This window comes from Engystomops pustulosus, chromosome 4 (genome assembly GCF_040894005.1).
Source record: "Engystomops pustulosus chromosome 4, aEngPut4.maternal, whole genome shotgun sequence".
Taxonomy (NCBI): Eukaryota; Metazoa; Chordata; class Amphibia; order Anura; family Leptodactylidae; genus Engystomops; species Engystomops pustulosus.
Window position 1 is genome coordinate 216,461,233 of NC_092414.1, and position 102,617 is coordinate 216,563,849.

The window sequence follows — 102,617 nt, forward strand, 5'->3', positions numbered from 1 at the left end:
GAGATCCCAAATAGCAGAGAACCTCACAGTGTCCCCCATAGCAGAGAACCTCCCAGTGTCCCCCATAACTGAGAACCTCACAGTGTCCCCCATTACAGATATAAGCACTCAATATAACAGTATCAGCTTCAGTACCCTAACCCATCACCAGCCATAATGGCCCTATAGCACCGTTTCCCCATACATGAGCCCGCACATATATATATATACACACCCAGTATACACATACACACCTGGGTGTACATATAGTAGTTTTTAATCACACGTTGTAGCACTCGCTTTCCCCACACACCTTATTTTCCTGCCTACCCCCTCTCCCTCGCCCCCTGTATAGACGCCGCTATAGATATTTATATATAGACAGCGGGATCAGATCCTCATTAGCGCCTCATGCATAAGAATGAGGTGACGAGCAGCTAATCAGGGCTAATTACAGCAGAATCCGACCCAGAGACATTATCTGATCAAGGCTGCATATACAAGCGCAGCGCCTCTCAGAGAAACATCTGCGAGGACAACAAGTGGCTCGTACCCGCATGCCGGATGACTGGCAGGGGCAAAGGCCCGCAGGCTGCCTCACACCTTACTGTTGGTAAATGTTATATTGCCCTGTGGGGCTTCTTAGGGGGCAACATTTAACCCACCCAGTACTAGGGTGAACACTGGTATAACCACGGCATTGAAGTATTTGATGGAACCAATATGGGGCCTTCTATAACATGGGGAGAACATACATACGCGGTGTAGATGTACAGACACCTATGTTTCAGCACATACATCAGCATTGCAGAGACAAGATGGTTTCACCACAAGAGCTGGCACCAGTGCTTTTCATCCAATTTGAGATCACCTACCAAAGGGTCTGGTTTGACCCCATTACCATCCCTTATACACCACACCATTACAGCATCGAACATTGGCAACATGAGGAGGACAACAGGCTGCCACTGCCAAGGTAACTGCTGCTCCTCTCTCCTACAAGTCACCAATGAAGACAAGTGACTACCTGGAAGCCATCCATTATATTAGCGTTCTTCATTCAGGCAGTGAGGTAATGGCAGCTCTTTCGGGATTGACACCCATTGCTGTACATAGTCAATGGATCTTGGTGTTAGAAGACTTCACATTGGTACCCGAGCACATATTTCACTTCAGCACAAAGAAGTCTACGTCTGGGGATGTAGCACTGCTGCAATAACTTTGGAAAAACTTCCAAGAGGTGTAATTTAACCCCATTACCCTCCCCTGTACATCACACTATTTTAACTCAGAAATTATGGAAACATGAGAGAGGGAGAAGAACCCTGCTAGGATCGTCCACCATCCGGACATGGAGATGAACAGTGTCCTCTGTGCCCATTAAGGCCATGGGGTAATTAAATAATCTATAATACCACTTCTATGTCATGTGAAAACTGCTTCTATGCACAATCACTACAAAAGTTTGGTCATGTGAACATACGAAAGACACATTGGGGCACAATTTTACGCCAACTATCTATAGGGGTGTGGTTTGACCCCATTACCATCCCTCATACATTAATGCATAAGAGACATGAAGAAAGGAGAAAGAGCAGTCAATATCAATCAACTATGACTAAGGACTCTACAATTTAGTCCGAAACGCGTAGATCGTGTATCAGTGGTCACACCAGATATGGCTGCACGTTTTTAATATGAAGAATAAAATGCTATGATTTTAGAAGATTCTGAGTGCTGGAATATTTCCCTATCCTTCAACATGTTCCGGTCGGCCGACAGGACTGACTAATTCCCTGCACCTAGCCTATAAGAAGACATCATATCATCTTTACCCCAGATAACTTCTGGTGCTCCCTTTGACCGTGGAGAGCAATGATCCCCTGCCTTCAGACATCTGTATAACACAGGTTTTTTTCCAGGGGCAGACTAGATCCTTGGATAATGAGGCATATGAAAGGGTCTATGGTTACCCTACTGTAGCATTTAGTTGACGTCTGCTGTTATGATTGGGGCATATGTGAAATCGAAGTACTTTGGACATTGCTATGCAGGAAGAGCCCAAAAATGTTTGCTCAAAGTGATATATAATTTCTAAAGGTTTGGGCAACAGTGAATAGATAATTAGATAATAGATAATAGTCATATCATCCACATAGAAGTGGAAGTATAACTTGGCTCAACAATCACGGAGTAGGGTTTGACCCCATTACCATCCCTTACATTTGACCGAGTACATGAATGATGTGACGGAGGTTAAAAAAACCTTAGACTTTCAGGGTTGACCCTGTAAGAAGACATCATATCACCTCTGCCTCCCGGTATCCACCAAGTTGAGAGAGGAGAGCAATGTTCCCCTGGTAACAGCCCATTGCTCCCATGTAGCTCGAATGCCCCAATCTGTCTGACTTGTCTGAGTAGCTGAGGCTTCCAGACGTCTCCTTCAAAAATTGCAGCACAGATACAACGTTGTGATCTCCCCTCCCAATGCACAGCTGGGCCCTGCCATAAATCTCACGTGAACAAAGAAGAATGAAGCCAGTACTTCTTCTGAGCTAAAACCCTATTCTTTATTAAAGCGTCATTAAGAACATCAAAACCCGACGCGCTTCATGCGAGGAGTTCTTTACCATAGCTACCGGGTGAAGACTTTCACAGCCTCTGCTAAGTATAGACGGGCAGCCACACCGGCTCCGACATGTCCACCATAGGTGGTTCTGGAGGCCTAACCCTCTAAGAGGATCACCCATCAGGCAATGCAAGATTTCATCATAGACCTCAGAACTACTGTGGTACCAGGTGTCGAAATGACATGGTCTACCCATCTATCATCTGGACCCAACCCACAGAAGGGGATTATTTATTAATTTCATAGTCTGATTAAGTGGCCTTATAACCTCAAGGGATGATGTGTATACAGGCGGTCCCCTACTTAAGAACACCCGACTTACAGACGACCCCTAGTTACAAACAGACCTCTGGATGTTGGTAATTTACTGTACTTTCGCCTTGGGCTACAATGATGGTCTGTAACAGTTATCACAGGTGTCTGTAATGAAGATTTATTGTTAATCCTGGTTCTTCTGACAACCCAAAATTTTTAAAATACAATTGTCATAGAGACCAAAAGAATTTTGGCTGGTTCTACAATGATAAACTATACAAATTCAACTTAAGAACAAACCTACGGAACCTATCTTGTACGTAACTCAGGGACTGCCTGTAATGGGATCTCTGCAGTTGCAAAACACCTTGGGCCTCCATAGTCCGAAATCCAGAAAGCAGCTATAATAAAACAGCATTTAAGCTGTGGCTGACATTAAATATGTGGTCTGGGACTGACAATGAATATGGGGTAGTGTGCCTGAAATTGTATATGGGCCCTTATGTCTTATACTGGATACAGACCCTGTGACTGACACTGAATATGGGGTGTTGTCCCTGAAACTGTTTATGGAATCTATAGCTGACACTCTATATGAGGGTCCTGTAGCTGACACTGTATATGAGGGTCCTATAGCTGACACTGTACTGTACATGGGGGCCCGGTAGCTGACACTGTATATGAGGGTCCTGTAGCTGACTCTGTACATGGGGGCCTGGTAGCTGACACTATACATGAGGGTCCTGTAGCTGACTCTGTATATGAGGGTCCTGTAGCTAACACTGTATATGAGAGTCCGGTAGCTGACACTGTATATAAGGGTCCTGTAGCTGATACTGTACATTGGGGCCCGGTAGCTGACACTGTATATGAGGGTCCTGTAGCTGACACTGTACATGGGGGCTTGGTAGTTGACACTGTATATGACGGTCCTGGAGCTGACACTGTACATAGGGGTCCAGTAGCTGACACTGTATATGGGGGTCCAGTAGCTGACACTGTATATGGGGGCCCAGTAGCTGACACTGTATATGAGGGTCCTGGAGCTGACACTGTATATGGGGGCCCGGTAGCCATAGCTCCCAACTGTCCCGATTTTGACGGGACTTTCCCGTTTTTCGTACCTCTGCCCCGCGTCACGGGCAGCTATGAGATTGTCACGGATTTTCCCCCCAGGTCCCGCTGTGTCCCGGCGCTGTGTCCGCATAGTAAATACTTTGAAAGTCTGAACTCACAGTACAGAATGGCTTCTACAGACATCGGGAGGGAATCCTTTTCAGAGAAGTGTCGGCTTAGCTGAGAGCAGGGACCACGTCATCAGGTCAGATCAGCATCTCTCCATATATGGTCACTGCATCTCCTAGGGTTCCCCAGAGCAGACATCGGGAGGGAATCCTTTTCAGAGAAGTGTCGGGCTTAGCTGAGAGCAGGGACCACGTCATCAGGTCAGATCAGCATCTGTCCATATATGGTCACTGCATCTCCTAGGGTTCCCCAGAGCAGACATCGGGAGGGAATCCTTTTCAGAGAAGTGTCGGGCTTAGTGGAGAGAGCAGGGACCACGTCATCAGCTCAGATCTCTATCTGTCCATATATGGTCTCCAGGGCTTCCCCAGACACAAGCTCTTTATTTAATTAAATTACATAAAGTTTTGGCCAGGCTGAGTTTCGAACCTGGGACCCTCTGCACCATAGACAGGAGCTTAACTAACTGAGCTATAAGCCCAGTGATACAGAGCTGTGGATTTCTGGTAACTAAGAAGTGTTATCTGCTACTGTTACACTGTGACACAGACTTACTGCACTGATATATAGAGAGGGATCTTCTCAGAGATTAGTATTGTCATTATTCAGACTATTATTATTATTATTATTATTATAAATTTTATTATTTTTATTATTATGGAGATGATTATTAATAATGGTAAAAATAATAATAATCATCTCAATAATAATAATCATCTCCATAATAATAATCTCCATAATAATAATAATCTCCATAATAATAATAATAGTCTCAATAATTACAATAATCTGAGAAGATCGCTCCCTATATACCAAGGCAGTATATGGTCATAGTTCTTAGTTACCAAAATTCTCTACCTTGTTAATCACAGAGGTTATAGCTCAGTTGGTTGGGGCACTGTGTTATTATTGTACATGGACACTGCAGGTTCTGGGTTCAAATCCCAATGAGGATAATTTTATTTTTTTTTATTGAGATGATTTTTATTATTTTAATATGGCTAAAATTTGGGGCGTGGCCAGGGAGTGATTGGGGGTGTGGCTTAGGGGGATCGCCGCGGCACGCTACGCGGGCCGCCATTTTGTCCCTCTTTCCTTTTCACAAATGTTGGGAGGTATGCGGTAGATGACACTGTATATGGGGGCCCGGTAGCTGACACTGTATATGAGGGCTCTGTAGCTGACACTGTATATGAGGGTCCTAAAGCTGACACTGTATATGATGGTCCTGGAGCTGACACTGTACATGGGGGCCCAATAGCTAACACTGTATGTGGGGGCCCAGTAGCTGACCCTGTATATGGGGGCCCAGTAGATGACACTGTATATGAGGGCCCTGTAGCTGACACTGTATATGAGGGTCCTGTAGATGACACTGTACATGGGGGCCCAGTAGCTGACACTGTATATGGGGGTCCTGTAGATGACACTGTATATGGGGGCCCTGTAGCTGACACTGCATATGAGGTCCCTGTAGATGACACTGTATATGGGGGCCCAGTAGCTGACACTGCATATGAGGGTCCTGTAGATGACACTGTACATGGGGGCCCAGTAGCTGACACTGTATATGGGGGTCCTGTAGATGACACTGTATATGGGGGTCCTGTAGATGACACTGTACATGGGGGCCCAGTAGCTGACACTGTATATGGGGGTCCTGTAGATGACACTGTATATGGGGGCCCAGTAGCTGACACTGCATATGAGGGTCCTGTAGATGACACTCTATATGGGGGTCCTGTAGAAGACACTGTATATGGGGGCCCGGTAGCTGACACTGTATATGGGGGTCCTGTAGATGACACTGTATATGGGGGCCCTGTAGCTGACACTGCATATGAGGGTCCTGTAGATGACACTGTATATGGGGGCCCAGTAGCTGACACTGCATATGAGGGTCCTGTAGATGACACTGTACATGGGGGCCCAGTAGCTGACACTGTATATGGGGGTCTTGTAGATGACACTGTATATGGGGGCCCAGTAGCTGACACTGCATATGAGGGTCCTGTAGATGACACTCTATATGGGGGTCCTGTAGAAGACACTGTATATGGGGGCCCGGTAGCTGACACTGTATATGGTAAAGATGTCCGGATATATTACACTACATGGGGGCCCCAATTGATGGTGGCAGCATGGCACTGTGTATAGTACTGTATATAGGTGACATGTAGACCACATGATATTCGCTGTTGTGGGTGGCACAGTGGGCACAGTATTTCGCACTCTCCTCTCCCTGGCGTCCTGCCCGGTGCCTGCCCCTTTAACACCCGATGCTGGGGCAGGATTCGGTGTCATTGTCTATTCTGTCCTCGCTCTCGGCTCCCTCCTGTATGGCAGCTTCTTGCCGGTGCTCCAGCAGGAGCCAATCAGGACCCAGCAGGACGTTATGCAGATCTCCGCTGCCACGGCGTTCCTTATTTCTTATTTTAGGATGGAATCTGCATTTATTTTAATTTCATCCAGTGTTGTCATTATCGGCCCAGCATCCTCTCCTCGTCCCCGCATCGCATCCGAATGAGGACACTCACCAGCGAGCGGGGTGCAGGAGGCTCATCCGAAATTTCTGAAATCCCTAGAAAATATGAGATCTCTACATTTGTTACTGGGAAAGATGAGCCCATTGGGTCGCACCGGTCTTGATACACCCCTATTTATCATATAGAAACAAAGATACGAGATGAGGTGATAGATACATGAGATAATTCAGAGATGAATAGATAGATATGAGAGAGAAGGATGGATATGAGAGAGGCGGATGGATATGAGAGAGGCGGATGGATATGAGAGAGGCGGATGGATGGATATGAGAGAGATGGACGGATGGATATGAGAGAGGCGGATGGATGGATAGATATGAGAGAGATGGATGGATGGATAGATATGAGAGAGGCGGATGGATAGATGGATAGATATGAGAGAGGCGGATGGATGGATATGAGAGAGGCGGATGGATGGATATGAGAGAGATGGACGGATGGATATGAGAGAGGCGGATGGATATGAGAGAGGCGGATGGATGGATATGAGAGAGATGGACGGATGGATATGAGAGAGGCGGATGGATGGATAGATATGAGAGAGATGGATGGATGGATAGATATGAGAGAGGCGGATGGATAGATGGATAGATATGAGAGAGGCGGATGGATGGATATGAGAGAGGTGGATGGATGGATGGATAGATATGAGAGAGATGGATGGATGGATATGAGAGAGGCGGATGGATGTATGGATAGATATGAGAGAGATGGATGGATGGATAGATATGAGAGAGGCGGATGGATGGATGGATATGAGAGAGGCGGATGGATATATATGAGAGAGGCGGATGGATGGATGGATGGATAGATATGAGAGAGGCGGATGGATATGAGAGAGGTGGATGGATGGATATGAGAGAGGTGGATGGATGGATGGATAGATATGAGAGAGATGGATGGATGGATATGAGAGAGGCGGATGGATGTATGGATAGATATGAGAGAGATGGATGGATGGATAGATATGAGAGAGATGGATGGATGGATGGATATGAGAGAGGCGGATGGATATATATGAGAGAGGCGGATGGATGGATGGATAGATATGAGAGAGGCGGATGGATATGAGAGAGGTGGATGGATGGATATGAGAGAGGTGGATGGATGGATGGATAGATATGAGAGAGATGGATGGATGGATATGAGAGAGGCGGATGGATGTATGGATAGATATGAGAGAGATGGATGGATGGATAGATATGAGAGAGATGGATGGATGGATGGATATGAGAGAGGCGGATGGATATATATGAGAGAGGCGGATGGATGGATGGATAGATATGAGAGAGGCAGATGGATGGATGGATAGATATGAGAGAGGCGGATGTATGGATGGATAGATATGAGAGAGGCGGATGTATGGATGGATATGAGAGAGGCGGATGGATGGATAGATATGAGAGAGATGGATGGATGGATGGATAGATAGGAGAGAGGCTGATGGATAGATATGAGAGAGGCGGATGGATGGATAGATATGAGAGAGGTGGATGGATGGATAGATATGAGAGAGGCGGATGGATGGATGGATAGATATGAGAGAGGCGGATGTATGGATGGATATGAGAGAGGCGGATGGATGGATAGATATGAGAGAGATGGATGGATGGATAGATATGAGAGAGGTGGATGGATGGATGGATATGAGAGAGGCAGATGGATGGATGGATAGATATGAGAGAGGTGGATGGATGGATGGATAGATATGAGAGAGGTGGATGGATGGATAGATATGAGAGAGGCGGATGAATGGATAGATATGAGTGAGGCGGATGGATGGATAGATATGAGAGAGGCGGATGGATGGATAGATATGAGAGAGGCGGATGGATGGATAGATATGAGAGAGGCGGATGGATGGATAGATATGAGAGAGGCGGATGGATGGATAGATATGAGAGAGGCGGATGGATGGATAGATATGAGAGAGGCGGATGGATGGATAGATATGAGAGAGGCGGATGGATGGATAGATATGAGAGGCGGAAGGATGGATAGATATGAGAGAGGCGGATGGATGGATAGATAGATATGAGAGAGGCGGATGGATATGAGAGAGGCGGATGGATGGATATGAGAGAGGCGGATGGATGGATGAATAGATATGAGAGAGGCGGATGGATGGATAGATATGAGAGAGGCGGATGGATGGATAGATATGAGAGAGATGGATGGATGGATAGATATGAGAGAGGCGGATGGATGGATAGATATGAGAGAGGCGGATGGATGGATAGATATGAGAGAGATGGATGGATGGATAGATATGAGAGAGGCGGATGGATGGATAGATATGAGAGAGGTGGATGGATGGATAGATATTAGAGAGGCAGATGGATAGATATGAGAGAGATGGATGGATGGATAGATATGAGAGAGGCGGATGGATGGATAGATATGAGAGAGGTGGATGGATGGATAGATATTAGAGAGGCAGATGGATAGATATGAGAGAGATGGATGGATGGATAGATATGAGAGAGGCGGATGGATATGAGAGAGGCGGATGGATGGATAGATATGAGAGAGGCGGATGGATGGATAGATATGAGAGAGGCGGATGGATGGATAGATATGAGAGAGGCGGATGGATAGATATGAGAGAGATGGATGGATGGATAGATATGAGAGAGGCGGATGGATATGAGAGAGGCGGATGGATGGATAGATATGAGAGAGGCGGATGGATGGATAGATATGAGAGAGGTGGATGGATGGATGGATAGATATGAGAGAGGCGGATGGATGGATAGATATGAGAGAGGCGGATGGATGGATAGATATGAGAGAGGCGGATGGATGGATGGATATGAGAGAGGCGGATGGATAGAAATGAGAGAGGCGGATGGATGGATGGATAGATATGAGAGAGGCGGATGGATGGATGGATAGATATGAGAGAGGCGGATGGATGGATAGATATGAGAGAGGCGGATGGATGGATAGATATGAGAGAGGCGGATGGATGGATAGATATGAGAGAGGTGGATGGATGGATAGATATGAGAGAGGCGGATGGATGGATAGATATGAGAGAGGTGGATGGATGGATGGATGGATAGATAGATATGAGAGAGGCGGATGAATGGATAGATATGAGTGAGGCGGATGGATGGATAGATATGAGAGAGGCGGATGGATGGATACATATGAGAGAGGCGGATGGATGGATAGATATGAGAGAGGCGGATGGATGGATAGATATGAGAGAGGTGGATGGATGGATAGATATGAGAGAGGCGGATGGATGGATAGATATGAGAGAGGTGGATGGATGGATGGATAGATAGATATAAGAGAGGCGGATGAATGGATAGATATGAGAGAGGCGGATGGATGGATAGATATGAGAGAGGCGGATGAATGGATAGATATGAGTGAGGCGGATGGATGGATAGATATGAGAGAGGCGGATGGATGGATAGATATGAGAGAGGTGGATGGATGGATGGATAGATATGAGAGAGGCGGATGGATGGATAGATATGAGAGAGGCGGATGGATGGATAGATATGAGAGAGGCGGATGGATGGATAGAAATGAGAGAGGCGGATGGATGGATAGATATGAGAGAGGCGGATGGATGGATAGATATGAGAGAGGCGGATGGATGGATAGATATGAGAGAGGCGGATGGATGGATAGATATGAGAGAGGCGGATGGATGGATAGATATGAGAGAGGTGGATGGATGGATGGATAGATATGAGAGAGGCGGATGGATGGATAGATATGAGAGAGGCGGATGGATGGATAGATATGAGAGAGGCGGATGGATGGATAGATATGAGAGAGGCGGATGAATGGATAGATATGAGAGAGGCGGATGGATGGATAGATATGAGAGAGGCGGATGGATGGATAGAAATGAGAGAGGCGGATGGATGGATGGATAGATATGAGAGAGGCGGATGAATGGATAGATATGAGAGAGGCGGATGGATGGATAGAAATGAGAGAGGCGGATGGATGGATAGATATGAGAGAGGCGGATGGATGGATAGATATGAGAGAGGCGGATGGATGGATAGATATGAGAGAGGCGGATGGATGGATAGATATGAGAGAGGCGGATGGATGGATAGATATGAGAGAGGTGGATGGATGGATGGATAGATATGAGAGAGGCGGATGGATGGATAGATATGAGAGAGGCGGATGGATGGATAGATATGAGAGAGGCGGATGGATGGATAGATATGAGAGAGGCGGATGAATGGATAGATATGAGAGAGGCGGATGGATGGATAGATATGAGAGAGGCGGATGGATGGATAGAAATGAGAGAGGCGGATGGATGGATGGATAGATATGAGAGAGGCGGATGAATGGATAGATATAAGAGAGAGGGATATGGATAGATATGAGAGAGGCGGATGGATGGATGGATATGAGAGAGGCGGATGGATGGATAGATATGAGAGAGGCGGATGGATGGATACATTTGAGAGAGGCGGATGGATGGATATGAGAGAGGCGGATGGATGGATAGATATTAGAGAGGCGGATGGATGGATACATATGAGAGAGGCGGATGGATGGATATGAGAGAGGCGGATGGATGGATAGATATGAGAGAGGCGGATGGATGGATAGATAGATATGAGAGAGGCAGATGGATGGATGGATAGATAGATATGAGAGAGGCGGATGGATGGATATGAGAGAGGCGGATGGATGGATAGATAGATATGAGAGAGGCGGATGGATGGATATGAGAGAGGCGGATGGATAGATATGAGAGAGGCGGATGGATGGATAGATATGAGAGAGGCGGATGGATGGATGGATAGATAGATATGAGAGAGGCCGATGGATGGATGGAGAGATAGTTTCATGTAAATATGTAGTATGTTTTATGTTTTAGAGCTGAGCGGATTCTATTAACAAACATGTAATCGTCTCCCGCTGGCTCCGGTTTCGGCCGCGCGCTGCCCGTAGCGGCTTTTCTAGAACAGCGGGAGGCACGAGTGCATTATAAGCACCAACAAATGGACTTAATTCATACGCCTAAAAATAACCCCATCATCATCCAGCGCTCACTACACATCCACCGCATCTACCGCCAGAAGAGAAGGAAAACACCCAGAGAATGTAGGAAACCGCCATCACATGAACGCAAATTCAAAAGATCATAAAAATCAAAAGATAACATTTTAAGAAATGTAATAAATGTGAGGTAATATTCCCTTCATATTCCGGTTCCTACTCCCTCATCCTCTTGTTGCGCCCCAAATCCAACACTGCGTCGCGTTCCCCTCTCTCCGTAATTTGCGCACATTCATTTATTCCGCCTTTCATCTCACGTTGCTATGATATCTGTTCCCCTCGGTCCTTTTTTTTCTCATTATTTCCTACAAGTTGTTCTCTTGACTCTGTGTAGATTTTTATTATCGGGCTGCACTCCCCCGCCATGTCCCCCAGCTGTCGTTCCCAACACCGGGGGTCAGCGCGGGGGCCCCCAGCGTGTGTGTTTAGTAGCTGCACTTGACCCCTTAGTGCTCCCCCCCCCCCTTCTACCCTCCCAGAAAATAACAGTTTCCCAAACACAGGGGACACACACGGCTCGGGCCTACGTGGCTGCTCTGAGCCTATTGTTGAGTTTCCATGGTAACTGGTTGCTATGGTCCCCCCTCAGATAACACAGCAGCCATTAATCACTGTGGCATTGTGTTATTAGTGCGCGCACACAACATTGTGTCATTCGCCGCCGGCGAACGGCCACCAGAAACTCGGACAGCCGGTGTGCCCCCCCCCTCGGAAAAAATATCCCAAATTTCCGAAACATGATTTAAAAAAGGATCAAATATAAATATAGACGTAAAAAAAAAAACGATAGTCAAGTGTCGTATACACATTACTAAAGGATTTGCAGGTGCGGAGGGAGGCGCGAGGCGTCACAGGTGCACCGCACAGGCGAAGTGCTAAATATCCTAACCGTGCCTTTAATTATATGGAAATAATACAAAACAAACCGCACAAATATTGTCAGATCATTAACGAAGGCGAGGAAATAAGCGCTTATTCAGGACACGGGCCCCGGGGAGGATTAGTCGCCATCTCCTGCTTTATCAGCACCGAGGGCGATCACTTCCACGAGGGGGAGCGCGGAGGGTTTTAGAAAATTGAATTTTCCTTCTGATTCCAAATCTGTGTAGAGTACTCAGGAGTATTCCACACTAATAATAGTAATAATGGTAATAAAAAAGATCCGAGTACTATAAACATCAAACTCCTCCAAGGTGGATTTTTATTTTTTGGAAATTTTATAGTAACTACGTTCAGTACAAGGAGGATCTCTACAGGTTCCATTTCTGATACATACAATGGGGCACATTTACTTACCCGCTCCTGTCGTGATCCCCGATCCGGACGGTCCGACGAAGATGAAGTCTGGCGCGATTCACCCACATCGTGCGCCTGATATCGTGGATGTGTCGCTTCCCTGCTCAGGTCCGGTGGAGTTCACCTTCTTCTTCCCGGTGTTTGTGAGTGCATGTCTTGCGACACAATGGGGCAGATTTACTTACCCGGTCCATTCGCGATCCAGCGGCGCGTTCTCTGCACTGGATTCGGGTCCGGCCTGGATTTATTAAGGTAGTTCCTCCGCTGTCCACCAGGTGGAGCTGCTGCGCTGAAAAGCATCGGAACGCACTGGAGTTCACCGAGCCGGGCTGAGTAAAGGTAAGTGCAAGCTCCGCAACAGATTTTTTTTTTTTTAAATGCAGTGGTTTTTCCGAATCCGTCGGGTATTCTTTCGGCCACGCCCCCCGATTTCCGTCGCGTGCATGCCAGCGCCGATACGCTACAATCCGATCGCGTGCGCCAAAATCCCGGGGCAATACAGGGAAAATCGGCGCAAATTGGAAATATTTGGGTAACACGTCGGGAAAACGCGAATCGGGCCCTTAGTATATGAACCCCAATTTGACATGTTAAATTCCACGCGTTGTCCGGATCCGTCGGATCGTCTGATGCCCCCCCCCCCCCCTGATTTGTGTTGCATGACATCCGGTGCCGGTGCACCAAAAACCCCTGTTAAATGCGGCCCAACTCCGAAATGGGCAGGAAACCTGACGAAAATCTGGTCCGCTGACCCTTAGTAAATGAGCCCCAATATACCTAGAAGAAATCCTTCATTCTGCCCCCTAATAATGCAGAGCACCCACAAAACTGAGCACCAAGAACTTTTCTGTAAAATTTCAGACTGTTGCCTAGTATGTAATAGAGAACGAGAATCAGAAGAAGCCGACCACAGTATAAAAGGAACCTGTCATCAGATTTTACTCCATTAGGGCTCATTCACATGGCTGTACTGGGGGCCTTGATCTGGTCGCATGATTTGTGACCAGATCACGGCTCCTATAGACCTTTATGGCTCCAGGTCACCGCAACGTGACTGAGCTAACCGCACCACTTGTCTGCCAATGGAGGGTGGAGGGGTGAAGAGCACTCACCCCTCCCACCTCCTGCTCCCGATCCTGTGCTCAACCAGGATCCAGTCCGGGCGAGCACACGGGCATCAGAATGCAGCCTCAGGCTACATTCACACTAAAGGGTATACGTTCCGGGCGATGGCCCATCCCCTCTCCATAGAGATCCACCGCACCAAATTACCGGGAAAGATAGGACTAGTCTTATCTTTCCCCTAGGTACGGAGTAGTACGGTGCACCGTACCGTTCCGTGCACTCATTGCCGGCCTATGGGGTATGTATATACGGCCGCGCGTCCCCCAACGGTTGTGTGAATGCAGCCTTATTCTAGCAGCCTCCTCTAGCCGGGTGTGTAATGTCCTTTCTAGAATTCCTTCATTTATGTGCAATCTCATCCATGTACCTATAAAAATAATCTCCTCCAAACTCATGTGAAAAGAGAAGAGTCAGATTTAACCTAAGATGAGTCAAGTTTAGAGGCTGCAGGGGGAGGGCCAATTTAGACAGCCCTATCTTCAGTTCTATCAGAGGGTGACACATCTGAAAGAAGAGATTCTTATGTGTAATATAACATCATGGGGGTAATTCATTAAGACTGGCGTTTAACCCCTTAACAACCAGGCCCTTTTTTGTTTTTGCATTTCCTTTTTTCACTCCCCACCTTCAAAAATCTTTAACTTTTTTATTTTTCAAAGTAAAGAGCTCTGTGATGGCTGGTTTTATGCATAACAAATTGCAAATCATATTGACAGTACTTAATATTCCATGCCAGGTACTGGGATGCGGGGAAAAAATCCGAATGCAGTGAAATCGGTGAAAAATGCATTTGTGCCATTTTGTTTTTTTTGGGCTTGGTTTTTACGTCTTTCACTGTGCGCCCGATATTACATGTGTACTTTATTCTTTGGATCGGTACGATCACGGGGATTTAAAATTTATATAGGTTTTGTAATTGTGTTTTTATAATGTTTTCATGCATTTACAAAAATTAAAACCTCCTGTACAAAAAAAAATAAATATTTTGCCATCTTCTGGCGCTAAAAACTTTATCATACTTCAGTGTACGGAGCTGTGGGTGGTGTCATATTTTGTGACTTTTGATGACATTTTCAATGCTATCCTTTATGAGGACTTTGGATCCCTTTTTATTGAACTTTTAAAATTTTGCAAACTGCCAAAAAAAGTGGCATTTTTGACTTTGGGTGCTTTTTTCCGTTATTTCCGGGAATAACCGTTATTGTATTGGAATAGATCGGACATCTTGAGATGCAGCGATTTATATCAGTTTTAGGGAAAGGGGGTGATTTGAATTTTTAAGGTTTTTTTTTTTTTTACAATTTTTAGACTCCCTAGGGTAGTTTAACCGTAGGTTGCCTGATTGATCCTACCATATTGTCAGGATCTGAGGCAGTGGACCCTCTGTACCACCGGGAGCGATGACATAAGCCGACACCTGGGAGTGGTGTCTAAGTGGCACCTGGTTTCCACCAGAGCCCGCTGCAAGGCGAGATGGACTTGCTGTGGTGGGGTACCACCAGGTCGCTCCACTGGCGCGACTTTTCCCTCGGTGGTGGCCAAGGCATGGTACTAAGTCATGAGGCAGAATCGTGGTCCGGGACAGGCAGCGCTAGTGGTTTAATTGGGTAAATTCTGGTAACTGGTTCCCTCCGATCTCATATACAGACAGTCCCCGGATTACGTACAAGATAGGTTCCATAGGTTGGTTCTTAAGTTGAATTTGTATGTAAGTCAAAACTGTATATTTTATAATTGTAGGTCCAGACGCGTCTTATGTACCAGTCCCACCATGAAAAGGGGGCGTGGCCTGTATGTTTTATTGTCATGTTACAAAAAGGGGGGTGAAAATCTCAAAAGAAAACGGGGTAGCGACTCCTTCTAAAATGAGTTTGGTTTAGACAAAAGGGTCAGATGAGTTACGATTATTGCTGACCCTTGGACCGTGTTTTCCTGGCCAAATCGGGTCAGTGGGTGTGGTTTACCTCATTATATTGTCATGCTCCGCCTCCACAGATCAGCTTTGTTTGGAGTGTTCATTTAACCAAACGTAGACCTCGAATAGCCATGGACTTGTCTTGTGTAACACTCGGTGGTCATCCCGGACATCACAACTAACCCTCTATTTTTGTCTCGAGGTTGTGATCTCTTTTACTGTAGTGCATAAAAAGTATCCCAGGATGCCGTCTGTCACAGATCTCTCCAATAGGAAAGAGGTTCTCTATTAACCTTTCAGTGTTTTAAGCCAGAAGACCAGCAAGGGTCGGGGATCGTTGGCAACCCTTGCCTACACTTGACCGCCATAGTTTTGGCTCCCACCCCACAGTATGTTATTGGGGTATTCTGGGAATATGAACGTCTGATACAAAAACCCACGATGCTATAAATAAATGAATGTAACAAAACTCAATGTCATTAGTCACAAAATGGAGTTTAAATAGTTTGATTTTATGATTCACAAAATTTTATGGCCTCTCTAAAGTAGGTGGAGTTATGACCAAGATGGCCGCCACTGGAAACTACCAGTCCCAAGATTCTCAGTTCTCAGTAACTCCTCCCACCTCTTATGCTCTTCTCCCAGTGGTGATGTAACAGGTTTTCTTGCTCCTGTTTCTTCTCTGCGTGGAGGAAATTAACGGACTGATTAAAGGGACGGTAGCATTTTATTTCTTCATTATACCTGTATGTCACCAGCATTTTTCTGCTAAGGGGAGCAAAATTTTAATAACAACTAATTACATATTAGCTTATATTTTATGGGCCCATTTGTATATGAATTCCTGGAATATCCCTTTAACTGTCTTTGGATTTGATGAGGGGGCCAGGGTTGTAGTGAGGAATAGGGATGTTCACCGGGGTCCATACAGGCCAACCTGGATATCCTGAAGACCTCTCAGCATTATTAACTTTGGAACCCATATGACCTCTGGGTAGATTGTACCTATCCATTACTACTGATGCCAAGTGGAGGTTGACATATGCACAAAGCACAACATCGCCCATGGGCTACAAAAATGTTCCACTTTTTTTTTTTTTTTACAAACACATATATACACACATACACCCTCCAACAAATACACACTCACTTTTCCATACACACCCTTGTACAAACACACATACATTTATTCACACTCCAGTCACACTTTCATATACACAGTCATTTAAAAACATCTATACAAACTCACAACCCATATACATACATACACATTCACACCCAAAACACACTTTCATACACACATACTTGCCCCAAAACCAAATGTACATTCTCATACACACATATAAATACTCTCACCCCACATATACACACATATAGCCACACTCACACCCCATACACACTGTTATATATATATATTTACACACACACTCACACCACATACACACACTTAACCTCACCTACTCAAACACATACACACACATCTATGCACAGTCATAACCAATATTTCATACACACACCCCAACCAAATACACACTCTCATACATACACATATACATACGAAACACCCCCCCCGCCCCGTGTAAACTCACAGATATACAGTATACACATACACACATAGCCTCGCATATACACACTCCTACCCAATATTTCATACACACACCCCAACCAAATACAAAAAACTCTCATACATTCACAGATACATACTCCCCCCATACACACTCACAGATATAAAGTATACACATACACACATAGTCACTCACATATACACACTTTAACATCCAGATTCTCATACACGCAACTACTGACAATTGCCCCAGTGAAATTTTTGATATAACGGGAACAAGGATTATCAATGAAGCTTCATTACAGACACCTTACAGCTGATCATTGCAGTCTGGGACTAAAGTAATAGCATCCAGAGAGGTCACCAGAGGTCACAGTGTTAAAAAAGTTCCGTTTGTAACTAGGGGTCAACTGTAAGTCGGGTGTCCTTAAGTAGGGGACCGCCTGTATATTGTACCTAAAATGTGCAGACTGTTATTTTCACTCAAATTTGTACCATTCTCTATCTTTATAAATAATAAATTGAAACCGCCCCTTCCCTTTGAACCACGCCCACTTTCAGTTTGACACCGATTCACGTCATTTTTCAAATATCCGTCAAATATAAAAGAGAATAAAATAAGAATTCACCATCAATTTCTTTCAAATATTTTATTATATTTCACAATTTTATTATTATCAATGACAGGCGACACAAGTTCTTTTTATAAAACTTTTAATTAAATTTTCACAAAGAAGCCAACAAAAAAAAAAAAAAAAAAATAGTTTCCCTCTTGAAAAAAGGGAGCAATGTGCTAATTACAATTCCAAGGCGCTACCAATATTCTAATTAGTTCATAAATTATCTCTAAGGACAACTCTTTTAAAAAAAAAAAAAATACATTGCCATCCTAAAATAAAATCATAAAAAAAGAACTATTTTTTATTTTATTTTTTTTGTTTAAAAAAAAAAATCTACAAATAAAAATGTGTAAAATTATTTACAGAATATTTTTTTTTTGTTCTTTGTTTGTCGAAGGTGATGGTGGGGGGGGGAGGCGGAAAGGGGTTAATACAGGCATCAAGGCAACAAGAACACGGAAATTCATATGTTTACGATATTTAATCAGGAATCATGGAAATCCGGCGAATGTCACGTAATGAACACATCACAAACCTCCCGACAACTTCATTAGATTAGAATTCAAGGAAAAAAAAAAAAGTGAGGGCAGCCATTTTGAAAATTATGGAAACAAGGTTGACATCTATCGGACACTGGTGGAATCTCCGCCGAGCTAGGTGGATTACCCTGAGCTTCTAATGCGTTTTCACGAAAACGGTAATGGGTCGGCCATTTTGAAATATGAGGCTTATAACAGGGATAAGGCAAAAAGGATCATTATATCCAGACAATGGCCCGGTATAACGACGTCAAAGCCTGAGATTCATCAATCAGGAGATGACATAAGACACCAGGACTGGACTGGGCCTTACTAATTGTGCTATAGAGGTCAATGTGATACATGTGAGGCGGCCATTTTGTTACCATAGCTACATCTATGGACGGATCCATGGCGTATAGTGGTGAAAGGCTCTAGCGAGTACACAGGCATGGAGCATGATCGTGCCGTCCCACTCCACCACCGGGCACACCCCCTTTACATCCCTCCACGCCCACTTGGTGTGGAGGCTGCGTAAAAATAATCAGAGTTACTTGCTGTATTTAGGGAATTGCAATTATTTCAAACAAATTTAGTTTGAGTCCTAATAAATTTCATAATAATTCTTAATCTACCACCAGGATGACAGACTGTATGCAAATGAGCCTGAGGGGCTCCAGGTTCCATTAACACCTATGGAGCCCCTCAGACTCATTTGCATACAGTCCTTCATCCTGGCGGTAGATGCCCTTTAAATCATTTTTTACAGAAATATTTCTTAAATTCTGACATTTTTTGCCAATTATTTCCCCAGTTACGAGGTTTTTACCCTTTTTCAGGTAACAAAATGGCCGCTCTCATCAACGGTGAGTGGATTACTCGGTTTTTCTAGAATTTTTTTTCTTTTTTCGATGTATGACTTGGCACAGATCAGTTTATTACATTTACATAATAATATATAATACTTAAAAAATATTGCATATGGGTAAAATTATAATGAAGGGGGTTTTTTTTAGGTGTCGTAAATGATATTTATTGATGAATAAGTAGAATTCTAGGCTCATTTAAGTTCGGAAAAATCATAGAAAAATATATGACAAGAATAAACCCTATTTTCTATCATGGAGGTTTATTTTCTCTAAGTGAAAATATTTTTTTAAAAAGACAAAAAAAAAAAAGATAGCTTATTGCCTGAGAACTAAAGCAGAGCTCATGAGGGATCTGTCCAAAGGCGAATGTGGTAAAAAAAAAAAAAATTTTAAAATTAAGAAAGTATTGTCTTAATTTTTTTTTAATTTTTTACCTCCTTTAAGGAAGTGTGGAGTATTATCATATTTTATATAAATATTATATAAAATATATTTAACAATTCAGATCTGTTCGTCCATCCTGAAAGACGTGAAAATTTTTCTTTTTCTTGACTTGTGTCATGAGTCAAATGTTAAATGTTTTTGAATTTTAGAATTGTGGCCATCGTTAAAAAAAAAATTAAAAAAAACAACAAAAGGAAACATTTTAAAAAATAAATCTTGAAAAAAAATTGGGGTGACAAGTAAAAAATGAACATATACCGTATCTTATACGAAGTTTTATATAAAATATATTTAGAACCAGGAAAAAATCTTGAAAGAAAAAATGTTAATAGAAATACAAAATAAAAAAAAAAAATTGAAGATAATTTGGGGATCGATTGTGTGTGATCATAAAAAAACAAAAAAATAGAGAGACAAAAATGTAAAATGCAAAAAAAAAAAAAAAGAGAGAGAGAGAAAGAGAGAAAAATGTAAAATGGATATTAAAAAAAAAATTATTTATTGTTGACGAGTCAAACATTCACATATATCTTATAGCAAGTTGAGAAAATTGTAGACGTACCGTGTTAGCCAGGAAAAAAAATCAAAAATCTGATTGTAAATACTTTTGTGTAAAAACTACAAAAGTGCTTAAGGAGAGTTTAATCAGATTTTTTCAGATATCTTATATGAAGTTTTACATAAAAAATATTTCGAATTTCACATCCGAGAAAAAAACCATAAAGATAAAATAAAAATATATTTTTTTGGCTAGATTGTGTGTGATCCTTCCCTTGTGCTTTTGTTGCACCCTCACAAACGTGTTTTAAAAAAAATAAAAAAAATAAAAAAAAAAAATAGCCTGAGCCCTATCGCGCTGTAATCACGAGACGGTGAAGAATAATATATTACAGATTAAGAAACTTTAACGTAACGAAGGCAAAAATGTGAACAAATCTACGCAGTTTACGGACTACACCGCTACGAGCTGCTGAGATGGACTCCGATAAAAAAAAAAAAAGCCTCCAAAAAAAGTCACTACTATTTGCTGGTTTCTTTAGTTTTTTCCCTTTTTTATTATTATTATTTTTATTTTTTATTTTTTTTTTTACATTAGAAATATATAAAATAACCAGAAGGATAAATTCGTCTTAAAAAAAAAAAAAAAAAGATGTACAACACAAAGACGTTACCACGTAGTATAGTAATAGTAATAATAATTGGCGGTAAGTGGCACTAGAGGTTACGCCCTGTATATAAAGGGCTTAGGCTACATGACTCCGCGTCTCGTTCCCATATATCACTTAATGGGATTTAAAGTCGGGCCGTGACGTCTTATCCCTGGAAACGCAAACTGGGCAGTAATAAACCCGACCTGTCGCGTCCTATCAAAACCGTCCGCACGATTCCGAACAAAAGGGGCTTTATTTGGCCCATGTCACTCTAATACATCCCTAACAATGGCGTACGGGTTCTCAGGTTGGCGTGGGAGATGAAGTCTGATTAATTTTCACAGCCTATGATTTCACTCGAGGGACCGGGGTGAGGGAGACCGTCGTCAAGTCTAAAAATTGGACCCCCCCACCCCTCGCCCACCCTTGCTCTCGGACCCGTCTTTTATCAAGAGTATTTACTCGTGAAGCTGACATCTTCAAATATCTCTCTAAACGCTGAGCCGTAAAAAAAAACTACATCTCCCTCTTTTTTTTTTTTTATCGTTCATTTTCGTTCAGCGTCTCCCTGGCGACCGACACTTTAATGCCATAGCGGAGAGAGGGAGAGCGATGCAGACACGAGGAAGGAGAAGAGGGGGGGGGTGAGACAGTGAAGAGCGAATAGTCCCAATCCATCACCATGGATACCGGGCCTAGCTTAATTACGCTCGGTCCCCCCCCCCCATCTCTATATTTCTCTCCTGTGCCCCCAGTCGAGGTGCTATATTTCAACGTGTCCCGACGCGCGGGCACAGTTGGAGCCGTGTATGAGTGTTTTTGTATTATTTTTTTTTCATTCTGTCTCTCCTCTTCTTTTAAAACCTGGAATTTTGACTCACAGGGGAAAAAAACTATAGACAGAAAGGACTCGTGGCGCGTTTTCGGTGACCTAAGACGTACACAATGACAGTGCAAAACAAACGGGAAAAATAATCAAGGGGGTCATTCCTTTGCCTAGACTGAAAAGGCACCAGGGAGAGAATACAAATTAAAAAAACCAAAAAAAATGTAAAAAAATAAATCAGGCGTTGGCTGCCGCGCAAGGGCGTAAATCTTCGTATTTTTTGAAGAAGGTGAATTGACTTTTGAGCAAACAACGAGGAGAAGGGGACGGGGGATGGTAAAGGCGATTCTTTTAAGGCTTTGGGTTGGAAATTACAAAAACACACAAAAAAATTTAAAAATTCAACAACAGAGAACGGCTACCTGCCATTAGCGGGTTTTTTTGCGGCAGTGAGCGCTTTTTGTCCTTGTCTCTGTTATACAAGGTGCCTCTGAGGCATCAAACTACAATTCGATATATATCATCAGAATGGCTAAGCTGGCACGCTTGGTTCCCTGCCCCCCCCGAGCAACCGAACTAGAAAAGGAACCAACCCTTTGGTGAAGCGAGGCTTTCGGCTGGTCGGGTAAATAACCCTTTATACGTCAGCGCTGGTGACAACGGGGTGACATCCGTGTGCACTGCACCCCTATGAAGGTGATGTGGGGAGTACGGCGTCTGGATGGCAGGGGCACACAACAATTGGGGCTCGGCAATAGAGAATTCACATTCACAATGTCCTGCACCCCATCTTTTAAATATCCTACAATAAGCCCCCACCCTCCATATTGAACGTAAAAGAAAAAGAAACTATAGGGGGTAAGAAGCCGAAGGCGGCGGCTTTTTTCATACTTTGTAATAGATATTGGCCGGACTCTGGCTCGCCATGTCCTGTACGATATAGACAGGGTGTCCATAGTCTCCGCTGACCTTTTCGTAGTGAGGACAGAAGGCACCTCCTTCTGAAGGCCGCAGGGGCATGATGATGTCACTGGGCTCATGGCCGTTGTTGTTACCCCCTCCTCTCTTTGGAGATGTTATGGAACCCAGGGACAGGGGAGGATGTCGGGTGTCGCTGTGCTTGGCTTGGCGACGTCTATGGCACGCCCATCCCACCACTCCAAATACGAGCAGCAGGAGGACAGCTCCGCCGGCTGCACCTGCCACCAGAGGCACATGGGAGTTGGGAAGTGGGCCGTTCTCTCCAGTCTTGGTCGCATTGCCGGATGTGTCTCCTTAGAGAAAAAAAAGTGAAGAGTTACTATATATCAAGTGTCTCCTCGCATGATTGGTGATACAGATAGATGGAAATCATGAATCTGCTCCTCCTCCTGCAGGGTGATACAGAGATAAGGAAGAGCTATGAATCTGCCCCTCCTCCTGCAGGGTGATACAGAGATAAGGAAGAGCTATGAGTCTGCCCCACCTCATAAAGGGTGATACAGAAATAAGGAGGAGCTATGAGTCTGCCCTTCCTCCTGGAGGTTAATACAGAAGGAGGAGCTATGAGTCTGCCCCACCCCCCACAGGGTGATACAGAGATAAGGAAGAGCTATGAATCTGCCCCTCCTCCTGCAGGGTGATACAGAGATAAGGAAGAGCTATGAGTCTGCCCCACCTCATAAAGGGTGATACAGAAATAAGGAGGAGCTATGAGTCTGCCCTTCCTCCTGGAGGTTAATACAGAAGGAGGAGCTATGAGTCTGCCCCACCCCCCACAGGGTGATACAGACAGAAGGAGGCGTAATGAGTCTGTCCTTCCTTCTAGAGGGTGATACTGAAGTATACAGAAGGAGGAGCTATGAGTCTGTCCCGCCCCCTGAAGAGTGATAAAGGCAGAACTATGAGTCTGTTCCTTCCCTTGCAGGGTGATATAATAGACGTGGTCCTCCTCGTATAGCAGTATACAGTAGTATCAGGGTGGTCTCTACTCTGTGCCCTCCTCGCCCTGTTTTTTTTTGCCTTAGGCGGTATCACTTGGATTTAAATAAACTGCTTTAATTAAGTCTAATTAAAAAGATTGAATCTGCACTTTAACTGGCGGAACGCATTAAATCAGGCGAGCGCGCCGGGGGTGGTGGAGCGGGGATGGGGCTGCGGGGCTGCGGTCTCCTAGAGGTTCTAGACATAATAAGTGTCTCATCTCTTCGCTTTCAGCACCACTGTCTTCCTTCTGTCCAAATTGCCGGCTTTATTAAAGAATATCCTTCAAACTGACAGCTCAGTGGTTCCCTGTCCTGTGCCGCGGAGCCAGCCGAGCAGCCCTCACGCCCCACCACAGGCAAGGCTTCATTTCTACAGTGCCCATTAACCCTCCACTTCCCTCACCCCCGCTAGAGACCTCTTCTGCTGCCCATATACAGGCTGTAGAGCAGATGGCTGTGGTGGGGATGAGCATGTTATAGGATAGGACTACTCCCAGATAGAAATTGCTGAGCTCGTATAAGATCCTTCCAGACCTGAAACCTACCTGCAAAGTTTGGGGAGTCCGGGTTTGGTGCTGATGGTAGGAATCCTGAATCTTTATCCCTCCCTGAAGGTCTTCGTGGATGGTTCCCTCCATCAGGATCTTGGGGGGAGAGAGAAGAATGAGGAGAGTAATGAGTTAAGAATGCAATGAAGTGGTGGGAACGATTGGGTGTGTATCACTCGAAAAGCGCCAGGGGCAGAGGATATGACTCTAATGTAAATGAAGTTTTAAGTAACGACTTACAAATATATGTAAATGCCGTCACTATGCATATGAATAGGAGTGGACATCCAATTAAGCCGAGGACTCCAGCTGATACCTATTATCCTCTCCAGAGCCTCCTAAACCTCCGCGCAAGTATCCACAGAATAACTAAAAATCCAGAATCCTCCACTTATTCCACCCACTGGCCCCAAATGCAATATCCAGGCTGCTACTCTGTCCAGACTGCTACCCGAAAATAAGACAGTGGGGCACATTTACTAACCAGGTCACTCGAGTTCACTGAAAGTGCATTGTCCGTGTATAATGCAGGGTGCGGCGATGCACCAAGATCGTGCGCCCAATATCATGAATGTGTCACTTCCCCGCTCAGGTCCGACAGAGTTCACCATCTTTTTTGTGGTGCACCTTTAACATAGGGGGCGCAATACAATTTGAAATTTAAATAAGGCGCTCGATCCGAATCTGTCGGACCATCCAACGGCACGCTCCCTAATTTGTGTCGCATGGAAGCAGCACACCTGCGCCACAAAAGGGTCACGTGCGCCACAATCGGAGCGCACAAACTACTTAAAGGAAACCTACCACAACGGATTTACCTATTAAGGTAGATCCGGTGGCAGGTTCCTCTAATGTATAGTAGTATAGCACTAGGGCTAATTCATTCGTAGCCCAGAACTTTTATACATTTTAATTCCCCTAATATGCAAATTTTCTAAAGAGGCTACTGGGGCGTGGAGCAGACGGAGCTACTCCATGCCCCAGTAGCCTCTTGCGTTCCATCTACCAATGCATTTTCAGCGCGCAGCTACGAGAAGCTGTGCGCACACGTCTGCGAAGCCGGGTTCTGCGCATACGGAGAGAGCAGGCCGCCAGCTGCGCGGTCTCGGCTCCGAAGCCATAACTACTGCCCATGCGCAGAACCCGGCTTCGCAGACGAAGATGCATTGGTAGGCGGAACGCAAGAGGCTACTGGGGCGTGGAGTAGCCGTGCCGTGTAGCCTCAGCTCCGGCTACGCCACGCCCCAGTATCCTCTTAGGTCTTGCGCCGTGTAGCCTCAGCTCTGGCTACTCCACACCCCAGTAGCCTCTTTAGAAAATTTGCATATTAGGGGAATTAAAATGTATAAAAGTTCTGGGCCACGAACAAATTAGCCCTAGTGCTATACTACTATACATAAGAGGAACCTGCCACTGGATCTACCTTAATAGGTAGATCTGTGGTGGTAGGTTTCCTTTAAATACCTGTGCAAGCAATGAAGAACGCAAAGTGCATCGCAGAGCCCTTAGTAAATGAGCCCCAGTGTCTTATATTCATTTTTGCTCCTAATGAGGCACTGGGTCTTATTCTCGGGGGACGTCTTATTTTTCCATGAACGCGAATTCACATTTATTGTTGAGCAAAAAATCCACTTCTCTAACATCCTTATAACTCTCCAAACTCTGAATTTCTTGCTTCTCCATTTGTATTGTAATCATTGGCCCCAATCTCTCGTGTTCAGCACTTTCCTGCAATGAGCCCCTCTTGTCCGTGTAGCTGCTGGTATCGCATTTGCAGCACAACACTCAGTGATTTATCCCATGATTTCTTCATCCATGTCTCAACCTCCTGCAGCATCTAAAAGATCTACTAATGATAATGTATGGCGCGGGGGGAGCTGTAGTAATGGCTGCTGCTAGGTCTTATTTTCAAGGGAGGCCTTATATTTCTAAGCCTGAACAAAATTGTACTAGGTCTTATTTTCGAGAAATGTCCTATACGAGGGGAAACAGGGTAGCATCATCTCTGATCACAGACTTATTCTCAAAGCAAAGTGAAAGCAGCTACTGGCCCTATCCTTGTGTTGCCTCCATCATCTCCTGCCATTGTTCTCCTTAGAAGATAACATTTATCTCCAGCTGCTGACCTCATCCACATATCGTCATTCTTGTCATACCTCACTACTCATCAATCCCGTCCTAATCATACCCCACATCATCTGTAATGATTGACCCTATACTCATTATACCCATATCATCTCCCATTATCAACACTGTGCTCATCATACCTCACCTCATCTATAAACCTCAATCCTATGCTCATCATACCTCCATCATCTCTAATCATTGTCCTCATGCTCATCATATCTCCATCATCTCTAATCTTCGACCCTATGCTCATAATACCTCCATCATCTCTTATCATTGACCCTATGTTCATCATATCTCCATCATCTCTAATCATCAATCCTATGCTCATCATACCTCCTTCATCTCTAATCATTGACCTCATGCTCATCATATCTCTATCATCTCTAATCATTGACCCTATGCTCATCATACCTCCATCATCTCTAATCTTCGACCCTATGCTCATAATACCTCCATCATCTCTAATCTTCGACCCTATGTTCATCATACATCCATCATCTCTAATCATTGTCCTCATGCTCATCATATCTCCATCATCTCTAATCATAGACCCCCTGATCATCATATCGCCATCATCTCTAATCATAGACCCCCTGATCATCATATCGCCATCATCTCTAATCATTGACCCTATGTTCATAATACCTCCATCTTGTCCCATTATCAATCCAATGCTTATCATACCTCCATCATCTCTAATCATCGACCCTATGCTCATCATACATCCATCATCTCTAATCTTCGACCCTATGCTCATCATACCTCCATCATCTCTAATCATTGTCCTCATGCTCATCATATCTCCATCATCTCTAATCATAGACCCCCTGATCATCATATCGCCATCATCTCTAATCATAGACCCTATGTTCATAATACCTCCATCTTGTCCCATTATCAATCCAATGCTTATCATACCTCCATCATCTCTAATCATTGACCCTATGTTCATAATACCTCCATCTTGTCCCATTATCAATCCAAAGCTTATAATACCTCCCATCATCTCTAATCATTGACCCTATGTTCATCATACCTCCATCATCTCTAATCATCGACCCCCTGATCATCATATCGCCATCATCTCCAATCATCAACCCTATGCTCATCATATCTCCACCATCTCTAATCATAGACCCTATGGCTCTGCATGTCATCTTCAGGCAATTCTTCTTCCTTGTCTTACCACCATCATCTACAGCCATTTTTACCTTTATTATAGCCAACCACTGACCCCCTACCTCATCATACCCAGTCAATGACCCTATGCTGGTTATACATCTACTGTTTGAAGCCATGGTGACCCTGTTTCCATCAAATGACCATTACCAGCCACCCAACACAGCTTTCATACTACCATAATTTCCAGTCACTGCCTCATCAATTATTCAGTTACCTTCATCTCTACGAAACTACTCTCATAAAACTTCCATCATCTCCAGCCACTGGCCCCATCCTTACATTGGCCCTTTTATTCTAGCCAGTCCTCACACCTATTATCTCCAGCCAGTGGCAATACTCTGCATATCTGCAACAGGTCCAGCCACTGGCTAGCCACCATCTGCATCATCCACCCATCATCTATTGACACTGACTTTATCCTTGTCACCATCAAAGTTGATGGCCCCATTCTCATCCAATGTCCACCATCAAGTCACTTTGAGCTACTGGACTCATCTTTTGCCATATTTTTGTTGTCTACAATCACTTATTATACGTCTATCATCTCCAGCACCCGTCACCTTTCACAGCTTACCTCCATCTTATCTAACAATGGTCAATTTCTTGTTGCATCATCTCCAGCCACAGATTCCATCCTCCTTATTATCTCCAGCCAATGGAAAACTCTACGTATACCTTCAACATATCTTATTGCTCCCAATCATTTTTTCTAAAACTGACTCCAATCTTGCCATACCACCATCATCTACAGTCACTGATCTCATTCTTATTATTCCTGCTATTTACAGTCAATAACCTATTCATTATCTCCAGAGACGGGACCTATCTTTATCATATCATCATTTTCAGTCACCCCCTTATCCATATTATGCTTTCATCTCCCACCCCACTCATTCAATATTTCCACCATCTCAAACCACTGGCCTCATCCTTATCATTGACCCACCATCTCCAACCTTTGGCCCTATCCTTTCATAGCTCCACTATCTCCAACTATTTGCTTATCATAACCCAACCATCTCTAGCCATTTTCCTCATCCTTATCATAGCCCCACCATCTCCGAACATTGGCCCTATCCCTATCATACCTTCACCATCCCTAGTGACTGGCCTCATCCTTATCATAGCTCCACCATCTCCAGCCATTGGCCCTCATTCTTATCATAACCCCACCATCTCCAAACATTGTCCCTTATCCTTATCATAGCTATACCATCTCCAACCATTGACCGTATGCTTTTCATAACTCGAACATCTCCAACCATTGATCCTCATCTTTATCATAAACCCACCATCTCTAGCTACTGGCCTCATCCTTCTCATAACCCCACCATCTCCAACCATTGTCCCTATCCTTATCATAGCTATACCATCTGCAAACATTAGCCCTTATCCTTATCATAACTCCATCATCTCCAACCATTGGCTCTATCCTTATCATAACCCCAACATTTTAGTCATTGTCCTCATCCTTATCACAGCCCCCTCATCTCCAACCATTGGCCCTCATCCTTATCATATCTCCATCATCTTTTGGCTACTGCACTCATCTTTCTCGTAACCCCACCATCTCTAACCATTGCCCCCACCCTTATCTCTCATCTCTCTTACCTGCCTCATCTCTTCCTCCCAAACAACTCCTTCCATTAGACGCATCGTCATCATCCACATTGATTTATTTCAAGTACTAAGGTCTCCTCCATTTCACCTACAGTCACTTGTATCTTTTCTGCCCCCAATAATTCATTGACCTTTTCCAATGGCTAGACATCGCAGCTGCGGTGGTCAGATACTTACTCTGTCCAACCTTTAAAGTGACCTTCATTCCTTTGGTCTGACACACACCGCCGCTGAGATTCTCCAATCCCTCCAGGGTACCATCTGAGGTGGCTAAAAAAAAAATGAGATGTTAAGAGTGTTTATGAAATGTAGAGCAGACGAAAATAGGTCAAGTCTTTGATATTATCATTCATGGTCATTGTACATAGTAATATTATAGAGCGCGGCATGGAACATGTTAGGTCACCCTAGCTCATCCCTGCACATGACTCAACAGAGTAGCAGCCTTTGTTAAAAAAGCATCGTAGGCTAAACGAGCTCACTCGTTAACGAGCTCTGACAGCCATCTTGGGTTCTGTTTTATTAAATCATGTCCCCCACTGTCCCTTGTCACGGAAGAGAGAATCCACAGCCAATTGGAGGAATGGGGGGGCTGGCGAGACGGCGGGTGTAGAATGACATGCCTGTGGGGGACAAGGTTAGAGCAGGCAAAAGGGTGGGAGCGCGGGGGGACATAGATATGATGAGAGAGGGGAAGGGAGAATGCAGGCTGCACAGATGGGTTCAACTATCTCTACAGGGCAACGGCAGGAAAATAGAGAGCATGGTATAGGAGAGACCTACATTCTGTGAAAATATTGAAGTGAGTGGTCGGACGTGGGAGGATAATTAGTGACAGTGTAGAGGGTCATTGGCCAGTGCCTCGTTGCTACACTGAAACTTTTTGTAATCCCAGGTCAGTGGAGAGTTTTCCTGGTTTTCATCCATTTTTCCCAATGCCTTGAGAGCTCTGAGTACCAATAGGACTTGGTACCACTCAGGTGATCTTGGGTCTATGATTAAGAACCTCCAGATTCTACCCTGAAACTAGAGCTCCTGGATTTATCATGAATTAGTTGCTCCTGGCTCTACCACAACTTTGGATTGCCTCTTTTCACCATGACTTGCGCTCCAGATTCCTCTATGGCTCAGTAGATTGTTTCCACTAAGACTCGAAGGCCCACATTTATTAAAGCCTTTGCACCAGTTTTTTGTCTGACTTTCCACTGAAAAGAACATGCAAACTGCTTGCACATGTATTTATAAAGTGTCTGCGCCAGTTTTGTGTCCCGGCTGCTCTGTGTCTGACAAGACACAAAAAGTGTGCACCTAAATGGGCATGTTAGTGCTTAGTGGGGAGTATGCAGCACATGTATTACTGACCTGCACCAAAATTCTGCAGCATAAACAAAGTGCAGGAAAATAATTCCAAGCAGTGCTGGGGGCGCCAGATTAATGAAGACTGTGCACCAATATTGATTAATCTGGTGCACGCTTCACACTGCACCTAGTACAGACTGCACTAGTTTTGATAAATGTGGGCCAATGGCTTCTATTTCTACCATGACTCAGGAGCTGCTGTTTCTCCAATGACTTGGTAGATGCTAGTTCTCCAATGACTTGGGAGCTGCTGGTTCTCCAATGACTTGGGAGCTGCTGGCTCTCCAATGACTTGGGGAATTCTAGTTCTCCAATGACTTGGGAAATGCTAGTTCTCCAATGACTTGGGAGCTGGTGGTTCTCCAATGACTCTGGAGCTGGTGGTTCTCCAATGACTCTGGAGCTGGTGGTTCTCCAATGACTCTGGAGCTGGTGGTTCTCCAATGACTTGGGAGCTGCTGGTTCTCCAATGACTTGGGAGCTGCTGGTTCTCCAATGACTTGGGAGCTGCTGGTTCTCCAATGACTTGGGGAATTCTAGTTCTCCAATGACTTGGGAAATGCTAGTTCTCCAATGACTTGGGAGCTGGTGGTTCTCCAATGACTCTGGAGCTGGTGGTTCTCCAATGACTCTGGAGCTGGTGGTTCTCCAATGACTCTGGAGCTGGTGGTTCTCCAATGACTTGGGAGCTGCTGGTTCTCCAATGACTTGGGAGCTGCTGGTTCTCCAATGACTTGGGAAATGCTAGTTCTCCATTGACTTGGGAAATGCTAGTTCTCCAATGACTTGGGAGCCGCTAGTTCTCCAATGACTTGAGAGCCGCTAGTTCTCTAATGACTTAGGAGCTGCTGGTTCTCGTATAACTAAGGAACCCCTTGCCCTACTATGACTAAGTAACCCCCAGTTCTACTATGACTAGGATCTATTTGTTCTCCTATGACTAATGAGAACCTTGTTCTACCATGACTTGGGAAATGCTAGTTCTCCAGAGACTTGGGAAATGCTAGTTCTCTAATGACTTAGGAGCTGCTGGTTCTCGTATGACTAAGGAACCCCTTGTCCTACTATGACTAAGTAACCCCCAGTTCTACTATGACTAGGATCTCTTTGTTCTCCTATGACTAATGAGAACCTTGTTCTACCATGACTCAGGTGCTCACAATTACAAAGACATCCATGACAAATGAGTGAACTGAAAGCTTATATAAATGTTCCCAGGGGTCTGAATAAAATATAAATAGGATCAGTGTCAATAAAGGTGAGTATGTACTGTAGTTGGTGGGTGGTATTATCAGCGGAGAAAATTTTTGAGAGGTTACAAATCAAATGGACAGAGTTCGGGCCATGCAGGGTTGTTAAAGAAAGCAGGAGCAGCATAGATCTGTAGGTGAGGACATTGTTGGAAGTTATGACTCCTGTCGGGGTCTTGTACCCCTACCCCAGTGCAGCACCACTGAGGACCCTTCTTTACAGTGATAACATTGCTATTAGAAATTTAAGGACAAGCCCACTTAATGATTTGCCCTATGACCTTCCTTTGGCATTGAACTAGTGTGTTGGCTGTTCGGCTTTGGGGTAACATCCCACCCTGATGACTTCTCCCTAGACATGAAGCTGTTATGTCACAGAGGGATAGGAAACAGGCAAACTAAGTTACTAGACCCTCTATGTTTTGTATTCTCCCCTCGAGTGGTGATTAGCAACAGGTAAGTGAGTCTGGTGGTGGTGATAAGCGTCCGGGGTAGATGCTTTCACTGAGTCTCCCCCCACTCCATTCCTGACCTAAATGTCACAGCTCATTACTTCCGCTCACTGGCACAGCAAACGAGGACCCCCGAGGGGAAGTATGGCAGAGGACGGAGGGAGAGGCGAGGGGGCCGCGCCAAGGACGTATTCTAGGAGCAGTACGGGGAACTGTAAGAGGAAGAGGATCATACACAAAACAGGCAAGACAAAAATAATATCAAAGAACTCAAGATGATCCACACCACCCAGGGAGGACAAACCATGGGTCATGAAAGTCAACTCCTGACCCTTCATTTCCTAATATTTTTGTCCCTGTGAGATTCATGATGACATCACAGAGGTGCTCACCGATAATGTAGTAGTCCCGGTGGGATTTGAACTCATGACCCCACAGGTTGGGGCTGTACTCCTGGAATTTGATGGTAAAGCGAAGGTCCTGCCCCGGGCGATCGCAGGTGAGCAGGAGGTTGGGCGTCCGCAGGACAGAACACATTACTACCTCTTCTTCTGTACCCACCAAGTAAAGCTTATAATATTCATAGGGGGATGAGGAGAAGGGACCCCGAGGCTCAGAGCGGGGACACAACAAGTCCAACCGGTCCCCAATCTGTGGATATAAGACGTATCCCTCGGCATCCTGAAACCTGTGAGAGAGAGAGGAGGAGAGGTCACTATATGTGATTAACCACCAGTACATACATGATACATAGAAACTGGTTACTTGTATCTGGTTCTGGGAAAGCTGGGTGATCGTGTCATGGTGGCCAACCTTGCTCTGTTACCTGAACTGTTATACCATTAGTTATATATCCAGCTATGAATGAAAGTCCTGAGACTACCTACCTCCTGCAACAACTGAATACACCCACACATTGAAAGAACCCCCAAAATAAAGACACTGACACCCACAGCCCCCCATAACACGGACACCCACAGCCCCCATAACACTAACAGACCCCATAAAACCAACACTGATGGATTTATATAAGTCACACAGAGGATGTATAGATCACACAAGAGGAGTAAAGATCACACAGGAGGTTAATAGATTACATAGGGCAGTGATGGCTAACCTATGGCACTGGTGCCAGAGGTGGCACTCGGAACCCTTTCTGTGGGCACTCAGGCCATCACCAGAGATGACTCCAGGTATCTTCCTGCAGTCCCAGACAGCCCAGGACTTGCTGTGCACAGAGCTATTTTAAAGTGACAGCGCTACCTGGGACTATTTTCTGCTTTATTGGTGTCCTCAGGTGCTGGTATCAATGAAAGCTGTGACAGAGCAGGCAGTATAAATCACAAATTACATTTCTGTGTTGGCACTTTGTGATAAATAAACGGGTCTTTGTTGTAGTTTGGGCACTCGGCCTCTAAAAGGTTCGCCATCACTGACATAGGGGGTCTTTAGTTTACACAGGGGGTATAAAGATCACACAGGAGGTGTATAGATCACACAGGGGGTGTATAGATTACATAGGGGGTCTATAGTTTACACAGGGGGTATAAAGATCATACAGGAGGTGTATGGATCACACAGGGGGTCTATAGATCGCACAGGGGGTCTATATGGGGGTGTATAGATCGCACAGGGGGTGTATAGATCGCACAGGGGGTGTATATGGGGGTGTATAGATCACACAGGGGGTGTATAGATCGCACAGGGGGTGTATATGGGGGTGTATAGATCGCACAGGGGGTGTATAGATCGCACAGGGGGTGTATATGGGGGTGTATAGATCGCACAGGGGGTGTATAGATCACACAGGGGGTGTATATGGGGGTGTATAGATCGCACAGGGGGTGTATAGATCGCACAGGGGGTCTATATGGGGTGTATAGATCGCACAGGGGGTGTATAGATCGCACAGGGGGTGTATATGGGGGTGTATAGATCACACAGGGGGTGTATAGATCACACAGGGGTAAAGTAAAGTATCAATACATTTTTCACTCTTTGTTTTACCGCAGCCAATTGGTAAGATCAAAAAAATTGTTTTGCTCATTAATGTGCCCTCTGCCCCCATCTTGACAGAAAAAAACAGTACTGTAGATATTTTTGCTAATTTAATAAAGAAGAAAACTGAAATATCACATGGTCATTTGGGTGTGGTCACACAGTGTGTCCTTGTTGCAGTTTTAAATGCATTGAAAAAGCATGCACTTTTGTATGTTGACTATGCGTTTGGCTGGTTTGAACGTTCTTAATTTCTGGAACTTTAGGCAGCTGTGTTAACTGCTTACATTTTCAGAATTGATTAAAAGTGGATTCAAAACAGCTAAATGCATGTTAAACATGCAAAAATGCATGCATTTTCAATGCATTTAAAAACGTACCATAACGGTCAAAGAAGACACCCGTGTGACCGTTTTGCTGATCCTCCTTGAGATGGTTCTACTCATTCATTGGACTCCAGCAGTGTTTAATTAAACAGATTGGACTTGATTAGGAAAGGCGCTCATCTGTCTATATAAGACCTTACAGGTCACAGTGCATGTCAGAGCAAATGAGAATCCTGAGGTCTAAAGAACTGCCCAAGGAGCTCAAACACAGAATTGTGGCAAAGCACTCAAGGTTCCAAAGAGCACAGTGGCCTCCATAATACTTAAATAGAAGAAGTTTGGGACAGTCACAACTCTTCCTCGATCTGGCCGTCGAGCCAAACTAAGCAATGGTGGGAGAAAAGCCTTGGTGAGAGAGGTAAAGAAGAACCCCAAGATCACGGTGGTTGAGCTCCAGAGATGCAGTAGGGAGATGGGAGTCACCTATCACTGCAGCCTCCAGCAGTCGGGACTTTATGGCAGAGTCTGGAAGCTTCTCCTCAGTGCAAGACATATGAAAGCCGCATACAGGGTGCAAAACACATGGAGGATCCGGACTATGAGGAATAAGATTCTCTGCTCTGATGAGATGAAGATTGGACTTCCTGGTGTTAATTCTAAGCGGTGGAGAAAACCAGGCACTGCTCATCACCTGCCAAATACAATCCCAGCAGTGACACATAGGGGGCAGCATCAGGCTATGGGGGGGGACAGTGCCCAATACTGGGGGGTGAGGGCAGCATCAGGCTATGGGGGGGGACAGTGCCCAATACTGGGGGGTGAGGGCAGCATCAGGCTATGGGGGGACGGTGCCCAATACTGGGGGGTGAGGGCAGCATCAGGCTATGGGGGGACGGTGCCCAATACTGGGGGGTGAGGGCAGCATCAGGCTATGGGGGTGACAGGACCACTGGGTGTAATGGAAGGAAAGATGAATGCAGACAAGTACAGAGAGATCCTGGATGAGAACCTCTTCCACATGCCCTGGACCTCAGACTGGGCCGAACCTTCCACCAAGACAATGAACCTAAGACCAAAGCCTAAATACCACAGCAGAGGCTTCAGAACATCTCTGTGACGATTCCTGACTGGCCCATCCAGAGCCCTGACCTAAATCCAATGGCACATCTCTGGAGAGACTGGAAAAAGGCTTCCAACAACGTTCACCATCCAACCTGAGGGACCTGGAGAGGATCAGCAAGGATGAGGCCAAGGATCCCCAAATCCAGGGGTGAGGAACTTGTAGCATCTTCCCAAGACAACTCCTGGCTGCACCAGCTCCAAAGCTTCTACTCATCACTGAGCAAAGGGGCCGAATACTTATCACCGGGGGCTGAATACTCATCACCGGGAGCCGAATACTCATCACTGGGGGCCGAATACTTATAACCAGGGCCTAAATACTTATCTCCAGGGGCTGAATACTTATCACCGGGGGCTGAGTACTTATCACCATGGGCTGAATACTTATCACCAGGGGCCGAATACTCATCACCGGGGGCCGAATACTCATCACCGGGGGCCGAATACTCATCACCGGGGGCCGAATACTCATCACCAGGGGCCGAATACTTATCACTGGGGGCTGAATACTTATCACCATGGGCTGAATACTTATCACCGGGGGCTGAATACTTATCACCATGGGCTGAATACTTATCACCAGGGGATGAATACTTATCACCAGGGGCTGAATGCTTATCACCAGGGGCCGAATACTCATCACCGGGGGGTGAATACTTATCACCAGGGGCCGAATACTCATCACCGGGGGCCGAATACTCATCACCGGGGGCCGAATACTCATCACAGGGGGCCGAATACTCATCACCGGGGGCTGAATACTCATCACAGGGGGCTGAATACTCATCACCGGGGGCTGAATACTTACAACGAGGGTCCGAATACTTATAACCAGGGGCTGAATACTTATCAACGGGGGCTGAATACTCATCACCAGGGGCTGAATACTTACCACCAGGGTCCGAATACTTATCACCGGGGGCTGAATACTCATCACCGGGGGCTGAATACGTATAACTGGGGGCCGAACATCTGGAAAACATCTTGTTGGGAGAAGTCTTGTCTCATGCCACCTGTAAAGCCTCCTGCAGCCATGCAATTGGGGGGGGGGGGGGTACGGGGGCGGCTTCTCAGCCAAGGGAATCGGCAATGCCTCCTCCAGCATGATGGAGCACCTGCCATAAAGCAAAGGGGAGAACTAAATGGCTCCGGGAACAGAACACAGAGATTCTGGGTCCATGGCCTGGAAACTCCCCGGATCTTATCCCATTGAGAACTTGTGGTCAATCATCAGGAGACGGGGGACAAACAAAACCCAACACATTGTGACAGAATGCAGCAGTGATTGTGCAGGAATGGACGGCGATCAGTCAGGATCTGGTGCAGGAGGTGAGTGAGAGCTGCCAGGGAGAATTGCAGAGGTCCTGAAGAAGAAGGAGAGGTCCTGCAGATACTGACTCGCTGCAGTAACTCCTCCCACCTGACAATAAAAGCTTCTGCTCCCCATAATATGATTGCACTTGTATCTCTGTATGTGATAAACATCTGACAGACCAGAGGGACACATCATGTGACAAGAGAAGATTTGTGTCATTCTCAGGACTTATGACCATGACTGTAGAGCACACAGGGGGTGTATATATCACATAGGGGGTGTATATATCACATAGGGGGTGTATATATCACATAGGGGGTGTATATATCACATAGGGGGTGTATATATCACATAGGGGGTGTATATATCACACAGGGGGTGTATATATCACATAGGGGGTGTATAGATCACACAGGGGGTGTATAGATCACACAGGGGGTGTATAGATCACATAGGGTGTATATATTGGGGTGTATAGCTCTAGGAGCTTCCCTGTAGGTATCATGTGTGTTACTATTAAGGCTGGGTCCATACTACGTTATATGTCAGGAGGATTCCGGCATGTCTTGACAACGTATAAGACAGATGTATGTCTGTACACTGTATGCCTATATACTATTTACCTATACACTGTATGCCTATATACTATATACCTATACACTGTGTGCCTATATACTATTTACCTATACACTGTATGCCTATATACTATATACCTATACACTGTGTGCCTATATACTATTTACCTATACACTGTATGCCTATATACTATATGCCTATACACTGTGTGCCTATACACTGTATGCCTATATACTATTTAGCTATACACTGTATGCCTATATACTATATGCCTATATACTATATGCCTATACACTGTATGCCTATATACTATATACCTATACACTGTGTGCCTATATACTATTTACCTATACACTGTGTGCCTATATACTATATACCTATACACTGTATGCCTATATACTATGTACCTATATCCTGTAAGCCTATATACTATATACCTATACACTGTGTGCCTATATACTATATGCCTATACACTGTGTGCCTATATACTATATACCTATACACTGTATGCCTATATACTATATGCCTATACACTGTGTGCCTATATACTATTTACCTATACACTGTATGCCTATATACTATGTACCTATACCCTGTGTGCCTATATACTATATACCTATACACTGTGTGCCTATATACTATTTACCTATACACTGTGTGCCTATATACTATTTACCTATACACTGTGTGCCTATATACTATATACCTATACACTGTGTGCCTATATACTATATACCTATACACTGTGTGCCTATATACGATATGCCTATACACTGTGTGCCTATATACTATTTACCTATACACTGTGTGCCTATATACTATTTACCTATACACTGTGTGCCTATATACTATATACCTATACACTGTGTGCCTATATACTATTTACCTATACACTGTGTGCCTATATACTATATACCTATACACTGTGTGCCTATATACTATTTACCTATACACTGTATGCCTATATACTATATGCCTATACACTGTGTGTCTATATACTATATGCCTATACACTGTATGCCTATATACTATATGCCTATACACTGTGTGCCTATATACTATATACCTATACACTGTGTGCCTATATACTATTTACCTATACACTGTATGCCTATATACCATATGCCTATACACTGTGTGTCTATATACTATATGCCTATACACTGTATGCCTATATACTATATGCCTATACACTGTGTGCCTATATACTATATACCTATACACTGTGTGCCTATATACTATTTACCTATACACTGTATGCCTATATACTATATGCCTATACACTGTGTGCCTATATACTATATACCTATACACTGTGTGCCTATATACTATTTACCTATACACTGTGTGCCTATATACTATATGCCTAAACACTGTATGCCTGTACAGTAGGATACGTCGCCCGGGGACCCCATCTTCCCCCTGAATCTGGGGGGAGGAATCTACAACGGGGTGTGTCCCCAGTGATGTCACGACCCTTATATGTACATAGGGCCTTCCTCCTGCCCAGTGACGTATGCGCCAGGCAGGATACGCTGCATCCGCTCCCCATAGCCGCCCATTGCCTCCGCTGGGCGCATGCGTGGCTCAGGTGGAGGCTGCAGGATGAAGAGCTGTAGGTCGCTGCTTTTTTCCATCCTGGTGAACGGGAGGAATTTTGGTCAGATGAAGACAACTCTGCTTCCGTCTGCCACTATTTGTCAATGTAGGAGTATATGCCTAAGCGTATACAAAAAAACGAGAGCCCTGCCTTACTGACATCAAGCAGAAACTTCCAAAACAGAGAAATCGTATTAAAACTGCAGAAGTTGTCATTCTCCTCTTCATACTTGGTGGGGGAGGGTCAGTGAGGACCAGTCCTAACAATGGCGCTCACATCACCACCTGTGGGGGCTCATCATAGAGGCCTAGGCCACTCTATTCACTCACTCCCCCCTCTATTGTCATGCACAATGGACTTGTCCAGTCAAGAGATAGGACAAAGGAACCTGACAAGTCACAGGATGGGGGAGGATGGTGGTCACATCTGGTTCTGGCCTTCAGCTTACCCCATTATTTACCAGTCACTGAATGTGAACGGAGTTTTATCATCTCTGTAGAGTTACACCAGGAGCCAGTACAGAGCTGACAAAATCTATTTTTTTGGGTGGGGGAACATTTCACCCACACACCTGGCATCTGCTGATGGGCAGAGCTGTGGGAACGCTGGCAAACAGGAATTGGCATCATACAGCTGGCGACAGCCCACGCCACCGAGAGAGGGGGAGAGCCGGACCCCGAGAGGAGGCTGCCAGCTCCAGCATGGCCTCAGTACCCTGGAAGTGGCACAGCTGAGATACTGCGCGCCGAGCCGTGTATCTAATCCTACATGTGTGACACTGTGCGCCGAGCCGTGTATCTAATCCTATCCTGTGTGATACTGTGTGCCGAGCCGTGTATCTAATCCTACATGTGTGATACTGCCTGCTGAGCTGTGTACCTAATCCTACATGTGTGATACTGTCTGCTGAGCTGTGTATCTAATCCTATCCACTGTGATACTATGTGCCGAGCCGTGTACCTAATCCTACATGTGTGATACTGTCTGCCGAGCCGTGTATCTAATCCTATCCTGTGTGATACTATGTGCCGAGCCGTGTATATAATCCTACATGTGTGATACTGCCTGCTGAGCTGTGTACCTAATCCTACATGTGTGATACTGTGTGCCGAAACCGTGTATCTAATCCTATCCTGCGTGATACTGTGTGCCGAGCCATGTATCTAATCCTATCCTGTGTGATACTGTGTGCCGAGCCGTGTATCTAATCCTACATGTGTGATACTGTGTGCCGAGCCGTGTATCTAATCTTACATGTGTGATACTGTGTGCCGAGTCGTGTATCTAATCTTACATGTGTGATACTGTGTGCCGAGCCATGTATCTAATCCTATACTGTGTGATACTGTCTGCTGAGCTGTGTATCTAATCCTATTATGTGTGATACTGTGTGCAGAGCCGTGGATCTAATCCTACATGTGTGATACTGTCTGCCGAGCCGTGTATCTAATCCTATCCTGTGTGATACTATGTGCCGAGCCGTGTATCTAATCCTACATTTGTGATACTGTGTGCCGAGCCGTGTATCTAATCTTACATGTGTGATACTGTGTGCCGTGTCGTGTATCTAATCTTACATGTGTGATACTGTGTGCCGAGCCATGTATCTAATCCTATACTGTGTGATACTGTCTGCTGAGGTGTGTATCTAATCCTATTATGTGTGATACTGTGTGCAGAGCCGTGTATCTAATACTATCCTGTGTGATACTGTCTGCTGAGCTGTGTATCTAATCCAATCCTGTGTGATACTGTGCGCCGAGCCGTGTATCTAATCCTACATGTGTGATACTGACTGCTGAGCTGTGTATCTAATCCTATCCTGTGTGATACTGTCTCCTGAGCTGTGTACCTAATCCTACATGTGTGATACTGTCTGCTGAGCTGTGTATCTAATCCTATCCTGTGTGATACTATCTGCTGAGCTGTGTATCTAATCCTATCCTGTGTGATACTGTGTGGCGAGCTGTGTATCTAATCCTTTCCTGTGTGATACTGTCTGCTGAGCTGTGTATCTAATCCTCTCCTGTGTGATACTGTCTGCTGAGCTGTGTATCTCATCCTATTCTGTGTGATACTGTCTGCTGAGCTGTGTATCTAATCCTATCCTGTGTGATACTGTGTGCCGAGCCGTGTATCTAATCTTACATGTGTGATACTGTGTGCTGAGCTGTGTATCTAATCCTATCCTGTGTGATACTGTCTGCTGAGCTGTGTATCTAATCCTATCCTGTGTGATACTGTGTGCCAAGCCGTGTATCTTATCCTACATGTGTGATACTGTGTGGCGAGCCTTGTACCTAATCCTATTGCAACACCCCTGCCAACGTGTAGGCAAGGGAGTAGTTGCGAATCCGGCCCTTTACCTGTCTGACCCATATAGTGAGTCTGATCAGCTCCCCCAGGGGATAATGCAGGGAGGTCTTAGGTAATAACAGCTGTAGCCTCTGCCTGGAAAGGCAATAGTTAAATGGGTGTAGGATGTTAACCAATGATCTGGCTGTATTGTAAATTGGAGTGTGATTGGAGAGATGCTACCACCTGACCAGGGGGAGGAGGATAAAACCCCTGTGCAGGGGAAGCACAGGCCTCTTTACCACAAGGTCCGGTCTGCAGACAGAGTGAGGAGAGAGACAGTGCACAGTACACCATCAGTGCTGACCCAGAACCCAATCCCAGGACCAGAGTCAGGAGACTCAGAGCTGCAGTTTCCACAGTTTGGACACAGCTCCATCTCCATTCTCCCAGCACCAGGCCGGTGCACTATTCCTGAGGACCCTCTCCATGGCCACTCCAATACCACAATCTGCTGTTGACTGTGCCTAGGCCGCAACCACCAGCTACTCCAGTATTCTGGGCCCCGGCTGCCTCCAGGCCCCAAGAAAAGGCTAGGCCCCGGTGGGGGATGTTGCACTATCATGTGTGATACTGTATGCCGATCCGTGTATCTAATCCTATCATGTGTGATACTGTCTGCTGAGCCGTGTACCTAATCCTATCATGTGTGATACTGTCTGCTGAGCTGTGTATCCAATCCTATCCTGTGTGATACTGTGTGCTGAGCTGTGTATCCAATCCTATCCTGTGTGATACTGTGTGCTGAGCTGTGTATCTAATCCTATCCTTTGTGATACTGACTGCTGAGCTGTGTATCTAATCCTTTCCTGTGTGATACTGTCTGCTGAGCTGTGTATCTAATCCTATCCTGTGTGATACTGCCTGCTGAGCTGTGTATCTAATCCCCTCCTGTGTGATACTGCCTGCTGAGCTGTGTATCTAATCCTATCCTGTGTGATACTGCCTGCTGAGCTGTGTATCTAATCCTATCCTGTGTGATACTGTCTGCTGAGCTGTGTATCTAATCATATCCTGTGTGATACTGTCTGTATCTATCCTGTAACATGACACCAGAGTGGAACTGTCTATATAGGGGAGTGTTTCTGGGGAACACACAGATTGTAGCACACACCGGGTTGCTAGGAGACTGGATGCTCTGTCTGTCTCTCTATATACAGAGAGCGGAGCGGTCCACTATACGCAGAGAGCGGTCCCTATACCACGTTTACCACTCGCACTTTTCTACAAGGACGCTGGTCCGGGTGCTCATAGCACATTATTAAGATGACAGTCTGTAGTTATATACTATGCATTCACCACTAAACAATCTGCCTGTACCACTGTATGGCGCGGGGGGAGCTGCAGCAGTGGCGGACGCTAGGTCTGATTTTCAGGGGAGGCCTTATATTTCTAATAGTGAAAAAACTGCACTAGGTGTTATTTTTGGGAGTCACTTATTTCTAGGCTCACTATACACAGAGAGCAGACCGCAGTCAGTCACTGCATACATATATATAGAGGGCGGGACAGTCCCTATATGCAGAGGGCGGGACAGTCCCTATATGCAGAGGGCGGGACAGTCCCTATATGCAGAGGGCGGGACAGTCCCTATATGCAGAGGGCGGGACAGTCCCTATATGCAGAGGGCGGGACAGTCCCTATATGCAGAAGGCGGGACAGTCCCTATATGCAGAGGGCGGGACAGTCCCTATATGCAGAGGGCGGGACAGTCCCTATATGCAGAGTTCACCTTCTTCTTCCTGGTGCATGTAAGTGCTTGATCATGCGACACAATTTGAAAGGTAAATCCTGCGATCAGTCGACTTCTGTGGCATGAAAGCCAGCACAGCTGCGCCAAAAACCAATCGCGTGCCACACAATCGCCTGCTAAATACCTGTTAAAGCAGCACAAATCCAGAAAAAGTCGGAAAGTCACTATATACAGAGAGCGGAGCGGTCCCTATACATAGCAGAGCAGCCATTATATACAGCAGAGCAGTCACTCTGTACAGGAGATCATTCATTATATACAGCAGAGCAGCCAGCTGCTATACACAGAGAGCGGAGCGTTCAGTATATACAGAGAACAGAGCAGCCATTATATACATCAGAGCAGTCACTATATACAGGAGATAATTCTATATATACAGTACAGCAGCCAGCTACTATATACAGAGAGCGGAGCAGTCACTATACATAGCAGAGCAGCCAGCTACTATACACAGAGAGCGGAGCAGTCACTATACACAGAGAGTGGAGCATCCATTATAAACAGCAGAGCAGCCAGCTACTGTACACAGATAGCGGAGCAGTCCCTATACAGAGAGCGGAGCAGTCAGTTTCATTACTTTCTGTTCTCTATCTAATGTCACACCATGTCGCACACTTACTAAGGGCTTTGCACCAGGTTTCTGTTGGACTTTGCTTGTTCTTTCTAGTGTAAAAGTCTTGCACAGATATAAGAAGTGTCTGCACCATATGTGTCACAAGCAACCCTTTTGTGGCGCAGCTGCGCTGCCTTCATGCGGCACAAATTAGGGGGTGCTCCGGTGCTGTCAGACCGCGTGCCAGATTTATCACTCAAAGTCTGCCGCACGCCCCATGTAAACGGTGCACCAGGAAAAAGTTGGTGCACTCTGTCGGGCCAGTGCAGTGCAGTTTCCTACATTCTTAATGAATGTGCCCCAAGGTGTTTGATAGATTAAATACCCAATATATTCCTGGTTTAATTAGAATCAGTATTTAAACAGTCCTCCTTATCATGCTGTTTATATTTTGATCAAAATGGCATCTAACAATTGATTAGAATTAATGGTGACATTGTGAAGCTCCAACTGGATGTTTTCTAATGGAAGTGGCCACTGAGAGACTTCAGCAGGTTGTACCAGAGATAGACACTAGAAGAGTCACAGAGAGACATCAGCAGGTTGTACCAGAGATATAGACACTGGAAGAGTCACAGAGAGACATCAGCAGGTTGTACCAGAGAGACTGGAAGAGTCACAGAGAGACATCAGCATGTTGTACCAGAGACACAGAGACTGGAAGAGTCACAGAGAGACATCAGCAAGCTGTACCAGAGATACAGAAAGACTGGAAAAGTCACAGAGAGACATCAGCAGGTTGTACCAGAGATACAGAGACTGGAAGAGTCATAGAGAGACATCAGCAGGTTGTACCAGAGATACAGAGAGACTGGAAGAGCCACACAGAGACATCAGCCGGTTGTACCAGGGATACAGAGACTGGAAGAGTCATAGAGAGACATCAGCAGGTTGTACCAGAGATACAGAGAGACTGGAAGAGTCACAAAGAGACATCAGCAGGTTGTACCAGAGATACAGAGACTGTAAGAGTCACAGAGAGACATCAGCAGGTTGTACCAGGGATACAGAGAGACTGGAAGAGTCACAGAGAGACATCGGCAGGCTGTACCAGAGATACAGAGACTGGAAGAGTCATAGAGAGACATCAGCAGGTTGTACCAGAGATACAGAGAGACTGGAAGAGTCACAGAGAGACATCAGCAGGTTGTACCAGAGATGCAGAGAGACTGGAAGAGTCACAGAGAGACATCAGCAGGTTGTACCAGAGATACAGAGACTGGAAGAGTCATAGAGAGACATCAGCAGGTTGTACCAGAGATACAGAGAGACTGGAAGAGCCACACAGAGACATCAGCAGTTTGTACCAGAGATACAGAGACTGGAAGAGTCATAGAGAGACATCAGCAGGTTGTACCAGAGATACAGAGACTGGAAGAGTCACAGAGACATCAGCAGGTTGTACCAGAGATGCAGAGAGACTGGAAGAGTCACAGAGAGACATCAGCAGGTTGTACCAGAGATGCAGAGAGACTGGAAGAGTCACAGAGAGACATCAGCAGGTTGTACCGGAGATACAGAGACTGGAAGAGTCACAGAGAGACATCAGCAGGTTGTACCGGAGATACAGAGACTGGAAGAGTCACAGAGAGACATCAGCAGGTTGTACCGGAGGTACAGAGACTGGAAGAGTCACAGAGAGACATCAGCAGGTTGTACCAGAGATACAGAGACTGGAGGAGTCACAGAGAGACATCAGCAGGTTGTACCAGAGCTACAGAGACTGGAAGAGTCACAGAGAGACATCAGCAGGTTGTACCAGAGATACAGAGACTGGAAGAGTCACAGAGAGACATCAGCAGGTTGTACCAGAGCTACAGAGACTGGAAGAGTCACAGAGAGACATCAGCAGGTTTTACCAGAGCTACAGAGACTGGAAGAGTCACAGAGAGACATCAGCAGGTTGTACCAGAGCTACAGAGACTGGAAGAGTCACAGAGAGACATCAGCAGGTTGTACCAGAGCTACAGAGACTGGAAGAGTCACAGAGAGACATCAGCAGGTTGTACCAGAGCTACAGAGACTGGAAGAGTCACAGAGAGACATCAGCAGGTTGTACCAGAGCTACAGAGACTGGAAGAGTCACAGAGAGACATCAGCAGGTTGTACCAGAGCTACAGAGACTGGAAGAGTCACAGAGAGACATCAGCAGGTTGTACCAGAGCTACAGAGACTGGAAGAGCCACAGAGATATCCGCAGGTTGTACCAGAGATACATAGAGACTGGAAGAGTTACAGAGAGACGTCAGCAGGTTGTACCAGAGATACAGAGACTGGAAGAGCCACAGAGATATCCGCACGTTGTACCAGAGATACATAGAGACTGGAAGAGTTACAGAGAGACGTCAGCAGGTTGTACCAGAGATACAGAGACTGGAAGAGCCACAGAGAGACATCAGCAGGTTGTACTAGAGATACAGAGACTGGAAGAGTCACAGAGAGACATCAGCAGGTTTTACCAGAGCTACAGAGACTGGAAGAGTCACAGAGAGACATCAGCAGGTTGTACCAGAGCTACAGAGACTGGAAGAGCCACTGAGAGACATCAGCATGTTGTACCAGAGATACAGAGAGACTGGAAGAATCACAGAGAGACATCAGCAGGCTGTACCAGAGATACAGAAAGACTGGAAGAGTCACAGAGAGACATCAGCAGGTTGTACCAGAAATACAGAGAGACTGGAAGAGCCACCGAGAGACATCAGCAGGTTGTACCAGAGATACAGAGGCTGGAAGAGCCACAGAGATATCCGCACGTTGTACCAGAGATACATAGAGACTGGAAGAGTTACAGAGAGACGTCAGCAGGTTGTACCAGAGATACAGAGACTGGAATAGCCACAGAGAAACATCAGCAGGTTGTACTAGAGATACAGAGAGACTGGAAGAGCCACTGAGAGACATCAGCAGGTTGTACCAGAGATACAGAGAGACCGGAAGAATCACAGAGAGACATCAGCAGGCTGTACCAGAGATACAGAGAGACTGGAAGAGTCACAGAGAGACATCAGCAGGTTGTACCAGAGATACAGAGAGACCGGAAGAATCACAGAGAGACATCAGCAGGTTGTACCAGAGATACAGAGACTGGAAGAGTCACAGAGAGACATCAGCAGGTTGTACCGGAGATACAGAGACTGGAAGAGTCACAGAGACATCAGCAGGTTGTACCAGAGATACAGAGAGACATCAGCAGGTTGTACCAGAGATACAGAGAGACTGGAAGAGCCACCGAGAGACATCAGCAGGTTGTACCAGAGATACAGAGACTGGAAGAGTCACAGAGAGACATCAGCAGGTTGTACCAGAGATACAGAGAGACTGGAAGAGTCACAGAGAGACATCAGCAGGTTGTACCAGAGATACAGAGACTGGAAGAGTCACAGAGAGACATCAGCAGGTTGTACCAGAGATACAGAGAGACATCAGCAGGTTGTACCAGAGATACAGAGAGACTGGAAGAGTCACAGAGAGACATCAGCAGGTTGTACCGGAGATACAGAGACTGGAGGAGTCACAGAGACATCAGCAGGTTGTACCAGAGATACAGAGAGACATCAGCAGGTTGTACCAGAGATACAGAGAGACTGGAAGAGCCACCGAGAGACATCAGCAGGTTGTACCAGAGATACAGAGACTGGAAGAGTCACAGAGACATCAGCCGGTTGATCCAGAGATACAGAGACTGGAAGAGTCACAGAGAGACATCAGCAGGTTGTATCAGAGATACAGAGACTGGAAGAGTCACACAGAGACATCAGCAGGTTGTACCAGAGATACAGAGACTGGAAGAGTCACACAGAGACATCAGCAGGTTATAACACAGGGGATTATATAGAGGGGTTGGTCAGTATATATAGGCCCACATATATGAACTGTGCATTAGTTTTCTTTGCACTTTCTTTGTGCAGGGTTGCCTGGCGCCCCCTGTGCTACTCTTAAGTGCACACCAACTATTTTTCGGTTCACCTACACTATACAGCGTGGGACATAAACTGGGACTAAGCAGTAACTCGCCCTTTAGGTTCAGGGTTTTTCTTCTTGTCGGACACAGAGCAGCCGCGACACAAAACTGGTGCAGACACTTAGATCCAAGTGCAAGACCGAAAGAAAACGGTCGCAGCTTCAGTAACAGATCGGGGCCCGTGTAATCGCGTTGCGCTCTCTTAGTTGATCCGGTCAGTTTTCTGGATGGGACGTCTTTTCTCGGTTCTTTGTTTCTGCTCTTGTGACAGAATTGAGTCACATCTCAGTAATAAATGTGTTTCAAGTGTTGGACAAGATGCAACGAGACACATTAGTGGCGCATGGACAACAAAAATACATGTGCAAGATCCAAAGACACTTTTTCTTCATGTAAACTTGAAACAGACACAATAATATATCTGGGCCATAGAGTCGGATCAGTATATAGAGCCCGGCAGTGTTTGGGCAGGTCTGTAGTATACAGTCAGTATATAGAGCCTGGCGGTGTTTGGGCAGGTCCATAGTATATAGTCAGTATATAGAGCCTGGTGGTGTTTGGGCAGGTCCATAGTATATAGTCACTATATAAAGCCCGGCAGTGTTTGGGCAGGTCCATAGTGTACGGTCAGTATATAGAGCCTGGCGGTGTTTGGGCAGGTCCATAGTGTACGGTCAGTATATAAAGCCCGGCAGTGTTTGGGCAGGTCCATAGTGTACGGTCAGTATATAGAGCCTGGCGGTGTTTGGGAAGGTCCATAGTAAACGGTCAGTATATAGAGCCCGGCAGTGTTTGGGCAGGTCTGTAGTATACAGTCAGTATATAGAGCCTGGTGGTGTTTGGGCAGGTCTGTAGTATACAGTCAGTATATAGAGGCCGGCAGTGTTTGGGCAGGTCTGTAGTATACAGTCAGTATATAGAGCCCGGCGGTGTTTGGGCAGGTCCATACTATATAGTCAGTGTATAGAGCCCGGCGGTGTTTGGGCAGGTCTGTAGTGTACAGTCAGTATATAAAGCCTGGCGGTGTTTGGGCAGGTCTGTAGTGTACAGTCAGTATATAAAGTCTGGCGGTGTTTGGGCAGGTCCATAGTGTACGGTCAGTATATAAAGCCTGGCGGTGTTTGGGCAGGTCCATAGTGTACGGTCAATATATAGAGCCTGGCGGTGTTTGGGCAGGTCCATAGTGTACGGTCAGTATATAGAGCCTGGCGGTGTTTGGGCAGGTCCATAGTATATAGTCAGTATATACAGCCCGGCGGTGTTTGGGCAGGTCTGTAGTGTACAGTCAGTATATAAAGCCTGGCGGTGTTTGGGCAGGTCCATAGTGTACGCTCAGTATATAGAGCCTGGCGGTGTTTGGGCAGGTCCATAGTATATAGTCAGTATATACAGCCCGGCGGTGTTTGGGCAGGTCTGTAGTGTACAGTCAGTATATAAAGCCTGGCGGTGTTTGGGCAGGTCCATAGTGTACGCTCAGTATATAGAGCCTGGCGGTGTTTGGGCAGGTCCATAGTGTACGGTCAGTATATACAGCCCGGCAGTGTTTGGGCAGGTCCATAGTGTACGCTCAGTATATAGAGCCTGGCGGTGTTTGGGCAGGTCCATAGTGTACGGTCAATATATAGAGCCTGGCGGTGTTTGGGCAGGTCCATAGTGTACGGTCAATATATAGAGCCTGGCGGTGTTTGGGCAGGTCCATAGTATATAGTTAGTATATAGAGCCTGGCGGGGTTTGGGCAGATCCATAGTATATAGTCAGTATATAGAGCCCGGCAGTGTTTGTGCAGGTCTGTAGTATACAGTCAGTATATAGAGCCTGGCGGTGTTTGGGCAGGTCTGTAGTATACAGTCAGTATATAGAGCCTGGCGGTGTTTGGGCAGGTCTGTAGTATATAGTCAGTATATAGAGCCCGGCAGTGTTTGGGCAGGTCTGTAGTATACAGTCAGTATATAGAGCCCGGCAGTGTTTGGGAAGGTCTCTAGTATACAGTCAGTATATAGAGGCCGGCAGTGTTTGGGCAGGTCTGTAGTATACAGTCAGTATATAGAGCCTGGCGGTGTTTGGGCAGGTCCATTGTGTATGGTCAGTATATAGAGCCCGGCAGTGTTTGGGCAGGTCCATAGTATACGGTCAGTATATAGAGCCCGGCAGTGTTTGTGCAGGTCCATAGTGTACGGTCAGTATATAGAGCCCGGCGGTGTTTGGGCAGGTCTGTAGTATACAGTCAGTATATAGAGCCTGGCGGTGTTTGGGCAGGTCCATAGTATACGGTCAGTATATAGAGCCCGGCAGTGTTTGTGCAGGTCCATAGTGTACGGTCAGTATATAGAGCCCGGCGGTGTTTGGGCAGGTCTGTAGTATACAGTCAGTATATAGAGCCTGGCGGTGTTTGGGCAGGTCCATAGTATACGGTCAGTATATAGAGCCCGGCAGTGTTTGGGCAGGTCCATAGTGTACGCTCAGTATATAGAGCCTGGCGGTGTTTGGGCAAGTCCATAGTATACGGTCAGTATATACAGCCCGGCAGTGTTTGGGCAGGTCCATAGTATACGGTCAGTATATACAGCCCGGCGGTGTTTGGGCAGGTCTGTAGTATACAGTCAGTATATAGAGCCTGGCAGTGTTTGGGCAGGTCTGTAGTATATGGTCAGTATATAGAGCCCGGCGGTGTTTGGGCAGGTCCATAGTATACAGTCAGTATATACAGCCCGGCGGTGTTTGCACAGGTCGGGGGATGCTCCGGTATTACACATCGTCATATTTAGTCAGACACGGAAATGCTATCCCCACCGATTGTTCTTCTGCTAATGAACTAATACTTATTTGCTAATAGGAGGATTGTGTGCAGCAGTACATCTCATTAATACACGCTAATTAGTAAGAATTGTGAGCGGCAGATATAATACATGTGTGAGGCTGGAGGGGTAATTAGAGTGATTAGAGGATCGGCGGATATAATGACATCCATATTCATGATATCGTTATACAATGCAGCTCCTCTCACAATGCCCGCAGTACCGCACTACAGATCGCCAGTGCTTTGATTCGCTTTATGGCATGCAGCAAGGCCTTCTGGGAACCAGAGATTATGGGCCACTAGAGAAGAGGTAGGACTTCTGCGAAGCAGTGTTCTCTTGCCAGGACCGGCTCCAGGTTTAAGTAAGCCCCTGGGCGACAGACCCTTAGTGGGCCCATTATCAGAAAACTCACATCCCGACACAACACTGCCCCTCCATCTACAGTAGCCGCCCCCCCCTATAAGCCACATTATCCCCCCCCTCTCCCCGTAAGCCACACTGCCCCCCCCCCATAAGCCACACTGTACCCCTCCTCCACAGAAGCCACAATATCCTCACCAACCCCCGGTAGCCACACTGCGCCTCCATCTATAGTAGCCACACTCCTCTCCCTCCCCATAAGCCACACTATCCACACCACCCCCCAGTAGCCACACTGTCCCACCCACTCTTGGAAAAAAAACCCTCACCTTTCCCAGAAGCAGCACCAGCAGCCACCTTCTTTCTTCGGCATGCACCCGATGTACACACCGGCTCTGAAGTCGGCACACGAGATGTGATGACATGATCATGTGCATCGGCTTCAGAGCCATCGCGTACAGTGGGAAGCGCAGCTACGGGGGTGGCGAGTAAAGGTGAGTTTTGCATTGTGCCCCAAGGATTGTAAAGTCATACGTCGTAATAGTGGAAGAGGAGAAGCCGTACAGGGCTACACCGTCAAAGTTAAGATAATAAAGTTGGCTAGAACCAGGACATGGACTTTATCAACTCTAAGCACGTCAAGTTATCTACTACACCTTGTTGTCACCTCGAATGTTCCTCCTTAACATGGAAGGCCAACACGGCATTAACACCCTGGCCAAATCACAAATTAACAATTGGTAATCACAGAGAAGATGGAGGCTACAAGCTGTTGAGTTGTAACAAAAACACAATATTTAACCAATGCTTCCGGTATCAAAAATTTCTTATTACTCAACAACCTTCATCAGACACGGTAAGCTCAGTAAATTTTTTTTGTGTGGGTCAGAACTGATGGATTGATTCTGAATCATGGCACTGTAGCGTTACTGAGATGTTTTGATCCATTAAAGGGATTTCCCAAGTATACATGAGTTTATCCAGGGCCAAATTGTTTGTGGCCGAAGGATCTACTTGTCAGATGAGAACCATGACGTGTCCAAAGCTAAGGCCTTCAACGTTGCCCAGATGACCTTATCAACAATCTTAAGAACATCGGCAACTCATCTACATCTCTTCTCTGATTTCATCATAGGTTCTGCATCTTCTGGTTCGGTCTTATGGTGGTCTCAGTTATCACCTTGGTCTTACATCGCTCAGTTTAATGAGAGCCCAAATTGATTGTAGATGAAGAATGTAAGTCTTTTAGATGAGAACCGTAATGTGTTCAAAGCTAAGGCCTTCAAGTTTGTCCAGATGATCTTGAAAACTCAACTCAAACTCAACTCATCTACATCTCTGATCTTATCCTTGCCTCATCTCCTTCTGGTTTTGTCTCATGGTAGTCTTCTTTATAGCCTTTGCCTCATTAATCACGAAAGGCACAATGCTAAGGCCTTCAAGGTTGTCCAGATGACTTCAACACAGTTTTTAGACTATTAGTTATCCATATACTGTGCATGAGTGGTGGGAAGGAAAAGCTAAGAAGATGTATAGGTTGTCCAGTCACAGATCTTTTATGGTCTATGTCAGTGGTGGCGAACCTATGGCACTGGTGCCAGAGGCGGCACTCGGAGCCCTCTCTGTGGGCACCCAGGCCATCACCCCAGCATGAAGTTCACCAGACAGAACTCAAAGAATCTTCCTGCAGTATTTTCCTACAATGATAAGCGAATTTGCCCTCCTCCTTTCAACTGCGTTGGTTTCCTTAGGAGGAAAGTTGTCAAAGAACAAGGAGAAATAAATTACTGCTTAAATTTCTGTGCTGGCACTTTGCGATAAATAAGTGGCTTTTGGTTGAAGTTTGGGCACTCGGGCTCTAAAAGGTTCGCCATCACTGGTCTATGTTTTAATGGTGGCAACTTTTTAAAGATAGACCCACGAACACAACAAAGGGCAACCCTATAGTTTGGTGGGCTATTTTCAAGAAATCACCAAGAGATGATGACCAATATTTTGGACGACCAGAATAATTCATAAGATTTTGGATAGGCAAGAATTCCAAAAACTCTTTCGGCCTCGCTGATTTCAAGAGAAGTCTCCAAGAAATCTCAGACGGGTTTGATGGATCATTCACAAGATGCTTTTGGCTAAGTGGGGCAATCTTCGTTGACCTGGCCAAGACTATTGACTTTTAGGTTAGGATCTAGATTTGGACTTGGATATGCCGCTGAATACACGATTATCAGCATAAACAGATGAGCAGACCCCGGGGCGGCGCAGGATCCTTGTCAGTCATATTACCGTAGGTCATTGGGTAGTTGGCTGGACAAGAAGCCACCATCTATGGCTCAGAAGATCCTAAATTCCTGCTTGTCACTAACAAACCTTCCTAGGAGTGTGGAGTGACTACATCAATTGGAGTGGGCGCTGTATTGGTCCCCTTCCTAAACATGATGATATAAAATCACAAAAAGTGGTGTACAAGCTACAGTGCCAGCCAGAAGGTAGAGCGTATACAATAGTGCCAAGACACCAAGGCCTATACATTAATGCCAGTTAGACACATCCATTCCTATACAGCCATGCCAGAACGATAGCAACATCTATCAAACCGTTCCAGCCAGACACTAATGTTTATACCATAGCGTCACCCAGATGCCAAACTCTATATAACAGTGCCAAGACAGCAACATCTATACGGGCGAAGAGGAACCCAATTGTAACCCAATATTGCTGCACATAGAGGAATTTATACGCTGACGAGGAAAGTAGTAACAATGTTTAGAATGTTTTGCTCCTGGAAATTTTAATCATATTGTTAAGATTTTGTAAATCCACCTTTGGCCTTCACCACTGGGAGTCTGAGGACTGTGGTGGCCAATCCAGCAAATTTACATCAGTGTTGTACATAGGGGGCAGTATTATAGTAGTTATATTCCTGTACATAGGGGGCAGTATTATAGTAGTTATATTCCTGTACATAGGGGGCAGTATTATAGTAGTTATATTCTTGTACATAGGGGGCAGTATTATAGTAGTTATATTCATGTACATGGGGGGCAGTATTATAGTAGTTATATTCCTGTACATAGAGGGCAGTATTATAGTAGTTATATTCCTGTACATAGGGGGCAGTATTATAGTAGTTATATTCCTGTACATAGGGGGCAGTATTATAGTAGTTATATTCCTGTACATAGGAGGCAGTATTATCGTAGTTATATTCTTGTACATAGGGGGCAGTATTATAGTAGTTATATTCCTGTACATAGGGGGCAGTATTACAGTAGTTATATTCTTGTACATAGGGGGCAGTATTATAGTAGTTATATTCCTGTACATAGAGGGCAGTATTATAGTAGTTATATTCCTGTACATAGGGGGCAGTATTATAGTAGTTATATTCCTGTACATAGGGGGCAGTATTATAGTAGTTATATTCCTGTACATAGGGGGCAGTATTATAGTAGTTATATTACTGTACAGAGGGGGCAGTATTATAGTAGTTATATTCTTGTACATAGGAGGCAGTATTATAGTAGTTATATTCTTGTACATAGGGGGCAGGATTATAGTAGTTATATTCTTGTACATAGGGGGCAGTATTATAGTAGTTATATTCCTGTACATAGGGGGCAGTATTACAGTAGTTATATTCTTGTACATAGGGGGCAGTATTATAGTAGTTATATTCCTGTACATAGGGGGCAGTATTATAGTAGTTATATTCTTGTACATAGGGGGCAGTATTATAGTAGTTATATTCTTGTACATAGGGGGCAGTATTATAGTAGTTATATTCCTGTACATAGGGGGCAGTATTATAGTAGTTATATTCTTGTACATAGGGGGCAGTATTATAGTAGTTATATTCTTGTACATAGGGGACAGTATTATTGTAGTTATATTCCTGTACATAGGGGCAGTATTATAGTAGTTATATTCTTGTACATAGGGGTCATTATTATAGTAGTTATATTCCTGTACATAGGGGGCAGTATTATAGTAGTTATATTCTTGTACATAGGGGACAGTATTATAGTAGTTATATTCTTGTACACAGGGGGCATTATTATAGTAGTTATATTCCTGTACATAGGGGGCAGTATTATAGTAGTTATATTCTTGTACATAGGGGGTAGTATTATAGTAGTTATATTCTTGTACATAGGGGGCAGTATTATAGTAGTTATATTCTTGTACATAGGGGCGGTATTATAGTAGTTATATTCTTGTACATAGGGGCGGTATTATAGTAGTTATATTCTTGTACATAGGGGGCGGTATTATAGTAGCTATATTCTTGTACATAGGGGGCGGTATTATAGTAGTTATATTCTTGTACATAGGGGGCAGTATTATAGTAGTTATATTCCCTTACATAGGGGGCAGTATTATAGTAGTTATATTCCTGTACATAGGGGGCAGTATTATAGTAGTTATATTCTTGTACATAGGGGGCAGTATTATAGTAGTTATATTCTTGTACATAGGGGGCAGTATTATAGTAGTTATATTCTTGTACATAGGGGCAGTATTATAGTAGTTATATTCCTGTACATAGGGGCAGTATTATAGTAGTTATATTCTTGTACATAGGGGCAGTATTATAGTAGTTATATTCCTGTACATAGGGGCAGTATTATAGTAGTTATATTCTTGTACATAGGGGGCAGTATTATAGTAGTTATATTCCTGTACATAGGGGGCAGTATATAGTAGTTATATTCCTGTACATAGGGGGCAGTATTATAGTAGTTATATTCTTGTACATAGGGGGCAGTATTATAGTAGTTATATTCTTGTGCATAGGGGGCAGTATTATAGTAGTTATATTCCTGTACATAGGGGGCAGTATTATAGTAGTTATATTCTTGTACATAGGGGGCAGTATTATAGTAGTTATATTCTTGTACATAGGGGCAGTATTATAGTAGTTATATTCTTGTACATAGGGGGCAGTATTATAGTAGTTATATTCTTGTACATAGGGGGCAGTATTATAGTAGTTATATTCCTGTACATATGGGGGCAGTATTATAGTAGTTATATTCTTGTACATAGGGGGCAGTATTATAGTAGTTATATTCCTGTACATAGGGGGCAGTATTATAGTAGTTATATTCTTGTACATAGGGGCAGTATTATAGTAGTTATATTCTTGTACATAGGGGGCAGTATTATAGTAGTTATATTCCTGTACATAGGGGGCAGTATATAGTAGTTATATTCCTGTACATAGGGGGCAGTATTATAGTAGTTATATTCTTGTACATAGGGGGCAGTATTATAGTAGTTATATTCTTGTGCATAGGGGGCAGTATTATAGTAGTTATATTCCTGTGCATAGGGGGCAGTATTATAGTAGTTATATTCCTGTACATAGGGGGCAGTATTATAGTAGTTATATTCTTGTACATAGGGGGCAGTATTATAGTAGTTATATTCTTGTACATAGGGGGCAGTATTATAGTAGTTATATTCTTGTACATAGGGGGCAGTATTATAGTAGTTATATTCCTGTACATAGGGGCAGTATTATAGTAGTTATATTCTTGTACATAGGGGGCAGTATTATAGTAGTTATATTCCTGTACATAGGAGGCAGTATTATAGTAGTTATATTCCTGTACATAGGGGGCAGTATTATAGTAGTTATATTCTTGTACATAGGGGGCAGTATTATAGTAGTTATATACTTGTACATAGGGGGCAGTATTATAGTAGTTATATTCCTGTACATAGGGGGCAGTATTATAGTAGTTATATTCTTGTACATAGGGGGCAGTATTATAGTAGTTATATTCTTGTACATGTGGGCAGTATTATAGTAGTTATTCTTATACATAGGTAACATTATATTTATTTTTTATACATCAGGTAGTATTACAGGACTTATATTTATTACTTACTGTATGAAGTGGCTTCCAACAAATGCAGTTCGCTAAATTAAAAGACAAGCGGACTCATGGGCTGTCACTTTAGTAGAGGGACAATTAAGTTTACATGTGGGCGTCCAACAATGGTTGACATGAAATGCGTGGGCTTCAGTCAATTACGTGAGAATGGAGAACAAGCGTGGCATTCCCAAGGCATGACCTCAATCCAACCATGCATTTAGCGGCGTGTAATGGAGCAGGGTATTAGGAGTTGATCTCCACCATGACACAACTCTATTAGACTATATCACTGTTGACACACACCAGGACCCCTGTCCTTCATGTCCCATTGAATACACAATAAAACCACCCCTGAGAATTTATCTGATCCTAATGAGACATATGTCCACACTATAGGTAGCCAAACCACAAGCTACCACTAAAGGAACCCTCTGGGACCCTCAGGACCGGTGATAAGCAGCCTTTAGAGCTCTCAGACACACAGGAGCCGGTGTCAAAGACAAGACTATCATAAAACATAGATAACCCCATACATTTCACACTTCATTGACTCTCCAGGGACCTCTCACGGGGCGCAGGAGTTACAGTCTGGAATGCAGTCTTGTCTCAAGGTCTAAGCCAGCCTCCTGTACAAATCTACCACACGCAATCGCTGCAGACATCAGGCCACTTCAAAAAGTTACCTACACTTGTAGAATCAGAAGAAGTCCGAGAAACAATGACTTAAGATAGAGGAAGACCATGTTACCACATGAGGAGACCTCCTTAGGACATCATAGCCAATACGGAATACAAGACTTATATGCTCTGTGTATGACCATGTTACCACATGACGTGACCTCCTAAGGATCTCATAGCCAACAGGAGATACTAGAAGAATATGCTGTGTCTAAGACCATGTTACCACAAGAGGTGACCACCTGAGGATCTCATAGCCAACAGGACTAACTAGAAGTATATGCTCTAAAGACAATGTTACCATGTGAGGTGACCTCATGAGGATCTCATAGCCAATAGGACTTACTAAAAGTATATGTTCTACCTAAGACAATGTTACCATGTATGGAGACATCCTGAGAATCTCATAGCCAACATGACATACCAAAAGTATATGCTCTAAGACAAAGGTACCGTGAGAGGCGACCTCATGAGAATCTCATAGCCAACAGGACTAACTAGAAGTATATGCTCTGTCCAAGACAATGTTACCATGTGAGGTCACCACATGTGGATCTCATAGCCAACATAAGAAAGTAGAAATATATGCTCGAAGAAAATGTCACCCTGTGAGATGACCTCCTGAGGATCTCATAGCCAACATGAGATAGTAGATGTATATGCTCTGTCTAAGAAAATGTTACCATTTGAGATGACCTCCTAAGGATGTCCAATAGGACATACTAGAAGTATATACTCTGTCTGAGACAATATTACCATGAGAGGTGACCGTCTGAGGATCTCATAACCAATAGGACATTCTTGAAGTATATGCTCTGTCTAAGACAATGTTACCATGTGTTGTGACCTCCTGAGAATCTCATAGCCAACAGGGCATACCAAAAGTATATGCTTTTTAGACAAAGGTACCATGTGTGGTGACCTCCTGAGGATCTCATGGCCAATAGGACATACAAGAAGTATAGGCTCTAAGACAATGGTACCATGTGATGTGACATCAGGCCACCTCAAAAAGTTACCTAAACTCGTAGAATCAGCTGCAAAGTCCAAGAAACAATGACTTAAGATAGAGGAAGACAATGTTACCACATGAGGTGACCTCCTGAGGATCTCATAGCCAATACGGAATACAAGACTTATATGCTCTGTGTACGACCATGTTACCACATGACGTGACCTCCTAAGGATCTCATAGCCAACAGGAGATACTAGAAAAATATGCTGTGTCTAAGACAATGTTACCACATGAGGTGACCTCCTGAGGATCTCATAGCCAATACGGAATACAAGACTTATATGCTCTGTGTACAACAATGTTACCACTTGACGTGACCTCCTGAGAATCTCATAGCCAACAGGGCATACCAAAAGTATATGCTCTGAGACAAAGGTACCATGAGAGGTGACCTCCTGAGGATCTCATAGCCAATAGGACATACAAGAAGTATAGCCTCTAAGACCATGGTACCATGTGATGTGACATCAGACCACCTCAAAAAGTTACCTAAACTCGTAGAATCAGCTGCAAAGTCCAAGAAACAATGACTTAAGATAGAGGAAGACAATGTTACCACATGACGTGACCTCCTAAGGATCTCATAGCCAACAGGAGATACGAGAAGCATTTGCTATGTCTAAGACAATGTTACCACGAGAGGTGACCTCCTGAGGATCTCATAGCCAACAGGACTAACTAGAAGTATATGCTTTCTCTAAGACAATGTTACCACGAGAGGTGACCGCCTGAGGATCCCACAGCCAACATAAGACAGTAGAAGTATATGCTCTTGAGATGACCTCCTAAGGATATGCGTTCTCTGATTGGCAAGGAAAAAGTTTTGGTGTTTGGTATGTAAATATCCTGAAGATGTTTTCATATGCAAATTAGAAATCCCGGTATGATGGCCAATGAAATGGAGTCTGGAAGCTAAAGAACAGTGTCCTCCTAAATGCATCTCGAGAGCAACCAATTTCCATGGGAACATCCGACCGACTTAGGTGTCTTCACAACTTTTTGCCCTGATGTTGAGATGGTTTTATAATTGGGTAGAATCGTTTTTTGTTTTCAAGGCGTTAAGTAGACCGACCCTCCACCCAGATCAAATTTTGACCTCAAATTATTCACCTATAATCCAAAACTTAGAACCCTTCATTTTTCTCTTGGTTGGCTCTTCATCTATTGAAGGCCTAAAGCCGTTTTAGGTTCACAGGAGTCAAACTCAACAACTCAAACTTTTGTAACAAACTTTTTGATATTTCTGGATTTGCTGAATAATTGGGTTGCCGGTAAGATTAGGACCTTGTGCCTATGACACTGGTGGCATTGGGTACTGTCAGGCACTTTGAAGCTACTAGCATCCTCCATTGTAGGATGTTGACCTACGACTATAGGTAGGTCCGATAGAAATGTGTAAAAAAAACCATCTGTTTCTTACTTTTTGGGCTGGTCCTTGTTGGATATGTATAAGGAGAAGGATATTTGAGGCCACAAGTCATTTGGAGAGTAACACTCCCGTCAGACTAGGATTTTCGAGGATCTTGGTAGTTGTTTAGCTTTTCGCCCGGCAGGACACCATAAACACCGATTTACGAGGGTCGGGCAAAACATTCAGTCAACAAGACAAAGTGCAAACCTCCAACTGGAAGAATTTTAGTAAAGTCTAACAAGTATTAAAGCCGTAATTGGGCGACTGCTGCTTCTAGAAGCTTTTCCTGTCATTTTCCGAGCAAATCCGAGGTGGAGGAGAATTATAGAATAATGTAATGCTGCGCTGATTGCCCGACATTTACCCCGCAAGGGGAGGACAGCGCCGAAATCTTCTCAGCCGGTAAGTGAGCACCAGTTCTACTTTGTAGTGGATTAAAAGGGGCACAGGTCATCGGGTGCAAAATTCTCCAAAATCTCATATCTCTCTACAGTATCTGCCTGTCTATTTCATATCTATCTATCTATCTCCTATCTATCTATCTATCTATCTCATATCTATCTATCTATCTATCTATCTATCTCATATCTATCTATCTATCTCATATCTATCTATCTATCTATCTATCTCATATCTATCTATCTCATATCTATCTCCTATCTATCTATCTCATATCTATCTATCTATCCCATATCTATCTATCTATCCCATATCTATCTATCTATCTATCTATCTATCTATCTATCTATCTATCTATCTATCTATCCCATATCTATCTATCTATCCCATATCTATCTATCTATCTATCCCATATCTATCTATCTTATATCTATCTATCTATCACATATCTATCTATCTTATATCTATCTATCTTCTATCTATCTCCTATCTATCTATCACCTATCTATCTATCTATCTATCTATCTCCTATCTATCTATCTATCTATCTATCTATCACCTATCTGTCTATCTATCTCCTATCTATCTATCTATCTCCTATCTATCTATCTATCTCATATCTATCTATCTATTATCTCATATCTATCTATCTATTATCTCATATCTACCTATCTATCTATCTATCTCACATCTACCTCTTATCTATCTATCCATTCATCTATCTCTCTGATAGAAATGAGATAGATATGCCATACAGATATGATAGATAGATATGAGATAGATAGATAGATAGATAGATAGGGAGATATAAGATAGATAGATATGAGATAGATAGATAGATATGAGATAGATAGATATGAGATAGATAGATATGAGATAGATAGATAGGAGATAGATAGATATGAGATAGATAGGAGATAGATAGATAGATAGATAGATAGATAGATAGGGAGATAGATGGGAGATAGATAGATAGATAGATAGATAGATAGATAGATAGGAGATAGATAGATATGAGATAGATATATATGAGATAGATAGATAGGAGATAGATAGATATGAGATAGATAGGAGATAGATAGATAGATAGATAGATAGATAGATAGATAGATAGATATAAGATAGATAGATATGAGATAGATAGATATGAGATAGATAGATAGATATGAGATAGATAGATATGAGATAGATAGATAGGAGATAGATAGATAGGAGATAGATAGATATGAGATAGATAGGAGATAGATAGATAGATAGATAGATAGATAGATAGATAGATAGATAGATAGGGAGATAGATGGGAGATAGATAGATATGAGATAGATATATATGAGATAGATAGATAGGAGATAGATAGATATGAGATAGATAGGAGATAGATAGATAGATAGATAGATAGATAGATAGATAGATAGGGAGATAGATGGGAGATAGATAGATAGATAGATGATAGATAGGAGATAGATAGATAGATAGGAGAAAGATAGATAGATAGGAGATAGATAGGAGATAGATAGATAGATAGATAGATAGATAGATAGGAGATAGATAGATAGGAGATAGATAGATAGATAGATAGATAGATAGATAGATAGATAGATAGATAGGAGATAGATAGGAGATAGATAGATAGATAGATAGATAGATAGGAGATAGATAGATAGATAGGAGATAGATAGATAGATAGATATGAGATAGATAGATAGGAGATAGATAGATAGATAGATAGATAGATAGATAGATAGGGAGATAGATAGATAGATAGGAGATAGATAGATAGATAGGAGATAGATAGATAGATAGATAGATAGATAGATAGATAGATAGGAGATAGATATGAGATAGATAGATAGATAGGAGATAGATAGGAGATAGATAGATAGATAGATAGGAGATAGATAGATAGGAGATAGATAGATAGATAGATAGATAGATAGGAGATAGATATGAGATAGATAGATAGATAGATTGATAGGAGATAGATAGATAGATAGATAGATAGGGAGATAGATGGGAGATAGATAGATAGATAGATAGGAGATAGATAGATAGATAGGAGATAGATAGATAGATAGATAGATAGATAGATAGATAGATAGATAGATAGATAGGAGATAGATATGAGATAGATAGATAGATAGATATGAGATAGATAGATAGATATGAGATAGATAGATAGATAGATAGATACGTGGTAGATAATGAGCAGCACTCCCAGACTTGTTGTACAAGGTGAAAAAAGGTGTTGGTCTTTATTCCATGTTTTTGAGGTACAAAAAATCGTACATAAGCAACGTTTCGGCTAATACTAGCCTTTGTCAAGCCTAGTGACATGAGTGAGCGTCTTCCTTATAAAGTGCATGAAAGTGATCACATGATCCAGATAAGCCCACCCCCTCGAATTAACATATTACATCCAAATGTAAGCATATACAAAATATAACAATCAGATATGTGAATATCGTGCCATACACACATAGGTATAAAGTGCTAGTGCATTAACTTGAGTTTGCATAGTGATATACAAATGCTTTAGAGCTCATCAAAGTGCCAAGTGTACAGAGTGTAAATAATACAAAATAGCCGTATGCCAATACTAAAAAACTGATGACTGTGGTCTCACCACCTTGATCCATCCATGTCGCCGGGAGAAAAAACAGTGGCAACTATCGTTGACCGATCGCGGTATGAACCGCATGTGGAACGCAAGCAAAGCGACAGAATACTGCGCATGTCAGAGGCGGGGCTCCAAAACCATGGCAACAGTAGCGTCCTGGGAGCGGAGATCGCAACTACAGGAGCATAATGCAGTGTGTCAGGTAAAAAAACAACCCCTCAAAGGACAATGACAGCGTCCGGACAATCAATGGCACAACGGAGGGTCTGAGATAAGCATATAAACATGCAGAGAGAAATGGCTCGGGATACCAGAGAAAGATATAGTATTAACCCCTATATATACGGGGAAAAAAGGAGGCAAATAAAGTAGACATTTATATCCCTGTGACCAAGAGGGTCAGTGCAGGATTAATGAACATATACTCTGGTCCCTGAAATGAGAGCAACATATACATAAAGACCACCCCTATTTGGCACATAGCATGATCGTCCATAATACGTATAAAAGCTGTATTCAGAGTCCGGGAAGCGTATAATGAAGGTAGATATGCAAAAAGGTATATTGGCGTTCAAAAAATTCGGTCAAGGAATTCTGCAAGGCTGTAGAGGCCCGGAAGTGGGTGGACAGATGGTGAGAGCAGTCCAAGTTCGGCTTTAGATAATATTTTGAGATCTGTAAGAATAGAAACAGAAGTTAGTGAAATGGTTATAGGATGTGTTAAAACAGAAGATGTCACTACATACCTATGACTCGGTAAGAGGGAAAGAGAATCGACAATAGCAGTAGAGCATCGCATCATTTCATATATTATGTAATTTAAAATCAACATTAAGTCCCTTGGGTCTGAGGGTACCCAGGGTATAAATCCACCATAATTCTTTGCGTTTAAGAATACGCTCTCTGTCTCCGCCTCTGCGCAATGGGGGAACATGGTCAATCAGTTGGAAACGCAAGTCTCTTTCCTGATGACTAGTTTCCACGAAATGCTTAGAGACGGGCAGATCCCGTCTCCCGCTACGAATCGTATAACGATGTTGGTTGAAACGGACTTTGAATTGTAAAGTAGTTTCCCCAATATATACAAGTCCACAAGGACAAGTTAACATGTAAATTACAAATCGGGTATCACAATTGAGATAGTGTCGTATGTGGTATTGTACATCGTTATACGTGAAGGATGAGCCCGTGTTCATTTGTCTGCAGTTAATGCAACTGCGGCAGGGGTATGAACCTTTGTTTAGCTGGCCAAAAATGGCTGTCTGTCGGTTCGTGCGTTGTGTGCCAACGTCCGACCTGACCAAACGGTCCTTGATTGATTGGGATTTGCGATATGCAAAAAGAGGAGGGTGTTGAAATTCAGGAACGGAGTGTGAAAAACCAGATAATTTGTTCCAGTGTTTGCGAATGATACTGGAAATCATGTTACTGTGTATGTTGTACGTAGATACAAATGGAATCCTATTACTGCCAGCCTGTCTGGTCGTAGGGGATAACAAGGTAGATCCAATGCGGAGATCTCCTCCCGTGTGGTGTTGGGATGGAGAAGATCCTTAGAGGTACAAGAATTACATAATAGTTGTACATCATGTTTCACCGCTGACATAAAGGAAACGATATGTGGAGCCTCTGTGTCAGGAGTGAAAGAACTAGTGTTGCGCAATTGCAATTGTTTAAGTGACAATTCTGTATTAGATATGCCATCAGGCTTAGTAACAGCAGACAGATTATTAAAAAAATGTTTAAGCTTTATCGATCTAAAGAAATTTTGCAAGTCTATTTCAATCTGGAACCAGTCCGGTTTAGAGGTAGTACAAAAAGAAAGTCCTTTAGACAAAACAGACAATTGGTGCTCGGTTAATGACTTAGAAGATATATTAATTCTTGTACCTCTAAGGATCTTCTCCATCCCAACACCACACGGGAGGAGATCTCCGCATTGGATGAGCTGGCCCATGACGGCGACATCACCATCAAGCCCGCCGATAAAGGCGGAGCTGTCGTCGTCATGGATACCAGCTCATACCTTGCGGAGATACGTGGACAATTATCTGATACTAACGTTTACCGAAAAATTGCATTTGATCCTAAATTTGACATTGCTAGAAAAATCAAAAGCATCTTAGATGCAGCTAAGTTTGTCAATATTATCGATAATGACATGTATAAATACCTTACCATTCAGCACCCTATCACACCTGTATTATACACTTTACCGAAAATACACAAGAATCTCGCTTCTCCTCCAGGCCGCCCGATAGTCTCGGGGAGTGGCTCCATATTTTGCAACATCACCACTCTTTTGGATAAATTGCTCCGCGACCTCTCAATTTCCGGACAGTCTTATATACAGGACACCACAGATTTTCTCAATAAACTACATGATGCTGGGCCTGACATCACTGTAGACACCCTCCTGGTGTCGTTTGATGTTGTATCCTTATATACGTCAATTGATCACCAGCGAGGTCTTATGGCTGTCAAGAAAAAACTGGCCACTACACGATATTCCCCCAAAACACAACAATTCATTATGGATCTTTTAGAATTGGTGCTAAAAAATAATTATTTTTTGTTTGGGGACGATTTTTATTTTCAGCTAATGGGGGTGGCAATGGGCGCCAACATGGCGCCTACATATGCCAACATTGTGATGAGGATGCTGGAGGAAGACGCCATCTATGTTTCCAGCCACTTCAGGCATTGCCTGCGGTGGTGGCGTTACATAGATGACGTCTTCCTGTTATGGACGGGCACCGAGTCAGAACTTTCTGACTTCCACTCTTATCTCAACACCATTGATGCCTCTATTAAATTCACTGTTGTACATTCCAGGGACAGGATTCAATTTTTGGACACACAAATCATTCTCAACGCAGGCACTATTATCACTGACCTGTATGTAAAACCTACAGACAGGAATACTCTTTTAAGATATGAGAGCCACCACCCCAGAGCCATGACCAAGACTCTTCCATACAGTCAATTTCTCAGAGTTAAAAGGATCACAAGTGACCCGAACATGATGAATGTAAATCTAAATACTATGGCAAAAAAATTTTCCAAACGTGGCTATCCACACAAGATAATACACAATAATCTAGAGAAAGCACACCAGATGGAAAGATCTACCTTGTTATCCCCTACGACCAGACAGGCTGGCAGTAATAGGATTCCATTTGTATCTACGTACAACATACACAGTAACATGATTTCCAGTATCATTCGCAAACACTGGAACAAATTATCTGGTTTTTCACACTCCGTTCCTGAATTTCAACACCCTCCTCTTTTTGCATATCGCAAATCCCAATCAATCAAGGACCGTTTGGTCAGGTCGGACGTTGGCACACAACGCACGAACCGACAGACAGCCATTTTTGGCCAGCTAAACAAAGGTTCATACCCCTGCCGCAGTTGCATTAACTGCAGACAAATGAACACGGGCTCATCCTTCACGTATAACGATGTACAATACCACATACGACACTATCTCAATTGTGATACCCGATTTGTAATTTACATGTTAACTTGTCCTTGTGGACTTGTATATATTGGGGAAACTACTTTACAATTCAAAGTCCGTTTCAACCAACATCGTTATACGATTCGTAGCGGGAGACGGGATCTGCCCGTCTCTAAGCATTTCGTGGAAACTAGTCATCAGGAAAGAGACTTGCGTTTCCAACTGATTGACCATGTTCCCCCATTGCGCAGAGGCGGAGACAGAGAGCGTATTCTTAAACGCAAAGAATTATGGTGGATTTATACCCTGGGTACCCTCAGACCCAAGGGACTTAATGTTGATTTTAAATTACATAATATATGAAATGATGCGATGCTCTACTGCTATTGTCGATTCTCTTTCCCTCTTACCGAGTCATAGGTATGTAGTGACATCTTCTGTTTTAACACATCCTATAACCATTTCACTAACTTCTGTTTCTATTCTTACAGATCTCAAAATATTATCTAAAGCCGAACTTGGACTGCTCTCACCATCTGTCCACCCACTTCCGGGCCTCTACAGCCTTGCAGAATTCCTTGACCGAATTTTTTGAACGCCAATATACCTTTTTGCATATCTACCTTCATTATACGCTTCCCGGACTCTGAATACAGCTTTTATACGTATTATGGACGATCATGCTATGTGCCAAATAGGGGTGGTCTTTATGTATATGTTGCTCTCATTTCAGGGACCAGAGTATATGTTCATTAATCCTGCACTGACCCCCTTGGTCACAGGGATATAAATGTCTACTTTATTTGCCTCCTTTTTTCCCCGTATATATAGGGGTTAATACTATATCTTTCTCTGGTATCCCGAGCCATTTCTCTCTGCATGTTTATATGCTTATCTCAGACCCTCCGTTGTGCCATTGATTGTCCGGACGCTGTCATTGTCCTTTGAGGGGTTGTTTTTTTACCTGACACACTGCATTATGCTCCTGTAGTTGCGATCTCCGCTCCCAGGACGCTACTGTTGCCATGGTTTTGGAGCCCCGCCTCTGACATGCGCAGTATTCTGTCGCTTTGCTTGCGTTCCACATGCGGTTCATACCGCGATCGGTCAACGATAGTTGCCACTGTTTTTTCTCCCGGCGACATGGATGGATCAAGGTGGTGAGACCACAGTCATTAGTTTTTTAGTATTGGCATACCGCTATTTTGTATTATTTACACTCTGTACACTTGGCACTTTGATGAGCTCTAAAGCATTTGTATATCACTATGCAAACTCAAGTTAATGCACTAGCACTTTATACCTATGTGTGTATGGCACGATATTCACATATCTGATTGTTATATTTTGTATATGCTTACATTTGGATGTAATATGTTAATTCGAGGGGGTGGGCTTATCTGGATCATGTGATCACTTTCATGCACTTTATAAGGAAGACGCTCACTCATGTCACTAGGCTTGACAAAGGCTAGTATTAGCCGAAACGTTGCTTATGTACGATTTTTTGTACCTCAAAAACATGGAATAAAGACCAACACCTTTTTTCACCTTGTACAACAAGTCTGGGAGTGCTGCTCATTATCTACCACGTATTTGGAGGATCTGAAGCCCGATCTCATTAAGCTTGCACCCGAATCATTCTCAATTGCCTCACAGGTGTGCTGTTTTGAACTTTCTTTCAGTAGATAGATAGATAGGGAGATAGATGGGAGATAGATAGATAGATATGAGATAGATAGATACATCTATCTCTTGTTCTTTATATTTCTGAATGTCGGACACTTTTGTTCCATGTTTCTGCAGGGTTCTCCCCTTTTCGATGACTCTGTGTTTCGGGGCTGCTACGTGCGGATGGTATCCTGCTTTCTTTCCTCCATGGATCTGACACTGATCTATTGTCAGAAATCTTTGTAAAATAAGGAAAAGTATTAATTTGTATTTTAAACCAATTTTAAAGGAGGAGAAAGGATTTTATCTGCTGATCTATGAGAAGGTCCTCAGTGTGTAACCCAGATCTGTCACATTGTGTATCTCACTGTCCCTCCTAGACCCTGTCATTATGTTCATGGTCCTAGCATGGCTGCTCCCCCCACGTACCCGGCCTACAATAACTGCCCCAGACAGGCAGACTGCTCTCTACTTACCCCAGATACTCGGCCTACAATAACTACCCCAGACAGGCAGACTGCTCTCTACTTACCCCAGATACCCGGCCTACAATAACTGCCCCAGACAGGCAGACTGCTCTCTACTTACCCCAGATACTCGGCCTACAATAACTGCCCCAGACAGGCAGACTGCTCTCTACTTACCCCAGATACTCGGCCTACAATAACTACCCCAGACAGGCAGACTGCTCTCTACTTACCCCAGATACCCGGCCTACAATAACTGCCCCAGACAGGCAGACTGCTCTCTACTTACCCCAGATACTCGGCCTACAATAACTGCCCCAGACAGGCAGACAGCTCTCTACTTACCCCAGATACTCGGCCTACAATAACTACCCCAGACAGGCAGACTGCTCTCTACTTACCCCAGATACCCGGCCTACAATAACTGCCCCAGACAGGCAGACTGCTCTCTACTTACCCCAGATACCCAGCCTACAATAACTGCCCCAGACAGGCAGACTGCTCTCTACTTACCCCAGATACTCGGCCTACAATAACTACCCCAGACAGGCAGACTGCTCTCTAGTTACCCCAGATACTCGGCCTACAATAACTACCCCAGACAGGCACACTGCTCTCTACTTACCCCAGATACCCGGCCTACAATAACTACCCCAGACAGGCAGACAGCTCTCTACTTACCCCAGATACCCGGCCTATAATAGACACACACTACTTAGCGTAGCCACCTCTCTGCTCATGTCGCCAGCCTAGCCACCTCTCTGCTCAGGTCACCAGCCTAGCCATCTCTCTGCTCATGTCACCAGCCTAGCCATCTCTCTGCTCATGTCACCAGCCTAGCCATCTCTCTGCTCATGTCACCAGCCTAACCATCTCTCTGCTCATGTCACCAGCCTAGCCATCTCTCTGCTCAGGTCACCAGCCTAGCCATCTCACTGCTCAGGTCACCAGCCTAGCCACCTCTCTGCTCATGTCACCAGCCTAGCCATCTCACTGCTCATGTCACCAGCCTAGCCACCTCTCTGCTCATGTCGCCAGCCTAGCCACCTCTCTGCTCATGTCACCAGCCTAGCCACCTCTCTGCTCATGTCACCAGCCTAGCCACCTCTCTGCTCATGTCACCAGCCTAGCCACCTCTCTGCACAGGTCACCAGCCTAGCCACCTCTCTGCTCATGTCACCAGCCTAGCCATCTCTCTGCTCAGGTCACCAGCCTAGCCATCTCTCTGCTCAGGTCACCAGCCTAGCCATCTCACTGCTCATGTCGCCAGCCTAGCCACCTCTCTGCTCATGTCACCAGCCTAGCCACCTCTCTGCTCATGTCACCAGCCTAGCCACCTCTCTGCTCATGTCACCAGCCTAGCCACCTCTCTGCTAATGTCACCAGCCTAGCCACCTCTCTGCACAGGTCACCAGCCTAGCCACCTCTCTGCTCATGTCACCAGCCTAGCCATCTCTCTGCTCAGGTCACCAGCCTAGCCACCTCTCTGCTCAGGTCACCAGCCTAGCCATCTCACTGCTCATGTCGCCAGCCTAGCCACCTCTCTGCTCATGTCACCAGCCTAGCCACCTCTCTGCTCATGTCACCAGCCTAGCCACCTCTCTGCTCATGTCACCAGCCTAGCCACCTCTCTGCTCATGTCGCCAGCCTAGCCACCTCTCTGCTCAGGTCACCAGCCTAGCCATCTCTCTGCTCAGGTCACCAGCCTAGCCATCTCTCTGCTCATGTCACCAGCCTAGCCATCTCTCTGCTCATGTCACCAGCCTAGCCATCTCTCTGCTCATGTCACCAGCCTAGCCATCTCTCTGCTCAGGTCACCAGCCTAGCCATCTCACTGCTCAGGTCGCCAGCCTAGCCACCTCTCTGCTCATGTCGCCAGCCTAGCCACCTCTCTGCTCATGTCACCAGCCTAGCCATCTCACTGCTCATGTCACCAGCCTAGCCACCTCTCTGCTCATGTCGCCAGCCTAGCCACCTCTCTGCTCATGTCGCCAGCCTAGCCACCTCTCTGCTCATGTCACCAGCCTAGCCACCTCTCTGCTCATGTCACCAGCCTAGCCACCTCTCTGCACAGGTCACCAGCCTAGCCACCTCTCTGCTCATGTCACCAGCCTAGCCATCTCTCTGCTCAGGTCACCAGCCTAGCCACCTCTCTGCTCAGGTCACCAGCCTAGCCATCTCACTGCTCATGTCGCCAGCCTAGCCACCTCTCTGCTCATGTCACCAGCCTAGCCACCTCTCTGCTCATGTCACCAGCCTAGCCACCTCTCTGCTCATGTCACCAGCCTAGCCATCTCTCTGCTCAGGTCACCAGCCTAGCCATCTCTCTGCTCAGGTCACCAGCCTAGCCATCTCTCTGCTCAGGTCACCAGCCTAGCCATCTCTCTGCTCATGTCACCAGCCTAGCCATCTCTCTGCTCAGGTCACCAGCCTAGCCATCTCTCTGCTCAGGTCACCAGCCTAGCCATCTCTCTGCTCATGTCACCAGCCTAACCATCTCTCTGCTCAGGTCACCAGCCTAGCCACCTCTCTGCTCATGTCACCAGCCTAGCCACCTCTCTGCTCATGTCACCAGCCTAGCCATCTCTCTGCTCATGTCACCAGCCTAGCCATCTCTCTGCTTAGGTCACCAGCCTAGCCATCTCTCTGCTTAGGTCACCAGCCTAGCCACCTCTCTGCTCATGTCACCAGCCTAGCCACCTCTCTGCTCATGTCACCAGCCTAGCCATCTCTCTGCTCATGTCACCAGCCTAGCCATCTCTCTGCTCAGGTCACCAGCCTAGCCATCTCTCTGCTCATGTCACCAGCCTAGCCACCTCTCTGCTCATGTCACCAGCCTAGCCATCTCTCTGCTCATGTCACCAGCCTAGCCATCTCTCTGCTCAGGTCACCAGCCTCGCCATCTCTCTGCTCATGTTGCTAGCCTAGCCATCTCTCTGCTCAGGTCACCAGCCTAGCCATCTCTCTGCTCAGGTCACCAGCCTCGCCATCTCTCTGCTCATGTTGCCAGCCTAGCCACCTCTATGCTCATGTCACCAGCCTAGCCATCTCTCTGCTCATGTCACCAGCCTAGCCATCTCTCTGCTCAGGTCACCAGCCTAGCCACCTCTCTGCTCATGTCACCAGCCTAGCCATCTCTCTGCTCATGTCACCAGCCTAGCCATCTCTCTGCTCAGGTCACCAGCCTAGCCATCTCTCTGCTCATGTCACCAGCCTAGCCACCTCTCTGCTCATGTCACCAGCCTAGCCATCTCTCTGCTCATGTCACCAGCCTAACCATCTCTCTGCTCATGTCACCAGCCTCGCCATCTCTCTGCTCATTTCACCAGCCTCACCACCTCTCTGCCTGTGTCACCAGCCTAGCCATCTCACTGCTCATGTCACCAGCCTAGCCAGTTCTCTGCTCATGTCACCAGCCTAGCCATCTCTCTGCTCATGTCACCAGCCTAGCCATCTCTCTGCTCAGGTCACCAGCCTAGCCACCTCTCTGCTCATGTCACCAGCCTAGCCACCTCTCTGCTCAGGTCACCAGCCTAGCCACCTCTCTGCTCATGTCACCAGCCTAGCCATCTCTCTGCTCAGGTCACCAGCCTAGCCACCTCTCTGCTCATGTCACCAGCCTAGCCACCTCTCTGCTCATGTCACCAGCCTAGCCACCTCTCTGCTCGGGTTACCAGCCTAACCATCTTTCAGCACCCACTTCCTGCTCTCTCCCCAGCCTGTGCTATATGTACCCCACACACCTTGTGTACATTGCAGTCTCTGTACTCCCCAGGCCTGCCGTCTACTTTCCCCAGAACACTTAGCTCTTCCTCCAGACTCACGGCCTGCATCCTACTTTCCCCAGATTCCTGGCTTGTATCCCAATGATCCCAGAGTCCAGGCCTGCATTCCAGGTATTATATATACTTCCCTTCTGACTCCAGATTAGTTCTAACTTCTCCATTGTGCTCGAAATCCTAAAATTTACATTACAGACCCTTTCACTTGTAGATGAGCTTGGTTTACAATTTACCCTGATTGTTACCCTGATTACAATTTACAACTAGTTCTCTTGACAACATGATGGTGCGCTCTATTTCCCATTTCTCCTTTCTGTGCGCTCTATTCCCCTAGGTCTCCTTCATGTGCGCTCTATTACCCCACTTTTCTTTCCTTTGTGCTCCGTTTTCCCGACTTTTCCTTCCTGTGCGCTTTATTTTCCCATTTTTCCTTTGTGTGCGCTCTATATCTCCACTTTTCCTTCCTGTGCGCTCTATTTCCCCAGTTCTCCTTCCTGGGCGCTCTATTTCCCCAGTTCTCCTTCCTGTGCGCTCTATTTCACCAGTTCTCCTTCCTGTGCACTCTATTTTCCAGTATTCCTTCCTGTGCGCACTATATATCCACTTTTCCTTCCTGTGCGCTCTATTTCCCCAGTTCTCCTTCTTGTGCGCTCTATTTCCCCAGTTCTCCTTCCTGTGCGCTCTATTTCCCCAGTTCTCCTTTCTGTGTGCTCTATTTCCCCAGTCCTCCTTCCTGTGCTCTCTATTTCCCCAGTATTCCTTCTTGTGCGCTCTATATCTCTACTTTTTCTTCCTGTGCTCTCTATTTCCCCAGTTCTCCTTCCTGTGCTCTCTATTTCCCCAGTCCTCCTTCCTGTGCTCTCTATTTCCCCAGTTCTCCTTCCTGTGCTCTATATTTCCCCAGTATTCCTTCCTGTGCGCTCTATATCTCCACTTTTTCTTCCTGTGCTCTCTATTTCCCCAGTCCTCCTTCCTCTGCTCTCTATTTCCCCAGTTCTCCTTCCTGTGCTTTCTATTTCCCCAGTTCTCCTTCCTGTGCTCTCTATTTCCCCAGTCCTCCTTCCTGTGCTCTCTATTTCCCCAGTCCCCCTTCCTCTGCTCTCTATTTCCCCAGTCCTCCTTCCTCTGCTCTCTATTTCCCCAGTCCTCCTTCCTGTGCTTTCTATTTCCCCAGTTCTCCTTCCTGTGCTCTCTATTTCCCCAGTCCTCCTTCCTGTGCTCTCTATTTCCCCAGTCCTCCTTCCTCTGCTCTCTATTTCCCCAGTCCTCCTTCCTCTGCTCTCTATTTCCCCAGTTCTCCTTCATGTGCTCTCTATTTCCCCAGTCCTCCTTCCTGTGCTCTCTATTTCCCCAGTCCTCCTTCCTGTGCTCTCTATTTCCCCAGTTCTCCTTCCTGTGCTCTATATTTCCCCAGTATTCCTTCCTGTGCGCTCTATATCTCCACTTTTTCTTCCTGTGCTCTCTATTTCCCCAGTCCTCCTTCCTCTGCTCTCTATTTCCCCAGTTCTCCTTCCTGTGCTTTCTATTTCCCCAGTTCTCCTTCCTGTGCTCTCTATTTCCCCAGTCCCCCTTCCTCTGCTCTCTATTTCCCCAGTCCTCCTTCCTCTGCTCTCTATTTCCCCAGTCCTCCTTCCTGTGCTTTCTATTTCCCCAGTTCTCCTTCCTGTGCTCTCTATTTCCCCAGTCCTCCTTCCTGTGCTCTCTATTTCCCCAGTCCTCCTTCCTCTGCTCTCTATTTCCCCAGTCCTCCTTCCTCTGCTCTCTATTTCCCCAGTTCTCCTTCCTGTGCTCTCTATTTCCCCAGTCCTCCTTCCTGTGCTCTCTATTTCCCCAGTCCTCCTTCCTCTGCTCTCTATTTCCCCAGTCCTCCTTCCTCTGCTCTCTATTTCCCCAGTCCTCCTTCCTCTGCTCTCTATTTCCCCAGTTCTCCTTCCTGTGCTCTCTATTTCCCCAGTCCTCCTTCCTGTGCTCTCTATTTCCCCAGTCCTCCTTCCTCTGCTCTCTATTTCCCCAGTCCTCCTTCCTGTGCTTTCTATTTCCCCAGTTCTCCTTCCTGTGCTCTCTATTTCCCCAGTCCTCCTTCCTGTGCTCTCTATTTCCCCAGTCCTCCTTCCTCTGCTCTCTATTTCCCCAGTCCTCCTTCCTCTGCTCTCTATTTCCCCAGTTCTCCTTCATGTGCTCTCTATTTCCCCAGTCCTCCTTCCTGTGCTCTCTATTTCCCCAGTCCTCCTTCCTGTGCTCTCTATTTCCCCAGTTCTCCTTCCTGTGCTCTATATTTCCCCAGTATTCCTTCCTGTGCGCTCTATATCTCCACTTTTTCTTCCTGTGCTCTCTATTTCCCCAGTCCTCCTTCCTCTGCTCTCTATTTCCCCAGTTCTCCTTCCTGTGCTTTCTATTTCCCCAGTTCTCCTTCCTGTGCTCTCTATTTCCCCAGTCCCCCTTCCTCTGCTCTCTATTTCCCCAGTCCTCCTTCCTCTGCTCTCTATTTCCCCAGTCCTCCTTCCTGTGCTTTCTATTTCCCCAGTTCTCCTTCCTGTGCTCTCTATTTCCCCAGTCCTCCTTCCTGTGCTCTCTATTTCCCCAGTCCTCCTTCCTCTGCTCTCTATTTCCCCAGTCCTCCTTCCTCTGCTCTCTATTTCCCCAGTTCTCCTTCCTGTGCTCTCTATTTCCCCAGTCCTCCTTCCTGTGCTCTCTATTTCCCCAGTCCTCCTTCCTCTGCTCTCTATTTCCCCAGTCCTCCTTCCTCTGCTCTCTATTTCCCCAGTCCTCCTTCCTCTGCTCTCTATTTCCCCAGTTCTCCTTCCTGTGCTCTCTATTTCCCCAGTCCTCCTTCCTGTGCTCTCTATTTCCCCAGTCCTCCTTCCTCTGCTCTCTATTTCCCCAGTCCTCCTTCCTGTGCTCTATATTTCCCCAGTATTCCTTCCTGTGCGCTCTATATCTCCACTTTTTCTTCCTGTGCTCTCTATGTCCCCAGTTCTCCTTCCTGTGCTCTCTATTTCCCCAGTCCTCCTTCATGTGCTCTCTATTTCCCCAGTCCTCCTTCCTCTGCTCTCTATTTCCCCAGTTCTCCTTCCTGTGCTCTCTATTTCCCCAGTTCTCCTTCCTGTGCTCTCTATTTCCCCAGTTTTCCTTCCTGTGCTCTCTATTTCCCAGTTCTCCTTCCTGTGCTCTCTATTTCCCCAGTTCTCCTTCCTGTGCTCTCTATATATCCACTTTTCCTTCCTGTGCGCTCTAATTCCCAGTTCTCCTTCCTGTGCTCTCTATTTCCCCAGTTCTCCTTCCTGTGCTCTCTATTTCCCCAGTTCTCCTTCCTGTGCTCTCTATTTCCCCAGTCCTCCTTCCTGTGCTCTGTATTTCCCCAGTTTTCCTTCCTCTGCTCTCTATTTCCCCAGTTCTCCTTCCTGTGCTCTCTATTTCCCCAGTTCTCCTTCCTGTGCTCTCTATTTCCCCAGTTCTCCTTCCTGTGCTCTCTATTTCCCAGTTCTCCTTCCTGTGCTCTCTATTTCCCCAGTTCTCCTTCCTATCCTCCTTCGGCGCCTTCTCATGCCTCCCTTTCCTCCTCCCTTTCCATTTTTGAGCCTCATTTACTATGTTATCCCATTTGGCTGTGAGATAATTGCAGCTTGGTGTCTGTGTATCAGCCATGAGACCGCGCAGCGTCTGATCCGCTGTCACTTTCTATGTGTGAGGGTCACGAGCCGCAGACTCTCCTGTGTAGCTGTCAGTCTGTGACCCGCGGCCATTGTCCCTTTCCATCTCATGGGCAGGGCCTCACATGTGGGGCCCCTGGTGGCTGGCTCTCTGGGGCCCCTGTGCATCAGATGTAAATGCCTGATACCGTATCACGTGACGGAGGTAGCTGGAGCTTTCATATTTTCTGCCTCTCCTCTTACACATAGGGGATGGGTATAACCAAGGTAAATGCCCCTCAGGCCCCGGCTCATACATTCATCTAAACACAGATGGTTCCAATACCATAAGTATAACACATGGAGCCTCCATCTTATGTCCTGAGTGCACTTTCTATAAACACAGCCGTCTGCGAGAAGAGCCCCCCCCCCCCCCAAACCAACCGATTGCAAGCTCTTTGTTCCACAGCACCACAGCCGGTGGCCCGGCATGGATAGAGGATGCTCTTCCTACTAGGATATAAAGCCTCCGGCGCCGCGGGCTTGTAACTATTGGATTAGCCCTGGGGGTCTTACGCTTATACTCCCAGTGAGTCATCCTGCGCTTGTCGGAGGCTAAATCCTGTGTATTAAAAAAAAATACAACACAAAGGTAATGCCGAAAACGCTTCATCAGCGGAGGAAAAGGAAGGGGGGGGGGGGGGGAAGCGGTAAACACGGCACGGGCAGGGGGGTTGGTCGAAATGGTAGAATGGTAAACATCAGGGTTATCAGGTCCCTGGTAATAACCCTATAGACACATCGGTAGAAACATTTAGCACCAAACCATCAAAAACATCCCTAAAATTCACAATAATAATGCCCCAGGGGGGGGGGGGGCGCACATCGTACCTGAAAGCTGTGACTAAGCACCAAAGAGACCCTGAACCTGAGAGGTGTAGATGTTACGTATTGATATGTATCTTTTGTAATGTTACAACCGTAGTCGAGGGTTTTTGGAAAAATTTGGGTAAAATTTTTCAAAAATTTGGACGAATGAATGAGACGACAGCTATTTCTTCTTCTTCTTCTACAGAAACTTGGGTGCGTCTTATCGTACGGTGGTGGCGGCACTACGCGTCTTCCTAATTCCCCCCCCCCTCTCCCTTCTATATACCCACACGACGAACACAAATATTAATATAGCGATACCTTCTCCAAACACGAGCGCATCACCTCCACACGAAATGTCACCAGAACACATGAATATTAACCGCATCCCCCCAGACCCTGGAACAACATGGACCACAGCACAACCGCATCTGGCGACCAGCGTTACCACATTTGTTTTGTACAATTGTACAAAATTTGGATAACTTTTTGGAACAGGGGTGCTAATAAATAAACCAAAAAATTACAGTATGTGCCGTCAAGTGTGTGCACGAAGAGTTAACTCAAAGTGATAGATACAATGTATCCAAAAATATTACCCCCCCCCTTCCTCCACCTCCTACACACAGCACCCAACAACACCTGGAACTTTTTGAAAATTACAACAAGATGAAAAACATTGCATTTTGCAATGACAGAAGCTCCGGTTGCAGTAAAAAGGTCCAGGAGGATCAGGTTTAGGGGTTTGCAGTCCCCATCCCCTCTCCCGAAATCTTCACTTACCTTTTGTTGGAGCTGTTCCAGTAGATGGGATCCAGGCTGAGGGCAGAAATAATCCAAAAATTCCAGAGGGTGATCAGCATCCGTATGTACAAAGCTGAGAGGAACTCTCGTAAAAACATGGTTGGGGCGAGAGGGGGGGTGCTCTTTGTTCACCCTGAAATCCTGGGATTTTGGTTAAAATGCAAGCGGCGGTGGTGGTGGAGATGGAGGAGGGGGGTGCTGGAGGGGGGGAGAGTCCGGCTTCTTTGTTGGGTCTGGTTGGGGGGTTTCAAGGATATGGGATAAAGTTTAGGATAGAAAGTTTTGCCATATTGGCAGGGGGATGGCGGAGTGGGGTTTAGGGTGTTTGGCCCGTTTCGAGGGGATGAGGGTCATTTTGTGCAGTGCCGGTGGGGGAGGGGGGAAGGCATGGATGATGGGAGAGAGGAGTTTTGTCTCGGGTTCCCTGTATCCCCCCTCTGTGTGTGTGTGGAGCGAGTAGTAGGGTCTTTCTGCGAGAAAGGAGCAGGCTGCTGGAATAAATCCCTTGCACAGAAGAATGGGAAGGTGGAGAGAAGGGGAGGAGAGGCGATGAATGCGAGGAGGGGAGAAGGGGAGGAATGGTGGAGGGGAGGCGAGGGAGGGGGGAGGGAGGAATTGAAGTTTTAGGCAGAAATACAGAACCCCCCCCCCCCCCTATACAGAGGTTTTACAAAAAATCTACTAAAAAGCGATGAGGCAAGACAGGATTTAAAGGGGACACATCCTCCCGGTGTGGAACTACAAGTCTCAGCAGTCTCGAAGGGTTTCAGGTGAAGGTACAGGATGAGAAAAACACAAAAAAAAAACGTTCCCCGCCTGTCCATATCCGGGATCGCAACTCAGTCTGAGCCGCAGTACCGCACACAACCTGTGCACAACTGTGGCGCTGTTTTAGAAACCACAAAAAAAGGCAAATTTTTACGCATCGTTATATAATTTTAGGAAATATATTTAAGAATGACACCCCAGCGGCCCCATAGTGGGTGCCCATAATTGTGATATTTCGACTCCTGCTCGGCCTCTATTGTTCGCAGGCAAAATCACCAAAGCGGCACAAGGCCTCGGCGATGACGAGCCGAAGAAGCAGACGTTTTGGCAGCTGGCGAAGGGTTGACTAATTAGCATAAAATAATGTGTAAGACGTATTCCGTACCAGATGGAGTGTAACGTTATTAGAGATGGAACGTCAGCAAATATGTTACATGGGACAGTAGACATGAGGAGCGGTATAACCTGGGGATCTCCTGTATATAATGATATATGTACAGCCGGTATAACCTGGGGATCTCCTGTATATAATGATATATGTACAGCTGGTATAACCTGGGGATCTCCTGTATATAATGATATATGTAAAGCCGGTATAACCTGGGGATCTCCTGTATATAATGATATATGTACAGCCGGTATAACCTGGGGATCTCCTGTATATAATGATATATGTACAGCCGGTATAACCTGGGGATCTCCTGTATATAATGATATATGTACAGCCGGTATAACCTGGGGATCTCCTGTATATAATGATATATGTACAGCAGGTATAACCTGGGGATCTCCTGTATATAATGATATATGTACAGCCGGTATAACCTGGGGATCTCCTGTATATAATGATATATGTACAGCTGGTATAACCTGGGGATCTCCTGTATATAATGATATATGTACAGCCGGTATAACCTGGGGATCTCCTGTATATAATGATATATGTACAGCCGGTATAACCTGGGGATCTCCTGTATATAATGATATATGTACAGCTGGTATAACCTGGGGATCTCCTGTATATAATGATATATGTACAGCCGGTATAACCTGGGGATCTCCTGTATATAATGATATATGTACAGCCGGTATAACCTGGGGATCTCCTGTATATAATGATATATGTACAGCCGCTATAACCTGGGGATCTCCTGTATATAATGATATATGTACAGCCGGTATAACCTGGGGATCTCCTGTATATAATGATATATGTACAGCTGGTATAACCTGGGGATCTCCTGTATATAATGATATATGTACAGCCGGTATAACCTGGGGATCTCCTGTATATAATGATATCTGTACAGCTGGTATAACCTGGGGATCTCCTGTATATAATGATATATGTACAGCCGGTATAACCTGGGGATCTCCTGTATATAATGATATATGTACAGCCGGTATAACCTGGGGATCTCCTGTATATAGTGATATATGTACAGCCGGTATAGCCTGGGGATCTCCTGTATATAATGATATATGTACAGCCGGTATAACCTGGGGATCTCCTGTATATAATGATATATGTACAGCCGGTATAACCTGGGGATCTCCTGTATATAATGATATATGTACAGCCGCTATAACCTGGGGATCTCCTGTATATAATGATATATGTACAGCCGGTATAACCTGGGGATCTCCTGTATATAATGGTATATGTATAGCCGGTATAACCTGGGGATCTCCTGTATATAATGATATATGTACAGCCGGTATAACCTGGGGATCTCCTGTGTATAATGATATATGTACAGCCGGTATAACCTGGGGATCTCCTGTATATAATGATATATGTACAGCCGCTATAACCTGGGGATCTCTTGTATATAATGATATATGTACAGCTGGTATAACCTGGGGATCTCCTGTATATAATGATATATGTACAGCCGGTATAACCTGGGGATCTCCTGTATGTAATGATATATGTACAGCCGGAATAACCTGGGGATCTCCTGTATATAATGATATATGTACAGCCGGTATAACCTGGGGATCTCCTGTATATAATGATATATGTACGGCTGGTATAACCTGGGGATCTCCTGTATATAATGATATATGTACAGCCGGTTTAACCTGGGGATCTCCTGTATATAATGATATATGTACAGCCGGTATAACCTGGGGATCTCCTGTATATAATGGTATATGTACAGCCGGTATAACCTGGGGATCTCCTGTATATAATGGTATATGTACAGCCGGTATAACCTGGGGATCTCCTGTATATAATGATATATGTACAGCCGGTATAACCTGGGGATCTCCTGTGTATAATGATATATGTACAGCCGGTATAACCTGGGGATCTCCTGTATATAATGATATATGTACAGCCGGTATAACCTGGGGATCTCCTGTATATAGTGATATATGTACAGCCGGTATAACCTGGGGATCTCCTGTATATAATGATATATGTACAGCCGGTATAACATAAGCATCGCCTGTATATAATGATATATGTACAGCCGGTATAACCTGGGGATCTCCTGTATATAATGATATATGTACAGCCGGTATAACCTGGAGATCTCCTGTATATAGTGATATATGTACAGTCGCTATAACCTGGGGATCTCCTGTATATAATGATATATGTACAGCTGGTATAACCTGGGGATCTCCTGTATATAATGATATATGTACAGCCGGTATAACCTGGGGATCTCCTGTATATAATGATATATGTACAGCCGGTATAACATAAGCATCGCCTGTATATAATGATATATGTACAGCCGGTATAACCTGGGGATCTCCTGTATATAATGATATATGTACAGCCGGTATAACCTGGGGATCCCCTGTATATAATGATATATGTACAGCTGGTATAACCTGGGGATCTCCTGTATATAATGATATATGTACAGCCGGTATAACCTGGGGATCTCCTGTATATAATGATATATGTACAGCTGGTATAACCTGGGGATCTCCTGTATATAATGATATATGTACAGCTGGTATAACCTGGGGATCTCCTGTATATAATGATATATGTACAGCTGGTATAACCTGGGGATCTCCTGTATATAATGATATATGTACAGCTGGTATAACCTGGGGATCTCCTGTATATAATGATATATGTACAGCTGGTATAACCTGGGGATCTCCTGTATATAATGATATATGTACAGCTGATATAACCTGGGGATCTCCTGTATATATTGATATATGTACAGCCGCTATAACCTGGGGATCTCCTGTATATAATGATATATGTACAGCCGCTATAACCTGGGGATCTCCTGTATATAATGATATATGTACAGCCGGTATAACCTGGGGATCTCCTGTATATAATGATATATGTACAGCCGGTATAACCTGGGGATCTCCTGTATATAATGATATATGTACAGCCGGTATAACCTGGGGATCTCCTGTATGTAATGATATATGTACAGCCGCTATAACCTGGGTAGTTCTTGTATATAATGATATATGTACAGCCGGTATAACCTGGGGATCTCCTGTATATAATGATATATGTACAGCCGGTATAACCTGGGGATCTCCTGTATATAATGATATATGTACAGCTGGTATAACCTGGGGATCTCCTGTATATAATGATATATGTAAAGCCGGTATAACCTGGGGATCTCCTGTATATAATGATATATGTACAGCCGGTATAACCTGGGGATCTCCTGTATATAATGATATATGTACAGCCGGTATAACCTGGGGATCTCCTGTATATAATGATATATGTACAGCCGGTATAACCTGGGGATCTCCTGTATATAATGATATATGTACAGCAGGTATAACCTGGGGATCTCCTGTATATAATGATATATGTACAGCCGGTATAACCTGGGGATCTCCTGTATATAATGATATATGTACAGCTGGTATAACCTGGGGATCTCCTGTATATAATGATATATGTACAGCCGGTATAACCTGGGGATCTCCTGTATATAATGATATATGTACAGCCGGTATAACCTGGGGATCTCCTGTATATAATGATATATGTACAGCTGGTATAACCTGGGGATCTCCTGTATATAATGATATATGTACAGCCGGTATAACCTGGGGATCTCCTGTATATAATGATATATGTACAGCCGGTATAACCTGGGGATCTCCTGTATATAATGATATATGTACAGCCGCTATAACCTGGGGATCTCCTGTATATAATGATATATGTACAGCCGGTATAACCTGGGGATCTCCTGTATATAATGATATATGTACAGCTGGTATAACCTGGGGATCTCCTGTATATAATGATATATGTACAGCCGGTATAACCTGGGGATCTCCTGTATATAATGATATCTGTACAGCTGGTATAACCTGGGGATCTCCTGTATATAATGATATATGTACAGCCGGTATAACCTGGGGATCTCCTGTATATAATGATATATGTACAGCCGGTATAACCTGGGGATCTCCTGTATATAGTGATATATGTACAGCCGGTATAGCCTGGGGATCTCCTGTATATAATGATATATGTACAGCCGGTATAACCTGGGGATCTCCTGTATATAATGATATATGTACAGCCGGTATAACCTGGGGATCTCCTGTATATAATGATATATGTACAGCCGCTATAACCTGGGGATCTCCTGTATATAATGATATATGTACAGCCGGTATAACCTGGGGATCTCCTGTATATAATGGTATATGTATAGCCGGTATAACCTGGGGATCTCCTGTATATAATGATATATGTACAGCCGGTATAACCTGGGGATCTCCTGTGTATAATGATATATGTACAGCCGGTATAACCTGGGGATCTCCTGTATATAATGATATATGTACAGCCGCTATAACCTGGGGATCTCTTGTATATAATGATATATGTACAGCTGGTATAACCTGGGGATCTCCTGTATATAATGATATATGTACAGCCGGTATAACCTGGGGATCTCCTGTATGTAATGATATATGTACAGCCGGAATAACCTGGGGATCTCCTGTATATAATGATATATGTACAGCCGGTATAACCTGGGGATCTCCTGTATATAATGATATATGTACGGCTGGTATAACCTGGGGATCTCCTGTATATAATGATATATGTACAGCCGGTTTAACCTGGGGATCTCCTGTATATAATGATATATGTACAGCCGGTATAACCTGGGGATCTCCTGTATATAATGGTATATGTACAGCCGGTATAACCTGGGGATCTCCTGTATATAATGGTATATGTACAGCCGGTATAACCTGGGGATCTCCTGTATATAATGATATATGTACAGCCGGTATAACCTGGGGATCTCCTGTGTATAATGATATATGTACAGCCGGTATAACCTGGGGATCTCCTGTATATAATGATATATGTACAGCCGGTATAACCTGGGGATCTCCTGTATATAGTGATATATGTACAGCCGGTATAACCTGGGGATCTCCTGTATATAATGATATATGTACAGCCGGTATAACATAAGCATCGCCTGTATATAATGATATATGTACAGCCGGTATAACCTGGGGATCTCCTGTATATAATGATATATGTACAGCCGGTATAACCTGGAGATCTCCTGTATATAGTGATATATGTACAGTCGCTATAACCTGGGGATCTCCTGTATATAATGATATATGTACAGCTGGTATAACCTGGGGATCTCCTGTATATAATGATATATGTACAGCCGGTATAACCTGGGGATCTCCTGTATATAATGATATATGTACAGCCGGTATAACATAAGCATCGCCTGTATATAATGATATATGTACAGCCGGTATAACCTGGGGATCTCCTGTATATAATGATATATGTACAGCCGGTATAACCTGGGGATCCCCTGTATATAATGATATATGTACAGCTGGTATAACCTGGGGATCTCCTGTATATAATGATATATGTACAGCCGGTATAACCTGGGGATCTCCTGTATATAATGATATATGTACAGCTGGTATAACCTGGGGATCTCCTGTATATAATGATATATGTACAGCTGGTATAACCTGGGGATCTCCTGTATATAATGATATATGTACAGCTGGTATAACCTGGGGATCTCCTGTATATAATGATATATGTACAGCTGGTATAACCTGGGGATCTCCTGTATATAATGATATATGTACAGCTGGTATAACCTGGGGATCTCCTGTATATAATGATATATGTACAGCTGATATAACCTGGGGATCTCCTGTATATATTGATATATGTACAGCCGCTATAACCTGGGGATCTCCTGTATATAATGATATATGTACAGCCGCTATAACCTGGGGATCTCCTGTATATAATGATATATGTACAGCCGGTATAACCTGGGGATCTCCTGTATATAATGATATATGTACAGCCGGTATAACCTGGGGATCTCCTGTATATAATGATATATGTACAGCCGGTATAACCTGGGGATCTCCTGTATGTAATGATATATGTACAGCCGCTATAACCTGGGTAGTTCTTGTATATAATGATATATGTACAGCCGGTATAACCTGGGGATCTCCTGTATATAATGATATATGTACAGCCGGTATAACCTGGGGATCTCCTGTATATAATGATATATGTACAGCTGGTATAACTTGGGGATCTCCTGTATATAATGATATATGTACAGCCGGTATAACCTGGGGATCTCCTGTATATAATGATATATGTACAGCCGGTATAACCTGGGGATCTCCTGTATATAATGATATATGTACAGCCGCTATAACCTGGGGATCTCCTGTATATAATGAGATATGTACAGCCGGTATAACCTGGGGATCTCCTGTATATAATGATATATGTACAGCCGGTATAACCTGGGGATCTCCTGTATATAATGATATATGTACAGCCGGTATAACCTGGGGATCTCCTGTATATAATGATATATGTACAGCCGGTATAACCTGGGGATCTCCTGTATATAATGATATATGTACAGCCGGTATAACCTGGGGATCTCCTGTATGTAATGATATATGTACAGCCGCTATAACCTGGGTAGTTCTTGTATATAATGATATATGTACAGCCGGTATAACCTGGGGATCCCCTGTATATAATGATATATGTACAGCCGGTATAACCTGGGGATCTCCTGTATATAATGTTATATGTACAGCCGGTATAACCTGGGGATCTCCTGTATATAATGATATATGTACAGCCAGTATAACCCGGGGATCTCCTGTATATAATGATATATGTACAGCCGCTATAACCTGGGTAGTTCTTGTATATAATGATATATGTACAGCCGGTATAACCTGGGGATCCCCTGTATATAATGATATATGTACAGCTGGTATAACCTGGGGATCTCCTGTATATAATGATATATGTACAGCCGGTATAACCTGGGGATCTCCTGTATATAATGATATATGTACAGCTGGTATAACCTGGGGATCTCCTGTATATAATGATATATGTACAGCTGGTATAACCTGGGGATCTCCTGTATATAATGATATATGTACAGCCGGTATAACCTGGGGATATCCTGTATATAGTGATATATGTACAGCCGGTATAACCTGGGGATCTCCTGTATATAATGATATATGTACAGCCGGTATAACCTGGGGATCTCCTGTATATAATGATATATGTACAGCTGGTATAACCTGGGGATCTCCTGTATATAATGATATATATACAGCTGGTATAACCTGGGGATCTCCTGTATATAATGATATATGTACAGCCGGTATAACCTGGAGATCTCCTGTATATAGTGATATATGTACAGCCGGTATAACCTGGGGATCTCCTGTATATAATGATACATGTACAGCCAGTATAACCTGGGGATCTCCTGTATATAATGATATATGTACAGCCGGTATAACCTGGGGATCTCCTGTATATAATGATATATGTACAGCTGGTATAACCTGGGGATCTCCTGTATATAGTGATATATGTACAGCCGGTATAACCTGGGGATCTCCTGTATATAGTGATATATGTACAGCCGGTATAACCTGGAGATCTCCTGTATATAATGATATATGTACAGCCGGTATAACCTGGGGATCTCCTGTATATAATGATATATGTACAGCCGGTATAACCTGGGGATCTCCTGTATATAGTGATATATGTACAGCCGGTATAACCTGGGGATCTCCTGTATATAATGATATATGTACAGCCGGTATAACCTGGGGCTCTCCTGTATATAATGATATATGTACAGCCGGTATAACCTGGGGATCTCCTGTATATAATGATATATGTACAGCCGGTATAACCTGGGGATCTCCTGTATATAATGATATATGTACAGCTGGTATAACCTGGGGATCTCCTATATATAATGATATATGTACAGCCGGTATAACCTGGGGATCTCCTGTATATAATGATATATGTACGGCCGGTATAACCTGGGGATCTCCTGTATATAATGATATATGTACAGCCGGTATAACCTGGGGATCTCCTGTATATAATGATATATGTACAGCCGGTATAACCTGGGGATCTCCTGTATATAATGATATATGTACAGCCGGTATAACCTGGGGATCTCCTGTATATAATGATATATGTACAGCCGGTATAACCTGGGGATCCCCTGTATATAATGATATATGTACAGCCGGTATAACCTGGGGATCTCCTGTATATAATGATATATGTACAGCCGGTATAACCTGGGGATCTCCTGTATATAATGATATATGTACAGCTGGTATAACCTGGGGATCTCCTGTATATAATGATATATGTACAGCCGGTATAACCTGGGGATCTCCTGTATATAATGATATATGTACAGCCGGTATAACCTGGGTATATCCTGTATATAATGATATATGTACAGCCGCTATAACCTGGGGATCTCCTGTATATAATGATATATGTACAGCTGGTATAACCTGGGGATCTCCTGTATATAATGATATATGTACAGCCGGTATAACCTGGGTAGTTCTTGTATATAATGATATATGTACAGCCGGTATAACCTGGGGATCTCCTGTATATAATGATATATGTACAGCTGGTATAACCTGGGGATCTCCTGTATATAATGATATATGTACAGCCGCTATAACCTGGGTAGTTCTTGTATATAATGATATATGTACAGCTGGTATAACCTGGGTAGTTCTTGTATATAATGATATATGTACAGCCGCTATAACCTGGGTAGTTCTTGTATATAGTGATGTTGACTTTGTCAGTACTGTATACGAAGAAACGAAGGTTGATAAACCTGTGATTTTTCCTTCTCCTCCAGGCTCCCCCCATTCTCTGCTCTTTATCATTTGCCAAACAGGTGTTTGCTCTGCATGTACTTTTAGGGTAGAAATGCAGAAAAACAAAAATCACAAAACAAAAATGAGCAGTAATTACGAGCAGTGGAGCTGCTGAAGATCACTATGGGCGGTTTCTTTGGAGGAACATGATAACTGTTTTACAGGCAAATGTTCAAAAACAGAATTCATTTTGGTAAGAGGCAACACAATCTTTTGTGCTCCCTCCCCCGTAAAAACAATAAAGTTTTTTTTTCTGAAGACAAAGAAATAAAACTAAGGCAAACATAGCGTTAAACATCCATTGTATCAGAACAAAACTGCAAGTAAGAAGAAGTTAGCAGTCACTAAATGCCTCCTAACTATTAACTACTTTAATACTGCCCCCTATGTACAGGAATATAACTACTATAATACTGTTACCTATGTACAGGAATATAACTACTATAATACTGCCCCCTATGTACAGGAATATAACTACTATAATACTGTTACCTATGTACAGGAATATAACTACTATAATACTGCCCCCTATGTACAAGAATATAACTACTATAATACTGCCCCCTATGTACAGGAATATAACTACTATAATACTGCCCCCTATGTACAGGAATATAACTACTATAATACTGCCCCCTATGTACAGGGATATAACTACTATAATACTGCCCCCTATGTACAAGAATATAACTACTATAATACTGCCCCCTATGTACAGGAATATAACTACTATAATACTGCCCACTATGTACAGGAATATAACTACTATAATACTGCCCCTATGTACAGGAATATAACTACTATAATACTGCCCCCTATGTACAGGAATATAACTACTATAATACTGCCCCCTATATACAGGAATATAACTACTATAATACTGCCCTCTATGTACAAGAATACAACTACTATAATACTGCCCCCTATGTACAGGAATATAACTACTATAATACTGCCCCCTATGTACAAGAATATAACTACTATAATACTGCCCCCTATGTACAAGAATATAACTACTATAATACTTCCCCCTATGTACAAGAATATAACTACTATAATACTGACCCCTATGTACAGGAATATAACTACTATAATACTGCCCCCTATGTACAAGAATATAACTACTATAATACTTCCCCCTATGTACAAGAATATAACTACTATAATACTGACCCCTATGTACAGGAATATAACTACTATAATACTGCCTCCTATGTACAGGAATATAACTACTATAATACTGCCCCCTATGTACAGGAATATAACTACTATAATACTGCCCCCTATGTACAGGAATATAACTACTATAATACTGCCCCCTATGTACAGGAATATAACTACTATAATACTGCCCCCTATGTACAAGAATATAACTACTATAATACTGCCCCCTATGTACAAGAATATAACTACTATAATACTGCCCCCTATGTACAAGAATATAACTACTATAATGCTGCCCCCTATGTACAAGAATATAACTACTATAATACTGCCCCCTATGTACAGGAATATAACTACTATAATACTGCCCCCTATGTACAGGAATATAACTACTATAATACTGCCCCCTATGTACAAGAATATAACTACTATAATACTGCCCCCTATGTAGAGGAATATAACTACTATAATACTGCCCCCTATGTACAGGAATATAACTACTATAATACTGCCCCCTATGTACAGGAATATAACTACTATAATACTGCCCCCTATGTACAGGAATATAACTACTATAATACTTCCCCTATGTACAGAAATATAACTACTATAATACTGCCCCCTATGTACAGGAATATAACTACTATAATACTGCCCCCTATGTACAGGAATATAAATACTATAATACTGCCCCCTATGTACAAGAATATAACTACTATAATACTGCCCCCTATGTACAGGAATATAACTACTATAATACTGCCTCCTATGTACAAGAATATAACTATTATAATACTGCCCCCTATGTACAGGACTATAACTACTATAATACTGCCTACTATGTATCAGAATAAAACTACTATAATACTGCCCCCTATGTACAGGAATATAACTACTATAATACTGCCCCCTATGTACAGGAATATAACTACTATAATACTGCCCCCTATGTACAAGAATATAACTACTATAATACTGCCCCCTCTGTACAGGAATATAACTACTATAATACTGCCCCCTATGTACAGGAATATAACTACTATAATACTGCCCCCTATGTACAGGAATATAACTACTATAATACTGCCCCCTATGTACAGGAATATAACTACATAACTACTATAATACTGCCCACTATGTACAAGAATATAACTACTCTAATACTGCCCCCTATGTACAAGAATATAACAACTATAATACTGTCCCTATGTACAAGAATATAACTACTATAATACTGCCCCCTATGTACAGGAATATAACTGCTATAATACTGCCCCCTATGTACAGGAATATAACTACCTTAATACTTCCCCCTATGTACAAGAATATAACTACTATAATACTGCCCCCTATGTACAGGAATATAACTACTATAATGCTGCCCCCTATGTACAAGAATATAACTACTATAATACTGCCCCCTATGTACAAGAGTATAACTACTATAATACGGCCCCCTATGTACAGGAATATAACTACTATAATACTGTCCCCTATGTACAAGAATATAACTACTATAATACTGCCCCCTATGTACAGGGATATAACTACTATAATACTGCCCCCTATGTATAGGAATATATTTACTATAATACTGTCCCCTATGTACAGGAATATACCTACTATAATACTGCCCCCTATGTACAGGAATATAACTACTATAATACTGCCCCCTATGTACAGAAATATAACTACTATAATACTGCCCCCTATGTACAGGAATATAACTACTATAATACTGTCCCCTATGTACAAGAATATAACTACTATAGTACTGCCCCCTATGTACAGGGATATAACTACTATAATACTGCCCCCTATGTATAGGAATATATTTACTATAATACTGTCCCCTATGTACAGGAATATACCTACTATAATACTGCCCCTATGTACAGGAATATAACTACTATAATACTGCCCCCTATGTACAGGAATATAACTACTATAATACTGCCCCTGTACAAGAATATAACTGCTATAATACTGCTCCCTTTGTCCAAGAATATAACTACTATAATACTGCCTACTATGTATCAGAATAAAACTACTATAATACTGCCCCCTATGTACAGGAATATAACTACTATAATACTGCCCCCTATGTACAAGAATATAACTACTATAATACTGCCCACTATGTACAAGAATATAACTACTATAATACTGCCCCCTTGCTGGGAGGTTGTGTGTGAGCAGAGCTCCTGAAGTCTCCTAATGCCTGGAGATAGCCCAGGGCGGGGCCACCCTGGGTGGGGAACTTCCCCAAGCAAGGCCCAGGCTCCAAGGCCTTCTCTGGGAGGAAACTCTCAGACACCAAAAACTGAGGATGCAAATCCTAAAGTGAAGTCTGTGAGTAAGGTGCAGAATGTCAGTGGCTCCAGTACAGCTGGAGTTTGTGAGAGAAAGAAGGTGAATGTTTTGGAAAAGCAAGAAGCAGCAGTGAGTTCCAGTCTGGTGAAACCATCTCCCAGTGTTAATGTGCAGCAAAAAACAGTGAGTGAGACCAGAGCGCTGGGTCAGGCAGCAGGGAAAGGTGTGCAGGAGCAGAGGCAGCCTCCATTACAGGCCTCAGCTGTGCCCTCTACACCCCCATCCAGGCACAGGAGGACATCTCTAGAGCGCCAGACCATCCTGGAGAACCTGCAACAGTCTGTATTCATCCGGCCTGAGAGAACCAGGTCTGGGAGTGGAGGTAACAGGACTGTAAGATCTGTGGAGACCGAGGTGAGACCAGCAGGGAGGCCTCAAGCTGCTACCAGCGCTGTCACTGGCAGGAAAGTGGGACCCAGTCCCCATGATGGACATTGTACCCCCCCAGTAGTGACAGTCGCAGCGTGCCAGAGCCCACCAGCGGCACAGAGGCCCGGACCCAGCAGCAAGTCATTACCCTCAGCACGTAACCAACCTGCAGCCTCTCCCAGTCCTGTGGCTGAGCGTGCACCTGCAGCCTCTCCCAGTCCTGTGGCTGAGCGTGCACCTGAGCTCCAGCTGGCTGATCAGATCCCAGCGCTCGTGAAAAGACTGGAGAAGCTAAAGGAGCAAAAACTGCTGCTGCAGAAAAACATTGACTGCGCTTACAAGCTGAAGGCAGCGAATCCTGAGAGACACGAGCTCCTGGACAAGAAACTGGCCACACTGGCCAAGCAGCTCGCAGACAACATCACCCAAACTGAGGCAGTCCTGGAGCAGATGGGACCCCTGGCAGAGACCTTCAGGAATCAGGAGCGCTTCCAGGCACAGAAACATGGAGGACCATCATATCCTGCACCCGTGACCTGCCCTGATGTCGTCCAGCAGACCCAAGTAAAGCCAATACTGCAGCCGGCAACATTCCCCTACCACAGAGCCAGTGATCAGCCACTTACAGCAGAGGCACTACAAGTCCCAGATGGTGATGGTGCAGTTGGTGATGGTGCACCACAAGACTCAGATGACGTTCCTGAAGGTAACACTGCAGCAGCGCAGCAGAGCTCCCAGGTGACACCAGAGCAGGACAATCAGGACTCTGCTGTGCCTGTTACTGACTCTGCTGATCCTAATGTTACTGACTCTGCTGGTCCTAATGTGTCTGATACTGCTGATATGTCTGTGGTTATTGCTGCCAATGTCTGTGATATAACTAATCCCTGTATTGATACCTCCGTATTTGATAATATTCCAACAGAAGGGGCTTCACCATCTGTCTGGGATGTTGTTATAGAGCAGTCAGAGCAGTGTATGGAGGCTGGGGACATGGAGGCTGATGGTGGGGAGGAGGTAGAGCAGTCCAGTGCTCAGGACTTTCCTCCATTAGTTCCTGATGGTGGCGCAGACCCCCCTGTTTCAGGTGCTCAGCAGCGCCCCCAGTCACAGCGTGGTACCGGTCCTGACCAGACCTCCTCTGGCAATGCCTGGAGCCGGGGTGCACCATCCTTTACGTCCGGCTCACATTACACCGGTCAGGCGTTTAAGAGGAGGAATGTGGTGAGATTTAAGCACAGAGGGGCCAAGGAAGACCTACCTGACCGGAGGTTTGTTGTGAGATCTCTGCTATGTGACCAGATGGGTTTCTCGCCAAGTGACATCCTGGCAGTGATAAACCTCCCCGATCGCCAGGGATATGATGTCAGTTTTAAGTTAATGTGTAACTTGGACCGGTTTTGGGCCATCTTCCCCAGGTATAGAGATGCAGAGGGGTGGAATAATTTCAGCTTCATCCCCATCTCTAAACTTGGCCAGGTTACTGTCACCATTATCTTCTGGAATGAAGCTGTGCCCCCGCAGGATATTGTCATCTGGCTCAAGAGGCACTGTGACCTTATGTCAGAGCTCACCAAGACCCGGGATGAGGACGGGATCTGGACAGGAGGGTGGAAGGTCCTGGTAAAATTAAGACAATATAATAACATAACCCAGCATCTGCCCAACTCCTTCTTCATTGGTCGTGAGAAGGGGGTATGCTTCTATCCAGGTCAGCCCCGCAGATGCTTCAAGTGTGGTAGGGTCGGTCACATCGCCAGTAATTGCTCTGTGATCAAGTGCAGCCTGTGTGGGGATATCGGCCATGTGAGTGCGGACTGCCAGAACATCAGGTGTAACCTGTGCGGTGAGATCGGGCATGCCCACAGGGATTGTCCCAATGCCTGGCACAACATATGTAAGAGCTTCCCTGATGAAGACCTATTGGCAGGGGCAGATGACCTGGGGGAGGAGGAGGCTGTGGTGTCAGGGTCAGCTCAGGTTGGGCCAGAACCTCAGTGCGTTGAAAATTATATCATACCAGACCAGCCTCAAATAAACACCATACCAGAACCAGACCAGCCTCAGATTAAAACCACACCAGTACCAGACCAGTCCCAAACAAAAATCATTGAGGGGAACAAGCAGGTTGTCCCTCAGGTTGTACCACCCTCAGTGCCCATTCCTTCTCCAGCACCAACTTCTACAAAGAGAAGGAAGAAAGATACATCCACCCGTAAGCCAGAGGGTGAGTGGACCACTGTCCAAAAATCATCTAGGATGAGGGTGGATAGAACGGCAGATGTGACCATGACCGTAAACAGGTTTAGTGTGTTGTCAGCGTCAGATGCGGAGGAAGAACTAGAACGTGAATTGCAGAGAATGGTAGCAGAATATGAGGATGAGCCAGATGCAGATCCCCCATCCAAACGGAGACCTCAGGCAGTAGGGCCAGAATCTGAATCCGATATGGAGACAGGTGGTCAGCAGGAGGGCTCGGACTCAGACTTATGATGATGGGGTTACTCTCTCTGCTTCTTCTTATGGCTCTAATGGCGGATTTTCACCTTAAAGTCATCTCAACTAATGTAAACAGCATTAGGGCAAGGAAGAAAAGACATGCGGTGTATGAACATCTCCAATATCTGGACGCTGATGTCTTTTTCTTACAGGAGACTCATCTCAATAGTCTTAGTCTCTTACGAGAAGCAGAGAGGGAATGGCGTTCAGGTCCATCCTTCTGGTCGCTGTCTGTGGAGCCTTGTGCCGGGGTCTCCATACTGTTTAATACACGCGATGTTACCCTACATAGACTTACCGAGGTATTGATGGGAAGATGTCTGGTGCTGGAGGTTACCATCCGAGGTAGGAGGCTCCGATTTATTAATATCTATGGTCCACAGACAGTGACTGAAAGGGTAAATCTGTTTAATGAGGTAAAACCCTATCTCTTTACATCTGTGCCCGTAATCATGACGGGTGACTTTAATGCCACCAGAGCATCTAGTGATCGATCCAGTGGTAGACCTCTCACCAGGGACTCCAAGGTCTTGAATGCTATAATCTCGCAGTCAGGTTTATCTGATGTGTTTGTGCAGGGTGGTAGGAAACCCAAATTTACCTACTCCTGTGCTGGAAGATCTAGCCGGATAGACTTGGCGCTGGTGAGTCCTATGGAGGTCATAGGTGAGAGAAGCGAAAAGTGTGTTCCCTATTCAGATCACCTTGCCTTATATTTTTGCTTGGGTGCTAGTGAGCGGCCAGATATGGGAAGAGGGTTATGGAGACTTAACTCTAGTCTCTTGGAAGAAGGTTTTGTCCAGAAACATATCCATTCTCTTCTACAGGGTGAAATGGAGAGAGTGGATTTCTATAACCACATATCTGACTGGTGGGAGGACGTCAAGGAGGAGATCAGGTCCCTCTTAAAGAGACTGTCAGTGAAGAAGGGGAAGAGCAAGTACAGCCAGTATCTCAAGCTGCGTAGAGAATTGGAGTCACTCTATTCGGCGGGTGGGGATGAAAAACAAAAGATTGACCGACTGAAATCTGAAATAAAGCAGTATCAGTACAGCCGCTACACATCCCTGGTTGTGGAGCGAGACTATGGAAACTTAGTCACGCCTGATCCATATGAGAGTTGCCGGGAACGTGTGGCTAAGAAATCGATCACAGGTCTCACTGACTCCCAGGGAGTTTTGCAGGAATCTCGGGAGGGTATCCTGGGGGTGGTGAGATCCTACTATGCTGAGTTATTTCAGAAGAAGGTTTTGGATAAGGATAAAATGGCTCAATTCTTGGAGGCAACTCCAGGTCCTGACACTAGAGATTTGGACTTTACTCCTTTGACAGCAGGAATAACAGAGGAGGAGGTTAAAGAGGCCATTGATAAGTTACATCTGAAGAAGGCACCAGGTCCTGATGGTATTACAGCAGAATTTTATAAGAAGTTCAGAGACCTCTTAGCCCCGATCCTTGTGGATGTTTATACAAACTGTCTAGAAAATCACCTGATGCCTCCATCCATGAGAGTGTCCTCCCTTATTCTGCTGTCCAAAGGTAAGGAGCCTAGTGACATCAAGAACTGGAGGCCGATCGCCCTCTTGAATGTCGACAGGAAGATTCTGGCAAAAATTCTATTTTCTAGGTTAGTCTGTTTGTCCCCGGCACTGTTGGCAGGCTCTCAGTACGGCACAGTAAGAGGGCGGAACATCTCTGGAGCAGTCCTCTCGATAAGAGAGATGTTTGAGAGATGTAAAGCTCTGAGGTGTGGGAGATATGTTGTAGGTCTGGACCAGGCTAAAGCCTTTGACAGGGTTGATCATGATTATCTATGGGCCACTTTGTCAAAGTACGGTATTCCGGGACAATTTATAGATTGGCTGAGAACTTTATACAGAGAGGCGAAGAGCTTTCCTCTGATTAATGGTTGGCAGGGGGACACTTTCAGGGTAGAGGCCGGGGTGCGACAAGGCTGCCCCCTGAGTCCACTGCTGTATGTGTTTGCCATAGACTTGTTTCTGCGATCACTGCAGCGGTGTGATTTTCAGGGGGTGCCGGTCCCCCATTGCTTGCCTTTGAAGGTAGTCTCCTACGCGGATGATGTGACTGTGGTGATATCGGAGCCTCGTGAGGTGGAGATGTTATCTGCAGCCATCAGAAGTTACTCAGAGGCCTCCGGGTCTCTGGTCAACCTTGAGAAGAGCCAAGCTTTCTGGACATTGGATACTGCTCCTGGCTTTGATCTGCCACAGTTTGCCAAGGCCTCCACCCATATCAAGATCCTTGGGGTGAAATTCGGGAGGGAAGATAATGCCAAACTAAATTGGGAAGAGAAGTTGGATACCGGAAATGCAAAGGTTCAGCGATGGAAGAACTGGAGGCTGACCTATAGAGAAAGGGTTGCTCTGATGAAGACTTACCTGGTCCCTGTCTTCCTCTACGTCTCTGTCGTCTTTCCTTTGCCAGAATCTTTCTCCGCTAGGCTCTTTAGCCTGTTCTTCCAGCTTTTATGGGGGAACAGGTTGAACCCAGTAAAAAGAGGGATAACCTACCTACGGAGGAGAGAGGGTGGGCTGGATATGTTAAATCCAAGGGTTTTCTTTGACTCCATGTTTCTGAAAGTTAATTTTGGTTGCCTGGACTCAAACAATGGTCTCCTGTGGGTAAGTAGTGTCAGGGACTGGATATTGCCTTTTGCAGAGTCTTGGGTGCGAGGCGGCAGTCTCAAGAGGGGCCGATGGACTCCTGGCTTCCTCCCCCAGTATCTGGTATATGGTCTGAAGTGTGTCAGGATGTGGAAGCTGGAGAAGTCCTACATTGTCCGTAACACCAGGAGGGATCTCTATACTAGGATATGTCGGGCTTTCTACCACTCACCACTCGCTCTCAGAGACTGTGTGACCACCACCTTACAGAAGAGTCTCAGGTTCCTCAATGCGAAGCGACTTCCCCCCAAGTTGTTTGATATCGCTTGGTTGTCACTACATGGGAGGTTATTTGTGAGAGGGAACCTAAAGTTTGTGAGTGTGGCAGATAGGAAGTGTCCCCTGGGGTGTCAGCAGGAGGAGACGATGGAGCATTTCATCTCTGAGTGCTGGGGAGGGAGGAAGATCTGGAAGGAAGTATCTGACCTGCTGAACATCCCGAGGCTGCAATTCCTCCAGTACCCGGACATCATCTATGGAGTCCCATCTCCAGATGGTATTATAGATCCGGGAACCATGTATCTCATAATAACAGTGATAAAGTATTACCACTGGCATGCCAGAACCCGGGTGTCCCTACACAGAGAGGACTATAACTACACGGCTGTGGTATCCCAAATATTGTCTGAGCTAAGGTGGATAAAGTCACTGGAAGTCAGAAAAGACCAGAGAAATAGGAAATTATGGATGAATGTATCTAGTGCTTAATTTCTATATATATTGAATTTACATTTAACTTTTTCCTTTCCAGCAGCAGCAGCTATGGACACTATAAGTTAAATTTACTTTGAGTTAATATTTTGAATACTAATTGTACATACAGAAGAATGTATTTATGATTTTGTATTTTGTTTAATTGTATTTTTGTTGGTTTTCACAATAAAAATTGCCCCCTATGTACAAGAATATAACAACTATAATACTGTCCCTATGTACAAGAATATAACTACTATAATACTGCCCCCTATAAACAGGAATATGACTGCTATAATACTGCCCCCTATGTACAGGAATATAACTACCTTAATACTTCCCCCTATGTACAAGAATATAACTACTATAATACTGCCCCCTATGTACAAGAATATAACTACTATAATACTTCCCCCTATGTACAGAAATATAACTACTATAATACTGCCCCCTATGTACAGAAATATAACTACTATAATACTGCCCCCTATGTACAGGAATATAACTACTATAATACTGCCCCCTATGTACAGGAATATAACTACTATAATACTGTCCCCTATGTACAAGAATATAACTACTATAATACTGCCCCTATGTACAAGAATATAACTACTATAATACTGCCCCCTATGTACAGGAATATAACTACTATAATACTGCCCCCTATGTACAAGAATATAACTACGTACTATAATACTGCCTCCTATGTACAGGAATATAACTACTATAATACTGCCTCCTATGTACAGGAATATAACTACTATAATACTGCCCCCTATGTACAAGAATATATCTACTATAATGCTGCCCCCTATGTACAGGAATATAACTACTATAATACTGCCCCCTATGTACAGGAATATAACTACTATAATACTGCCCCCTATGTACAGGAATATAACTACTATAATACTGCCCCCTATGTACAGGAATATAACTACTATAATACTGCCCCCTATGTACAGGAATATAACTACTATAATACTGCCCCTATGTACAAGAATATAACTACTATAATACTGCCCCCTATGTACAAGAATATTTCTACTATAATACTGCCCCCTATGTACAAGAATATAACTACTATAATACTGCCCCCTATGTACAAGAATATAACTACTATAATACTGCCCCCTATATACAAGAATATAACTACTATAATACTGCCCCCTATGTACAGGAATATAACTACTATAATACTGCCCCCTATATTTAGGAATATAACTACTATAATACTGCCTCCTATGTACAGGAATATAACTACTATAATACTGCCCCCTATGTACAGGAATATAACTACTATAATACTGCCCCCTATGTTCAGGAATATAACTACTATAATACTGCCCCCTATGTACAGGAATATAACTACTATAATACTGCCCCCTATGTACAAGAATATTTCTACTATAATACTGCCCCCTATGTACAGGAATATAACTACTATAATACTGCCCCCTATGTACAGGAATATAACTACTATAATACTGCCCCCTATGTACAGGAATATAACTACTATAATACTGCCCCCTATGTACAGGAATATAACTACTATAATACTGCCCCCTATGTACAGGAATATAACTACTGTAATACTGCCCCCTATGTACAGGAATATAACTACTATAATACTGCCCCCTATGTACAAGAATATTTCTACTATAATACTGCCCCCTATGTACAGGAATATAACTACTATAATAATGCCCCCTATGTACAGGAATATAACTACTATAATACTGCCCCTATGTACAAGAATATAACTACTATAATACTGCCCCCTATGTACAGGAATATAACTACTATAATACTGCCCCCTATGTACAGGAATATAACTACTATAATACTGCCCCCTATGTACAAGAATATAACTACTATAATACTGCCCCCCATGTACAGGAATATAACTACTATAATACTGCCTCCTATGTACAAGAATATAACTACTATAATACTGCCCCCTATGTACAGGACTATAACTACTATAATACTGCCTACTATGTATCAGAATAAAACTACTATAATACTGCCCCCTATGTACAGGAATATAACTACTATAATACTGCCCCCTATGTACAAGAATATAACTACTATAATACTGCCCACTATGTACAAGAATATAACTACTATAATACTGCCCCCTATGTACAAGAATATAACAACTATAATACTGTCCCTATGTACAAGAATATAAATACTATAATACTGCCCCCTATGTACAGGAATATAACTGCTATAATACTGCCCCCTATGTACAGGAATATAACTACCTTAATACTTCCCCCTATGTACAAGAATATAACTACTATAATACTGCCCCCTATGTACAGGAATATAACTACTATAATACTGCCCCCTATGTACAAGAATACAACTACTATAATACTGCCCCCTATGTACAAGAATATAACTACTATAATACGGCCCCCTATGTACAGGAATATAACTACTATAATACTGTCCCCTATGTACAAGAATATAACTACTATAATACTGCCCCCTATGTACAGGGATATAACTACTATAATACTGCCCCCTATGTATAGGAATATATTTACTATAATACTGTCCCCTATGTACAGGAATATACCTACTATAATACTGTCCCCTATGTACAGGAATATACCTACTATAATACTGCCCCCTATGTACAAGAATATAAATACTATAATACTGCCCCCTATGTACAAGAATATAAATACTATAATACTGTCCCCTATGTACAGGAATATAACTACTATAATACTGCCCCCTATGTTCAGGAATATAACTACTATAATACTGCCCCCTATGTACAGGAATATAACTACTATAATACTGCCCCCTATGTACAAGAATATTTCTACTATAATACTGCCCCCTATGTACAGGAATATAACTACTATAATACTGCCCCCTATGTACAAGAATATAACTACTATAATACTGCCCCCCTATGTACAGGAATATAACTACTATAATACTGCCCCCTATGTACAGGAATATAACTACTATAATACTGCCCCCATGTACAAGAATATAACTACTATAATACTGCCCCTATGTACAAGAATATAACTACTATAATACTGCCCCCTATGTACAGGAATATAACTACTATAATACTGCCCCCTATGTACAAGAATATAACTACGTACTATAATACTGCCTCCTATGTACAGGAATATAACTACTATAATACTGCCTCCTATGTACAGGAATATAACTACTATAATACTGCCCCCTATGTACAAGAATATATCTACTATAATGCTGCCCCCTATGTACAGGAATATAACTACTATAATACTGCCCCCTATGTACAGGAATATAACTACTATAATACTGCCCCCTATGTACAGGAATATAACTACTATAATACTGCCCCCATGTACAAGAATATAACTACTATAATACTGCCCCTATGTACAAGAATATAACTACTATAATACTGCCCCCTATGTACAGGAATATAACTACTATAATACTGCCCCCTATGTACAAGAATATAACTACGTACTATAATACTGCCTCCTATGTACAGGAATATAACTACTATAATACTGCCTCCTATGTACAGGAATATAACTACTATAATACTGCCCCCTATGTACAAGAATATATCTACTATAATGCTGCCCCCTATGTACAGGAATATAACTACTATAATACTGCCCCCTATGTACAGGAATATAACTACTATAATACTGCCCCCTATGTACAGGAATATAACTACTATAATACTGCCCCCTATGTACAAGAATATTTCTACTATAATACTGCCCCCTATGTACAGGAATATAACTACTATAATACTGCCCCCTATGTACAGGAATATAACTACTATAATTCTGCCCCCTATGTTCAGGAATATAACTACTATAATACTGCCTCCTATGTACAGGAATATAACTACTATAATACTGCCCCCTATGTACAGGAATATAACTACTATAATACTGCCCCCTATGTTCAGGAATATAACTACTATAATACTGCCCCCTATGTACAGGAATATAACTACTATAATACTGCCCCCTATGTACAAGAATATTTCTACTATAATACTGCCCCCTATGTACAGGAATATAACTACTATAATACTGCCCCCTATGTACAGGAATATAACTACTATAATACTGCCCCCTATGTACAGGAATATAACTACTATAATACTGCCCCCTATGTACAGGAATATAACTACTATAATACTGCCCCTATGTACAGGAATATAACTACTATAATACTGCCCCCTATGTACAGGAATATAACTACTATAATACTTCCCCCTATGTACAAGAATATTTCTACTATAATACTGCCCCCTATGTACAGGAATATAACTACTATAATACTGCCCCCTATGTTCAGGAATATAACTACTATAATACTGCCCCCTATGTTCAGGAATATAACTACTATAATACTGCCCCCTATGTACAGGAATATAACTACTATAATACTGCCCCCTATGTACAAGAATATAACTACTATAATACTGCCCCTATGTACAGGAATATAACTACTATAATACTGCCCCCTATGTACAGGAATATAACTACTATAATACTGCCCCCTATGTACAAGAATATAACTACTATAATACTGCCCCTATGTACAGGAATATAACTACTATAATACTGCCCCCTATGTACAGGAATATAACTACTATAATACTGCCCCCTATGTACAGGAATATAACTACTATAATACTGCCCCCTATGTACAGGAATATAACTACTATAATACTGCCCCCTATGTACAGGAATATAACTGCTATAATACTGCCCCCTATGTACAGGAATA

General features: G+C 44.2%; 1 protein-coding gene across 1 annotated transcript; it reads right to left on the reverse strand.

Annotated features, from left to right (window-relative positions):
- Positions 1–21,696: 21,696 nt before the first annotated feature.
- Positions 21,697–78,511, reverse strand: EFNB3 (ephrin B3). Its single transcript, XM_072149934.1, has 5 exons — positions 77,992–78,511; positions 32,932–33,227; positions 29,656–29,748; positions 24,544–24,642; positions 21,697–23,308 (listed from the first exon to the last, which is right to left on the reverse strand). Exons 1-5 carry the CDS (start codon positions 78,108–78,110, stop codon positions 22,920–22,922), a joined length of 996 nt encoding a protein of 331 aa, XP_072006035.1. The 5' UTR covers positions 78,111–78,511; the 3' UTR covers positions 21,697–22,919.
- Between the last annotated feature and the right edge of the window lie 24,106 nt (positions 78,512–102,617).

What these genes read in the sequence shown, in the direction of transcription:
- EFNB3 (XM_072149934.1), bottom strand. Translation starts at nt 78,110, where the DNA reads ATGTTTTTACGAGAGTTCCTCTCAGCTTTGTACATACGGATGCTGATC. An exon ending in TGGAACAGCTCCAACAAAAG is followed by an intron (nt 33,228 to 77,991) that starts GTAAGTGAAGAT and finishes TCTCTCTCACAG; the next exon opens with GTTTCAGGATGCCGAGGGAT. An exon ending in CCGGGACTACTACATTATCG is followed by an intron (nt 29,749 to 32,931) that starts GTGAGCACCTCT and finishes TTTTTTTTTTAG; the next exon opens with CCACCTCAGATGGTACCCTG.